Source organism: Puntigrus tetrazona, chromosome 6 (genome assembly GCF_018831695.1).
Source record: "Puntigrus tetrazona isolate hp1 chromosome 6, ASM1883169v1, whole genome shotgun sequence".
NCBI lineage: Eukaryota > Metazoa > Chordata > Actinopteri > Cypriniformes > Cyprinidae > Puntigrus > Puntigrus tetrazona.
This window is the reverse complement of record NC_056704.1, coordinates 14009713-14131608: the sequence shown is the minus strand read 5'-3', so window position 1 is coordinate 14131608 and position 121896 is coordinate 14009713. Positions and strand designations below refer to the sequence as shown.

The 121896-nt window shown below is 36.7% G+C and overlaps 4 protein-coding genes, 1 long non-coding RNA gene and 1 other non-coding gene across 17 annotated transcripts in view; 2 read left to right on the top strand and 4 right to left on the bottom strand.

Annotated features, from left to right (window-relative positions):
- Positions 1-530: 530 nt before the first annotated feature.
- On the bottom strand, positions 531-2262 carry LOC122347615. Its single transcript, XR_006251242.1, has 4 exons — positions 2210-2262; positions 1292-1346; positions 1027-1124; positions 531-881 (listed from the first exon to the last, which is right to left on the bottom strand). It is a non-coding gene; the product is annotated as an uncharacterized LOC122347615 (long non-coding RNA).
- A 1029-nt stretch (positions 2263-3291) lies between these two features.
- On the top strand, positions 3292-5035 carry cldn33b (claudin 33b). Its single transcript, XM_043241204.1, has one exon. The coding sequence runs from the start codon at positions 3549-3551 to the stop codon at positions 4203-4205; it is 657 nt and encodes a 218-aa protein (XP_043097139.1). The 5' UTR covers positions 3292-3548; the 3' UTR covers positions 4206-5035.
- Positions 5036-10426: 5391 nt separating this feature from the next.
- cldn34a (claudin 34a) lies at positions 10427-13818 on the bottom strand. Of its 2 annotated transcripts, XM_043242270.1 has the most exons (4): positions 13681-13818; positions 13476-13577; positions 13128-13155; positions 10427-11342 (listed from the first exon to the last, which is right to left on the bottom strand). In XM_043242270.1, the coding sequence occupies exon 4, from the start codon at positions 11269-11271 to the stop codon at positions 10543-10545; it is 729 nt and encodes a 242-aa protein (XP_043098205.1). In that variant the 5' UTR covers positions 11272-11342; positions 13128-13155; positions 13476-13577; positions 13681-13818; the 3' UTR covers positions 10427-10542. The 2 variants fall into 2 exon arrangements, with proteins under 2 accessions (XP_043098205.1, XP_043098204.1); XM_043242269.1 differs by lacking the exon at positions 13128-13155 and having other exon boundaries at positions 13681-13817.
- A 1268-nt stretch (positions 13819-15086) lies between these two features.
- Positions 15087-51981, bottom strand: shroom2a (shroom family member 2a). Of its 11 annotated transcripts, none has more exons than XM_043242256.1 (12): positions 51618-51981; positions 51012-51402; positions 41647-41795; positions 28400-28501; positions 27269-27388; positions 24524-27065; positions 24126-24208; positions 19751-20338; positions 18503-19081; positions 17451-17649; positions 17077-17349; positions 15087-16273 (listed from the first exon to the last, which is right to left on the bottom strand). In XM_043242256.1, the coding sequence occupies exons 2-12, from the start codon at positions 51222-51224 to the stop codon at positions 16001-16003; spliced, it is 5121 nt and encodes a 1706-aa protein (XP_043098191.1). In that variant the 5' UTR covers positions 51225-51402; positions 51618-51981; the 3' UTR covers positions 15087-16000. The 11 variants fall into 11 exon arrangements, with proteins under 11 accessions (XP_043098191.1, XP_043098192.1, XP_043098193.1 ...); XM_043242257.1 differs by having other exon boundaries at positions 51622-51981; XM_043242258.1 differs by having other exon boundaries at positions 51785-51981.
- trnag-ucc lies at positions 50605-50676 on the bottom strand. The gene has a single exon. It is a non-coding gene; the product is annotated as a tRNA-Gly (tRNA).
- Positions 51982-91445: 39464 nt separating the features above from the next.
- Positions 91446-121896, top strand: part of lrrc7 (leucine rich repeat containing 7) — a 54117-nt gene continuing 23666 nt past the window's right edge. The window contains 14 exon segments of the mRNA XM_043242271.1: positions 91446-91911; positions 110053-110255; positions 111276-111393; positions 111510-111592; positions 112637-112691; positions 112694-112724; positions 113382-113438; positions 114235-114298; positions 117102-117176; positions 117493-117637; positions 117734-117806; positions 118928-118945; positions 120586-120715; positions 121683-121798. Coding sequence (XP_043098206.1) covers positions 91887-91911; positions 110053-110255; positions 111276-111393; positions 111510-111592; positions 112637-112691; positions 112694-112724; positions 113382-113438; positions 114235-114298; positions 117102-117176; positions 117493-117637; positions 117734-117806; positions 118928-118945; positions 120586-120715; positions 121683-121798 — 1193 coding nt within the window. The 5' untranslated portion in view covers positions 91446-91886.

Below are 121896 nucleotides of genomic sequence, written 5' to 3'. Positions count from 1 at the left end.
GATGTTTTAAGTTGAGTCAACTTGCAGCCTTTTTTAAGTACAATAAAAACTGTAATATTACTTAACTCAACTTGATTTTGTTGTGTTTGTATTAACTAATATTATTAGTATTACCCAGATAAACCTTTTTTTCCTGGTACAGCTAACTTATTTATGGGTTACTACAAGTAACCTGTACTCATTTCAATTGAGTTTTATGAACTTTACGTTTTTAGTAAAAATTAACCTTAATTATATGTGAAAAAACATTTTAATTGAGTCCTGGCTATCTGAAGAAATCTGAATGTCTATATTCTAAGCACTACAGTGATTCATTTTACATAAACAGACTTAACTATTACAATTATAAATTCAATAAAAAAAAAAAAGATTTATTTAATGTCAACCAGTGTCATTTAAAACAGTGACTACAAAACAGACAATAAATGTGGGCCGCACATGTACACAATACTATAAATCAAACACTATAAAAGTGCATTTTCAACCTGTTCTGGACAGTAAAGTGAAACTGTCCAATTTTCAACGTCACATTGTATCACACTGGAACTGCAATGAGAATTTTTTTACATTTTTTTCTATATATTCAACAACTATTATTTTTAAGAACTCCCAAATTTGCATACTTGGATGATAGTTTAGGACGCATGGGGTCCAGTCCCACAAAGAGCCTCTGATATATCTCAAACGTACAGACCAGTTTTGAGGATGCTTGAGGTCAAGGGCCTAGGTTAAGTCCAAACAGGAGGCAGCATGCTTTGGACAGGTTTGGAACACCTCTGACCACGGGCTGTCCCTCTGTGATAATCCCAATCGTGTCGGGGTGATGGCACATGTTAACTTTGAGAAGGGAAACCGCCAAGCTCGGCGTGCACATCACGACTCTATTGGTGGAGACGGAAAAAAAAATTAAGAGTTTGGTCAAAGTTTAAGCCACAAAGTTTAAATATATTTCAAGACCAAATGTATTACCCCATATCATTGCAATATTAATACAAATAGACAAGTAGCTTTCAGCCCAATACATACGTGGAGGACACTGATGAGGTCTTCCTGTCTCTCCCCATGTACTCGATTAGGCATTTCAGGACCACTTCTCTCCTTTTCTCCACAGAGGCAGATGGATCCTGTCAAAAAATTCAATCTGATCAAAATTCACACCCTGATGACAGCAGCACAAACAAAAGAACTTCTGTGTTTCAAACATTCTATTGCTGTAAAAGGTTACGATCAGTCTCTGGATGTCCTAACAACTGACTAACAACGAGATTTCAACACAGAGACCACCATATACCTCCCATTAGGAACTCAAGTGATAGGACACTGATTCTCGGGAACTCTGCACAGATCTGTAAAGAGAAGTATATCAGTGAGAAGTTACACACCAAAAGTGTTATGTTTAAAGAACATGACGGTTTTAGATACAAATTAGTTTTAAATCAAATGAAAATCACAGAGTCAAGCATTAAAGGAACATATTCATTATGTAGTTATTTTTAAAGTATGAAACAAGCAAAAATGAAATTGTGTTGCCTTGTGTGCCCTTAGTCGTACAATTGTATTAAAACAAAACAAAAATTAATCCAAAAAATTATCCCATGATGGGAACCCCTAAAGGGTTCTATATGGAACCTTTTTTCCTGGCTATACAAAGAACCCTTAAAAGTGTTCTATACGGAACCTCTTAGGGATTTCAAATATGTAGCGCCTGACAGAACCTTTTAAGATTCAATATAGAACTTTTTCTTCCCTTATTTGCCCACACAACTGTTGCCTGAAGGCTCGAAACTGCGACCGTTATAAATAATATAATGTGATCCCTAAATTGAATCTGTGCAATCTAAAAATATAGCAGAGGGCATTTGTGCAATTAATTATTACCTAGTTACTTAAGTAGCAGTGTCTGCGTTTTTAAACACGTCGTAACAGCGGCGATGCGAGCACGTCACGACAGATGCTATGCTAACGATTAAAAGCGATATTATTGGTAGATAATAAATAGCCAAAGTAGCTTTAAAACACACGGGCATGACTACAGCACTTCATATTAATATCAACCGCCGTTACAAAGACTAACGTAACTGATTAACACTGTGCAGCCAACTTGCCATTTGTGCATAATAACTATAATATACAGTACAATTTACAAACCTAACCTCAGTTTCGTGTGACATTACATCACTAACCATTCGGCTAGATTTGCTCGACTTACCGTGTTAATCAGTCTATGAGATCCAGATCGTGCTGAGCGAGATGCTACATCTGCCTGGAAAAAAAAAAAAAAGGGATCGTAGCAACTTAAGTGTTTTAAAATGTTTACGTTTGATGGACGCACGTGCCACATCGACAGCTGCTTTGATAAATGGTGTATAAAAAACCACCACATACAAATAACTACTCAAATAAATTGCAATAGTTTTATTTAAACTATATTGTTATAACAAAATATATAACAAATAAAATGCAACTATATATGCATAATTGTAAATTAATGGAAATGGTTAAGATTCTGCACTTTTTCTGCACAGTTTTCATCAAGTTAGTAAAGTTGTGAAATTGATCTGTACAGATAGTCAGATTGAATCACTTCATGCTCCCAAACCATGCAGGGTAAATAAAATGAATTATGATTTTTTTTCCTATATTTTTGAAAGTTAAAATTCTCAAATTCATGTTCATTTTTAACTTCTCCATTTAGCATTTTGTTTACAGCATAATTTGGAATGAAAACCAATGAAAATTAAAAGAAATAAAATTAAATTAAATAAATGTAAAAATTAAATAAAATTAAGTTTAGTCTTTATAGCCCGCACTGCACATTTTTATTTCTCCAATTAAAAAATAACAATGGAGAAGTAATAGTCGGCAAGCATCAAAGATCCCCGGTTAGTTACACGTTGCATATTTGGCGTGCTCTCCTTTGCGTCAAAGAATAGACTGCCGGGCACTTAGCAGAGCTTATCTTTCACCCATTCGTTCCTTGGAGAAAAAAAAAAAACTCAATAAACACTGAAAATATTCCTTTCTCTTCTCCCCATGGCAACCCCTACGGCAAGTGCTGTTGCTGATAGCAGGGAGACCAAATGAAAAGATACAAACAAACTGTAATGATGTAGTAAAATCATCAGTTTGTCCCTGGAAAATGACAACAATCACAATTTAATGGCATCCTGTCTACAGTTTAATGGCATCCCGTGTTGCCTTTGGTCTCCTCTTGAGACCAGGGTCTGAATAAAAAGAATCTCTCTCTCTCTCTCTCTCTCTCTTTCTCTCTCTCTAAAAAGGATCCTTGAGGGCAGGGCCTAAAATTTGAGTGCCCTCTCTCCCCATGTGCACATTTCCTTTACCTCTTATGCTCAGATGATGAGTGCCTCTTACTGAATACCGACGGGCTGTGAAGAACCTGCAGAAGTCTACAGTATCTGGATCCAAGGAGCTACCTCTGTTCTTCTCGCTCTCTCTTCCATTCCTCCGTCATTCCTTCTCATCGAGAGGAGGTTCTTGAGGTGCCAACCAAACCCGAGGGCCGTCGGATCCCGAGAGAGGTGACCATGCCAAACCCATGCACTGTGTTCCTGGAAATACTTGGGGTGCTGATCGGGACGGGCGGCTGGTTTTGTTCGTTGGCGAGCACCATCATGCCTCAGTGGCTGTCACTTTCCACTGAGCTAATGGGCATGGAGAGCTACGAACAAGGGCTTTGGGAGGCTTGCGTGTTTCAGGAGGTCGCTGGTACGGAGTGTCGCCCCTACGATACCATCCTAGGCCTCGAACCCAAGCTCATGCTGGCCCGCGTTCTGATGTGCGTTTCGGATGCCACATGTCTTCTCGGACTTCTCCTCGCCATCCCCGCCATGAGTCAGATCAACTGCTGCAAGAGCGAGGAGGGACACAGGACCAAGCGAGGTTTGAAGATCACGGCCGGCGTGCTTTTATGCATCGCCGGGGTGTTCGTGCTGTTTCCCGTCTCTTACGTCGCTCACGATATTGTTATCAAGTTCTTCGACGAGACCGTACCTCACGTGGTGCCGCGTTCAGAGTTTGGAGACGCGCTGTTCATCGGCTGGGCTGCAGGACTTCTTGACATCGTGGCAGCCGTGATGTTGTTCGCCTCATGCTCCGACTCGAGAGACAGAGAACCACATTACCGTCAAAGGCAGGAGATCAGAACTATCGATGGTTCGAGAAAACGCACCGAGTACGTTTGAGGTACAATGCCTATTGATGAAGCAGGACAAAAACATTTTTGGATAATAGTTTCTTGAAAATGTTTATACTTAGATTCAGTGTATCCATCGATCAAACTCTTGAAACAGGTAAAGCATTATTAAGATGCATTATTAAGAGTAGCCTATTTGTATTAATGTGTTAATATTGAAAAGTTGGCAATAAGTTTGCAGTTGCTTTTATAGAGATGTAGCGATTGACAACAGTTTTTTTTTTGCCATTTTGTGGAATTTTGATCATTCATTAAGATATTGTGTGCTTAATACATATATAACTAGTACAGAAAAGGTAAGATTTTGGTCTTCTTCATTTGGTGCGCTGTACATTTAGTACTCAATGCCACCTGCAAAAGTACTTCTCGACAGGAAGGATGTATCCTGGCAAGTCTCCATATCTTGGCCGGCACGTCATGAGGCCACAAGTGTTTTTAGAGAGGAAGGCATGATGTTTTCTTTTCTTTTCTTGCAAATGTATCACATGATGCTAAACTATGCATAGTGTTAATCACTGGAAGAGCACGTATGGATGTCATTGCACGTACTGCATTTATAGAAAGTCAGGTAAGATTTTAACATGAAGTGTTCTTCAAACCGTAGTTGTAATAAGTGTGTTATACTAGCGACTGTAAAAACTGAAGCCTCAGAAGGACTGGATGAGGAAGGATGCATTTCTTTCTAGAACGCAGCCTTTCCGTTTGAGACACAGCCATTGTTTGGGGATCGTTGTTTGTAAATAGCATCTGGAAATCAGCTGGTACTAATCCAGAATACTGTCTGTTTTAGTAAAAAAATAAAAAAGATGCTTACCTGCACATATTTGTATTATGTAATATATGGAGAACATGTCAAATGTACAGTTCAAAACACCAAAAAACATAATTTTTTAAGCAGTGGTTACTTTGAAACGTTTTCTTATTTGAGAGTTTATTACTAGTGTTGCAGCAGTTAGGTTTTATTAATTTATCATAAGTCTGTCAGAAGTCAGAAATTTGTAAAAACAGTATGATTTTTAAAGCAGATTTTTAAAAACAGTAAGTGTTTTTAAAGAATTCTCTTCTGCTTAACAAGCCTGCATTTATTTGATCTAAAATATTTGAAATAACTGAAATAATACATTTTCAGCCTCATTAATCTAGACTTCAGTGTCACACGACCCTTCAGAAATCATTCTAATATGCTAATTTGCTATTACATTTATTTTTATCATCATTATCAATATTATTATTATCAATATTGAAAACAGTTGAGTACATCTTTTCAGGATTTTCCAAAAAAAGATAAAAAAAATTCCAAAGATCAGCATTTATCTGAAGTAAAAAGCTTTATAAACTATACCATCAAAACAGTAATACTTGTAAATATTGTAATGTAATATTAGTAATATTTAGTAATATTTAGCAATGATGCTTTAGTGGATCAAAAGTGATGCTAAAGACATTTATAATGTCAAAAAAAGATTTCTGTTCTTCTGAACTTTCTATTCATTAAAGAAACCTGAAAAAAAATCTGCTCAGTGGTGTTCAACATAATAATAATAAATGTTTATTTGAACAGCAAATCATGTAACTAATGATGCCAAAAAATTGTTGAAATCACCGGACTAAATTACATTTTAAATAGTTCATGTATTTTTTATTTTATACATTTTATAATTAATTAATTATTTTAACGGTTATATATTATATATAACAGTAATTTTAAATAGTAAAAATATTTAAAAATGGTAATATACAACATTAAAAATCTGCTACATATAAACATCACTTAAACCAAAACAAGGCTGGTCAGTTTAGTAGTCTTTGAGTTTTTAATTCAATTCAATTTACTTAAAACTTTTTTTAAAAATAGCAGTTTTTATTTCACTATTTATTTTCCTGAAATGCTTTTCAAGCAAGAGTACGAAAGGCATGAACGGAAGAAAGCGTGCTTTGCTGTTCTAGTGTGTTCAGTCAGGTGAGTGTAATTGTCTGTGATGGTCTCCCTATCAGTATGGAGACTAAGCTGGCTTTAATGAAGGCTCTAACGAGCAGCGTGTCCTCTGAGGAATGCCAAACAGCGCCGCCTCCTCCTCTCCATCATTACTCTGATCTGACCAGGTTAGACTTCTTTCCTCCAGAGCACTGCGACAGGTGAAGTCTCATCCCAGATAGAGCTTAACCAAATAATCACATCTCTACGTGAAGACGACGACGTCTTTGAAAAAACGCTAGCTCATACACGGAAAACATGCACTTCCACTTGTGCATTTCTTTAGGCGTGATGGAAATATGGTATATGGACAAAACGTTCTCAGACTTGAAGGCGCCACATAGATTGTGCCCAGAACTTCCTGCGATGGATATTGATAGAGAAAATAAAAATGGGTGGTATGTTTAGACTTGGTGATGTTTAGCTATTAACGCTCATTTCCAGCTTCTGGTTGGGAGGGGACGGACCCTGGGCTCTCAGAAAGGGGAAATGGTGTGTCTTCGGCTCATTAGGAACAATGTCCTAATGCAGCTCACTGTAAACAAGCAAGAGTGAAAGAAGCTGATAAACGACACACAAAACTACATTTTAAACATGCAAGATAAACACCATTCACAAACACTGTATTTGTTTACTTATTTGTACATTTTGTAATAAATTCATCATTTTTCCATTTTTTTTTTTGCTTCTGAGAACAGTAAGCAAAAATTATAAATATCCTTGCTGCGTTATCAGCTTTTGTCGATCCTTTCGGCAGAAAGTAGCTGCATCACTCATAAAATAAATGCATAGTGAAATAGGGATACTAAATGTTTTTTTTTTTTTTTTTTCAAAACAGATCAGAAAAAAAGAATAAATAAAAAAATAAAACCTCATATTGAGTTCTCTTTTTCGTTATATTTGGTTGTAGTTTGTGTATTTCTTGTGAAGTTGTCAAACCTATTAACACAATTACCCCTTTTTCATTGAACAAACAAACAAGTAAATAAATAATTTAATGAAACAACTTTTAGCAGTAGCAGGCTTGCAGCACATTAAAGAGATGCCACATTTATATATATATATATATATATATATATATATATATATATATATATATATATATATATATAATAGAACCCGTTTGGTAAAGTAATAGGGAACTGTATGAGGCCGTGTTCACACATGTACCCTGGACGCGCCGCAGTCTGCGCTGGAGCTCAGGAAGCGTCTGCCGTCGCTAAGCAACCACGGCTTTTTCTGCGCTTTCCTTGAAGACTCGGAAGTTTCAGCAAAGGATAAAGTGCCTCCCAGCACTAAAAAGCGCTTTTTAACTCGATGCGGCACGGAGGCGTCGGGAAAAACAAGAGCGACCGTGCAGCTTCCAAAAGGAGCGCGTAACTTTGAACATTTGTCAGCCAATTAGATTCAAGTATTCAACGGCCCTGTAGTATATATATATATATATATATATATATATATATATATATATATATACACGCACACACAAGCATTTATGTGAAAAAACAGGTTTGCAGCAGGTTTAGTATACAGACTTGTAATGAATGTCTTCAAGTAAAATTATACGTCAGGTCCTTAATTACTGGTGTTACTCATCGGAGTTGATACCCTTTACTTAGCTGCTTTGCTATGCATGAGGCAGAACAGAACGGCAGAGGGTAAGATGACCTCTGTGTAGAGATACAAGCGCCAGCTCAAGGCCGGTGGAGACGCTTCAAAGAAATAACTGGTCTAAAAATGCCAATGGTTTCTCACAGGTGAAAATCTAATGCCTAAAAAAAAGAAAGGAAAAAAAAAACCCCAACAAATGTTCATCAGCAGTGCTGATCACACAACACACCCAGTGTGATCACATGCACACCCAGCAAATGATCCCAAAACACACCCTGCAGTCCACACCCACAATACAGCAAAACTACAGAACAGTCTTTAACACTCAAATCATACTTTAAATTAATAACGCAATTAGTTTGAAATGCCTGGTTCTCTATCTATCTATCTATCTATCTATCTATCTATCCATGTAAATCGGCCCAATGTATTGTTTATAATCATTATCATTTCAAATATATTGTATTAACTGGTAAAGATGGCCGCAGAAAGGGTTAAGATGTACACAAATGATTCCCGCAAGCTAAATGACTGTACAGATATATTAATACTCTTTGCTTTTGATCTAATCTCATCCGTAATCACTTTATAATCCACAAAGCAGTTAAACTTTAATTAGGGACATTAAAAACCAAAGGGACAATGTGCTGCCTTCGCCTCTCGGAAACGTTCCACCAAAAAAAGCGATTTATAAAATTTGGAGCAGCTTGAGAAAGTTCTAAAAACTCAGTCAATAGAATTATGAAATAATGTTTCTACTACAACAAAGAGCACTTCAACTAAACGACAACACTCCTTCAAGTTTATTGTTTTATCGGTCATGATCACGCTGAACTCTGATATAAGCGAATAATCCTGTCGGGTGAACTCTGATAGCGTTCACCTTTGTCTTCACTGTCTTATCACAGCACGTATGATAATAATGACACACGTCTCGTATGCTGCTCAAAGGTTTTCAGTAAAGAAACGCTATTGTTTTGATAGCCCTCTTGCATCCTTTTGAGGCGCAGGCCGTTTGTGTTGTCTGCCAGCACACTAACAGACTGTCGTAAAGGAGGTTTCATACTGAGATCCATAAAAGCTTGTTTAATTCCACCATCATCACGCCCCAGTCTCAGTCACGTGAGAGCAGAAATGTGTTTGTGCTATAGCTGCCCTCTCTTAAGACAATGCGTTCGTCTCCGCACGGGGTCTTGGCTCTTCTCTGTCAGGATGTTTCTTTCACCTCTCTCTCAGAACAATACATGTCTAATCGCCAGTGGCCGTGGGAGTCCATCCTGGCAGACAAATTCTCCAGCCGCAACTCTTACGAGGCTTAACACCTCTTCTGCGAGCGCATTTTTGGGGGTTTCGGCGGATAAACCATCAAAACTCCTAAAGCGACCTCCACGGACTAGAAAACAAAAGCACCTTTAACAGGCAAGAAATGATTTCCCTTTGTCGAGTTATCAGAGGGATTATGCGGTTTTATAATAAAAGAAAATCATGTAATATCCAGCAGGATTTGTCAAAATTAATGTTCAATTTTAACAAGATTAAATGTTGGCAAGTAACAAACTCAAAGCCCGTGGGGGGTGTTGAAAAACACAGTAATAAGGGCAAGTATCAAGCTGTGAAATAACAGTAAAGTTCATTCCACTCATGGCAGGGGTTATTTCCTCTGAAATCACCTTGTCCCCGCTCAAAGATCCACTCTTAGTCAGCTAAATCATATCTCGCATCAAAATCAAGATATTTAGCGTCAACAGCTTTCAATGGCAGATGAATTTATACACTCTCGGAAATAAAGGTACAAAAGCTGTACTTGGGACGGTACCTTTTCACAATGTATACTTGTATTAGGTTCAAAAATGTACACTTTAAACACTTATATGTATCCTTTAGGTATTAAAATGCACCCTTTAGGTACCGTTTGAAAAGGTACCACCCCAGTGAAAGCTTTTGTACCTTTATTTTCTGAAAGTGTAAGCTGAGTCTTAACAACAACTGAAAATTGCTTTTTTTATTCAAATGAGAGCAAAAGATCACCTTTTGTTTAAAATAATAATTAGACAAATTAGAATACATTTATTTTTAATTTTTTTTTTTTTTTACATACATTTTCTTTATACATATATACACACACTATAAAAATGTTGGCGTCAGTAAAACATTTTTTTAATTTCTATTTATTAAAGGATCCTAAAAAAATACGCTTTAAAGAATTATCTGACATGTAAAACGTAGAGTAACGCTTGCTGAAAATTAAACTTTAATTTTCTTTAACTTAAGAAATTAATTGAACCCTAAGCATTTTTTCCCATATATTAAATTAGAAACTAAATTATTATTATTATTATTAAATTATAAATTTTTTTTTTTAAATCAAGTTTTTCATCAAATACAGCTTTGTTGAGCATAAGTGACTTTTTTTGAAAAACATAAAAAAATCCTACTGACACCAAGCTTTTAAATTGTGACAAATGCATACTTTACAGACATTTAGGTGAGCGTGCTCTTACAGCATATTATAAGACGACAACTTTTAAAGTCCAGTGTTATACCAATAAAATGGCCTCAGAGTTCAAAGTGCTTGCATTTATTTCTGCTGATCATTCAGTCACTTTAGTGATTATATTATTGCATTCATTTAAATATACTGTATTTAGATATTTGGTTTGGAGTCCTCAAAAATACAATTTGTCCTCAAACTGATTTTAAGAAACTGTGCTCAGAGCCTTCAGCGTCCTTCCATAGGCTGTTAAAGCTTTTCTGTTTCATACACTGGGTTGATCATACCCTCATCCGTACTCTCTTTAATCACACCAAGAAAGCCTTCGTCTGTTGGGTTGTTGTCAAAATGTCCTGTTTCTTCACTCTTAGGGATCTGGGTTTTGGGATACCTGTAGCACATTAAGAGTAGTCCACTCACAATGAGCAGGCAACCCGAACCGATCCCGATGCCGATCCCCGGACCCACTTCCTGTTTCACCGGCGCTGCAGGCAAGTAGAAGTCCGGAGGGAAGTCTATAGTGAGATTCGCCAGCACGGAATTCATATTCCAAAAGACGGGGACCAGCGAACACGCTGCAGTCAGCCAGAACAAGGAGCCCGCCGTCACAAAGATCAACCTGACACCGTCTACCCCGAAGATGGCGTTCCTCACCGCGTGTCCCGCCACCAGGATGGCGAGCACCCCCACGCCAACAGCGGCCATGCAAAGCACCTGAGCGGCGGCTATTTCTGGTGGGGTGAACGGATCTGTGAGGCTGATGCTTTTGCAGATCTCAGCTGAATCCAAAACGTGGCTGTTGAAACAGACCCGCCACACTCCCACCCAGGCCAGTCCTCCGGTGATGACCGTCCGATTGTCCACGTACCATATCCTCCAGTCGTTCACCCCAGAAACGGAGGAGGTCATGATCCATCCTACAAACCCAAGCACTAGACCCGCAAACTGACAGTGGACTGACTGGGGAAGGGAAGCCATTGCTAACGGTCCTGACACCAGGTGATGTATGTTTCCTCCTCAGGTCTGCACGCCGTCCTTCAGGAGCATGGCTGTTAGATTAGAAAAAATTCAAAAAGCTACTTTAACCTATTTCTACACATGAGGGGACCCCATTCATAAAATACAACAGCTACATGATCATACATATTTTTTAAATTCAGCATTAGTTTGATAAAAAAGTGGCAATACATTTAAACTGTTATAAAATATAATATTTAAAAATGCTATTCTTTTGGGCTATTTGTATATGCTAAAAAAGAAAAAAAAACCCAGCAAAGTAACTGTTGTCAATGTGATGAATATTTCACGAGAACCATATTGGAATGACTTCTGAATAATTATGTGACACTGATGATTGGAAGAGTGGAAATGTAGTAAAAATGACTGTTTTACTGATAAAAGAAAAAAAAAATGCAGCCTTGGTGAGATAAAAATAATTCTTTAAATATGCTTAAAACTCATTAATTATGCATAAAAATTAAATAATTAAAGATAAATAAAAGATTACAGATCCGACCTTTAAATGCTATACAGTATTTTCATGTAAAAATGCATTTATACTGTGTTGGAAAAGTAGTAAGATGATATGATGTTGAATAACGTGGAAAATGAATTAATTAAAATCATAAAAAATCTATATGAAAAGTAAACAACTGACTTTTATATTGTTATTGTACTACAAAAGATATGATTGTTTTTCCACGGCTGTCAATTAAAAAAATCTCATGGTTTCCAGCCAGTTATCATAAAGTACACATACAGTAAAATAATTGTTAATCTTTATATGTAAATTTTCCATGGACCACCAACACTCCCTTTTTATGGCCTTTTGTCTCTTTAACAATATGACAGTAAAGAGAAGACAGGAAAAAGCAGAAAGAAAGTGAGGGGAATGGGACAGGGACATGACGCAAACCAGCCTGAAACCTGCATCCCACAATGCAACAGCCTTCTTGACAATTCGCAAGTGAATGGTTGGAATACACAAAGTGCTTCCTTTGGACACAGAAGGTGAAGGCCAAGCAATCTTTTCAGACTGAAGAAAATGCTTTTCACATGTAGTGTTTAAAAACTGGTGACGAGCGTTGTTTCCAGAGGGAGGAAAAAGGACACTCCGTTGAAGGTCGAGCATAAGGCTATGCATTTGAGACCAACACAGGAGGAGGAAGAGGACAAGAGAGGGAGACAGAGAGAGAGAGACAGAGAGAGAGACACAGACACAGAGACAGAGAGAGAGAGAGAGAGAGAGAGAGAGAGAGAGACAGAGAGAGAGAGAGACGCAGAGAGAGAGAGAGAGAGAGAGAGAGAGAGAGAGAGAGAGAGAGAGAGAGAGAGACAGAGAGAGAGAGAGAGAGAGAGAGAGAGAGAGAGAGAGAGAGAGAGAGAGAGAGAGAGAGAGAGACAGAGAGAGAGAGAGACAGAGAGAGAGAGAGAGAGACACAGAGAGAGAGAGAGAGAGAGAGAGAGAGAGAGACACACAGAGAGAGAGAGAGAGAGAGAGAGAGAGAGAGAGAGAGAGAGAGAGAGAGAGAGAGAGAGAGAGAGAGAGAGAGAGAGAGAGAGAGAGAGAGAGAGAGAGAGAGAGAGAGAGAGACACAGAGAGAGACACAGAGAGAGACACAGAGAGAGACAGAGAGACACAGAGAGAGAGAGAGAGAGAGACAGACACAGAGAGAGAGAGAGAGAGAGAGAGAGAGAGAGAGAGAGAGAGAGAGAGAGAGAGAGAGAGAGAGAGAGAGAGAGAGAGAGAGAGAGAGAGAGAGAGAGAGACAGAGAGAGAGAGAGAGAGAGAGAGAGAGAGAGAGCTAATATTTCCTGCCTGGCTCCCTGCACACCTGGGGTTGTGGAATGTTCCAGGATAAGCTGAAAGGTCATTTACAATAATCAGTTTCTTCACATACAGGAATCAGAGATGGCAACAAATAGAGGAGAATCGATTTCCTTAACACTTTGCCAACCCCCACCCCCAGTAGGCAACTAATAATAAACTATATAGCCAAAATATGTCGTATTTTTGCCGTTAAATGTATTGAGCAAGTTCATTTCCGCTATATCCAGCAGTTTCTCAAGCCCTCGTTATTCACGATAAACTATAAAGTCCACGTTTTTGTAAAGCCAACTGATAAAGCAGCAGTAGGCTACACATTCTTAGAAATGTAACTGAATTTAAAAAAAACGCTTACCTGTGAAGTGCTTTGAGCTCCGGAGGATCCTGTAAATCACTTCATCTGACACCGTACAGGATCCTCACCCTCAAACGAAACGAGTGGAAATAACTTCTCGAGCTGACAAGTACAAGTCAAACACAGCGGGCGTTAATGATTGATGAAGCTCAGCCAATAAACGGACAAGAGAGGGCAAAACAATGAAAAGTTACTACACCGTTACCATAAACTTGTGTATTATTTAGCCATATGGTGAGTTGAAAGGTGTTTTGTGGTATATTAATTGAGAACGTCCCTGAATTGAACGCGCCTTCTCACGGTAACGAAACGCTTGACAGCAATAGCGTCGTATTTATATTGGCTTCAGCTAATGCGCATGCGTATAAATTTGGAGTAAACGTGAAAAAGCGGATTGATTTGTCTATTTCCCTTTCAGATTTTAAAACAACACGTTATTTTGAAATACACTGAATGCCGTAATATTATGTAAGGCGCGCCATATTTTGCTCAAGCAGCCTATCTGGTGAGCTTTACGTGTCAAAGTCTCTCTCCTGATCGGCCAAGGCAATAACGCTTCAGGCTGAAGTTAAATATTAGGCGATCACAACGATTCAGATAAAACGATTCCTTAGAGAATCAAGAAATAAAAGGATTGAATGCAGTAATAAAAGTCTTAGTTACTTTACTAACACACAACGGCAATATAATTACACTGAAACGTCATTCCTTTAATCCTTCATTCCTTCCTTTTGTAATTAAAGTTTAGCAGCTAAAAAAAAAAAAAAAAAAATTATATATATTTATTTAAAATTATGTACACTACACGAGAAGATATATAACAGCAAAAGTGTTTTACCTCAGAAATTATCAGACACTTTTGTTGATTTGTTTGTTGTCGTTGATACATGTGCTATTTCTACAACTGTATCAGAAAAAGTGAATTTGTGTCACACTACATGCTACAAAGTGTTATAATAAAGCAGCGGTGACCACCTTGAGCTGTGGCATGAGAGAAAGCATCCTTTGTCTGCTTTAAGACAGTTATATATCGGATAAATTCAACATCAATTAACAATCAAGTAGTACATGCTGTGTAATCTGTGCAATGTATCTTTTATGAAAAAAAAAAAAACATTTTGTCACTGAAATATAATAATTACGAGGAACAAGGTTAATACACACATGACACAGCTTTTCATTATGAAACAGCAAACTTATTACTACTTACTATATTACATGTTGCTGTGTAAATGTATAGGAGATTTTTAGACTGGAATGTGATGCATTTTGAGTCTATTCTGACCAAAAAAAGAAAAGAAAAAACATGAAACAACAAATGGGACCCTGATAAAAAGTCATAAGTAGCACTAGCATATTTGTAGGAATAGCCAATGATAGTTTTTTTTGTTTTCACTTTAAAAGTTCATAATATTTAGATTTTTTTGCACCCTCAAATTTCATATTTGCACCAGTTGTATCACCAAATATTGTCATATCCTATACCACACATCAATGAAAGGCTTATTTATTAATTAAGAAAAATAATAAAATGACCCTTATATGACTGGTTTTGTGGTCCAAGGTCACAGTTATCTTACAGCTGAAATTAGAAATGACATACACGTGACATGGAGTAAAAGGCAGCTGGTATTTTATAGACAAGCACTGAATCCTTAGTGAAATAATATATCGTTTAGGCAAGTCTTTCAGAATACTTACAGTCATTCCTAATTCTGTTACAATGCATTGTATGGATATATATCATACATTCATCTAGAAAAAGCGTGCAGACTAAAGTGGTAGTTTGCTTGGCTAAAATGAAGTGAAAGAATACAATTCTAGCCTATTCTAGTTATATACAAAGATTCAAAAGGCTAAAATAAATTACTAAAGATATCATTGAATTATTTTTTAACATGACCGGGATAGCGACACGTGTCATTTGAAATAATGCACCATCAAAAAAGTCATTTTCGGAAGTTAATTACAACCTCCTGGTGTAAATAGAAACGGCTTACATGTGCAAAGCTTTATGCCACCGGGATTTGAGTGTATGTTTGAATCACAAGGTTTTTGTGTTGGCGTTCAGGCGTCTTTCATTGCCCTCTAGTGGTTAAAAAGATACAGCACAGTGAGTTACCGTGGCATGTACATAGAGAGTGTCAGGTTTTGAGAGCACACTGTTGCAAAAAGGGCACGATCTATTGAAACAGATGTGGGAGAAAGAAAAATTAAAAGCGTCTTTAAAAATTATTTTCGCCATATAATTCTATGGGTCGTGTAACATTGAAACGTCATGAAAATATAAGATCAGCTGACAGGTGATTCGGTCAAATCATGATCTAAAAGTGCCCAGCACTTTCACGGTCTTCATGAGTCTTGCCAAAATGCTGCAGACAAGAAGCACTCAATATATGACCAGAATGTAATTCCACTGGCAGTAAATGGACCACATTAAGTACTGCTTTGGAACCCTGTTATTTAGGGTGACGTCAAGCGAGTTGCTCTGGATCACTGCATAAACGTTTTTTTTTTTGAAGTCCTCAGTTGGTTGTCCTCTGGTCCATTGGGAGACTGTCCATCAGACACTTGAGCTGCTCCTCCCCCAGTTTGATCTTGTCCTCGAGTTTGCGCTGCTCAATAATAAGGGCAGACTTCATCTTCACAAAGTGCTCGTAGTCAGCCATATTCTCTTCTGACAGGTAACTCGCCAGGATGTCGTAGACGACCCGTTCTCTCCTGTCGAGGTTCTCCTTTAGCTCCTTGGCATCCTCATGTTGACGAATCAGCAGCTTGCGTTTCTCTGTCAGTGTCCGCTGCAGAAAGATGATCAACATTTTCAATAAAATTTAATTAAATATCAAATTAAAATAATTTGTTTATCTTTGAACGCAAAATACATTTTTAATAAAGCTCAATTTAAAGCATTACTTCTGCCAGTGCGCTATGTGGCAAACGTATTGGGTTATTTGGGCAATTAAAAGCTCATTATAATAATTAGATGGTTTGTTAATAATAGTGTTTAGTTTAGTAATGTTTCAAATGAACTACTAATCGACCAGAAAAATCCCTTTCTATTCTTTTACATCACATCATTTCACAAACCTAAAGATAAAAAGTTACTTTAAATTGCTATTAATGCTTAATAACCGTATATATTCATAATTTAATCTCTACACACACGCACACAAGACACAAAACATGAATCTATATACAAATAAGTGCAATTTAATTATCTGGTAGCCCATTTAAGGCTATATTAAAGCTACGGTACTAGAATAGTAATGTAATTTATACCATGTTACTCAGTTATTACCATTTTCCATAGTACCAATTTAAGGCTCTACGGATTAAGATTGTAAGGATGGGGAAAAAAAAAAAAAATCAGGATCTAGAAGTGATGTGAGCTGAACTCAAAGCGGTTTTGTCTGTGTCAGCAGTAGGCCATGTCTCTGGCATAACATGCTACTTTTATGTTAATGCAGTTTTTCCAGCCTTCATAATATTCCGCGTTCTTTTTCAGTCTTTTTTTTTTAAAGCTTTTTGAAAACTTAATTCTGTATTTCACTCCTCCGCAACATCAATCCTGCTTTCCCAAATCCCTAATTTTCATTCTCACCCTCTCCTCCAGTGAGGCGTCTTCTTCTAGGCTGTTCAGGGCGTTCTCTACTCTGGCCAAGCGTCCAGACAAAGACAGCAGAAGGTTGACCACTTTATCGAGATCACCAACGAACATACGGAACTTTTCGAGTTCATTTGTCTTGCAGACACCCTGCACGATGGCCTCCACATCCTCCCCAAGAGCGTTGTTGTCTTGCACGTCCTCCTGTAGACTCTCCTGAGCTTCCCTCAGCACCTGCAACTTCTTGCTGAGACTGTCAATCAACTCATGCTGCAATGAGAAAGAAAAACGAGGACAAAGTCATTTGATACAAAGGACTAGTAAGAAGTATCTGATTGCATCACCGATGTGTTGCTACAGCATGTCAGTACCTTCTTGCTGGCAAGATCGCTTTCATTGTCCTCCTCCAGCTCCTCCTCTGAGTTGTGCTCAACACTCTGTTCCTGCATGTCCTTCATCTTAATCAGCAGCTCTGCTTTGGGTGCAGATGTACTGTAGTAGGTTGAATTAGTCACTAAAGCAGTGGCCGCCACCATGCTGTCCTCCTCTTTTCTGAAAACCCACAGGTGACTTTTAGGAGAAACGTAAACTGATCACAATAGATCCAAACATCACAGAAGTCCATGTGACAGATAGGATAAGTGTGTTTAAGAATAATTATTTCAGCTGTTCAGTTTCAGTGACTTCAGATATACACAAAGTCTGCCAGATTGCTAGACAAGTGCCTCAGATTTGCAACAAAAAAATAAAAAAATAAAACATGTTTATGAATCATAACTGGAACGATGAAGCAGAATTGGACAGGCTACAATTTAAATATCCACTGAACAGCTTTCAGTTTTTTATTTTTTTATTAAAACCACATGGGTAGGGCTCAACAGCAACCCTGACCTACTGATAAAAAAAATAAAACATCAAACATTTTAGCTCACCCAAAAATGTAAATTCTGTCATTATTTACTCGTCATCATGTCGTTCCAAACCTGTCATCTTCAGAACACAAATTAAGATATTTTTGAGGAATTGAGAGTTCTCCGAATCTCCCATAGACAGCAAGGATATAACGCAATCAATTTTCAGAAATGTAGTGAGGACATTGTTAAAATAATCCAGTGGTTGTTGAAAATTTTTTATTTTTGTTTTCTTTGCACACAGAAATGATTCTCGTAGCTTCGTAAAATTGCGTAGGACCACTGATGTCACATGGATTACTTTAATGATGTCCTTCCATCGATCCGTGCTTTATACGGAGGGTCAGAGAACTATCAGAATTCATCAAAAATATCTTACTTTGTGTTCCTTTGTGTTTAGAACGACAGTAATGAATGACAGAATTTTCATTTTTAGCTAAACTATCCCGTTAAGGGTTAATTCCTAATATAAATAAAAAATAAAATAATACATATAATAAAAAAATACTGACTTCTCCACAGAGTTGCGAGGAGAAAGCTGTTTAGGTGCAGCTTTCCTGCGCTGTTGGGCCTCTTCCAGTAACTGCTCTCCTTGAGGGAAAATCCCCTCCATCAGATCCATGGTGGTCTTCATCTTACTCTGGTCTAAAATGTCCACTAGGGACTTGTCCTTGTCCATTATGTCTCTAACAAGCTCCTTTCTTTTTTCGTCATCTTGTGACTGCGAGGGATGTAAAGACACTCCGTTGCTGCTTTGATCCGACGAAGGAGACGTCTGCAGGCCATGTAACGTATATGATACTGGGTTCACATTGGTTTGTGGACCCTGGTCTTTCAGAGGGCCCATATCTGCTTCTCTCAAATCAGGCCCCTGGTCTTTTTGCCTGGTGTAAGTACAGAACAGAGAGTATGACTGATCCGGGTTTCCCAGACTCTGCAGATGAGTTACTCCATGTCCTTGAGAGCTGACAGGGGTCTCGATGGGCAAGTCAAGATATTGTCGACTTTCTTTTTCTGTGTCACTCTCGGAGTGGACAATCTTAATGGGAACTTTCTTCACTGACGTGTTCTCATCTTTAACCCTATCCATCCTGGTAAACAACAATGATGAAAACACAAACGTGTTACGGTGAATAAAAGAAATGCAACATAAGAAAAACTATGTAACTAGGCAAAAGAATAAACACCACAAGGACAGGAATAACAATTTTCATGGTTATAATCTATGTAGAAATACATGAAATATGATCTTTTACTACAGGCTAGCAGGCTTTGCGTACAGGAAAACAAGAAATGTCAGTTCCTGTGACCAAATCCATGCATATACTTGAGAAACATACTATGTCACTATAAACCAACGTTCATTTTAAAACCTGGATCTTCTACACATTGTAAGACTACTTTAAAAGTTCCCATATTCCAGCAAAAACAAAACACCAAAATCTCCACCAGTCTTTAGTCAAGGCTGGGGGGTATTCCTCTTATGACTCATCTGAAGAACTGCAGCACACATGGGCAAAGTGCAGTAAGGACACATATGAATAAGCCCCTTGTATGTGCATGAATACAATAAAGAGACAGTCAGAGAAGCACTGTCATTAAATTACTGGGCTGTAGGGAGAGTTTCCAGTGATGGTTTTAAGACTGCAGCTGAGAGGAGCCCAGCTGTGGTTTGCCAGTGGAAATCTCCCTGAATTCCAGCACAGACCTGAAAGAATTCCTGAACGGCGGAATTTAACTCTAAACACACAAAGTCTTACCTTCCAGGAGCTTCATCCTGTATGGAGACGGAGACAGGGGGCTTGTCAGTCAGTCTCTGGGGAGCAAACTGGGGCGAGGGCGAACGCTGCCCCTCCATGGTGGGTTGGGTCGGGCCAGCGGTTTGTTGGGTGGGCAGGACAGCTGGAGGGGGAGGAGGTGGAAAGGGAGGAGGCACAAGCTCTTGTTGTAGCTCCTCCTCCCGTGTTGGCCCTTTGCTGTGCTGCTCTGAACTCTTCCAGGGAACGGGGACTGAGAGAGGGGCAGAGCTTTGATTGTTGACAGGAGAAAGTGAGGCCAAGACTCCTCCCCCTCGTGATCCAGACTGGACCTCCTGAAAATTGCTAAGAGGAGGAGGTGTGCCCTCAGGGCATTTGTACTTCTCCAGATGGGGCAAAAGAACAGAGCTCTTGTTTTTGGAGGGGGCTGATGGTTCACTGCGAGTGCTATGGTCAGAGAAATGGTGAGCAGTTTTATGATGACTGGAAGGTGGATCTAAAGCCCTTTTCTCCAGGTCTTCAGGCAAAGCCAAAGGAGGTGCTTCTGGTTTCTCCTTGCATACGAGTTCACTGTACCCTTTCTCATTTAACCTAAAAAAAACACAGGAGAAATGCTTTGAAGTCAAATTCTCAATCCACTTATGCACACAACTGAAGAAGATTTATCAAAGGCCCAGACTCTGAATGTATTTGTCCTTTTTGGCGCACAAAGCCTCACTGTGTTCAGCGTAAATCGATAGGCAGGCAGACATTTCTCCCACATTTCACCATCTCTCCATGGTAACTCCCAGGCTGGCTGTCATACCCAGCATATTTCTGTTCCCACAAGCCTGTCATGCTGTGGAGAATGAATGATCTTTCCCCTGCAGCAACTGGCAAAGAAAATGCTTTTCCCTTCTTAATCTTGATTGTTTTCGTTTATGTTTTTACTCTCTTCCTTGTCTACTTAGATTTATGGAGGACAGAGAGGGATAAGCGGCTCTTGTTGAAGTATTTTATATTATATTGCTTGGGAAAGAAAAATGTAATAAAGTATGAAATTAACTTAAAAGATATTAAACAAAAACGTATTTCTTTACAGTCTTAGCAAGCCACCTATTTCAGATGTCTATCACTGATGGGAGGTCTGACGATATATATTTATACCATGTGACATTAGAAATTTGCCAACTGATAGAGATTATACTGTATAATTTAGAATAATTTTGGCGATGGCTCCCACAGTCAATATGTGCAAAGGAAAAAAAGAATCTACAGAACTGCACAGAAAGACACTGTATAATGAATTACCTGCTGGGTGTATAGAAGCAGTGGCTGTGCTCCAAAGAAAGAGACATAGAGAGATTAAAGAAGAGTAAAGAAAAGTAAATAAGTATTGAGTAGCTGTAGAATGGTTAGTCGTTATACTACAGTTGAAAAGTTTGTGGTCTGTAAGATTTTTTAAAAGTTTTAAAGTGCATTATGTTCACATAGCCATTTTGTAAAAAAATTAAAGAAATTCAGAAACCAATGCAATATGCTGATTTAGTGTTTAAGAAAGATTTTTTATTATTAACGTTGAAAACAACTGTGTTGCTTAATACTTTTTTGTGGAAATTATTTTGAGATTAATAAATATAAACAACAAAACCAGGATTTTTCTGAATATTTAATTATTTTTTCACAATGCAAAAGTCTCTACTTTTGATCAATAATGCATCCTTGCTGATTTAAAATATTAATCTTAAAAAGTAAAGAAATCTTACTGGCCTAAAACTTTGGCAGAGTATTGAACAAAAGAAAGACAACAAACAAGTGCAGTGGAAAAATGTAGAAATATGCAAATGCAGAAATAAAGTATGAATTTTAAGAGTCATTCTCAATGTTATCTGATTACATGCTTTCATTGCAGATGTCATTATTATTGCATGCATGCATGGGTAACATTCAAGTAGGATGCAGGTTCTTTCCGATACTATTGTGTCTAACGCATGCATTTGATCTCAACATGATCTGGCATGCAGAACGTCTTTGCTGTAATACTATGTAAGCTTCTGTCCACAACACCCCACCTATAATCAAACATCAGTTTCTTGCTAAACTTCCCTGGTTTGATACAGTTCATACTACAAAACATCGAACAGTGCTAGAACTGTCTAATGGAGAGACATACCAAACGCCACGTGGATAAGCAACTGCTTACTAAGTACACTAATTGTTTACTAAGCATTTTGCATGCAAACACTGGCCTGCGTTCACCTAATAAGTAAAAACAGAATAAAGCTAAAAAATATAATTAACCGATAACTAAAAACTAAGTAAACACCGCGTAAAATTAATCGTACAGTTAAATTCACATTAAACTTCATCAGAAATACTGCAATCTGAAAAGCCCATAATCCATGTACTCATGCTAGCGTCCATATAAAGCTGCTATAAAACAACTAAATAGCAATCCTTGCATTCAATCTGAAACTTGACTGAGAAGCAGCGCTCACCTCTGATGATTAGGAGTTCTCATCTCAGCAACAGGTGCTTCCTGGTGCCCTGAACATATGTAATCTCAACCTGGGTGGGGCTAAATGCTTGTAGCTCAACTGAAATGTTTCCAACTGGATTTAGTCTACACTAGATGTACTTATGAAAGTCAACAGCTGCAAAAGAGTGTTCTAACATTAGACGTCTCTGTCAATATCAGTTACTGACAAGAAGAACCCTTTCAGCTAGAACTTTTAGCAAGATTCCTATAATTGATTTGCGCGTGTTTGCAAATAAGTAATAAGATTGGGTGGCAGACAGGAAAACGTATATATTCATACAAAAAAAACTATGTGAAGATGCAGGCCTATAGTATAATTCATAGTTTGCTCTCCACAGCACCTTAATTACAAGCAGGAATCAAGACAAAACCTTTCACAGGGGGCAATTTACAAAGATTTGGATGATGGATGTTTGGCGGTAACATGCTTATTCAAGTTCAAGCCACTCCTTACGTCTACACATAGGATTCTAAGAGAATGACCCAGAGAAGCCAAAGGACGACATGCCTGAAAAGTTATGGTTATATAAATACAAGAAGGTTAGATTAATATTAAGATAGGTCAGGTTGGTCATCTGTTACACACACACACACACAAAACTGGAAGCTGTTTGTGACATTAGAAAATAATCTAGTTGCTGCTGCTTTGACAGAAAGAGTCAAATTAATGGCAATGTAAACTGAAACTTTAATTAGCATCTCAAACATTGAAAGTACATATTCAATTTGACCTGAATCACACTACTGGAGCCCCACCTAAAAAGTATGTATGTAAAAGTAATAACAATCCCAGCAATCTATCCCTTATCCTTAAACTGCATCTTCAAAGGACATAGTTTCTTTCATTCTGTGTTTTCAAGATTATAGTGGGAGAAGTGATAGATGAAGTAAGTGAAGATCAATTTAACATGTTTCACAGGCTAGACATAAAAGATGTGATTATAAAGCTTGCTAAGTTAACTGAAGGTCATTTCATGCCCAGAAAACCACATTATAAGGCTTTTCCAACAGCAGAAATGTAAAAACTGTAGCTTCACAAAGTTAATGCTACTTCCTTTCTATGCCAGTTAGATGCATTATTCAAGCACACAATATACATACAACCCTTCTATTCTTCAGCTAGATGGTTTTAAAATTCAGAAGGTTCGGCATTATGAATTGGATTAAGCATTAAAGTTTCTCCTTAGAGTACAGGGCAACCATTCATGCTTCTTTCAGGATAAAATGCAATGCCTTCTAGATACGTAATCATTACGTAGAGGGAAACTGAAGTTAAATCTTATCTTTGCAAAGTTTTTCAACTGTAAAATACTGATATTAGGTAAAATATATTTAAAGAGGTGAGAAGATTAAAAATTATATTTAGGCTGCTATTTTATTCTTTTGCCTTATTATGAATGGACTTATTGGACACTTCCTATGTCATACACATGCCTATACCTAAACCCATGTCGTTGTAACAAGGCTCAGTCAGTGAGGATAACAGTGCTGTCACAGCTGGGCTAAATCCCAAAGCTGCAAGGAGCATAAAGAGTCTACTGTTTGTCTTTGACCCAATGGGGGCTGACTGATGGCCCAACTGTGGATTTCTGTATGCAACAAGGTCAAGATCAGACCATTAGCACAGGAATAGTTTCACCGACACACTGACACAGTCTCAGCGAGGACTGTTGGCACTAGTATCATTTCCATTACAAAGGAGAGAGTTGTTTGGCTTAGTTTCAAACTAGCCCAGAAGTATCACAATAATCAGGACATAAAAGTATCTTTAAAGTGCAGTGATAATAAGCACGTAAAAAAGCTGTATTATTTTTTTACCATTTAACAAAACTTGCAATACAAAAACAAAACAGTACTCACCTTGTACTATTCTTCTCCTGTTCGCAGATATTTTTCTCAGGCTTAGAATAATCAGCTGACTTCTTTTCTTGAACTAGAAGTTTCTGTGAGGAATATAATGCACATAAAACTTAACCTCCTTGTTCAGGTATTAATATATCCTTGCTGCTATTGTCTTTTGTAATTATGGTCTTAGTCAGATGACATGATTGTGTGATCTTACACACAGCTTTCCTGGTCTGAGGGTGTGACTTTTAGTTTAATGTTTGACTAAGTTCCGTCTTTTATATTGCTATTGACTAGGGCTATATGTGAAACTCCAGTCACTTTTGATTTGTGATGTGTTTAATAAACAATGTACACAATTTGAATGCATATAACACCAGACTGAAGACTTCATTAAATACGAAATAACCAACCTGTCCATAGAAGTCAGCAGAAGGGGACGATCTAGATCTTTCATGCACACAGGAGGGCTTACTCCGTCTCTCACTTCCTGTATCAAGGATGTTATCAGCGGAGTGGTATCGTCCAGATACCCTTGGTTCGGCCGCTTTCCTTTGGATGTTCCATTTGGCCTCGTACTCCGCAAAGGTGCCAAGTCGCTGTTGTTCTAGCATGGCTTGTTGGTTCACCGAATGAGGGCCATCCTGACCTTCATTAAGGTGGTGTTCAGTGGGTGTTGAGCTTTCACTGTTACTCCACCCTGCTGTGTCACTCTTTGCAGAAAAGTGCATGCCTCCAGTTTTGGAATGTCTGGTGTCTTCAGATATCTGTAGGTTTTGCTTTGGCATAGGCTTAGGGAAAGCTGGTTTCCCCGCTACCTCAAATAATCTGTGCCGATTTTCCAAGGATGCAGCATTATCAGGCAGACCAGAGCTCTCATTAGCTCCTACTTCATGAATTTTATCTGGCTCAGAAAAAGACCGAACCTTCCTTTCTGCAGAAAACCGCTTGCGGCTACCAATGCGAAGCACCTGATTACTCCCTGAGGTGGGTTTAGTAGGTGGGACCTCGGAGACACCTGGAAGTGGAGGTGTGTCTTTCCGAGTGGGACCCTCAGTACCTGGATGCTCAAACAAGACTGGCTCTAGGTCTTTCCTCCTAAAGGATGTAGCCTGGAGGACTCTGGCTTGCGCTTCTTTCAGATGGTCTTTATAAGAGCTGGAAAAGCAGCCATCCGAGGAGGGAGATGAAGTCCCAGTGGTCTTCCAGACTGCAGGCTCTTCTACAACTTCAACCGGACTTTCTAAAGTGGCTGCACTTCGACTCTTCTGAAGCTGGGCCCTTCTCATCTGGATCTCATTGCGCAAGGTGGTGGCAAATCGGTCACTTCTCCGTGCCTGTTTGCCACTCTGACTGTCAAGGGGTTCCTGTGGTGCACTTCCACTGTGGATCTCATTTTGACAGTCCTCCACATCATTGTGTTCTTGGGCCAGAGAATAAAGCATAGGGGTTTTCTGAGGACATATCTTTGACTCGCTTGTAGTTGGAAAGGGATGTTGTGAGTACTCTTTAACATGGAGATGACCAGCACTTCTTCTGTGCTCGGGCTGCTTACTTGAGGGATAACTACCAGAATGCTCCTCTGTGCTAGACACATGGTGTTGCTTTTGGCTCGCCCTCAATTCAGAAGGTTTTGTTAAATCAGGTACATTCAAGGGATTACTTGGTGCAGAGAAAATGCGATGGTGGTTGTCACTTTGTTTGAAGGGGGCATTGTTGTCTTTATGCTCTGTATCATGGTGATGTGACTGAGGTGGGAAATAGCGGTCTTTTACTCCTCCTTGAGAACCTGTAGACATCCTGTCCCGTCCACTGTGAGAAATTTCTGAGACTGAAGACGCTTTAGAGTCATCAGCTCTCACTAAAGATGCCTGGGTCATTCCCTGAGCAATATGAGAGGTAACGCCAACATGACCGGAAAATGATGCAGCTGGCTTTCTAGTTTGATTCTGGCTATTGAGTTGCATGTGGATGTTTGTAGGCAGCTCCTGCATACTGCTAAAGTAGCCACTAAATGGAGGTTTTAGTGCTGGTATTGTCCTTGTTTGAGCGTGGAAAGTACCCTCGTCGCTGTACTGCCGTGGATGGTATGGAACATGGGCATGGGATTGGTGTCTATCTCGGACGTCTGTCGTTGATAGGGAGTATGTTTTGCTTGATGACATATGGGGTGGATATTGATGATGGGCATCAGATGAAATGTAGGGATTTGAGGAATCATTTTTAGATGGCAGGTTATAATCACGTCGACCCTCAAGACCAGTCTCGTTGACTTGGTGAGATCTTTGTGTGCTTTCATGGATTTCTCCTGCTTTTTGCAATGCTTTTACCTGAGGCTTTAACTGGGCATGAACATTAAGGCCCTCAGAGGTTCCTGTAATCAACCCCTTCTCATGAACCTTGGTAGCAGCAAAACTATCACTGCGTGTCGGTGGAGTAGGAGGTGGGGTGGAGGATACCATGCTTTTCTTCATATCTGGGACATGCCAGACTGGTCCAATACTAACTCTTGAATGCCGAGTGCCTGGTTGTTCTTCAGCTTTTGGGATCTCATGGCTTCCTGAACTTGAGAGATGCTGCAAGTATCCAAGCCTCTCATCTTGTCGTACACCTTCACTTAGGCTTTGGCTATGTCTGCCATTGCTGTGCCTGCCACTTGAGTCCCACTGATTAATTTTGTACAGCATGTTCTCAGTTGATGCAGCGTTACTTTTGGACAGTGTGTAATCTGGTGTTCCTGAGCTTGTAGAAAAGGAGCTGTATGCAGAGTCTCGTTTACCACCGCCTAAATGTTCAATGCTGTTATTGTTGGACTTGCTTGGGGAAAGACGACCAGGTGGATAGGGATGTGAGCTATGCTCTAGGCTGTCCATACTACCCAAAGAGCTGAACTGGTCAGATGCTCTCCGTAGGTTTGTTTGCTCCCATCCAGTTGAGAGTTCAGAAGAGAATGAACTATTAAAAAAAACACACGTAAAGAGTGTTTATAGGCTATATATTGAAAATAAAACTGTAGTAAGCCATAACATAGGTTTCTGCCATTCAATGTATATTCTTAAAATAAAAATCAGAATTTCATTTTATTCTGAAATCGTTACTGAAAGAAGCAATAGCAGAAGAAAGAACTGAAACAAATTCTTTTCTGTCTTTCCAATTACCTTGCATCATATCTTGTTTGCCAGACTGGTGAGGGTGTGGACTGGATTTTGGCATCTGAGTGGCTCTCGTTAAACTTGGTGGCATGCCAAGAGTGAGGTCTGCTCATGGGTTCATTTCTTCTGTGGGCAGCAAACGGGAAAGAGAGAAGGACAGAGAAAGATGTAGAGCAGAGAAGGAAAGATTAGAAAACAAGGTAATAAAATGTTGCTTTTCGAACAGCTGCATAACAAATGGCAAACACAGATCACCAAGCAGCACTACAACTATTCTGAAGGACAGTAAAGTGTCAAAACATGATAGATGATTATGGAAGTAGTGTAATGATTATGCCAAGAGACAGAGAAGTAGCCTGTGAGCATGCCGATGTCGCAGTCATTCACCATCAACACAAAATCTTTCAACTGTCAACCACAAAGTCTAACAAAACACCTACAAACACCATTAAATATCCGTAAGTCCACTCTCTCAACACTCATACCACAGCAACATACCCTTTAAATCGGTTCTTTCTGGGATGCATGAAGTGAAATGCAAATAAATATATAATTGTTACTGAAACTGCCACAACAGCTAAACAGAGCCTTTTATAAGAAGTCGAATACAAATGTCCTTATGACATTAATCAATAATACAGTCAGTGCATAGATTTTTTCTACAGATGCTGCCAAATATTTGCACAACAAAACAACAAAATTTGGAACCGATTCTCATGAAATCCATACATAAAACAATACGACAAGAAATAATGAACAGGGTTCCCACAGTTTCCAATAAATAAAACAGGATAAGAATTGTTCGAGATTGCACTCATAAAAAGTCATTTCTAAAATAAATAAATAAACAAAACAAAAATATCTATGAATTTTCTATGATCTTTGGATTTAAAAAACAAGGCCTGGAAATTTTACTAATTATAAATTCTCTTATATTTCCAGGTTTTTCATGATTGTGGGAACCCTGAATTAGGAATGTGGAGCATATGCAAGGTGGAAAAGTATTGAATGGAAATTTGAACTTCTGATGGATGATATCACAAGGCCATGGAGGGAATATGATTGTAGATCATTATGACTAGACTGGGTGGTACAGGAAAGGAAGTGGGGTTTCTTGTGGATACATTGATACTATACCTCATGGAACTTCGTAAAATCTTCGTGAGAAAGCTCCGGGCCATATGCACGTCACTCTCTGATGGCATTTTCTGTGCTACAATATCCACCATTTTCATCTTCCTGAAGGGGGTTAAAAGGGGGAGGGACACATATAGTCGGAATCTCTGAGTTCAGTAAAGTTTGACAGGGAATCTAGTGCTGAATTCCAAATGGAGACATGAAAAGCCATCTCTGTGATGGGAAAATACAGACATACTAGCATGGGCCACAACACTGTCTGTAATTAGCCAAGCATTATACGCAAGAACACAAACACAAATATAGCCTTGCGTAAAAAAAAAAACATAACCAATTCAGACAAAACAACCACAAAATGTTATACTGTATGAAAAAAACACAGACAGTCCACATAAATGAAACCTGTGTTTTTAATGCCCAGGCTCAATTGTTGCAGACCGAGTTGAGAAGCACATGCATGTAAAAACTTTAGCAATCAAGTCATTCAGAAAAATCGCACTGAGCACTTGAGAGTTTGAAAAGAATAAAAGTCACCTCCCTTTAGTCTTCCTTCTCATTGTGCACATAATCTAACATAGATATTATAGATATAACATACTGACCAGAGATCAGCAACTTACAAATAATGGCATAGTGTGAATAGTGGACATAGGGAGACATCTAGTGGTTAAGGTTTAACACTACAATTCCATGTGACTGTTTAGCATAAAAAAAAATGAACTGAAAAAAAAAAGATGTTAGTAATTTGTTAAATATCACAACACCTTTCCAGGATCTATGCATGTAATGTTTTGACGGCTGCATGCCACTTCTTTTACATCGATAAGTTTAGCATAACACATTCCTGAGTGTGTTGCCCAACACCTCCCCAAACTAAAGAGTCCACCCACACCTGACCTGTGACCTTTAAGTTCTGAGAGTCAAAACATTCCTATCGTTTCTGAAATCCATTCATATTTTTTTTGTGATAGGATTGTAAAAACAGAAATCCATCTCCTTGAATTTCCAACGGTCTAAAACTCAAGCTTGTACAAGTCTCAATGAGACCAGAGGGGTTAGAACAACAGTTAATCAAAGACATGCAGCGCTGCTCCATTAGACCATGAGGTCAAGTGCCAGTCGTCCTCTAGTCAGTAAACAGTAAGAGACATTCTTCGAAATACTAGAAAAATAAAAACTACTATGCTTACCCAAATATCCTTGACCCCAAAACATTTGCTTAAACCAGCTTTGGCTACCTTAAGCTGATGTTGTCTAAAACAAGATGTCCATGTACATCCCTGTCACCGGTTTAAAAGATGGCGGAACAGATTAAACGGCAAATTATGGACAGAGTGGCCCAAAAGACACCCTCTGCTTTTGCTCAATGCTGCTCTCTTTTCCTGTGCAAAAGTTTCAAGTGTGTATGTGCTCGCCACACATGGCGCTGGCTATTCAAATGCTAATTGCATTCTCTTTATTAGACGTATTGTCAGGGCTACAGCTGGTCTAGCGCAGATATGCCAGTGGTCTGAATCAGTGGCGCCCAGGCGGAATGGAGGCCAAGGAGGGGGGTTCTGAGGGGAAAGTCCCCCACCGATGTTTTCAGAACAAGGCATGTTCAAAAACAAACAAATCACTTCTGAAAAGACAACAGCCAATCCAAAGTCTGATGCAAATCATTCAGCTTGGGTAAAAAGTTAACATCCAAATCTTATTCACAGGATGAACCAACAACAAAAAAAATCTTCAAAACGCACCTAGGTGAAAGATCGGCAAACGCTATTGTTTACTGATATAAGATTAGGATCTGATGCAGTGTTTGAAAACCATCAAAGGTTGCTTTTGCTTTGCCAAGATGCAACAGGTTTCAAGGGGTCAAGTTTTAATATACCGTCTACTCGTTTACAAAGTCGTCTGGGTGACAAGCTGCACCAAAGCTTAGACTTCACAAGCAGTGAAATAAGACTAAACAGATGCCTAGATAAAAGCAACGGAACAACAACAGGTGTGAGACAAAGACGGCAGACGTAAAAACAGACAGCAAAACGTAAACTTCTAAACTCACCAAACAATCCCTCAAGCAAGAAAGTTTGCCAAACGGGTCCCTAAATGAGCAGACCTGAGACGCTTTGATGGATGAAATGGTACTGAGAGCAGGGTTTGCTCCAGTGGACTCCCCAGGCAGCGCATTCCACATTCACATCAAAGACAGGCCAGGACAAAGGGCCCTCCATAGACGGCCGGTCCCGGACCGCAGTGTGAGTCTTTTCAACCATCCACTTCTTCCATATGAAAGACTACAGAAAGAGGTAGCCTTGACAAACCCCATGTAGAGATCTGATCATACGAGCCTTAGCACATACACTCTCATATCTACTTCCACTGCCTGTGTGACTGTTGCAGTCAGGGCAGATCTCTACAGGGATTATGGTGATTTTACCCCGGGAAGGAAGGGGGGAGGGAATGAGGAGGGGGGGTTGTTGTAATAGCCAGTCTCCTTGAAGCAATCTAGCAGCTTCTGTCTCCCTATTGGCTCAGGGATGGTATGCTAATGAGCAGTCGAGAGGGCCAAATGTTCTCGCTGAACCCCTCTTGTGTAGCGGTCCTCTGTTTCTTCTATTACTATGGCAACAGGTTGATTTTTGCAGAGTCTTAAGTGCACTGGTTTGTCAAGTGGAGCGAAAACAAAGAAAGAGATAATAATTGAACTACATTTCAAAATAGTGGATTGATTTAAAAGTGGATTGATTTAAAAATACAATCAGATTTATTTACATAACCTGATAAAATTGAAAAATGAACATTAAATAATGGCTCTGCACTACACTTCTCTAGAGTTTACTATTGAGGCGCCCCACTCACTGATGACACTAGACGTCACCATGAATGCTGACCTCAAACCTTAACCCTCCCAACCCCCGAAACCGATCATGTGACCAAGTAGATCACTTCAGGTCTGACAAAAGCCATCTGGTTAAAACAAGAGTAGAGATCTCAAATAATCAACCTGTTAGCTTTGTAAAACAGATCTCTAAACAGTGAAGCTCGACTGTGATCGGAGCTTGACCTACAAAGTTTCGAGCTTGATTAAAACTTTTCTTGGCATCAAAACAAGTGGTCTGGTGACAGGCAAGAAGATTACAGAAGAATTGTTTTGGCCTATGCCTGATGGGCGGGCTTTTACGAAATCTTTCACAATGATCTATTGTGAGACGACTTCTCATCCCTGCATTCCAGACAGGAGGCCATTCCTAGGCATTAACGCTCCCGTAAACATTGCATTTTTCTTACTGCCTCAAAAAGGCAAAGCAGGCAAATGATTTGTAAATGTGTAAAGCTTTTACTTTAGAGAGAAAAGCCATTCTAAGTTTTTCAAAGAGACAAGAATAAGTGTATAAGGAGAGATGTTCAACAAGATCTTATCTGATCCATCTGGCTTTGATCCATTTAATGGAAACCACACTTTGTTCAATGTAATATTGGACACAAGGGGACACCGCTGGAGTTTTGGCCACATTGGAGTCAGTTATTTATCTGGCTGTGGAGTGTCTGCACAAAGGCCTTCTTCAGAACGCATCTCAATCAGTCTGCTAATACGGGGCCAGGAGAGGCCAACCGTGAGGTGCCTGTAATGACAGGCACATTCCTGAGCTGCATGTCATACCAGCCAAAGAACCAATAGCCGTCTAGTCCCCTGCTGGGTTCACAGCTGCGTCTCTTTTGTTTGGGTGTACAGTACTAAGATGTATCAGTTTAAAGCATTTCTTAAACTTACACATTATTAGTCACTATTAGGACGGAACAAAAAAAAAAGCAAAATAAAAAAACGGACGGCTTGCTTATTCCGGGTTTCCTGCATTGTTGATGTGATTAAGGATGCCCTTGGTCTAACCTCAGCTAAGAGTGTAAGAAGCAAGAAAAGTGCACAGTAATCAGACTTAGAAGGTGACCAAAGGACTCTAAACTCATTGCTCCAAGCCAAAATGTCTTGAAAAAGGTAAGCACAGGAGACTGAATTCTTCTGTGCAAAGTTTTACATTCCAGAAGACTGAATATGACCTTTAGATCTGATCACAGACCTAGACTGAGAACAGGGATTAGCCTGCAGTGATCTGATATATTACTGAGATTAAATAAACAGCTTGCATTACATTCATAGAAGAAAATACACAGATCGACCTAATTTTGGAAGAACAAATGAGAACTTTACCTATCTTTCAGAAAACACACTTTCTTCTTTTTTGCCACATAGTTTAACGTTTTTTCATTTTACTTACATTTGATCTGATATTAATTACTCTTCTGCAATTACTACCTAATTTTACTTGGTTTAATAGTTACATGTAGGGTTTGTATTTGTCAACTCCTTGGTGATCAAAATTTCTCCTCTTAAGCATTAAAAACTTAATTGTGACTTCAATAAAGGCCTTATATTTATAAAGACAAACATCACAGCTAGTCCATAACTCTGTGTTGCAAACTGAGAAAACTACCTGATACTTAGAGTGTGTACATGTGCAATAAAAGAAACACTTAAGATAAATTTCTGTGCATTTTTTTTACAAATACATTAAAAAACAAATAAAAATGATATATAGTCTAGTTTATGTTTTATAGTTTATATTGATTAGCCCTGATACTCTTACACTTTAATCATCAGACCTAAAAGGTTTGAAAATGTGGCATCCATGTCAATTTCAATTTCATTATCCATCCCAAATTTCTTATGAATTATCAAATAACAATACTTATGAGATTTTGCATTTAATGAATGGATCAGTTAACCCAGAATAGTTTGAATAAGTTGAATAAGTGAATCATTATAAGCAACTTTGCAATGCCACAAATTTGGAATAGGCAGTTGGAGCAATTTCGTATTAGATTAGATTAAAAACTAACACGAACATTTCTTGTTTCCACTTCCGAATGAGCCAGTATCAGGCAGACAAATCCCACAGCACCACCTTTCCCCATGTACCCTTCACTTTCACAGGCTGCTGATGTAACAGGTGTCATAGCAACTAAAATAAAGGAACACAGCTTCATAGGGATCTCATCACCATAGCACTGTAGGAGCTTGTCCGAACGATTGTTTGATGCTGCTTCCTGTAAAGCCAAGCCACCTGCTGTTAAAATAAGACCTAATGTCTACAAAAGGAACAAAAAACACACACTTAACAAAAAAACAGGTTTCTCGAGTATTTGTTTAATTCTTGACGGGTGCAATAAAATAGTAAAATATTGTACTTTTACTTTAAAACTGAAAAGGTTTGCCAACATTTTCACATTTTAAAATGTTACATACCTCAATAACACCTGTACAAAACATCCGTGTCCACTACACCATCTGGTCCGATTCCGTAATGATGCGCAACTCCCATTACTGTATGTTGTTCTCCGTGTTTAATTATATTTTCTCCTAAAGTGCTTGTGAAAACGGCAGCTCTTCCTCTAATGCTAATGAAATGTGAGTAACCCACGGGTGTCAACTCACCTTGCCAATGGACCGTTCCACAAATCATTTCACAAAAGGGTGGATCAAGAATTAGCACCACGTGAAATCGCAAATTAAAAACCACTTTGGCATTTAGGAAGCGCTAATATGAAAGTAACAGTGTGAAATTAAGAACACAAGAAAGTAGTTTTATTGGATCACCGAGCACCTCTATAAATTATATACAGATGACTTGACTTCACCCCTGCTACGGTGATCAAGTTCCAATCATCCTCTCTCAGTTAATGCCATAGGAGAGATTTACTAGTTATAATTGGATTCTGAAGCTCAGAGTGACACAGCTCTTGTCACTATAGCCGCACACATATTTTACGCTACTGGCCAGAAGCATAGGGCATACAGTGCTGCCAAACATTTTGCCATGGAAATTTGTCTTAAAAGGGCCAGTTACCCGATGCATCACTTTAACATTTAAACTAGCTATAAAAGTATTTGGTAGCTTAGATGCGGCTTCATAGCTAAATAAGTAAGTAATTACTAAAAGAAGGGAGAAAAAAAGGTCCTATATTTTAAGCAGGCTTTTGGAACAATTCTGCAACCAAAGTCTGTATTTAAACCAGCAGAAGAAATAAACCCATTCCAGCTGCATCCTGGGAAAATCTATTAATTACTGACGGTTGGTCTATTGCAAGAGGGATGTGGATTCTTATCTTCCTTTAATGGAACGCTTACAGGAAGTGTAAGACAAATTTCAACACAATACAAAAAATTCAAGGAATGAATTCTTAGCGTCAGTCACTATTTGATTGTTCTGCTATCATTGTACGATACTGTTTACCAGCCTAAATGTATTAAAATAGAATATTCATATAATACATAAAATAACTTAATAAAGATTTTAAAAATGTTTTTATCCTGTGCTTTTACTTCAAAAATAAAGTAAAACTGGTTCTTATGAATTAAGTTCAATAGGGCAGCATGTATTTGAAAAAACAATTGTAACGGTATAAATGTGTTTACTGCCACTTCTAATCAGTTTGTGTCTTTGCTAATTAAAAGTATTTTTCAAGACAAACACTCTACAAAAATGTGCTGTACCCACATACGTAGAACAAAAAAATGATCAAACAAATGATGCTTGGGTTTTTCCATTCAATGTTTCTATTCATTAATACTATTGAGAACTTCTTTTCTGTTATCATACACTTCTCATGTGTTATAAATATATACACCACAAGGTGGCAGTACTCATTCTATGTGAAAAGCTGGCTCCAGAAGAAGCACTGGCCTCTGGATGATCTGTTTATAACAAGAGGTCTCTTGGGTCAATAATGTCAACAGGGTTTTCAACCACGTCACAGAAAAAAAAAAAAAAACACAACCCAAAAACTACTTTTGTTTTTGTCAATAAACTATGATAAATTAAACCTGCTCTCCAGAGTTCTTTTTCTAATCAAAGTTTCTGAGAATAGTAAATGAGCAATCAACAAAATTCCACAGAAAACACATGTGAGAAGATCATTTATGAGAACGACCGAATCTGTCAGAGACACAATACCTGCTCTCTTTGATATTTCACTCAGAAATTCAAGGTCATTTCAAGATGAGCCAGTTAGCAGACGTTCCTAAAACAATAACAGCTCACAAAAAGATTTCTCTGAATCAGTCAGCTGAGTAACCATGAACACCACTCCAGACACACCTCTGTCACATGACTGCCTCCTCTCGTCTGTTTCAAGGACTGTACGTGAAGTCACCGTTTGTTTCTAAATTCAACAACCACAATATCCACAAAAACACTTTTCATTAATACTATTGAGAATCGCTCACACTTGAGCAAAACCAGCAATATTACATTTCTAAATAGAACAATGGTTCTCAACCTTGTGTAATATTGTGAGTTGTGAAACATAGGAACAAAAGCGTGCATTTTAAGCATTCAATCAGCTCATCGTGCTTTCTGTAGCACATCTGTATTATTGGTTTGTAGCTCTCTTCTAACAAACTATCCATCTTGGACTTTCTCTTCTAATAATTTATAGTTAAAAATGTTCTTTTGCCCCTTTGAATCTCCTCTTCTTATTTACCAGCTCCAGATGTGGCGTTTTCTTTGAAACTCAGCACAAAGGTTTGATCCCAGATCATGAAACTGCAGCTTGGCATGTACTTTTCAATGAAGCTGCCAGCTGAGAACCTGTGAGGTATTGCTTTCTCGAACTAGAGACTCTAATGCATTTGTCCTGTTGTGTATCTGAACCATCCGCATCCATCTCTGTCAGGGGTAAATCCAGTTTGCTGCTTTTGTTTAAAACATCAGCACAGGCGCTCAACAGAATAGCCTTCATTCTTGAAAGAACAATACATTGCGTGTTCATAAAGAAACCAAAATTTTAATTGATTAAGCTTTTAAAAGCTTAAATAATTGAAAAACTGGGTGTTTTTTGGTTTTTCTAAAGACAAACTCTTATGCAAATACTATAGAATCGTATTGCCTCTATTGTAGCGCCAGACAAGACAGTCTGTAAAAGTGTGGATGAGTTATCTAATCCACAAGCAACAGACTTCAAATCCCATTTTAATCACACTGACCATAATCCCAATATCTCTGTAGTTAGATTACCTACTCAGTGGGGCATCTGGGCACACTGGCATTCTCAGAAACACTCGATCGTACATCGCGCATATATCACAGGATGCATTTCATTCACCTAAGAGTACTCATGTTCATCTAGGTTAGTTAATTTAATTACTCACTGTGTGACATATATGGCCAACAATCAGTGTATAAACAATCGGAATGTGTAAAAACCAGTTAATGTAGTTCATCGGTATTACTCAATATTTTACTGCGTAAATAAGTGGTTACATTAACACAAAAGTATGACTAAGTAAAGGTGAACTCAATTTGGTGTGTGAAGCTGTATCGTGCAAAACCAGTTGAAAGATGTTTTCAGTTGCCAACAGCTTTGTAACAATTCACAGTTATAGCCATGATTAATTTATTACGCAAGCATATGTTCGCATTAATGTATGGGAACAGTGAAAAGTGAACGGCGCTAGGCTGGTCATGTGATCTTATGCGATATCAAAAAAGGCTGCTAATATGACAGCACTGTTAACTAAAATGAAAATGTGTTCATTTACGTGAGGCTAAAACTAAAGCTATAAATGAAATTAAAATATTAAATGACAATTTAGAAGCGCAATTTAACTAACGCCAACGTAACCAAAATAATATATGTTTAATAAGTTTATGTGGAAGTAACATAACATTAATACAAACACAAGTAACTAACATTAATACAAATCTAAGCTTCATACAAAAAAATAAACTACTCATAAAATGGACAAAAACATAAAAATGTAATAAAAGCTCATTTAAAATATTAATATAAAGTACAAATCTATATACATAGCAAATACTAAAACAACACTGAATGAGTCAATGTCATGTGACCCCTTTTAAACAGCATTTCTTTGTATAAAAATATTTCACCAGGCACCTTTCATTTAAATTATAAGAAATTACTTCAAAGGGATTTAAAAAAAAAACGACACAGAACAATGTACTATCCAAGCATACAGATGGCCTTGTTCCACCATAAATGCTGCGTTCTCTATTTGTCCAGTGCCTTAGTCATACTAAACTAAACAATCTCTTTCCGGCTCGTACCATGACCTCATAGTTTCAAATGAAGTCAGAATATGCAAAACAGGCAGCGCTCATATACGCAACAACTTCCTATTTCCTCATTTCACAGTCAAACACTTATTTTGTTTAGGCTTTAGGCCTTTAGCCTATGCAGTCTCTTTCAGTGCAGAAGGTACGCTGTTAACAGCCACACATCACCCTCAGCTCTATTATACTGCTCAGATTCAGGCACGAGGCATGCCGGGTTCAGGGTCATTTTGGTCACAACCCAGTGATCTGCCTCTAGATGACAAAACATCTGACAAATTTGTCTTGCAATTATAAAGAATTATGACAACGACACACACCTCAACAGGTTTTTAAAGCAACATGAGGGTGGAGTGATTAACAGCACGTTATTTGTTAACTGTAAATATGGAAGTTATACAGTGGGGTGCAAAAGCCTAAGACCACTTTTCGAATCAGGGATTCAAATATTTGTTTATTTTATAGATTTTATATATATTTTTTGATGTTTTATATTTACAGAAAACACTAACAAGACAAAATAGTATTGTGATTGTAAGCGTATTTTCATAAGTGGACCCCAATAGCCCTATTTTTGATTTTCACTGGGTCAAAAAAAAAAAAAGAAGATATTTTATATACACTACCATTCAAATGCTTAAGGGAAAGGCTCGATTTTTAAATGTTTTTGAAATAAGTTTCTTTTGCTCACTGAATGCATTAATTCGATCAAAAAAAAAAATTACAACTTTAAATAACAGTTATAATAATAGGTATTATCATTGCAATAATACCTATCAAATATGTATTATCATTGAAAATATGTCATATGATCAATAATCATTTCAATATGCTGATTTGGTGATTTATTAAAGTTCATTAGATTGTTCCAATGATGTCATGAACATTAGATTGAGTCTCTCTACATCAGGAATATTAATTAATATCCAAATTCAGGCCGTGGATCCTGACAGAAAATATGCATTTTATATAATATTCAAAACCCATCAACGGAGTTGTCTGTTAAACACCAAATCTTGTCTTGTAAAAATCTGTGTTTTACTGCATTTTGATCCAAAAAATAATTTTTTTGTGGAAACCAATTATTAATTTTTTCAGGTTTTTTGGATTATTTCAAGTTTGAAATAATCGTATTTACTTGGTTCTCTGACCCCAAACCTACGAAAGACCTATCCATAAAGACAGCCATTGAAAGCCGTTTTGAGTGAGGTTCACACCTCTTGTTGAACTCACGAGTCTGCAGACAGCCCACGCATGCCCCACCTTCCACTGAGGTCCAGCAGTGATTTGTTATCTGCTCTCTGTGTGCTAATTCTGACTCGCTTTCCAATGAACTGATCCGCTATAGGCACAGGAAAACATATTCACACTATATTTTTTTTTTTTTCACTTTGAGGGATAAGGTTCTCTTGCTTTAAAAATCCATCATCGTGTCGCAAAACATTCCTAAATTCTTTTGTTATTACTGGAATGCATTAGTTCGACTAAATAGGCTGTGAGTAGTTACATGTCTGTTCAACAATGTCAACCACTTATCCCTGATTGCCTAATCGGAGCATATTCTCTTCACTGCTGGAGAGACGAAACCGTGACTCAGTCCTTGGTTTTTAAATTCACATTACACAACCCCCCATTTCATTTCGCATTACGAGAAATATTCCTCCAGTAAAAAACGCACGTCAAAGCCAAATACCAATGATTGCTGACAAGACGTGGGTTTGATTCGATCCAAACTTTGAATTCGTAACTCTGCCAAATACCCATGCATAAAAACTGAACTGCAGTGAATCGTCAACGGATTTTTAAATCAACTTAACATTGAATTCGAGTCACTTGCTATCACCCGCAGTAATGGCTCTGTCCAATAGATAAACACAGGCAGTTTTTCTCTCTGGATGACACTGTTTGTTTAACAGTTATGCTGTAATGCAACCAAAAGCACTTTGTTTTCCCAGATAGGCCAAGCTGAGACAAAGAGGGCAGTGTTTGGCACACAAAGACGTGGAGCGACCAGCCTGCTCCTGTTAAACCGCAATGAGAATATTTAACAGAAATGCGTTTCATAAACATTTTTCTAAATAGACAAGATCTAACTAAAAAACCTGAAACTGTTCAACATCCATTCATTTGTTGCTGTGACGTACGCATGCACCGTTTTCAAGGTGAGAAAACCTCACCTTTGTGTTTGGGGTTTGAAAAAGAACAGAAGTCGTGAGAAAAGCCGATGACAATTAGACCACGTGATTCAGGACCGAATGACTTCATTTGCATCGTGACACATGCTCTGTTCTCGCGTGTCCACTGGCTGAGAACATCACTTCCAGCCCGCATGCAAATCTACAGCATCAGATAGAAACTTCAGAGAGGGTTGTTTGCGAAAAAACAGTGGCCCGTTCACTTTAATGTTAGCTTTTGACTACTTCTGTGGAAACGGCATGGTTAGACTAGTTCAGAAGATGCATTATTTGACGCTTCAGAAAAAACAATAATAAACTCCATGTCACTGGCGCTAACATCTGATGTTCACGAACTACAAACATGCCTGAATCCCTTTACTTTCACTTCCCAAAGAGTGTGCAATTTTCCGTATTTAGAAACTGATTTATTAGCAACTGAATGTTTTATGAGAACATACAAATTCCATGTAAAATAGGTAAGAATATCCACTAACAGAGTATATATATATATATATATATATATATATATACACATTTTGTTTTCCCTTCCTCCCAAATAATACCTCCAGCCTATAGCTGAAATGAAAAACAAAATTGAAACCGATTCGGTCTTATTTTAGCTTTCTATTCCTCTATCTCATGGTGTGTACTTGTCAGTTGTTAGAAAAAAAGAGATCTGGCAGAACTGGCCTGTCAAGCATTCAACGGCTCCCTCAGCGTCAGATAAACTAGTGATGCAAACAACACCAATCCCCGGTGGCAAAACTCACTGACTTCCCACATATGACGTACATTTATTCATTGGCATTTCTACCTAACAGGCCGATACAATATTGATGAATATATGAAACAAAAACAACAACAGTAAGCAACTGCATATATCTTACCCCTGAGAGGGGGAAATGTTAAAGACCCTGTTTTCACCTGACATTAACATCTGTTTCTGACAACCTGATCACAAGTGGGCAGCACTGAATGCTGTTTTCTTTCCTTCTTTCCTTAAACGCATCACAACTGTGGTGTAGATGCTTCCCCACCTCAATCATCTGCCAATCAGTCGTTGAGCTAAAACAATGATTATAAACCTTGCCAAATGGCTTTAAAGGGTTACTCCACCTCAAAACGAAAATGTAGTCAATCAAAACCAACGAGTAAATGCTTTGTCCTCAGAACACAAATGAAGATTCTGAGCGAAAACCAGGAGGTTTGTAACTGTCCTATTGACTGCCAAGTTAATTACACTGTTAAAAGCTAGAAAAGTATGAAAGGCAATTGTTTTTGTTGCGTTTACTTTTTCGTACAAAAAGTATTCTTGATACTTCATAATGCGACGGGTACTGTATTCAGAGGATGTCTTTCATACTTTTTTAGACTGTCACAAGCCTCTCGGCTTTCATCACAAATATCTTAAATATCTTTCCAAAGACAAAAAAAGCTTTTACTTGTTTAAAACGACATAAGTTTGATTTTGATTAAGGGCTACATTTTCATTTTGGGGTGGAGTATCCCTTTAAAATGTTTAGTTAGAATAGGGGCTTCGCAAAAATAGCTAAGCATTCTGCTCAAAATATCCTATCTGCCGTGAAATTAAACTTTGGAAGCAACAGTCTGTCAACTTTCTTCCTAATAACATGCTGATGCAGGAAATGATGCGTGATGATATCGCAAAATCAGGGAACTTCCCCTCAAAACCTATATATGTGATGCACTGGAAAGTAGCTTGACTACTTATGATCATATTCCATAGACAGGTCTTAAGGCCATTGCACACTGCCTCGTGTTGTGACAGTCACATTTACATACCGCCTGCATTTTTGCATCCGTAACATGCATTTTGATAGGAAAGGATGATGAAAAAATGCATACAAGAATTTCGGACTCGGTGTGCAAGGACCTTTAAGCTCAGGTGTAAACCAGCCCAAAAAAAATGATTGTAGGTTGAATATAAAATTACCTTTTCACCACCAGGCTGAGGGTCTTGTGGGAGCCCTTGATTAGGCAGATGGCTTCTTGTCTGTAGCCGCTGAGAGAAATGTTGTTGACGTTGATGAGCTCATCTCCAACCTGCAGTCTCGCGATTGCGGCCTTGCTGCCCTCTTCCACCTTTCACACAGACACAATACAGTCAGTTTTCACAACCATACATCACCCACAGATGAACAGACCTTTACTAATAGCTCTCTGTTTGTCGAGAGATTGAAATTGAACAAACTAAAACAATATTTGGACAAGCATTCATCTTTTGTAAATGACCAAGCCACTGTCAGGCAATGCAGTGGGATTACGCTTAGTTCGTAAAAATCTGGTTAAGTATATCCAACTTAATGCAGTTAAGTTGTTTATAGTGTGGTTTAAAATCGGAATAGTTTTCAGTTGTGAATAGTCACATTTGTTTTTCATTAAAAACTATAATACATCCATTATGGAGTTAATAATGAATGAAGCATCCTGTTTTAAGTACTACATGCATTAATATGCAAATATAGAGTATATGAAAGATCATGCAAAACACAACCATGCAACAATGCTTATTTTATTCAGTATTACGGCACAATGCCACAATAGACAATGAGCAGAGATAAAGATCCAATTTTTGTTTATTCTTTTCTCTAGACACAATGTGCTATATTGACCAAAAAAAAAAACCTTAATATTCTTTATGACTGGTATACTTTGAAAAAAATGTGCATGTTTTTGTGCTGACCTGATCTGGACATCCTTAATTAATGGGTAACTAAATCATTCACTGATTCAAAAATGATTTGTTCAAAAGTGCACATTCATTCAGTAACGAAACACAGCTTTGTGTTGCAAAAGCGCTGCTCCTTATTTTTGAAACTACTTTCGCTGGCATTCAAATTTCATTCTGCAGTCAATGTGTGGACTCTCAAGGTGTGTTTTGTTTGATTTTGACATCTCACACATCATTAAAACAACACCACACACCTCTCCTAGACATAACTGTGGCAAGCAGTTTACACATACTGTATGAAACAGAACTGATTTTACCACGTGTAACTGCAAACTGTCTAATGCCAAATACATTATTTGTTGTGTTCTTTCCTTAAATGATCAAATGAGAGAGGCATGTTGGCCTTTCTAAGTCAGCACAAGGGGCATGAGCTTTCCACATCAGCACTTTACCTCCAAGTGAGTTAATCATAAAGATTCTATCATAAACTGTAGATTTTAGGAAACATGCAGCCAAATAGGGGGTTTGGTCTAAACTAAAGTAAATTCCTGATATGATATGTAATGCTTCTCTATCTTCCAGTAAGCCAGTTATCTGCTATTTGAGCCTTTACCCCAAAAAGTTGATCACGGCTGATCATTATTTACTTTCCAGGTATGTCTACTCATCAAACATGATCCTCTCTGGAGGTATGATATTCATACAGGAATGTAGTTTTATCATAATACTATGCTATTAGTAACGTATCATTTTTAGAAGGTCAACTTTTAGCTCAAATGGACGACAAACCTTTAATGATTCTTCTTTTTTTTTTTTTTTTTTTTTTTTTTTTTTTTTTTTTTTAAATCACCAGCTGTGGTTAGATTCAAGCACCAGTCGACCCTGTAATAAACCATCTCACCGAGCATACGTGCATGTTCAGGAATGCACAAATGTGGCTATTTTAGTTATTCCTTTGTTGCATGTGGTCTTCCCTGCATTTATTATTTTAACAGCGGCAGGACTCTGTGACATCCGGATTTAAGAGCCCCCCTCAGAGTTTATTAAAAAAAGGAAAACTTTAAGCATGCCGAAATAAGAAGCACTAGAATAAGCTCAAACGTTAATGTTAAACAGGCACGCCTGTGGGTGCCCCCCTCTGGCATTCCACACCATACTGAGAGAATAAATGACTTAGAACAATGAAAATGTTCACTGGAGAGGTATCAGACCCCCACTGTCGGGGCATTGGGATGAGGGTGTCATTTAATGGGAATGTGAGGCGAAAGCAGAGGTGAGAGTGAAATAAGACAGATTTTTCCTTGTCTGTATCATGCACACGTGACCTCAAAACGCATCCACGCCAGGCCCGGCTCCAGATAGATGAAGGGAGGGTCGGGTTATGACTTTGAGGGGGTACTGCCAGGTGACGAAAACTAGCCCAATGGCCAGTGAAAAGCAGAACAAATTTCCATACTTACAATACAAATTTTATGATTACTGTCATAAACACTCAAAGGCTTCCTACCAGTTTAATGGTAGAATGCATAATATTTCATTTCAGAGAAATGTCATTTATATTCAACATTTCAAGGTTTTAACCCACGGGGGAAAAAAATAAAGACATTAAAAAAAAATCTACCCACGGCAGACGTTTTAAAGTAGCCCATTTTAGTGGGAAACACAAGTGTGAACGAGTCTTTGCTGCAGTCCGATTTGACTGATCACGAGTGGAGAGCAAGGGTGGGCCAAGTTTCTTCACAAAGACACAAACGTTTTCATAACCATCTATTTAATCTGCACTGATATAGAAATTATCGATTATCGTGGCTTATAGTTTTCCCAATATTTTCCTACCAAAAAAATGTACTCTATGGTATTTATGCAAGTGCGTTGGTCAAAGCAATATCATGGCATTTTCCAACATGTAACTTAATCTTGGTATCAGCTTTATGGGGTAATGGCTGCACGGTTCACTGTTTTATGTGCTAATATTGCAGCTCCGTCAACCAGGTGGTATTTCCAAGGAATTTTTCAAAAGCTTGAAATAAGTTTCATGACCTCGCTGTCTCGGCGTGGGGTCTGGAGCGTGGGGTGAGGTGAGGGAAGGATGTGGCAGAGAAGAATGTGGGAGTTCTGCTGACTGGTGTCCTGTGTTCTACGCTGACAGAGCACTGAGCTTTAGAGCTACTTTACAGCCTATCCTGCTGCATTACACACACACACACACACACACACACACACTACTCAAAGTACAAATGTTCTTCCAAGAGATATCACCTCTTCACAATGGTGCCATTGTCAAATCTTGACAATGAGAGTATATATATAATACACAGCGAGAGCTATAACAGGACTATGCCTGCACAGAACAATAATATGACTAAGGGCTTTTTTGTTGTTTCAGCTGAACATGATCGTACACTATAGAATCTGAGTCGACTTCAGCTGCAACAGAAGTATTGAACTGAACAGATTAAGCTTTTTTGAATGAACATTGTATCCCAGCGCAAACAAAAGAGCGTGAGCTCCTCGTGGCTTAGCATCAGGAATGCATCTAAATTCCTGCCCCTCCAGGCAACAAAATAAAGGCTAAAGACAGGATTTCCAAAGACGTTTGCTTCAATCACCATCCATATATTGAAAGCCTCCTATAAGCTCCCAAAGAGCATTTTTTATATCAAAATATCAAGAGATTCATACATATAAAAAAAAATCCTATATACTATATTTCTCTATTTATTTGTATTGTTTATATTGAATATACTGTGAGATATTGGATATAATTCTAATTATACCTTAAACCAGGACTACATTTGCCATCACATTAAATTATCAATGTAATCTTTGGCAAATATCAAGATGAATATGAATCTTTTGTAATGCACATATAATATGCCTACATTGATTTTAGATTTTTGTTAGTTTTTTTTAGACAATCTCTATAATCTATAACCTTATCAAGTCAGATAATATAACAATGTGATTTTTTTACATTTGAATTCTGTAAAGAACTATACTACTCATTATTGTTGTCGAGGCATCCACCAATCAGAGAAGATGCAGTTATATATATATATATATATATATATATATATATATATATATATATATATATATATAGGTTACAATCAATACCTTGCTGTCAATAGTTTTAAACTGTACTGTTTTTATTCAGTTTATTAAAATTTTAATATGTACAAATATTTTGAATCAAATGCTTATTTCAAGGCTTCACGAATTCTTAAATGCCCACAAAAAAAGAAGAGAGAAGTATTTCCTGATCTACAGCTGCTTATAAAATGTGGCATGACTGTTGTACTATCTTCTCTTCAGACCATAAATGGTTGTTGTCTCCCATATCCAAGGACAGTGTACACAAAGCGGTGTGTTTCTTTAAACAAACACCATTATTTTCGCAGCAGCCTTCGGCAGTTTGGTGCAGTCTGAACAATAGATTCATGATATGTGCGCATGTGTGCGTTTGCATTGAGCAAGTGCTCCGAAAAGATAAGAGCAAAGGTCTCGAAATGCTTCAAAACAAGCAAAGTGAGGTTAAATACTCTTTCCTGACATTTTACGAACTCAGAGCATGAACAGGCATGTACTGTAGAGTTAAAAGTCAAGCTCTTCTGAAACAAACGCTAATGAATGACTGGTTCCTGCCACTCCTCGAGTGAAGTTATTAACATAAAAGAAAGACTATCATTAACAGACTTTTCTCTGATTGTTTTCCGTATGTGGGTGAAGGGTTGTCCGCACCAGATTTGCTCTTTAACGGGTCGGGGCATGACAGTCGACTGATGAATTTGGTTGTCGACAAATAGGTTTATGAGTGCTCATTAAAGGGCTGCCCTTTTAGGGTCTCTGAGTGTTGAAAGAATGCTTCGAATGAAAAACAAACACAGGCAGCGTGTGAAAGGCTACACTATATGCATGCAGTGTAAAACGGGATTATTAGGAGTTTATTGAAACAGAGGATTTAAAATAAATGCGATGAAGACCTTTGGCAAAATAAACGGCATGAGAAGAATGAAGGGAATTTTAATTTGTTCCATTTTTCTGTAGAAATAAATAAAGCCTCTTACTTCAGCCCTCATTCACCTAACATATGTACGAATAAGGTAAAAACGAATGGCTCAGAAAACTCGAAACTGCATAGCGACAAAACAGCAACCAACCACAACTTCCTAGCATTCATCTTCAGACGACAGATACACAAAAAATAAAATCTAGCTTTTAAATCTTTTATCTTCTAATCTATCCAGTAAATTAAACTGATCAAAAGTGACAGTAAAGACATGAAATGTTGCATTGTAATATTAAGCAAAAACAGCACATGCGTTTTCAACATTGATTCCAATATTATAGATTAGAATGATTTCTTATATATATAAAATCTTAGAATGATTTCTAATGCATATTAGAATGATTTCTGAAGTATCATGTAACACCGAAGACTGGAGTAAAGGCTGCCGAAACTTCAGCTTTGGTAATATAAGAATAAAATTACACTTCGTAATATATTCAAGCAGAAAAAATAATGTCACTGTTTGAACCATATCTTTGATTAAATAAATACAGCAAAGAAAATTAGAAGAGCAATGGACAACAAGGATGCGTGACATGCCTATTCCCAAATGTTACTGAAATTCACACAGATAGCCCGTCACAAAACATGTTACAAAGTCCTCTCTTCGTGTCAGAAGGTTTTCATCCTTCACTTATGAGACGTCAAAGGCAAAGTGAACTTGCCCAGGTTCCTTTAATCCAATCTAAATTTATCCCAGATGCTGTATCATGCAAGTCCAACTGGCTTCAGGCTGTCGAAGATAATTCAGTACATTTGGATAATCAAGCAAAGCTTCGACATTCCTGTGCTGTTCCTGGCACTGCCAGTTTGCCTCAGGAATCTCAGAGAAATGTAGTGAAACAATCCACTGAGAAACAGAGCGAGCTAGGAAAATCAATAAATAAACTGCTAATTACCTGCAAACCTACAAAACGCCTTAAATTTAACCTTTTACTCACAGCTGAGGTAGTTTTCCGTAATTGTACAGTCACTTTACAAAACAGACCTTTTGAACTTCTTTCTGAACAACACTTGTCATCAAACTATTTTCTCCTCATTACAGTATGTCTGTCACTTGATGTATGCCTTGAGGTTTGGATGGAATCCAAAACACCATAAAGAAATGTGTACTTTCACAAAGACCAGTACAAGAAATAACTGTTGAACAGATTTTAAAAATCTTAATTCACATTTCTTGCATACTATTTAGGACGGCTAAAGAACACTGAAAACAGTAAAACAAAAGTTTTTTTAATTAACTTTTTTAACGTATAATATATATCCCACAACCCCTTGCGCTGTAAGGAAAGCAAGTTAAAGAAGTATAAGAAAGCAATATATGAACTCAGTGATAACACAGACAGTACAGTTTCTTGGATTGTATAACCATATAATGTGGTGCCTTACTACATGCTCAAAAGTATGTACTCTTTCATCAAGAGTGGGAGTATCACCTCTACCACATAGTATAAGTATGTGAACCAGCCTATGTTTTCAAAGATGATCTAATATTTAAGAAAAACATGGCTGAACATAGGTGTTCTACTCCCAACCGGCAGACTTTTGGTCACACTTGATAAAGGTCATTCAATTGTTTTGTCTATGGCGCTTGTACTAGAACAGCAGGTTGGGACAAAAACACCAATCTGCCAAAAATAACAAACTGGATTCGAAACTAATGTTGCAATATGAAGAGAGTCGACTACACTCAAGCTGCGGAAACCTTTTAAAACAACAGAATAAATTTATAGAGGTACAGTGTTTTTCCAAATAAGGAGTTTCCGGTTTCGGTCCTTAACATCTTTATACGTTATAGGTATCGTTCATCATTCGTTCACACACCTCCGATAAAGTGATGGAGCAGCGTTTAAGGCTTGGGCTGTTAATGAACCCTAAATCTTAGGGCTCATGAGAAAGTAATGACAGCTCTGCACCCTTGAGCAAGGAACGTACGGTAACATACTTGCTGGGTGCATTACTGAATTTTCCCACGAGAACTGAATAATCATTCTGTAAAATCGAAATCTATCTATTCTGTACTCCAGGTTCAAGTATCAAGAGGTGAAGCATTTGTGAAAACACAAACGTATAAGAACACAAATTATGACAAGAACAAAGCATTGGAAAATTAGTGAACACACTTTACCTAGTCAGTTATGAATCAAGGTAAAGAACTTGATGAAAACAAAGGCACAATTAAGCCTAAATCTCAAAAAAACAGGTGCAAAGGTTATTTTACAGCAGGATTTGCCATCATATGATTCAGTAGGAACAACAACTGACTTTAAGAGCAACAACGAGGGGGTTAAAAAACTTATTAACCACTCTTACCACTTCCTGAAGTGTGACGGGGTCCGCAGGACTCACAGAAATTGTGAACACACGTCCAAAGATGCGAAAATCCGCACTCAGCCTTTAAACCGTCCTCTGAGAAGCCGTGTTGTACCAAATTAAACACCTAACTTAACATTTTAGCTCCTTAAAGACCTCAGCAATGGCAGGAATTTACTTCTGAAAGTCACATGCGCCTCAAAACTACAGTGTACTTATTAGGGCTAGCCACCAGAGTTTTAGAGAGGGTCACACTCCACCTCATTTAGTATTGGAGAGCTAAACTTGTCTAGAAAAGAAAAGACGTGCATTTAATGAAGAACATTAGCCATCCTGTGCTGAAAGTAAGAGTGATGACTATACCTTCCAAATTTACCTACAAGGTCCTTCAAAGTTGATGAGTAACCACAAAAGCACACACAAAAAAAGTTTCGGTCACTGTTCAAAATGAGTTGCTGGAAAACTACACTAGAAGAGACCAAAGTGCCATTTCCATAGCCTAGCTATTAAAAATTACAAATGAAAACTACAAAATACTCATATGTAATGCTACATTCTAAAATTTGGAATATACACTCTTTCAGGAAACCACAAACAATGTAGATATCTGTTATAAATGTATTAGATAAACTACATGCATCATAACACCACAACATTCAGTACTGTTTAAAGGTTTGTGGTCAGTAAAGTTTTTTTCATTTTTAAAAGAAACCTCTAAAGAATTGAACGCTTTTACACATTTTTTCTGCCTAATAAATGGCATTCTTTCCAACTTTCTATTTATCAGTGAATAGGGAAAATCAAGTAACACAGCTGTTTTTAAAATGATGTTTCTTGGGCACCAGATCTGCAAATTACAATGATTTCTGAAGGATCATGTGGCACTATGAGTGGAATAATGACTGCTGGAAATAACTGCATGTTAAAAAATATATAAAATAAAACGAATTGTTTCAAAATGGAGTGGTATTTCACAATGTTGCTTTTTTAATTTTATTTTTAAACAAATCACTTCAGCCTTGGTAAGCATAGGAGAAAGCTATAAATAAATGTAATGACTTGAATGGTAGTGTACACAACTGTAAAGGTAAATGGTCTATAAAATAAAGTTATAGAATTTACTTATGGATTACTATTATAGAATTATTAAATTAGGGTGGTACACATGATATTTAGTGAATGGATAAACATGATAAAAACATGTGTGATAAAATATATATTTCATTTAAATTAAATTGAAGTTATTTATAATTTCAGGTATTTATAATTAAAATGTGCAACTTTGTGCCTGTAGTCTTCAGTCATAAGACCGACGAACAGCTCACATTCTTATGTCAATGTACAACGTGGGAAAGGGTGGGAAAAGTGCACTCATTCTGTCCTGTTCTGTGCTTTGAATATTAAAGGTATATTGCTCACACACACTTTCTATGACTTAAAAAGACAATAAAAGATTACATGATTTCATCAGCTTTTGGTCCTAAAAAACTGGATTAGACCACCGCAAGGGTTTTAAATATTAGCAAATCAGATGATACCCATGTAACTCAATTTGCATAGGTTATGCAATAGTATACACTTTTGGTTTCTTCATTAAAACATGCATTTAAAAAACGTATTCAAACTTTACCTACTTTACCTTAAAGAGCTTTTTCTAAAGGTACTTCTGTGAAGTATTGCTCGTGCCATAAACTAGAGCCCTGCTGTCAACAAACAAACGTCAGCTGATGACCAAACAAAGAGATCCTAAATATTCTGCTGCTGTTATCTGTACTTTCTCCTCAAACAGCATTGTTCGCACGATACTTCCTTGCGAAGGCAAAAAGCAAAAGGTTCGCTGCGTTGGCCGGGAATCGAACCCGGGTCAACTGCTTGGAAGGCAGCTATGCTAACCACTATACCACCAACGCTTACAGACACCCCAGAAACATGCAGAAGACATCCAGATTCTCAGCTGCTCTCAGTAGTAAAAGTGTATTACTATTAGTAAAGCTTTAGTATTGACAACGATTAATAATAATAGCAACACAAAAATATGAAGAGCATTCTATACTTAATGAAAGCAGATTAACGTTACCACACAAAACGTTTACTAAGCATCACTGTGTGAACTCACGTATAGCAAACGTTAATATCATATTTTATATGGCTTTACAACAGCTAGTATCGGCAATTTTATGTTTTCGCTTGTCATTAACAATCATGTAAACAGCCCTGAGGTCATTCGGTCCAGCGTGAAGCTTACCTTGGTGATAAGAAGAGGTTCTCTGTGCTCCAGTCCACCTCTGAGGGTAAAACCCCACGGTGCTCCCCCAGAAAGGGTCACATCCACCACTTTCCATCCCTCACCATTCCCATGATGTTCGTCAAAACTCCCAGCTCTCTCAGAACTGTACAAGATCCTGTGATCTCCTTCAGTAAAGCCGGAGTCTGTAGGGTACTGGTTGATCGTGTCCATTTCATACACAACCTGCCTTCCAAAATAACTAAACTGCAGTCTTTTGTGTTTAAAAAAATCGACGTATAGTCTTCCACATTACAAGCAGCTGTTGGTGCTAGTCCACACGAACGTCTCTTTGATACTGGGTTGCCTTGTTTTCTCCTCTGGACGAGGCGCTGTCCATCATTTAAGACCGCTGTTTAACAACAAAAAGGAGTTTACGTTTAAATAACAAACTCACAGACGCACACGTTTGTTGAAATACTCGAAACAAAACGAGACGTGCCGAAGCGTGCAGTTTTGTTTGTGGTTTATCTAACCCCTTCCATCGCGTTAGCATTAGCCAACGGATTTCGTTGAAGTTTGTCTCGACATCAAGTGTTTCCTGAATTAATAATAAGAAACGCTCACCGACCGGCCGTCGATAACGCAGCCGCCCGGATTCGAGTCGTAAACCCGAATAACAGATTAACGCCAGTCGTAAAGGTTTCGCTGTGTTCACACTGAAGGTTACGTTCGTCCAATCCTGTTTTAAGTGCGTGTGCCGGTAGAGCTAGTCAGCTAACCGCGAGTCTTACTCAATCAACAAGTGGATCAACACCGCGCTTTGCATCTCTTCCCTCGGGCACATCTTAAGTTTTCCAACTGTTGTACGAACCTAATCAAATACATTCCCCTTTTAGCTTTTTTTTATCCTAGCACAAAAAGTAATCGGAGAGGAGGTACAAAGGCTGAAATGCTGGACGGCTGAAGGTTGTATGGATTAGGTTTACCGGAGGGGAGAGCCTCTATCTACCTGTGCGAGCCTCATCAAACAGAACCGGAGAGCAGCGGCGACCTCTGCTGGTCACTCGGGAAATAAAGAACACGTTTAAGAAAATGTGTTTAGACGTGATTTATCGAAACAAATAGTTCGGGAGTATTTTACGCGGTGGCTTCAGATCATGCGATCACGAAAGTGCATTTAATCTTAAGGAAATGAATAGGGATGTTGTTAAAAGGGTAACGGCTATCGCGTCCCTTGCTGTGAAATAAATGTTCAGGAAACGTTCTACAAAAAGCATAATTGTGTAAAAGTTGACGTTTTATTTAATAATAAGTAATGGGTTGATTTGAATGTTAAAAGGGTGCTTTTTTAAAAAGCTTAATATGCTACAAAATGCTTTATTCTGTATTAATACTAATAAAAAAACACTGATTCGAGCGTTTTGCCAATAATAAGTAAATGTCCAGTTTATTTAAATAGATTCCACTGTTAATTGGAAAAAGGCCTACGCGCGTCGTTTATTTTACACTGTTTAATGTCTGTTCGAAATATTTGAAATAAAAAAATATATATTTGGTTAAAAATATGATCCTTTCTGATCTGATGTACTTTGACGTCATTTAGAACCATCTTAGAAATTCTCCTTTTGTGATTACTTTCATTTGAATAGCATAAATCAAACATAGCGAATATGTTTTCACAAATCTAAAGTTAATGAATGAATAGGTGCACCGCGACATTGCTCCCAGAGAGGGCCCTCACGGGTAGCTTTCCACTGGCTCCTCTTGTCCTGTTCCTAATAGTTTCATAGCTCTGTGAAAACGGGCTCCCAGCGGACATTAGATTCACTTTGTTTTTCTTTTCTTCTTCGCCAGATGGTACTTGCACAAGTACTTTCTGAAGTAGCCTACTCTAGCCTAATTTTGAAATCGAGATATGCCTCAGAAGTGTATTATGATAGGCATGCAGACTGAGCTGCCCACGTTCCTGGGAAGAAAAAAACCCAAAAACAAAAAGCTTTGTGCTTGCTAAGGCACATATACCTAATTTGGATCAATGCAGAGAAAAAAAAAAAAATTCAGCTGTGCTGCTTGCAAAGCGATCCTGGAGTAAGACAATCCTCTGTTCCTGCCAGAGGGAACACACACTCTCTCTGTGTAGGCCTTCTGTTGTGCCTACATTATAAATCTAATATAGTCTATTGGCAGCTCAACCTACCTGTTAAAGTGTGCTGAGATGCTGTTGTAGAAATTCAGAATTCACAGTGAGATAAAAACATAAAAGGGCGGTTATTAAGTGTTTACATTTTTAATTAATTTCATAGCACCTTTATTGAAACTCAATTAAAGCCCAGCATCTGTTTGTTGAATATGAAACAAATAAAACTATGAAAACATACCGAATTGCCACATGAATGAAGCGAGCGATTACTAGATTACTAATACAGCACCGATATGACTCACACGTGTATTTATTTTTTTGACGATTATTAGGGATGATTGCTATTATAGTATAAACCTATTATATTTGACATATGTGGTTAATTGGCATGAATATCGCACACGAATATTAATGTTGCATATGAGAGGCATTCATTAAAACGATCAGCTGTTTTGGACTTATTTGGCTTCTCTCGGAAGATCTCAGTTGGTCTAAGATCTAGATTATCAAGAACTTTAGTTTTTGTTGTTGTTGGTGGTGTTTTTTACAGTCCTGGGTATGAAAAACAAAGAAGCAAGACTATCTACAGTAGTTTCACTGTCAATGACAGCCGAAAAGCAAAAGAGCATTTAAACACTCAGCAACAGGTCATTAGAGATCTCTAAACCAGTAGTTTTTCTCATCAGCTCTCCCCATGCTAGCATAAAAAGAAATAGTTCTGCAAATTACCTAAATTGCCACATGAACAATAAGGTATTATTAAATTAAGATTAGAAACTGCTTGTATGTGCATGCCACAGTAAATAAGTCAGTTAGTAGAGAGTAGAGAGTGGATGTGAGTGTGATTTTCAGGGAATGCGCAATCTCATAAAAAGTGTATCTTGAATGCCACTGCAAGCCGATAAGCATCTGCCAGTTTTTAGCATACATCAGCCAATGCACAGATTTTAGTGATATTTACCAGTTAGTTAGACAAAAGTAAGATGGGTGGAAGACTTAGGGGCCATTCAAAATGCTAGGCACGCATGACCTGCGCTTTCCTTGAAGACGCGGGTGTTTTAGCAAAGGATAAACGGATTTCCAGCTCTAAAAATCACTTTGCTACTAAATTTATTTCATACTATGAAGGTGTATCAGTAGCAAAACACAAATGCGTCGTCTTAAAAAGCTGTAAAAGCTAAGGATTTTGAATGAAAACAAATAACCGATACATCTGCATAAAAATGTTTCTATCTGCATGCCCGGCGGTGTTCACTGGTCAGACATCGACCAATAAAATGTCTTGATTAGCGTCTGTGTGTGCAAAAACAAGATTCAGATTTTCACATCAAAGCTGTGAGTGTAAATTTCAACTTACGAATACAAATATTAACATGACGGGTTCTCATATTCAAAACAGCGAGCTCTCGAGGTTTGCTGCTGATTTACCTTCATACTTGAGCACGCAAAAAACACCACATGTGATCGGCCCCTTAAATTCAGTGCTTTTATTAAAGACCTTTTACACTGTTATTATGCTCGCAGTATGGTGTCCATACTAATAAATATGTTCTGCAGACTTTTAGTTACGCTATAACAAACATCTCAATCACATGCTGTTCACACTAATTACATTTCACATTAAAGGAGTAGTTCACCCCAAAATGAGCATTTGCTGATTTACTCACCCTCAGGCCATCCGAGACGTAAATGAGATTCTTCATCTGAAGAGATTTAAGGAAATTTAGCATATCCCTTGCTCACCGATGGAAAATAACAGGAATTTAAAAACTAGGTTTTTTTTTCTTACAAAAACCCATCGATCTGATTCAGAGCACACAAGATAACCCCCCCGAAGGCATATAGGTTCGTTTTACTTGCAATAGTTTTAAATCTATATTGTATTCAACACCAAAAAAAGTAATATTATCTGAATCAGGAGAGAAATATGAAGAGATAAAGCCATTATAATTGAAAACAGTCCAAAACAGTTCTAAACAAATATGTTTGAAGATTTAAATGTAAAAATGCACTTAATTAACTGAAAAAATGGAGTGTGAAATGTTAAACACTTCAAGCACTCAGCTATCACAGCTTTAATTACTGCGCGAAGGGCTTTTAGACGCCTTATATAATTCATCAGCTACATGGTTGAGAGTGCATAGTACATAACTTCACAAAATATGAATTGGATTGTGACGTGATTATTGTGATGTTTGAAGTCTCATTCTGACTCATTCAGCAGTCCGAACTCTCCTTCTGACGGCACCCATTCACTGCAGAGGAGCATTGGTGAGCAACTTATGTAATGCTGTAATTCTCCAAATCTGTTCCTACAAGAGAAACAAATTCGTATACAGTTTGGATGGCCTGAGGGTCAGTAAAGTTTCAGCAAATTGTCATTTTTGGGTGAAATAGTCAAGATTTAATAGTCCAAATTACAAAGGGAATAATCTCAGTATAGAGAACACACACACACACACACACGTGGAGTAGAAGCCGTAGAGATGATTTGTTGAGACACTGGCAGTGCTCAGGTGCAAGCGCGCTGTCTTTTGCCTGTACTGCCATAGAAACAACACAACCACATTTAGGGTTTTTTTATTTAGATTAATTTTTTAATTATTCATAAACAGGTCAATTTCGATTCATTTGAAAGCTAATTACTGCATTAAATAAATGTTTTTATTTATATTTACCTCTAACATCCATAACAAGGAGAAATGCAAATTAGAGTACAGAAAACGACCGGTTTATTACGTGCATGCTCATAACAACCATACAGTGATGGGACCAATGTACTGCATTTGACATTAACAACAACATGCATTGCCCATGCAATATAAAATTTGAGCTGGTCTAAAGTCAAGGACAAAACACAGAATGAGCGTGAACATTTTTTAAGAGTTTTTAGATTCATTCCTTCTGCACTGCACTTCTCAGAGATCAGGCTGTTGCTAAGCAACTGTAAAATAAAGCAGAATCCTCTTAAGTCAGATAACCTCCTAACAATTGCTGTACAGTACATACTCCACACATCAGTGTTCCATGTGTATTTTTCTCAGCTGACGCTTACTGTAATATGGAGAAAGTGAATGTAACTGAAGTCTAATTATTCGACGAACGCCATTCAAACTCTCAAATATAAGATAATTGCTTTTGCCCTGTAGATACAATCCAACAATTGCTTGAAATAAAATACTTGGTTTTGTGAAAAAACTGGCAGCTTCCCTTACGTTTTAGTCATTGTGCTCATTGTGTGCGAGTTTTGCTATTTATTTAAGTAGTCTGTATCTGAATGAATACAAGCTTGTGGCATCATTTTTATCAAACAAATGCTGTTAATGACATGTCTAAGGCATTGCATAATATCACATAACACTGAACTTCCATTTCATAATCTGGAAGAGAATAGATATTTGTAGATCCTCACTTTCACTTTATGTTATGCAAAACAACTTCCAATAGCTCAGTTTAAACTATAAAACACTGTATTCAGCGTATTGCGTTATTTGTGATGGAAAAGAAATACATTACTGTTGCTCTCTGAAAAGGAAAGTGAATTTAGCTCACTGGTGTATTTTGTGCATGATCTATAGTTGCCATGGTAATGATGGCTGAGTACAGTATAATGAATATCAGAGTGTTAAAGTGTTCTCACTGCTCAAAATGTCTTATTTTCACACGCAAATAGGGCAAGCGAAATGACAAATACTAGTTGAGCAGTGTTGGATTTCAAACCAGGACACAACAGCTGATTGGCAAGCCTCTCTCACATTTACGCAGCATTCGGCGAACGTTTAGCCAAAACGTTTGATATGCATTTCATCCATTTATGCATTCCCTGGGAATCAAACCCACAACCCCGCCATTGCTGTTATTTACTACAGTTTAAACTCACTCTCTGTCTACCCAATCTGCCTTTTGTGGTTACTGAAATGTTGTTATAAATGGTTTTGACGTATGAAATGTCTTTTGCGTCCGACTTCGAAGTGCTAATAGCTATTCCTTAGACATTTCCCACTAACTAACTTGCCATTTATGCCTGCATCCAAGTTTTTTTTTTTTCATTTAGTGAACTGTTAAACGCCACGGTTGACTAATGCAGGAATTAACAATGTTACTTAATCGCCTTCCACCTGGCTTTACCGCCAAATGACAGTTTGTGCTTTAAAAAGAACGCCTAAAAATCGAATACCCGCATAACATCTGCGTATTAGTCCACAGAAACGCAGCTTCTAGATTCTGCTTAAAACTGTGTTATGAAGGTGCCCGAGACCCTCAATGAGCTCGCGGCAAACTCACGTGGCCTGTAAACACATGCGCGAGCAGGAGGCGCTATGACATGAATAATGTGGCGGAGAGCATAATTTATGATTTGAGACATAATGCAACTTCATAACCAATCCTCGCACTCGCGAGCGAAGCGTAGGTGAACTTGTTTGATTGACGTCGTGGGAGTCCGTCCGCAGACCACCGTATGCACGCGCGCAGCCATTGCACTGAACCGCACCGACGACGCAGAGAGAGGATGGAGACGATCTGCAAGGAGGCACGATGGTTAATAACATAGAGAATTCTGTCGTTTTGGGCTAAAAACGCCATCCACTGTCATTTCCACTGGATTGTTTTGGAAGCGAGGGAGCCCGAATCCGTTTTTTTTTTTTTTTTTTGTTTTTTGGAAAACGTCTTTTTCTAACCTCGTTCACTCGGTCCCAAAATGAGCAAACTGCTCCGCGCGGTACGTACGAGTCGAGTGCATGTTTTGCATGTTTCTTTTGCTCTGTAAAGAACTCGTTTCGTTGAATGTTCATGCATCTGCACTGAGACGCAGCTGAAATGAAAGTACGCCTACTCGAAGTCAGCAGCAGAGCTTTGCGCATGTTGCGGATATCATGTCTCAAATGTTCAGAAACACCTCTGATTGAGCGCTGACCCGTCTGTCCCGAAGGAGTTCAGGTGCATAACGGGTTCTTGCTGAGCAGCACGAGTTAACGTTGTTGCTCGGAACCACTCCGGTCTTTTCTAGCGTGAAATAATTATGAATTTTGTTCATAATGGTTTCAGGTTCGAGTTCAGGTTGGCTCTGCTTCTTGCAAGGTTTACTTGAGTTAACCGCTTTAAATGCGTATGCTTAGGTTTTATTACCCCCCAAAGAGCCTGTAATTGATCAACTTTTGAGCAACAAATACACTATCATTCAGTCACTTGTCAGAAATGTGTGGAAACAGGGTGAATGTACAGGTAGAGTGGCACACTTGAAGATTATTTGTCGGTTATTAACATATAGAGTAAATCAAAATGGCTGCATTAATGTTAAACCATTTTAGTTTATGGTGCACTGATTTCATTTACGGTTATTGGATGCGTTTTCACTTTAAGCATTTAATAGATCATCTTTGTGAATGTGTAAGAGAGCTTAAAGATTTTCAGTGTATTTTTAAGGCAGAATAGGAGTCTGTAACAACTTGTGACACGTTGCACACTTTATGTGGGTTTAGCGGGTTATTAGTCGTATTAGTTTATTAACAGCCTCCTTATTTTATTGAAAAGGAATTTTGGAAACTTCATGGGACCCTGACTGATTTGTAGCGACAACATTTAGCCCACGTAATAGTTAGCGGAATAAATTAAAGCTTGCAGGTTATTAAATATGTTTCCAAAGTTATTTGAAAAGGGCAAACTCTAAGAGTGGGCGAATGATATACAGTAATCACGAATTTTAGTGCAAAAGTTTACCTTAAATGAACTTCCTGTTGATACATTGCTTAGAATTACTGTATTTTATTACATTTTACTATAATAAAAGATACTGACATTAAAAAATATTGTAATTTTATACCCAATAGTCACCTATATTAGTTCATCTTCTGCTAAGCATCTGCAAAAATGCCAGAGATGCAGGATTGGTTGCATGTATAGGTTAGACAAATAAGCATTTAGATTGATATGCAGAATTAATCTAAATTTGCATTATGAGTTATTTTACTGAACAAAACAATTTTGCTTGAGGGAGCTCAGTGGGCATTTAGTATGCACTTGGCTCGTCTTTAAGTGTTATTTAACCAAAATGTATCCATTATATGGCAAAATACCACTTTTATTGATCCACGTACGTAGTTAAAAAATGATAAAAAGATATTTTGAAAGATATGAAGTCAATGCCTTTCGAGAGGTGCATCTCTCCCTCACAAGGTCACCGAATCCTTGGAATGCTTTCCTCTAGAAATCCATCTGAAACCATCTTGACTGGGCAACAGGCCAATAGGAGTCAGCTAAATTATCTGGGTCTCTCATGTTAGAAAGAGCAGAAAGAAAAAGAAGAAAGTATTGGTAAAAACTTCTTTACTCGTTCAGAATCAAGAGAACCATTTATAAACAAACAACAAAATATATATAGTTAACAATTGGGTGTTGAGTCACAATTATTCATTGCGGTGAATTCAAATTTATTCATTTTGATGTACGTATGAGTCTGCTTGAGGCTTTGTGTTTCATAGATTATTGTGATGAATTCAGGATTAATGATACATAAACAGACCTGGTTTGAAGGAAGCAGCAGAGCAGGGACTGGATCGCCTTGATAAAGCCAATCAGATTAAAGTAGGTCTTCTGTCAACTAGGTCACCCCGACCTACATAGCTTGTCCCATGGAAAATACTCAGCTTTTTTAATCATAATGTACCTATATCATGATAGAGCAAGGAGAGACATTTATGAAAATCACAACATGCAAAATAATCAAGTGTGGATTGCCAATACGGTAAATGTATTTTGCATATACAATGCTGAGACATGGCTGACCTGCCAAAGTATAAGCTTTGATGATAAACAAATACCATTTTTTGTTTCATAATATCAGTTTCAAAATCATTTAGATGGTAGACTGACTTCTAATAAGGTGAATGTTATCCACTGCAATTATCCCAGTGATATATTTCACGACAGCAAGTTCCACTTAACTTTATAGTCACAACAATACACAAAACTACATGCAGTCGCTTTAATCAAATTATTATTGCGTGAAGTTAGTACTGAACATTTAAAGCATTCGTTTTTAATTCAGTTTCATCATGACCGCACGCTACTGCTCTTCGAGCATTTTTAAGTATTTGGATTTCTCCTAAAGTTGCTGGATTACATCATGCCATGTGTTACTCTTTTAAGTTTTTACTCTCTATCTTGCTCTTATACACGCATTTTCTCACTCTCAATGGTGGTGTGGAGAATGGAGGCAGCCAGAGCTGGCACTTTAATTCCATGGTGCTTTTTCCTCTTCATATCTGTCAGCGGGTCGCTGCATAATTAGCTGCAGATATCTGCACAGGTTTCCATGGTGCAGCATCATCTCTGTGTGAAAGGCCTGCCTACACATAAACACACTCTCTCTCACACACACACACACACGCATACACAGCAGAATGCTGGAGGTTTAGCACTTTATTATAATTATCGCCTATTATTGCAGATCTGGAACACCCTTACTCACTATGTGACTTCACAACTAGGAGCAAAGCAATGCATCTGCTGTCTTCTCGGTGGACATAGCGGTTCTTTGTTGAAGTGTTTGTTGAAGTGTTACTTTCCCATCTGTTGTGTGTTGTGCTGTGGTTTGCCAGTCATGGAAACACCCACAAGTTTTCACCTTTTGAATCATCGCTGTAGGTAAGAATGTCTGCGTGATGCATAATTTTCAGCGCTTACAGTGTAATCGCCGTTCCTCGATGACTTGCGGTTTACATTCTACTTAGGTTTACCACAGGAACGTCACGCTGGGGTTATGAAGAAGCAATATTTGCTCTTTTTTCTGATTCTCTTTCTGTACGTCTGTCTGTCTGTCATGATTCTCTGTACGCTGGCAGAAAAGACAGTTTTTCGGCTTTTCAGCCTACAGACAAGGTTTGGTTTCAGTGTTGTGTGGGCGTCTGCAGTGTAAGAGCTTACTCTGCGGAGAGAGAGAGAGCCAGAGAGCGGGGGCTTCCAGTTGTGCTCTACTGCAATGGCAGGCTGAGAGCGGCCCCTGCTGTGTGTGAGGAGGGTGACTGATGGCTGACGGAGATTTCTGACGAGCTGAGTAAAAGTTATTCAGCATGCTTATCCACTCAATCAGTCATTTACTTTTCCACCTGCAGCAAGGGCATTGGCTGTATGCTATTGAACTGGCGGTGTGTGAGGGGTTTCTGAAATGAGGAGGCAAAGTCCCCTTTCAGTTTATGTCTTAAGACGTGTGGAACTTTATCCTATACCTCGAGATTGTTGACAGCCGACCAATACAACCAACCAATAACATGAACAAACAACGAACAATGCATTTATTAATCTTTGTTAATATTAGCTGATGTACACAGTTGTTCGCCGTTTATTCATGTTAGTTCACTGTACATTAACTGATGTTAACAAACACAACTTGTGATTTTAATAATGCATTAGTAAACGCAAATTCAGAATAAGATTAATAAATGCTGTAGATGTATTGTTCAGTTTTATTTCATTCACCAATGTTAACTGATCCTACTGTAAAGTGTTACCAATTAAATATATTTAAAGTATACACAAATCTTCGAGTCTCTCATGCTATTATTTGATCAGAAATACAGTAAAAATGGTAATTATGATCATTTAACCATTATATATTTTAATATAAAGTATTTTCTTATCGCATTCTGTCATTACTGCAGTCTTCAGTCACACAGAAATCATTGTAATAATTGTAATAATCATTGTAATTGTTTTGAGGATACATTGCCTCCTTTTCTCTCTCAAACAAAGCACATATGTACCTCTGTACGTACAGTTTGTGTGTTGTGTAGGTTTATCTTGGCCACCTAAAGCAAAATATTGCAAATAATATATCAATGTAAATAACTGGGACATTGGTAGGTTTGATGTTGTTATTGGGTTATGAACAGTTCATATGTTTTGTATCCTGTGTATTTTTTTGGAAATGTTACACAGTTACCATTAGATAGGCATTAAGTTTTTAAATGTAAACACATAATATATGTGATGTTGTTATAGACTGTCATAGTGGGGGAGGTCTCACTGAAAATGCGTTTACTGGACACAAAGGGACTAATTGTGTATTTGCGTCAAGCTTGAGTAGACTGCATCAGGGCAAAGCAACCCACCATCTCCTAATTCACAGCTTCTTATTAAAACAGTCTAGAGGCAGGCTGACCGTGGGAGGAGAGAAGAGATTGGCGGGTTGACGTGATTGGAATAAACAGTGATTCCTGACCAGAACCCCCCCCCAAAAAACCCTCTTTATTTCTTTGTCGCTTTGTCTTATTCTTCATTTGTATTCCGACTGAAATGCACATCTTCTTACACACAACTGCTGACACAACATGACCTGTGAAGATTCACACATCAGCAGGACGGATCACATGTTACTCAAATATTCATGGATCTTTTTAAAATTCACAAGCTCTTTGCTTTGATTTTTCAACACACCAGTGAAGGTCACAACACTGTAAATCCACATCAAGTGTGGCGTTTAGGATAGCATCAGAGTTATATAATAATAATAATAATATTAATAATAAATAATGAGCTTTACTAGTTGCCTCACTTCCTCACAATGAGATTTATAAAGTGCATAGATTTTCAGGAATTATTTAAGATCAAACTAGCTAAAATATACTTTTAAAACTATTATACACTAGTTTTGCACTGAAGAACATTTTTGGTAATGTACTTTATACTGACTTTTTTTTTTTTTTTTTCACAACTTTGTAAATTTATTTAAGAAAAAAACTGAAATAAGTACATTGCATAAGTATTCATACCCTTATCTACATATTCATTCGAAGCATCTTTGCAGTCTCAAGTCTTTTTGGTTTGATGCAACAAGCTTTGCTCATCAGTAATTTGGCAATCATCTGCTACTCTTCTCCTCACCTCTTCAACTTTCAAGCTCTGTCAGGTTGGATGGGGACAGATGCACATGTTCAGGTTTCTTCAGATATATTTGATTGGGTTCAATCCCAGGCTGTGGCTGGGCCACTCAAGGACTGTTGTCTTTAAGCCACTCTTGCTGTGTGCTTAGGGTCATCGTTTAGGTGGAAGGTGAGCCTTCTACCCAGAGCATTTCTTCTACTCTGACGAGACCCTCAGTTCCTGCCACTGAAAAACAGCCCAACAACATGAGGCTGCTACCAGCACACTTTACTTTTGGGATGGTGGGATCTGCAGGTGATGAACAGAGCTGGTTACCTTCAAACATGATGCTTAGAATTGAGGTTCAGATCAGACCAGTTAATCTTGTTTCTCAGAGTATGAGAGTCCTTTAGGTGTTTATGTGTCTTAACTGAGGAGAGGACTGAGTCTTGCCACACCGCCATAAAGCTTAAATTGAGGCAGTGTTGCAGTGATCTCCTCTCGACTAGAGTGAACATCAGGTTCTTGTTCATCCCTCTAACCAAAGCCCTTCTCCTTCAGTTGCTCAGTTTAGCCAGGAGGGTAGATCTAGGAAGAGTCCAGGTTGTTTCAAACTTCTTTTATTAAGGTTAACGGAGACTACATGCTTCTGTGACCTTTCAGTGAAGTAGATTTTTTTTAAACTCTTCCACAGATGTGTGGCTTGGGGCAAACCTGTTTCTCACCTCTTCAGTTTGTTTTGACCTCAATGCATGGATTTTGCTCTGATATGCATTATTAGCTGTTTATTTTGTGCCTCTCCCATTCAATTGAATTTGCCACAGGTTCACTTCACCGAGTGTAGTAACATCTAGCAAATCGAATGCTAAATTTCAACTGTCTCAGAAAAGGGTATGAATACTTATGCAATGGAATTAATTTAGATTTTTTTTTTATCAATTTGCAAAGATGTTAAAAACATGTTTTTCTTCTGTTTAAATTTAAATCAGTTTAAAATAAGGCAGCAGTATAACAAAATGTTAAAAAAAAGGGGTATGAATACTTAAGCAAGACACTGTATATGCAAATGTTTTTTAGCAAAAAGAAATCAGATTTTCAATCTTCAACCTTATTTTTCCCAACAGTGCATTTTATTGGCGAGCATATTTTCAAAGCTGTGACCAGTTACAAAGCCTATCAGTAACATTAATACATCCAGCAGCAGAAACATCAAGCAATCAACCGTAGCAATAAAACTGCTGTCAACGTGAACGAGACTTAAGCATATTGTAATAGCCATCTGGCATATAAGACGTTTTTGTGACCATGCTGAAAATAGGTTGATCTATTATGGTCCCATAAGGCAGACACACACATCCTGTGTTGGCTCAACTCTCAGAGAAGCTAAATAAACTGGGCCACAATCTCTGACACTTTAGTGCTGGTCATGCAGTGTCACAAGTTTAGCCTCTGCCCAGGTGGTGGAAATGTGCAATCATTTACAGTTGGGTTTCTTTGTATGTTTGGAAAGACATTTAGACATATTTTGTGCTTATTTCCCTGTATGTGAATCCAAACTATTTGACTGCATGCTCCATCAGGTGATATTACAGGTAATGGCTATCCTCTGTGTTGAGGTATTCATCTGAGCTATCTGGTACAGTGTAAAATATGTTTAATTATGTTAAAATGTTACAGTAAAATAATGCTGAAAGGTTAACGTATCTTACCATATATTTTGAAAAATTGTAAATCATAAGTCATAAGTCAATTTTTCTAAATTTGGAGGTTGAATAAAGCTTTCCACTGATGTATGTTTTGTTAAGATAGGACAGTATTTTGGCCGAGATACAGCTTTTGAAAAATGAAAATACTATGAAAATCATCTTTAATGTTGTCCAAATTAAGTTATTAGGCATGCACATTACTATATAAATATATTTTAATATACTTATGATAGGACATTAAAAACATTTTAATTTCTTAATGGTACATGATCTTTACTTAATATCCTAATGATTTTTGGAATAAAAGAAAAATCGATAGTTTTGACCCATACAATGAATTTTTGGCTATTGCTACAAATATACCCCAGTGACTGTTTTTGTGGTCTGGTTTTGGGTCACAAATGGTTTAACACATATTGTATGTAATTTCACTGTAAAATACAGTCATACCTATGGCTTTTGCGAGACAAAACTATAAAGTTTTAAAATATTCTGGTACTAATGTGCCGTGCAATAATGCTAGCAACATTTTTACCATGTTTACTTTTTTTATGGTGAATTTTGCCATTTTGCAACTGCTGTAAAAATGACTGGATATTGTTTACTGTATAGAAAGAAAGTAAAAAGCGGGGTTGAAAGGCCATGAGAGTGGGTAAGAGAGGTTTTGGGCAAACTATCACTTTAAATAATGAGAGATGGGTGTTTGTGAGAACTGAATGAATTTGACAGTATTCTGCCCTTGGATGAGCATGTAGCTTGTATTTTGTGTCCTTGTGCAGTTTTGCTTTTTCCTGCTGTTTTCCCCACTGATTGTCTGGAAAGAAAGAGAGAATGCTTACACGGTATACTTTTTGTACTAATGCACAAATAGAAAAATGTGAAACTTGGGAATAATGTGGTATGGAAAGGATTTCAGATGCTTTTGGATTTGGTTTACAATAATAAGATTTTATAATATGCCTTAAAAACAGAAGACATTAAAAAAATTACTGGCCGTATTTTATTTTTTTTTATCATAAACATATTTTTTATCTTTTCTTTGTTCTAGGAGCTCTAAGAACTTGAGGATCTTCTAAATTGGTATTTTTTTCATGATTGGTCCTTATTCTGCTACAGGGCAAATAAGGAATTACTGCTGAACCTAAAAACTGTTCAAATAAGCTGAACTTCAGGCGAATGAGAATGAGAAACTGGGGCAAAACATAATGTACTGGACCCATATACTAAGTGATCTCTTGCTACAGTATCTATTTTGAGCAGATTTGCTTTAGTTTAGTCACACATTACATGGCAGAAGCATTTCTGGAAATAATTTTTCTATTCACATTCTCTGTTTTAATAAGACAGGCCTGGAGTGAAGTGTATCAATCTGTCTCTGTGCAGCAGATGGAGCCATGGTTGCATTTTGAAGCGTTTCAATCAGATATGAGATAATGCTATTTAGAAGCTAAGCAAGCTATTTATATAATCTCAATTCAAAAGACATGTCGTTCCAAAGCTGTATGACTTTCTTTAATCTGTGGAAGACAAAGGATATTTTAAAATGAGAAAATGTCTCAATGGACAACATTGTTTTGGATGTCATCGCTTCGCATTATATGGACAGATATCTTCTTTTATGCTACTCAGAAGAAGAAAAAAAGCCATACAGGTTTGTATTGACATGAAGGTGATTAAATAATACAAGAATTAAAATTTTCGGTAGAATTGCTGATATTTTTATGAATAGTCATGTCAAGTAATAATAATAATAATATTATAGCTATATATGCTTCATTACATTCCATTTGATACAGGCTCTGGTTTATAGGGTAGTGAGTATCCCATAATCTTAAAAAATAGAAAGTGCTTGATGCTTTGAAGTGTATGATATTGTTGACAGTGGCTATGAAGTACAGTCGAAATAGCAAGTCTTATCTAGAAGATTAGCAAGCACTAAGTATGTTTGCTTTAGTATCTCGTTACCATTTCTACGACGCACACGCTGTAGTCAACAGTAGATGATAAAATGACAGAACTTAATTCATATCCTCTGTCTTGCACTTTCTCCTCCGTAGCCTGCAGTTTCCATGGCAACTCTGTGTAGCATGAGCGCTTGTCAGCCCACTCAGGCAGGCTTCGCTGTGTGAAGTCACAAATAAAACATTCTCTCTGTTCATCTCACCATCCCCACTGCAGTACAAACCCAAGCGCTTCCTCCTGACTTTACCAGTTCTAGCGATTCACACAGGAATCATACCAGTCCACTCAATTTGTCCTCCTTTGTGGAACGGAGGAAGAGTTAAAAATCGCTCTGTGATAATGTCAAGCCTTGCAGGGCTTTAATCTGCCATCATGTACAGTAGGTTTATGTGTATATGCAGAAGCAACAGAAGTTTTCAGTCACTGGCAAGGTACGATTTATGTCAGGCATGTCTACTTTTATTTAATGAAGTCTGGGGCTGTCATGCTGTCTTATATTTAATACTAAGAACTTCATAGTCAAGAAATGAAACAAGATTAAAACAAGATTGCTCCATTATTTGATCAAACTCTTTTAAAGATAACAGATTATTGTGCTGTTGCCTTGATATCTGCATAGCTATTCTGTGCCTTAGTAGCTAGCATCTTAGTAGTTATTTATATTAAGGCTTTCAGAAAATAGGCAACACAGTGTGTATATCTGGTTGTGCTTAAGTGGAGCTCTTGCAAGGATTCTTTAAGTACACTTTAAATATCTTAATACATTTAATCTTGCAATTTAAATACATTATAGATATGTGCTTTGTGCACAGATAACTTAATTCTTAATTGTATATCAGTAAGCCTCGAGTGAAATATTTTAATAGATTCAGTCATAAGGGTATTTTTTTTTTTTAAATTGAGATTTCTACATCATCTGAAAGCTAAATAAGTATCTATGGTTTGTTATAGGACAACTGTTTCAAAATCTAAATTTTAGGCATAAAAGAAAAATCAAACATTTTGACCCATACAATGTTTTGCTGGCTATTGCTACAAATATACCTACGCTACTTAAGGTTTTGTGGTCCAGGGTCACATATATTATTTTTTACTTGGGAAATTATATGAAGAACAAACCAAATTTAGGTCACAGCTGATTCATAATCTTTTCCTCCATTGAGGTGATGGCTTGAAAACTATTACAAAAGGATTCTTAATTCAGTCATTTGAAAAACCTGTTCTATAGCTTCATTGAAAAGATTCAGCTCAGAATTTACAGATTCACTGATCTGTCCAGTTCATACAATAAAAATACAAGTTAATGGGGTGCAAAACACAGTTTTTTACAATATGGACAATAGACAGAATTTTCATTTTTGGATTATCGCTTAAACAGGTGAAAGTCATTTAAGGACAAATATTATATTGTCTGGCTCACTGGGTTTGCAGCATTTTGTGTGAATGACTACACCTGACGGTGTCTGACAGTACCTGCTGGGTCATTTCCTAACCCTGGAGGATGTGATTTGTAGTTATAGTGTTTCATTCTGGCTGACGTTCATTTTGTCCTCTGCAACTGGACCTGAGGGAGAAACACAAATAAAAAACACAAGAAACACAAATGTCTATCAGTAAAAAGAATTTGCTTTGTGTTTTTTCATTATCTAGTGTTATGGGCTGAAAGCTTGAATGTTTAAACAGGTCTTTCCTTAATTCAGAGTATAATTTTTCACCATGTGCTGACAAAATGCAGGGGCACCAGAAATAACAAAGTAGGCCAGAGCAAGGCATTCTGGGATGCCTAGACACCCTTTGGGTGCCATCAAGAGACTTTTGTCTAATATTACTCTCTTGCATGGCTGGCTGTTTCAGAGTTTTGTGACATTGAGGGTTTTGCAGCATCTTATAATCTTCGATCCCTCTGGTTAATATCTAACGAGGAGTTTTTGAACTAATGATCTGTTTATTTAGTGTTGAGTTGGTAATAACTGTCAGTCTATGTACATGTGGAGTATTAAAGATAGGGAAACTTTAAAAAGCTCATATCACTGTAGTCAATGAGTAGAAAAAAACATGAAATAATTTTTGGGGAAAATTGGCACATTTTCCAACTCCCCTGGAGATGAACAGTTGGGTTTTACAGTTTTTGAATCCATCTCCGGGTCTGGAGGTAGCACTTAGCTGTAGCTTAGCATAGATCATTGAACCTTATTAGACCATTAGCATCACAGACTGAGAGTATAGTTTCTATTTATATAAACCTAGAAAATCACAACTTTTCATTTTCACTACAGGGTGTAACTATAGAAGAGTCAAGTTATAAATACGAAAAATACCGAAACTCTTTGGTCTTTTTTGAGCGTGATGCTAACGGTCTAATCAGATTCAATGATCTATGCTAAGCTACAGCTAAAAGTGCTATGGCCAGACTCGGAGTTTGGCTGAATGGATGCAAATATGGTAATACTCGACTCTATAAAAGTTGAGGGAAAAAAAAACCTGTCATGTTCCTTTATTGTTGCAGAGGATGCACTGAAAATCACTTGTTATGCATTATAGACGGTAAAAAGCATAGCATATTGGTTCCGTTTAATATACAGCTCTTCTTAAAACACAAAAATGCTACAGGCAGGTGCAGGGGATGAAACTCTTGCTCTGCGAGAGGCCATATGGGCTGTGTTAGTGCCTGGAGGTGCTCTCCTTCAAGTGACTCAGTGATCTCGTCTCCTCACGTGGCAACTCCACTTATCCTCAACTCTCCGCCGCGGGCCGTCAGCATTAGAGGCAGGAATGATTGTGTGCGCCCTGCTGTGCTTTATAATAAACATTCATGATGTGTTTTAGCGTTTGTACTATCTCGCTAATGTGAAGCAATGTTGATGGTACGTCCCAGAAAGAGAGGACCTTGGGGACGATTGCTCCATTTTCCCCTTCCTTCTGTTTATTAATTTATCTGTTTTATTTGTGCCATGCCTGACCTGAGGACAGCTTAGCCGTCTTTAAATGAGCGCAAGGTGCTTCGGTGAACATTTGCTTTTGAAGGACGTATTTGCATTTAAAAAATTTCACACTTTTCCCAGTCTGTTCAAATCATGTCAGGTGGTTTTTCTTCAACTTTTGACCCTTAAAGTCGCTTAACAATCGGTAGTTTATTTTATTTGTCTGCTAACAGTAAACTATAAAACATCAACCATACATACATTACAGGAGTATTCTGGAGTTTTGTTCTCCTGAACTGAGGCGAAGAAATGTCATTTTACCCTATTGTTGTAAAAATTAAAAACTAAAACCATAACAATGGTTTACTTGAAATAAAAGAGTAACTGTATAGTAATTATAGTAAATTCATATTTTCACATTTTTAAAATAATTTGACAAAAGGAAATGCATGTAAATAATTTAGAGTTTACTTATTTATTTTAGTTTTTACATTTTTGATATATATATATATATATATATATATATATATATATATATATATATATATATATATATATATATATTTATTTATTTATTTTTCAAAATTGGTTCATAGATGCATGGACTTCTATTGCATAATTTTTTTCACCACTTTGTATTAACAAAGTAACTGTAATGACTGGATCTAAATGAATTAAACGTCCATGTGGAGAATGGAGGTTGGATTTCACTTGGTATTCTGCTTCAGTCAGACGGTCCCGTGACGCTATACATCATCATTTACAGGATGAAGACTGGGCCCCATCTCCTCTGCCTCACTGGGACAATGACCTTAAACGTTTCGCTTCCATTAAACAGAGCGATTGAACCTGAGCTTGGCATGTTTAAATGCCGCTGTTTGCCATACTGTGCGAATTACAATTCTTTTTCCCAACATTGATCGCTGGCTGTGGGCTCCCCTCAGGAGATGTGATTTAATTACACTCCGTCCTCTTGGTTAAGGCTTTTTTATCAGAATGCTCCCGCGTGCCGTGGGAATCCGTATGCGTGAGGTCATTGGCTTTACTTCCTGCTGAGCAGATCTGGACCTCAGGTGTCAGAAGCTAGTTGGCATTCGGCAAACGACACCAAGCGTACACCCGGAGCTGTGATTTGCTATCATGATGACCATGTGATTGCCATTCCCGTTCAACAAATTCCCATCCGTCTTAATTATTTATTTTGCCACTGAGTTCTTAAAGGAATAGTTTACCTACTAATTCTAGTTCAATATTCAAAAATGCGAAGATACATGGTCTATTGATGCATCAAGTCTCATTTTACAAATGTTATTTTAATTTTTGTAGTTTTGAGATCAAATCCTTAATTGATTTACCCAAAACAAAATAAAACACAAATTATTTATTGACCCACTCTCATGCTATTAATGCTATTTTCGTATTAAACACAAAAAATATAAACATTTTTGCAGATCCTTCACTGCACTCTTTTCCACATATCTTTTCATATTGATTGTTGAATTGCGAACACGGCATAAAAGAAAAAGAACCAATAAAAGTCATCTGTGTGATTCGTGCGCTATATTTCGAGCTTTTTGAAGCCTTAAGTCATGATACATATTGATGTTTTCTCCCTTCGCTGAGCTGTTAACTCAAGAAGTGCTGCAACTGAATCGTAGAGTATCGAGAACCAAATAAGTGAATGAATAACTGTTATGAGCTGGATCAGGTTCACAAATCATATACTGGATGATTCGTTCTCTACTCATTGCGTCAAACGCACCTCTTATGGATCACGTTCAACTCACAGACACAGTTGTCAATCGTCAGAAGAGTTGAAACTGGTAAAGTGTCAGCTTTGGAGCGGGCGATCAGTACATAACGACTTAAAATTGGTTTCTTCATCATAAATATGAGCTTTAAAAGACATAGAATATAACGTAAGAGTCGCATGGACCACTTTCAAATTTTTTGTTTCAGGAACCACACGAGTGCAAGTAAATAATAACTTTTCAATTTTGGGCGAACTGGTCTTTTAAACGATAAGCCAAATATTGCTACAATCATTCTACGACAGTACTACATGCTTCTAAATTTAACATCTACTCCCTTTTTTTTCCCACCAAACATAAATAGTAGACTCTTTTGTGTTTTGTTTTTATTTTTGAGGGCATCTTTATAAATAGTTTCACCACCATGGCAGGGTGTTGCTGGCATCACTCACATAATCCCCTTTATCTTTGTGCTGAGGTTGGCAACGATTTTCCGCAACTCCATCTCTAATGCCTATGAGTCATGCTCCCTCATTTTGAAGGTATGTTTAGCTCCATTGACTAGTTTATATTGAGAAATGCTCGAGCCGTCTTTTCCTGTTATATCTATAGTTGTTGTTTTTAGCTGTGCTCCCAAGGACCAAAGGCACACGGCTGGAGGAATGATATTGTTGGAGTTCTAGAGGGATTTTGTGATGTCCCTGAGTTGTGAAATTTGACTAGTGTTAACAATTACATGTACTTCAAAAAGAACACGAAGCGTTGAGGAGAATTGAGATCGGTTTGTTCTCTGGCACCCAGTGAGTCATATCTGTTTAACACAACACCCCCTCTGCTTTCTGCTTCATGATTGTATGGACAGTACTTTGATTGGCTGCAGTTGAAATCATGTGTATCGAAGAGGCAGAAATGCATTGTAAAACTCATGCAAGCGCGCATATTGCGAAGCACGGTTATATCTGTGATTACAAATGAAAGGGACACATCCCTAAATTCTGTAAACTTGCTTTAGATTAAACATTATGTTTTTATTTAATTAAGGATATAGGGATATATTTTTATTTTTTAATTAAGGATATATTTTTATCAAAACCTCAAAAGTCAGATTTATAGCTTTAGCACATTGCAGGTAATCAACTAAAAAACATGGTTCATTCAGGAAAGAGCAGCCTAAATATATTTAACACGTTCAGCAAGTAGTACAGTAAATTACAGACAATAAATAAGTACAATAAACATTACATGTGTTCGAAGAAATGCACTGTTCAACGCATGTAGCCCCTCTGTTTTTATAGCGTTAGCGTTAGTATCTTTTTTGTAAGCTCCAGATATTAAATGTTTTAGGTGCACTCGCTCATGCAGTTCCTTAGATGTGATTTACTGCTCATCATCTTGTATCTCCGAGAGCAGTCTTGCCCTGCAGCCATAAATCTGTTTACTTTAATAGTGAGCTGTTTTCACATGCTGATCTTAAAAGCTGTGCTGTTTGCCACCAAAAGTATGTTTGCAGCAGTGCCAGATCACACGGAAATGATATATTGTGCTTTATCTCCTAAACTTATTTAGAAAATAAATGCGCTGGGATTATTTCTTGGATCTCGACCCATATTATCCTCACACCCAGTACCTTTCAGTCAACATGACTCAAAATGACTTCAAAATGGAATCTGGTGTGCAATCTTGAAGGCATGCTTCACCCCAAAATGAAAATTCTGTCATCATTTACTTGGCCTCAGGCTTTCCTGTACGAATTACTTTTCTCTGCTGAGCACAAAAGAAGATATTTTGAAAAATGCGTATAACCCAAATGACTACCATAGTATGGAAAAAAAATACAATGGAAGTCAGTCGCTGCTGTTTGGTGGCCAACATTTTTTAAAGTCTTGTTTCTCCTTCAGCAGAAGAAATAAACGTGTGCAGGAACAACTTGAGGTTGAGTCATTTTTCAACTCTATAAAAACACTTCTGTTGATGCAGCTGTGCCATTTCAATGTCCTTTTACACAGATTTGAACTGTTTTGTTAAAAACCTAGTTTCAACAACGAGTTCCTTGCCTCTCAAGTATGTCTCTGTACTCCGTGAGCTACTGAACAAACCATGAAACAGTCTATGAAAACCCATAGATATGAAGCTGGATATGTGTGATGCTAACGTTCAAAAGCGTCAGTTATATATTAAGCATAATTTTTTTGAAGTCATAACATGATATTCTTCAAGTAATTGCGTGGAAATGATGCTTTATTAATCAAAACTCTGTAAGTTTGTGTGAAAAGTTCTAAAAGGTATCAGAGCTTTCCTAGCATTCATTTCATTTGGAAACTGCAGTGAAAATTAGAAATTGGTACATATTTCATGTCTCGCTTAAAAATGCAGCAAGGTATGCCATGAGACCAGGTGACAAAAATCATATGTAATTTGTATGAATTAGCCACCTCATAAAATATGTAAGAATTTCCATGAGATCGGGTTGTATTTTTTGGGTAACATATCCATTAATATATATTTTTCAGTCCAATTGTGCACAATTCATCAACTTAATCAGAAATAAATAAATTGCTCCACTCTTAAATGTCTGTGACTGAAATTGTGATGGTTAAAATATTAAAAGCATTAAATCTGACCTTCGGTTTGCCAAGTTCCTATTAGATCAAATGTTTCCCTCTTTTTTTTTTCTTTAATATCCTGTTATTACAATAAATGTAAAATGGGTTACTTAAAACCCTAAATTTTAAAAGAGACAAGTATTATGTAATAATAATTTACAAGTTATACAGAATGTGTTTATTAGGGGTGTTTTCTACTTGCAGCGTAAATGACTTTATTTTGACAGAAAGGGTGTAAAGAAGACAAAAAGACACTCTCCTGACTCTTTTTTGCATGTTAAGGTTAAAGTTATTTGCCAAGACGAATAACAAAGCCTTTTTTTTTTATCTGTTTTGCAGGTGTATCTGGAATACAAGAGGCAGCATCTTTCGGTCAGTGCATCAGTACTGAGAGTGTAGCATGGGCAATATAACAGGATATGCCATCAGAGTCTATTGGCTGGCAGGATTTGGAAAGGAGGCTGAAGATGAGGAAAACATGAGTGTTTGCACACAAATGAACTGGGTGGCTGTCTATTCCCACCAGTGATAATCTACACAAGTCCTGCCTGCTCTGGGAGTCTCTGCAGAGAGTGGCCAATACAATCTACAAAAGGTCATCCCATTTCTACTTTGGTAAGTGTGAAAAACGGCGGAATAAAAAAGCAATATATCGATAAAGGCCCCCGCCGCGCTTTTCCTTTTTATAAATATAATGTTCTTTGTTCAGTGTTTGGGTTTGTATGCTTGAAAAAAAAAAAAGGAATATGAGGTTTGAAGGAAATAGTACATTAAAAGTGCTGTTGCAGAGCTGGCCTTTGTTCTGTGTTCATCTTTGTTCTCTGTTCCTGTACAAGTTAGGGCTTCTGTCATGACAATCCAAATGGCTCCATAATTTCCTGTGGTCATAGAGGTCTATTGAAAGGTTGAGTGGACTTTTGTAATGGGTTCACTTAGCTTTATTGCAGTCTGGATGGGAGACAAATAATGTCATCATTTAACTTCTGGCCTTGCCCTGCGATCGAGATTAGGAACAGCTGGACACAATTGTCCCGTGCTTTCGATTTGGGGGCTATAGACTGTTGAGTTTTGTAGCTGGACTCCACTGAATACAACAGATGGATGAGGATAGGAATGATCACATTGGAAAATTGCGGATTTTTTATTTCTTTTTAAAATTTATTTCTTTTTTATTTATATTGTTAAAGCTGCTCTTATTGAAAAAGTGTGTGATTTTGTAGTAAAGATTTTGATCCAAGAGGAGGATCAAACCGAACAAGTTATGTAATATTGCTAATGTTGTGAGGCCATAATTCTTTTAGGTTGATCATTTAACTATATCAAGTATCTATAATTAAAAAAAAAATTAACCTTTTTTACTAAAAATAAAAATAAAAATTGTATACTAAAAATAAATAACTCGCTTCACTGATTGTTCTAAAATGATATCAGAGACACCAGGACACAATGCATATTGTTTAATATTTAGTAATATCAGATGAAAATTACTACCAATCAGTGTTAATGTAGAAAAAAATATGGCAATAACAGCAAATAACAATGACAGCAAATTATAATAATATTTAAAAAATTAAATTAACTCTAACTTAAAAAATTTATATCAGGATGTTTTTGGTGGCAAACTTGATTAAGGTTAATCAATTCCTGGTGGATAGACTATTGTACTCTCTAGAATAACTTACAAATGGCTAATATTCTTTAATAAAAATATTTTGTATCATACAATTATATAAAAATATATGTAATAAAAATCTGTATTGGTTTTTTTTCCAAAATAAAAAATAATAATATCAACTATTTAAAATGCTGCAGGGGAATTTTATGATGTAAAGTAAAGCATATAATGCAATGGATTATATTTAACAGTGTTATTAAAGTCTTAATAAATAAAATAAATTTTTTTCTTAATTATTAACTTGAAGTAAGCTGTAAATGCTGGCAGAGTCATCTACATGTAAGAATAGGGGAAATTATTATATACAGTAAAATATCCCTTCAGCTAAGAATACAGAACAGACATTACCATGACCTTGTGCATCCCTAATCTTTTGCCATTCCCATTAGTTTGGGCCATGCTATCCATCAAACCCTGACTGCTTGGTAAAAATTCCTCAATGTATTTTTGTGGGTGAGTCTCAGTCTACTCATATGGACCAAATTGGGTCTGAGTGATTTACACGGGTACGTGTCACTGTGAGAGACCTAATGAATGGCTTCAGGAACACTTCTCGCTCTCAGCTATTCAGCCAGGTGTTCTCATTAGCACCTTCTCTTCTGTTGGCTTTGGTGAAGAGAAGAGAGATGTCAGGTTAGAATGAAATCAGGCTGAATTCACCATGCTTTCATTTTTGACACACATTCTCCTAAATCCTTCCGAGACTATACTCTTAATGTTTTGTTGAGTCATGCACGCTCTGACAGACTATTCATTTTGCATTTGCACGCGCGGTCATGCACCAATTATGCCTTTTTAAAGATAACAACGGTCTAAAATGCATTTTTTTTCACTGACTTTGTTTTGCTTATAAACACCATCGTCCTGCCTTTTTTCAGAGTGTTTTGCACGTATTTGCACTCACGTGTGTTATGTTACATGTTGCTAATGCGATATTTGGCGCAAGTGCAAATTTGTATCTATTTATTCCTCACAGCGGGTGTCCGGGGCAAATTGGTTTCATTTCTAATTATTAAGGTGGATAACACAGAACATTTGTATTTCATTTTATTGTTTTTTTATTTCAGATATTGACTGTTTCCCCGGGGGAAAAACAAACAGGAGTGTAGAAGGTTTATCCCTACCAGATGGGGATTTCCTGGCTCTTGTCCTATTGGCTATTGTACTGATGGGAAACTACATTATAGGAGATCCAGAGTGTAGATTAATGGCAGGGTAACTGGGTGAAAGTAGTGAGTTTTAGAAGGAACAGCTCTCTGGAGATTGAAATCTGAAGAAAAAATGTAATGCAATCGGTCAAACTCCCACCCACTCTGAATCTTCGTTATAATCCAGTGGATTTTCACAGCATAAGGTTAGGAGCTGTGTCACTATTAGCTGCACAATCATCCTACGGTAGTTACATCTTGCGTTAATAGCGATGCTGAAATGAATGTGATGTACTTTACGTAATATTTTGGCACAGATTCATTTGCCATTTGGTAGAAGCTGGCCAAATCAAGTAGATGCCAACAAAGACACTCTCTCAGTCTCATCATTTAAAAAATATAAATATTATTTAACCTACAATACATACGGTTTCCTTTGTAAGAACTATGAACGGTTTACCCCACTGCAGTGAGTTTTATATGATGAATTGTTGGCTGCTCAAAACATAAAACCTGTGGTAACATTTTATTTTACTGTTACACCTATTAGTTGCTTATTAGCATGCATATTTATTAATGCTAATTAAGCACATGTTAATGCTTTATTCTACGTGACTGTTCTACACATCCTAATCCTACCCAATATAAACTTAACAACTACCTTACTAACTGTTAAGCAGCAAATGAAGAATTTATACAGGGAAAATCGTAGTTAAAAGTTAACTAGTGTTACCATAATAAACCTATTGTACTATTTTCCTTTTCAGTCTAGTTCATGCTGTTCAATTTATATGGTGTAGTGGTTCTTTAAAAAATAATTGCACCCAAAAATTCTGAAAATGTGCTTATACTCTCAGGCCGTCCAAGATGTAGATTAGTTTGTTTGTTCATCGCATCAATTAGCGTCTTGTGAAGTGAAAAATTGACTGTTTTGTAATAAACTAATCCATCAAGACGTATTTAACTTCAAATTGTTGCTTCCAGCAAGCACAGTTTACAAGCCAACTAACAAAGTCCAAGAAAGTTTTGAATCAATATGCAAATAAGTTGGTGGATTTTGATTTGAGAGGACAAACAAGGCATGGACTTTTTAATTTGAAGAACTGTTATTATGGTATTTTGGTCAGAAGTCATGGTTTAAAGTTAAAATGTCTTAATGTCTTTAGTTAGATCATTTTGGACCAGAACAAAACAATTAGCTTCAAATTTCAGAAATAAAGTATTATGCAGTATTTATACAAAAATTCCAAGATTTCAAGATATATTCCAAGATATATCATGCAGCTGTTACATTGTTTCTTTTCTGTAGCCAATTCAGAAATAACAGTTGATCTAGTTAAATCGTTTGAGGTCTGCATGTACTTGTACTGAGATCAGAGAGTGTTGTAAACCGTGAACGGGCAGACGAGCCGAGAGACGTTAGAAAACCAGAGAGCGGGCAGAAAAAACAAGCAAGGGTCAGTTCATGGCAAACTTAATCCAAGAGGGCAAAGACAAAGAGAGGCAATCCAGGTACAAGAGCGATAATCCAAACAGAGGCAAGCAGGGTCTAAAATGACAACATGGGAAATCAAAGAAGAAAAACTAGGGAACTAGTAGCTATCGCCTAAACAGTGATAAGTGCTATATAATACTCGACATGGAACTGCTATTTATCAATACTTGGCGTGAAACTGCGATTTAAGATGTGTGAGCGATTTAATGCAGGTGAGCAATGAGTGCAGTCAGGTGTGTGTGTGTGTGTGTGTGTGAGTCGTCAGTGCAGTGGTGTGGTGCAAGAGTCAATGTGGACAGATTTGTGACAGCAGCACATTTTATTTTCAGTGTCAATTGTTCATAGTTTGTGTGCTGTGGGTCTCAAACTTTGATATCATTTTTTGTTTTATTAATAAGCAGGAAATGAAGGGTTTGAGACAAAACTCATAGTTAACGGTTTGCTAAAAATGTGAATTTTTGTATAAAATGTAATTTTTTTGTATAAAATATATCATTTGTTATGTTTTATATTTGTTAATATATTTGTTCAAATTTGTTATATTTTATACAAAATTGTACCGTATGTCAGGATCATCCTCTCTAGCTCTTTTCTAATTATTTTTATACTTACATTGTTACACTAAACTTCTACATGCTACAGTTATAGACAATACATTAAGATTTCAGGTTTGTAGTGAGAAAATTTTAAAAACTATTATTAATCAAACCTATTTCTTTGCAAAAATTACACAGAGCCGTGGCTAAATATGCTTTAGGTTTTATTTTTAGACTCCTTATGTGTGGGCCTAATTCTATTGCCTGGAGTATTGCAATGTGCTATGTATCAAATTATGCAATTATAATGATTCTATATACTTATTTTATACACTACTTATGAGAATGGCAGCACCCTGCAAGTAGTTAGCCTGCAACTTATGTGCAATTTGTTACAGATATGTTTTAACACTGTCACATTTTGAAGAACTCCGAGAATAGTTCCCCATAAATAAAAATTCCCATTTTAATGGCATATCAGTTATGAAAAAGACAATTTGATTTAGATGTAATGAAATAATCAACCTGTAGCAAGTATATGCAGTTGGGTGAGTATGGTTTAATAATCTTAATATATTTTCAATCTTTCAATTTCAATTAAAACCAGAACTCAACCACTGTAATATATATATTTATGTGTATAATAAAAGTATATATATATATATATATATATAATGTGTATATATATATATATATATATATATATATATATATATATATATATATATTGGATAATTATACAACTTTTACAATAACTTTTTTTACAATTTTAAAATGTTTTACATATATTTTACATATACCATTATAATAACTTAAACAGAACCAACCTTTTTCTAATCGTTTTTACAGTCTTCTACTGTTAGCATTTATCATCTAGTTCTTGACTGCTGTTAGAAACTGTGACTTCATTCGAAAACTGCTTCACAACATACTTGACCGAAACCTTCGCTTGAGCACCATGACTCTGAACAACACATTTCAGTTAAAGAAAGCGAAAAACTTGATTGTATATTGAAAGAAAATGCTGTTCTACTTTCACGCCGAGGTCAGCCTAATTACATTCAGTCATATTTCCAAAATGACTGGCTTGAGGGCTGGCAAAGATGAAGATGCCGTTGAGTCATGCTAATAGATCAGACGAACAGATCTCCCTCCGTGGTCTTATGTAGATCAGTGGGACTTGTTGCCATGGCAACTGCGGCAGATGGAGCATAGCTACACCTCAGCATCAGCGTGGATAGGAGAGAAAGCCTGGAGTCCCTGAAGAGGCAGTGTGGTAGGTGGTGTAACACTAGTTCCTGCAGTCAGCCCCCCTTCTTCCTCTCAGACACCCACTCTCAAGACTTACCAGTCTCTGCGTCCGTTAGTAAGGTCTCACGATCGCTCTTCTGCTATTGAATGACACATTATTCTGATGTCGGCATTTAGATTCAAGTCTAAAGAGATTCATAAATAAAGGAAGAATACATAAAGCTTACATTCCATGCATGTTGTGAATCGAGCGGCTCACTGTATCTCAGCGTAATCTCTATTTGTTGCAGGCATGTATTTTCTTATCATGGCAATTAAAAAAATTGGAGGGCCGTGCAATGCAATCGCAGTAGGGTAATAAAAACAATATTGGGGCCGTGCAATAAAATATTCTGTGCAGAACTCAAGCTTTTGGAACGGCATAGATAAAAGAAAATGCGTTTTCAACATTGCATAATACTCATATCTACGGCTAGATGAGATTTGTATGGTTCAATCCTGTTCTCCTTCATAATGTTTCCATGACATTTCACTTGGATTGTCTCCATGACATCCCACAATGTTTCCATGGCACCATGAATACCTAAACCTGTCTGCCAGGTTCAGATATGTAAACCAGATTCATAAATAATCATAAAGTGCACAAGATAAAAAAAAACACAAAACAAAACATTTAATGTACTTAAGCATTTTACAAGGGGTTGCTTTTTTAAATTAGATTTGTATTTATTTTAGATAAACTAATTTAGTAAACAATTTCAGCAGTCACACACTGGGTTTCCATTCAATTTGTATTGTATTTAAACGGAAAAATTTGAATATTAATGCATAAAGCATTTGTGAATAAACACAATTTCCATCCAACGAGTTGAAGAGAACAAAAATGTTACGTCTTGATGAACTGGCACTAAATATCACTATGAAAATAGGAAAAATTACTAAATAGATATTTTTTTAAATGCATTTTTTCCCTCTTGAAATTTGGTGTATCCATCTCGTTTCAATTTATTTTTTTTACCACGTGTGCAAGTTATGTGTGCAAGTTACGACTGACCCTCAATAGTGTAATTTTGCCTCTAGAAAGGCTTTATCAAAAGTAAATATAAAATATTAAAGCCTGATAAAAAAAACAAAAAAACATTGATGACTTTTTTCCTCACAAATCAAATATTTTTTAAAGCCAATTTTATTAACTTATCTCACAAAACATCTCACAATTTTTCTCAGAATTGCCAGTTAAAAATATAAAGTGAAATTTGTGAGAATTTGTGAGAAGCTCACGCAGTTTCGGTCTCAGCAAAAGTCTCTCTGTTTGATTGTCTCTTCATCTGTATGATTACGTGAGAGTTAATTGAGAGTTTTCCTGGCTGAGGTGTCTCGCTTCCCTCTCTCTCTCTCTCTCGCTGAGGCTGGCACAATCTCAGGTCTGCTGGTGAGGCCTGTGGCTCGCTTGTCGTCAAACCTTCATTATACCAGCATGGCAGCACATATCCAGTCTGTCACAACGAGGCGATCCCCTGTGCTTATCTGAGTGGATATAACATCAAGTTGAGGATGTCAGGACCTGAGCGGTGTTGATATTTCAGTGTGTGTTTACAAGCATTTCATTTAGTCAGCTGACATCTCTGTAGGTTTTTACGTTTTACAGAAAGAAAAATCATTCAAATATATCATATAAATACATTCAAAGCTTGTTCATTATTAAACCTATGAATTTGAAAGAGATTTCATCAACAAAGGACTATGCTTCTGTTTCGGAAAAGATAACGCTCCCGTGACGCCCCCCGTGTTCTGTTGAATATGGCTTGAGAGCCGATCCAAAGAAATATCTTAAATGATTTATTGCTTCTTGGTGCAATGGTCTTTGTAAAGCTCTAGATACTCTCTGTTGCTTATCATAACACTAAGCATATTACTATTTCATGACACCAAATGTGCTTCTGCTGAGTGTGGTAGGGATAGCGAGTCAACACGTGACTTGTGATGTATGAAAGAAAGCAAGGGGTGTTCTATATTGGTTTTTCACACGGTGTTTTGCCTGTATTTGGAATGACACATTAAATCGTGTTTTAGGGTTTAAGGAGTTGTCTGTAAATGTGACAGATAATGTCCTAATGGCAGAAACTTTCTTGGCTTGTAAAAGTGTCATTTTATATCAAATGTTTTGAATTAAAATTTTATTTTTTTCCCTGCTAAGCTAATAGCAGATGCGCCATGGCCATTATTGAGCTATATGGATTTCTAATGCAACACAATTTATAAAAATGTCATTTTGTCACAAGTGGTGTTTGTCTAAAACGCAGTGGTAGAACTCAGGTAAAGCTTCCTATGTGGTTGACTTTTAACTTTCAATATTTTTTCAACTTTTTCAATAGATTTAATGTCTAAAAATGTGTTTTTACTTAGCTTTAAAATATATATTTTTTTAGCAAATACGCCTTGTAACATGTTCCCGTCATTGTTAAAGCCAATGTAATCTATGCTAATGAAATGCTGCTTAAAGTGCCTCTATTATGGATTTTTAAAAAGTACCTTTCATGCATGTAACACAGTTCCAAGCGAATGAAAACATTCAACAAAATGTTAAATCTGAAAGTGCCTCCTTGTATAAAGGTATTGTCTCTAATAAAAGAGTCAACTCTGAATTATTGAAACTGCTCATTGAGTCAAATTGTTGAAGTCAAAATGAAATATTAGCATATTGCCGCCCACTTGTTGTTGTTTTTTAGCGTCTGAATGAAAATGCTAATTCAAATAGGGTAAAAAATACCTTGCATACATGTCAACCTTTTGTTTGGGAATCCCAAAACCAGAATATGAACTTTTTATAACCCATTATAGGGGCAACTCTGTGATGCTTTGTGCCACAATTCTGTAAGTGACTTGAATCATTAATTTGGCCAGTTTTTAAAAATAGTCTTAATTGAGTCGTTCATGACCGAAACAGGTTTTAATACTTAAAAGCCTAGACAAAATCTTCTAAGACACTCAAGAAAGATGATTAGGTTTGAGCCACATAAGCATATTATTGAATATTATATCTTGCTTAAAAGATTTAAAAGATTATTATCTAAAAAGTGTAAAAATAATAAAAAATCATGATTTGATTTACTGTCATACTTTTTCGGGGCACCATTAAAGTACATTGCAATGGGGCCCACCAATTTAAACGTATTATTTAAATATTTACAGAGTTTATTATTGCTTTATTCTCGTGCTTAAAAAAAGAGTCTGATTTTCTTCTATTCCGGAAAATGTTCCTTTATTTTTATATCATTATTCATGCCTTTCAAAAGGCTTCTGTTACATCCTTAACTCTCATCCGAACAAATCAGATCAGATGTTTAGTTTGACAGGCAGTGGGTTTGAAAGGCTAATCCTATTGCCTGACTGGAATGAATTCTGCCTAATAATTAAACAATAACAAAGGAGAAGGGAAGACAGTGACTTGGAGCACCCCAGAGACGGTTCTTGGAATACTTTAAGCATAGATTTGCCAAATAGAATTGCCCTGCCAGGCAGACGAGTGATTAACCAGTCTGCTTCAGACAGCTGAGATTAGCAGAGATATGTGGTGTGCACAAAACGTTTGTTTGCATTCAAATCCGTTTGGCCCGTGCAGTTGTCCAAATCAGTTCTGTAAAGGTGAATTCTATCACTGTGTAACTCTTGCTTTGGGCCTCAGGATTCCATGTTATATTCATGCCATCTGTTACACAAGCTGATCTGACATAAATATGCATCTGTTCAACTAGTATGTTAACATTATGCCAGAAACTAGCCCCACCTGGAGGGACAAATCACAATGTTAGCTTCAAAGTGCGTCTGCGTAATATAGGGATGTCCCTGAAATGGGATATAATATTAAGATGTGACAGATGATGATATCTTGGGTGAACTTTACAGTTAATGTGACACTTACACACTCTATTTGTAATATTAGGCATTAATCCAGGAATACAACAACTAATATACATACATTGTGGGTCAAACATTTGGAATAATTCACATTTGTAATTTTTCTCAACAAGGACACATTTATTTGATAAACATAAATACTGCAAAAAATTATATTGTGAAATATTATTACAATATACATTTTTTTTCATTGAATACTTTATATATTTTAAATATAATTTACTCCTGTTTTGGCTGAGCTCCAGTCTTCAGCGCCACACGATCTCGAAAAATTATGATTTGGTGCTCAATATTTCATATCATTCATTATCAATGTTAAAAACATTGAAGCATCCCTTTCAGCATTGGAGAACTGCTACATATTTCTGCCCATCTGTCATGTTTAATCAGTTAATGCATTTTTTTTTTTTTTTTTTAAATCTTACTCTAAACGTTTGAATGGTAGTGTTATCTAGCAGCGCAATAATGTTTTCATTCATTTCTAATAAAATGAATGTTTCTTGAGCACTAAATCGGCATCTTAGAATGATTTCTGAAGGATGATGTAACGCTGGAATAATGGCCGCTAATATTCACATTTACCATTACAAGAATAAATCATATTTTTAAATGCATACAAAAAGTGATTTTAAATTGCAATAATGTTCCACAATCTTTCTATTTTGTGTTTTGCTGAAATAAATGATATTTACAACCATGTTACACTGCGTACTGTAATATTGGTCAGTAGGCGCCTTTGTCCCTGTGGAAAATGTGCTTAGCTGACAAAAGTTGGCGCCCTTTTTTATCATTGTTTTGCTCTCTTTGAAGAATCTGGACCTAGTTCCTAATCCTGTTGTCCTACACTTCCTCTTCAGGCACTTTATCCATCTCCTCAGCTCTCACCCAGAAAGAATGGAGAGAAGGAGGTTGCTATGGCAACAGAGAGCCCACAGGGAAGCTAAGTACAAATAGTGTTGCAGGGATGAGATTCCTGCTTCAGATGAGGCACAGAATTGCGCTTCAGAAGCTTTATATAGACAGTATAAATATAATCTTTCTTTTCAATTAAATGAGATATATATTTGGCCGTTGATGTGTGACGCCATGCTGTCATCAAGCCTAAGTAATGGAGCATTAGATAGCGAGTGTATTTTGGAAAGACTGAGTCTGCACATTCACACCTGCATATAGGATGAATCGGCATGTCATCACAATGTATTCTCAGGTGTTGGCTAAAGGATCTATTTTAGGGTACGTAGACGCCCCTTTCATCGTTAGACGTGCACACGTCTGCCACATGTTTATGTGAATAGAAAATATTGCTTTCAGTCAGAAAAATATTTTCCTTTTGAAATGCCCCGCTATCGAGCTAGTAGGCTAGCACTTCTTCCTTAGCAAAAAACAGCAGTCAAAAACATTTTCTTTGCAGAAATAAAGGCGAATTCCTATGGCAGATAAACAGCGATGCACCCTTGGCACAAAGACAGCAGATCAGTTTAGGCGAAATGACACTGCTGTTCCTACTGCTGGAATATTGCAAGAGGAAAAGTACAGCTCTGTTCCTAAAGCAGAATGAAAGCTTTGCGGCTTGAGTAGAACAACATTGTCTCACGGGCAGAAATACAGGACTCTACTGGTGTGGACGATTCATTACTAATTTGTAATCCGAATAAAGAGAAAGACTGACTACCAAAAGTTAGATGAGCTTTTTTCATTCAAATCAAAGCATGCATTACCTACATGTATTTGTGTTTTGAATTAAAACAGCACACCCTCGTGTCGTGGATGTGTTTTTTACTTGGCAGTCAATGGCAATCTAAATCCTCCCGATTTCATACAAAACTCATATAAAAACTTAAAACTACCTTGCTAACTATTAATAAGCGGCAGTTTGAGGCAAAAGTCGTTTTTGCCATCTGGTGTGATCAGGCTGAGGAATAAGCATAGAAAGCATGGCATAGAAAGTGTATTTGAATGAGCTGAAAAGTTTGGAAAATAAAAAAAATAAAGGATCATTTTAGTTTCACACTGAGTGCTGAGTGCATTTCTCCTACCTTCTATATTTTTCCTTTTTTTGTTCTGTATTGTGATGTTATGAGACAGCGAGGAAAGGTGAAATTGAGTTGTTATGACTGTAATGTCTCTTCACAAGCAATCTGTTTTATCTGATATTTTCGAAAAAGGAAATGGTGGGCCATGAAGACAGCCATTTTGGAGTAGCAGTAAACAGCCTCAGGGTCCTTTATTTTTGAACAAAAGTATGCTCACCTTAGTGAGTGGAAGAAGGAAGTAGTGCCCAGACACACCTGAAGGTCCAGAAAGTGCTGTAAAAGATATAGTGTGTGTGTGTGTGTGCAGGGAGAGAAGAAATGTGCTTTGTTGCAGCGCAACAAGTTTCCGTCTTTTTTCAGCCAAAAGAAAGTAAAATTATAGTCTTGTTTTAAGAAAAAGCAAGTAAAAATTAAGTAGGTTTTTGCTCGAAACAAGCTAAATAATGTGGGTAAACAAAATAATTTTATTTTCAAACAGAATTTTTAATTTTTTTTGCTTGTTCTAAGCAAAACGGACTCAGTTTTGACTTTTTCTGAAGACAATACTTCTTCTTGATTCAAGAATTTTTAGATACGTTGGCTGGAAACAAGACAAAAATCTAATCTACAAAAGCATTTTTCTATCAATGTGGTCATCATTAATGAAAAAAATGCTCATGTTTTACTGTTGAATTGATGTAGTTTAAGGGTCATGACCCCTACAATGTGTGTGCTCGTGTCTTTATTGAGGGAATAAGTCCTCTAACACACAAAGCAACTGACTGATACGTGTTTATGTTCATCAAACATTTGACTATACAATAAGGTCTCGCCTAAAATATTACTGAAATTAGATAGTAATCCTTTTCACCCACGTGTGTAGGTCTTTAACCTGACTAAGAACGAAAAAAGAGTGACTAGCAGAAGTTATTATGGTTTGAGTAGAAAGCTTTACGTAAGAAACTCTATTTTGACCCTAATTTCGGTTGGCTTTTTTCTGTACCTTCACACAAAAACATGATCATTCATGTCATTTCAACACCGTATTTTGTGTTTCCTTTAAGAAGCGAGGTCTTACGCTGTCTAATGCTAGACAAAGAGCAAAACACACCACAAAAATATTCTGAATTAAAACATTTTTACCTATATTTAATATGTTTTACCCATCAACCCCAATAGCAGGGTATTTTCCCACACTACATAGAGTATCGTAAAATCCGCCATGGACTTTTCAACGTAATTTTAATCAATAATGAAACAATAATGAATGATTATCCTCAAACATTGTCATGAGAACATAAAACATCTTTTGTTTTCTACACTGAATGTACAGTTTTGCGTTATTTTACTTGTTTACTTAACATGAATGACATATAGGTGCATCCTCTCCCTCTACATCCCAATCTATTTCAGCAGTTAATCATAATCTTAATAAACACTAAATACTTTATTATGCAAAGAGCAGGAGGCTGGGCGTTTGAATGCAAAGTGAAGAGCATAGTGATAATAGCCATGTTGGGATTAATTATGATCAAATCCCTTAGAATCAATATATTATCATGGGTCTGAATTCTTTTAATCGCTTCTCTGAAAGAATTTCCCTTTCTTTTTCACCCCTGACAACCTGCTTGCTCGTAATTGAAGATTATTGGACATTACTGGAGGTGTATTCTGAGCGGGTTAACAAATAGCTTTGATAAAAGTACATACCACTGCTTTGGTTTTAATGAGTCTTCATGGAAATATTGTTCAAGATCAATATCACCAAAAGACACATTTAGTGCTTCATATATAGGGAATTCCTAATATGAGGGATTTAGTTTATTTTAAATTATTCGATCAGTTAAATACTGGCAAAAATCACTTTTTTTTTTTGTTCAATTTTACAACCATTATAACATTTCTGAACCTTGGAAGTCAGCAGGTATTTCAGCGACATACACTTTTTAGCCTTGATTCTGCTTTGATGAATTGAAAGTAATATAAATGAAATAATACGAATATGAAAGAAGATAAAAAAAGATCATTATCCCCTCTCCTGGTGGATAAATGAATACATTTATATTTCATGATTTCTCTTGTGTTTGACTAAACTTGAATATTTGGGGGCATTTTATTGATGTGGTGTGTTCTGCTGCATTCAGAGGAATGTCTGTCGGGTAAAATAAGGCGAAAGAATGAAGAGACAAATCTCTGGGTGTGTAATGTGTTTCAGTAGCAGGTACATTTCACTGTCACTTCAGAGCGTTCACTTCAGTTAGCTGATCTGACAGCCTTGTGAAACTGAGAAGACTCTGCGAGCAGCGTATTTAAAACACATAAAGCTTCTCGCTGAGGTGCTATGCCAAGATCCTGATCTAAGCACTAAAGGGCCCCAGTAGATAGAGATGGGCTGTTCAGATCTTTAATGAAGTAGTCACTACTTGAGTATCCTTGTGGGAATTTTTATGAAACCAAAAAATGCAAATGAGCCGTGTTGCTGCAGTGGTTGTCAGCATTGTACAATTTAAGCCTGGCTTACACAGACATATAAAGTTATTCACATCCGAGCGTTAGAAAGGTGTATGTAAGGTGCTTCATTTGCATAGTGGACGCCTAAAGCGTCTTCAAGACTTCGTTTGGAAGCTACATTTTCTTTCGATTTAAGATTTTCTTTTTATTTAGAAGCTACATTTTCTTTTTGTTTGAGTATTAAAGCATATTTTTCAATTCTTAGTGTAGTGAGATCAAAAAGAAAAAGAAAAGTTCTGTCATAATTTACACTCATATTGTTCCAAAAACTGTATGATTTACTGCATTCATTGTTCTGTGGAACATAAAAAAGTCAATGTATTCTGTGTATGTTCCACAGAACATATGGGTTAATGATGACAGAAATTATATTTATTTCCTTTTTGGGACCTGTACTCACTTTGAAATGGAAAGACAAGTCCAGCCGATGTTATGCTTCAAGTAAGTTAAGAAAAACTATTTATACGGTATACTTGAGCAATTCCCTGAACAGTCTTAGCAATGTCTTGACCTAGAACATGGAGGAAATAAAGGAACTTGCATTCCTAGTATGCATATATGAATTGCACTTTGCTACTTTTTTTACACAGAACATGTATATATAAAGCTACAAAGCAGTTGTCCATGTAATCCAAGAGTTGAACCTGCCTTTATGTACTGTATGTTGGAAATGTAACGGAAGTCCTTGAAATCATGAAGAGCAAACCAAATGAAAAGTCATCTTCGAAAAAAAAAAAAAAAATCCTTTTCTGGGAATCTTGCTATCGAAATCAGGCAGGCAACTCTCAAAAGCACTTTCTCATGTTCATAGTTGAAGACTCAAGGTACTGTACTATCAGGGTGTTTTTATCCAGTGAGATATTACATGGACAAATGTATAAAATATGTACACTTTTATATAGATTTTATGTCTGGAAGCTCAAAACGAATTATCTGCTGAACATAATATATTATAATGTTGATTAATGGCATTATTGAAAGTTATCATTTGGAAAATCTTGGCTCCTTCTAAACATGTTTCAAGACCATAATTGATATGTTGCCCAAGACGGAAGGATTCATATGTTCAATGTCTCTACTTTCAAAGGTTTAGCAGAGTAAGAATAATAAAAAAAAATACAGACCTTTAAAAGTACATTTTTAAAAAAATAATTTCTTTTCCCTGTAGATAGTTTGGTGTTAGGTGTTCTCTAGGTATAACTGGGTGTTTTCACATTTTCTGCTAATTTCTCTCATTTTGTCTATTCATTTGTTCTTAGAGAGTGATATGCTGTTATTAGGCCACTCTACTTTATTGCTCTAGTGTAGTATTGTGGTATCATTGATTTCAGCTTTGCCCAGCCCTAAACATCGCATTAAAACAATGGGTTTGTTGTTTTACAAGTTGGTAGATAGCCTCTCTGGTTTAAGTGGATGTTTCTGGGTTTAAATAAAGATGAAGAGTGGATTAGACTTTATGGTAATAGCCAAAATAGTCGTTTGCTGGTGGACTGGAAAGGAAGTAATGATCCTGAGGAAATTTGTTTCTTGGTTTTACCAGTTAATGACTGAAGTTGGTTGTAGTCAAACTCTAATCATCACAATGACAAGAAATGAGCTTTTTTCTTTGGATTAACGGATGTTATTGTCATTCTTAGAAATTAAAAGGATGTAAAATAATCCTATAACGTAACAAGGGAGAAGGTCATAACATTTTCAGCTAATAATAGTAGAAGAACTTTGTGTCAAACATACAATAATCTAAACAGCATAAAAATAAATACAATACAGATGGAAAAACAGTACTGTCTGTGCATGGGGACAGATACAGTGCAAGTTAGAAATACATTAACAGCTTTCCATCCTAAAGGTGAATTCAGTGTAACATAAATAAAATCATTTAGTTTTCTGAATTGAGGACTGGGGTGTCAGTCATAGTTTTATTTAGAGAGTCAGTGTATGGTGTGTATGGTTGTAAATAGATCTGATTATGATACATGGCTGTTGGCCTTAAAACCAATTCATTCACACCTGGGCATGTTCTGAAGTTAATGCTGGGTGATATTACAAACACGCAATTCACCATGAAATTCCAATCTGTAAAATTTCCAAAATTAAAAAAAAAAAAAAAAAAAAAAAAACTGAATGAATGGACAAATAAATAAAAATAAATAAATAAAAATGTACAAAAAAATAGTTTCACTTTGGTATGTCACAGTGTGGAAAACAAGACGATCACAACTTCTATTTCATGACTTTAAAATGGTCAGCATTTTGAAATGTGCCAGTCTGTGAACATAGGTATACTGTAAAGGAGTTGCTTACTTTGCTGTCCAAAATTGAGAAATTGCATATTGCTATGAGAATGGGTAAGTTGGGCAGTTTTTTTAATGGAAACGATCTTTCAAGTTCTCTGAAATAAGATATCACGCCAATCCTGAGTAAAATAAAAAGTTGCAATGTTCTTTTCTTTACCACAACATGCAGTCCATCCCCTATACGGGCAGCTAGAAGCTGATCGACTTGAACAGGCAGCAAAACAGGTGCAAAGCGAACTAAAGAACAACTAGCACCACTTGCACTTCGTAGGCGCGCGTAAAAGCACATTTCAATGGCTTATTTAGTTTGTTATATATTTAGGCTTATTTAGTTTTCGTGGTAAAGTTTTGTAATAGCAGTACAGTAAGAGACACGTTCCTCCATCTTTAAAAGAGAAAACAAACAATGATCAGATGGGCGGGATAGTGTCGTTCCCGAGTACCGGAGTCACGTCATACCGGTTTTCCTCTCTCTCTCTCTCTCTCTCTCTCTCTCTCTCTCTCTCTCTCTCTCTCTCTCCGTCAGACCACTCCTCTCTCTCTCCTCTCCTCTCCTCCGATCACCCCCACTGATGATCCTGCTCTCCGGTTCCGGGGACAGAGTCTCGCGCTGCGCTCGTGCGAGCCCGAGGAACTGGATCCGCTATTTCGCCGCGCGCCGATTTTTAATCCATTCAGCAGAAATAAGGGACAAGATGGATAGAATGCAAGAAGACGCGCGCGGGCCGTAGCTACAGACTCCCGTCACGACATGTCACTTGTCATGACAGAGACGTCTATGGGCTTCATCGAATATGCGTAACGAGAGAAGCAGACACGATTTAATCGTTGGCAATGAACTTGAATTTCCATTCCTCCACATTAACGGGAGGGAATGGCTCAATACACAGATTCCTAAATGCTTTGGAACATAATTCTTTTTTCGCTTGATCTCAGTAAGACATCAGTAGAGCAGTCTGTCAGTGCTCAGCGCATTATGTCCGTTCAGTGCTGCATTGATGTAAGGGAAACGCTGGAGCGGAGGACAGACCGAAGCGTCGTGTGATGTGACTCGTGTCTCTGGGATTAGCCTACTGCTGGAGTACCAAACAATCTGTAGAAATAGTCTAATGGACAATTACTCAACGCTTCAGTGTAAGTAACCTGACCGAGTCTTTTTGATTCTAACGGGCTATTGCAAAGGTGGTTATCTGGTAATATTGAGATGCACGCGATGAAACATTTAGGGTGACGCTTTAAAGGCCCCCATATGCTCTGCTGCTTTCTGCTTAGGAAGATCGAAAATGTATTTTTATTTAATTTCGTCTTTTAAATTGATTACTAACAGAGCAACACAGTTAGTTTCTGTGCTGGTTATTATCGTTTATGTCCTCAGCACTCTTTTTTAAATATGTAAATGAAATACGTAGAATTTAAAATATCTAAAATAATTGCAATGAATTAATTGGTTACTTTAAAACAGGTGGTGAGGCTCGAGAGGCTGAAACTGTGTACTTTTGAGATAGCAAGATGCTTTCCCCCGAGGAACCTCGTAAACTGTACAACAAACGTCCTTTGTAACAAAGCTATTTTGCATTTTGCCAAATTGAGAGTTTTGCCATTGTATGCAGTGACCTCAGAAAGATATCAAACAGGTGTTTAAGAAAGTGCTGTGATGCCTGTTGGTTTTTAGCATTTTGAGAGAGAGCAAATTCAAAACTGCCTCTTACTTTGACTTTTCGATCAATATGCTCTTACAGTATAACCGCTTTAAAATGTTTTACAGATTCACTTTAGCTTTATTTGAACCGGTTAAGTTAGCCTTTTAAATATGATACATAACATTTAGTCAAGTGATTCAGAGCTTGACATTTAGTTAAGGGGTTTTTCTTTTGTCTATTTTGGGATTTGTCTTTACATTTTATTACAGAAAAGTGCTGTGGAAACATGTGGCTATGACATTCTGCCATCGTTTTCTATATTGCACCTTCTGACACGGTACATAAAAATGTGAGGTCACATGCCAGAATTGCAAAATCACCTCTTCTTCACATATTACAGCATTAAATCATTATGCCGGGACCTCATTAAACCACCCAGTTCATCTGTAGTTTAAACAGGTACTAAAGGTTAACCCAACAAGTCCATTCATATTCATCAAATATCATTAATAGAATTGAATATGTACCATTTTGCATGTAATTTCCATTATTGCCGCAATTTACACTCTGGATGAGACTTTCTGAGAATATCTTAGAGGGCCAAGTGTTAAAAAATGCTGTGAGTTTTGTCAAAATATCTTTTGAAAAGCTCCAGAAGTTTTAAAGTAAATGTTCTTAAGGTACACTGCTGCCCAATTTTGACATATTTGTTCGGAATACATCACAACACTCGATTATTTGATTAGTTACCCATGGCAATAATGCTACAGTATGTCCGTCATCCTGCAGTTCCTGAAACATTTAAGAAGATATTTCCTAACGTAGCTGCTGCTGTGTTACTTTCTCGGTCTGCTCAGAAAGACAACGCTATTACCCTTACATGCAAAGCTGCCATATTCTGAGAAGGTATGCGTGCCGCAGATAAGTTGCTGGACAGGTGTAAGCAGATTAGGGGTGGCAGTGCCTCATTCTGCCAGAGAAATAGGACCGTAGCCGATGTGACGGCTGAACAAAAGCTGAGTGGCATGGCCGGTGGAGAGATGTTTGTATGATGGGCCTTGTGGCTGTCAGGAGATAAATAGCCCTCCGCTGGAAGGGGAGGAGTTGGAAGGCCTGCTGGATCTGTTCCAGGAGCTTGGAGAGCAGCAGGGGAACGGAGGCTGTCACCAAGGGCGCTGATATGGACTGTCCTGCTGCCAAATGCCAACCACTGTCCGCGTATTTGTATAAAAAAGATTATTTCTAGGTTTTTCAGGCCTTCAGTGCAGCTATCTTCTAAAGACAAATAGTCCAATCAGCAGAGTAGGACCTGGCTCGCGCTGCAGCTGGGTTTACGTGTCTGGATTGGGCCTTGTACCTGCTGAGCGCGGTCTGTCTCGTGAATAGATCTCATCAGTTGCTACTGTGACAGGAATTTGCAAAAAGAAGGCGATTTCACACATTCTCTTAGTTGTTGTAAAGATTCTGCCAAGCTGTGTTGTCATTAAAAAAACAATCAAGCAGTAACTTTTATTTGACATGTCCAAGTCACGTTTTAGATGAACTCAAATTTGGATTCAGAATCCATGAAATTAGAATTTTAAGTGCTAATAACTTACAAAATTGAGGCTGGGGGGGAATACTCACGAGCCCCTGTGCTTGAATCATTTAATTATGTATGCTTGATCAAAGCATGGCAGCTTATGGGGACATGCAGAAGTTGTTATTAAAAATTAAAATAGGTTTTAGCTCTTCTGAGTATTGTTGGTGGTTCACTTGGGCCATGTTGAATTCAGTCCATTTCTCTCGTGCATATTTTTTTATAAATGTGCAGTTGTATAAAGGTGCATTAAAATGTATTTGGGCACAATCAAGTTTTTAAAAAAAAATAGGAAAAAAAAAACTAAACTTTTAATGAAATGATAAACTAAACGTTTAGAGTAACCTAAATGTTGTGAGTAAATTGTACTCATTAAGAGTTCGCAGCAGAGTTATATAAGTATCTTTAAGACACTAAATATGATGGTTTGCAGCGAGTGTATAACCTTTTTTCTGTCTCAAGCAGCATGATTCTGTCTGTATTTCTGGAAGATGTCATGATAACTGAAGTGTGATGTCTGATTTTGAAAGAATGCCAGTCTCAAAATGTTATGTAATGTTACTAACCTTAGAAGTTTTTCTCTTTGTGTGTTAGTGCAACACAAGCAAGACTAATGCTTTCCTTCATGTTGCCCAGAGTTTTGCCCAGTGGTCTGCGGCTCACTGCTTCCATTTGCTATTAAGGTACATTACAGTACATTGGTCTGTACGCAGTTGTGTCCTGTTCTGTTTTCTGAAGGTTTCTTACAATGAAGACTATTTTCCCAGCCTTAGGCTGCCATTACATCAAGCATAGAAGTGGCTTTATAAGATAAATTCAGTCCATGCAGGTCCATTTTTTTTAATGCAGTGTCCATGTACGCAAGAGCTAGATGACCTTAGAAAACTCAAATTGTAATTTCCTTTTATTATATTCCTCAAATTGACCCTGTCACTTCTTCCATAATAGTAAATCTTTATGGTAATAGACTTAATTAGCTAAATGAGCTTTATATTTGCCCCTATTGAGTCAGTTCTTTGAATCTTTTATGTTTTGTTTGAGGTTTCATGCAACATTGTCAGAAGCCATTCATGGGCCTGTAGGCATTGACAATAAAGAAACAGTTCACTCCATTACCAGTATGTCTAAGGACATGACGCAACTCTTTTCCCCCTCACATTTTAATTATACAAGTCTGCTGAGGTTTAGATTAAAGACCGCGTTTGGTGTTTAATATAATTTGTATTTAGGCATGTTTGACCCCCCAGAGCCACACACAGTATTTTTTATGATGGATGGATGCACTTCTTTGGGCTTCAGAATCTCAACACCTATTCACTGCCATTTACAATTTGTCTGATTGTATTCGTCCGAAATAAGAAAGTCATACATGGCTTGAGGATGAGTTTATTCAACCAAAAACGTAAAAAAGTAGAAGAGCACAGCTGCAAACTCAAACCGAGGTAATGTTTTACCCCTGCACTCTTCTGAAAGCTGATTTGTACGGTTACGCGTTTAAAAACAGTTCATGTAAAACCATCGGATAGCTGTTCAAGCTGTATTGCATTGCAGAGCATATATGTGTAAATGTTGTCATTTATTAGCTGTTTCCATTAGCAGCAGTAAGGTGAAATCAGGTAAATGTAACAAACGTTTTAAAAAAAAGCTGTATATCAGCAGTGTTAATTATTTAAGAGTCACAATATAATACAGAGGTTTAGTTATGTACACTTTGCCATGCAGCATGTGCTGAATTTGCAGTTCTGTTAAAAAAAAAAAAAAACGTTTGACATTCTTACAGCGTAACATTCTCTGAGATTAGAGAAACCCGGCAGTCTCTCATACAGAAAAGAAAGCCCATAGGGCCTCATCAGAATCATAATGTCATGTTAGGTACAGAGTAAACAGTGTGCTGATACACATAAAAAAAGCATTATTTAAGCGCATAAAGATATGTGAATTTATTACTTTTGCCTGAAACCTCTTTGGATTGGAAGGATGTCGTAACTCAATTGTAATAATCAAATTTGACTTGTATAAAGATGATTGATTCCCTCTGCTTTGATCAGTGCATTAGCTTTTGCAACTTGACAGAGCTCTTATAAAAGAAGCATTCAAAGATGGCTTCTGTTAGTTTTTAAGTATGAATGGATGGTGCTGAGCTATCTCTGTGCTGAATTCAGGCTGCACCTGAGGGCTTTTATTCAATTTCTGTTAGGAGATGTGGATATTGCTGCAAGCACTCTTTTTATTCATTTTTACTCATTCCATTATGACTTCTCTAGATCAGCTTCTCTTTAAATTAAAACTGTTCAAATGTTATTTTTTTTCTGATAATCACAAACAACATTGCTCTGAAACACATTTGCATTGACTCCACGTCACAATTTCAGCAGTTGCAATTGAATGCATTGCATGCTTTATTTCTGTTTTAAGTTTTTCGTTGTACTGGAAAACTATTAGAACTGAATTTTTTTTTTTTTTACGTGAATTCGGTGTTTTGGATTTTTATGCATGCTGTTCTACTCATGGATCCTTTTTAATAAGCTTGCTGTGAAAATGTGCTTTCCTGCTTAGTATTTTCATCTTCATTCTTTACTGCAAGCATTAAAGTTAGATATTTTGGTAACGCACAGCTTGAGTGAAGTGGGCCTTTGCTTCAGTAGCGTTGTAAAGCATTTTATCTCTTTGCAGGTGTGTGTGTAGCTTGTTAAATGAAGCTCCACTTGAAGCAGCCTTGTACTTTTTCTCTTCTCTAATACTGAAGCAATCAGAAATAAGTAGGTCAGTGTTAAATGTGCCTAAGAAATAATATATGATGTGATAAATCCATGCATGCACAAGCTGCTGCGCTCTGTGGACTTTAATGATATAATGCATTTAATTTGAACACCTTTTAATTCAACCATTTAAACTTTCAGATGAAGTACCTGGTCTTCATGTGGCAGGATGTGGTTATGCTTAAGATTATCTCCATCTGTGCTAGCTGGTTGAATTCTTGCTGACACATATGTTCATGCTCACACAGCAGTGCTGATAGCTGATATAATCTGTTCAATTTGTATTTACTTTTATGAGCATTATTTTATGTTTCCAAACCAACCAAATTTTAATTTAATTTAATTTAATTTAATTTATTTTATTTTTAATATTATATATATATAATATTTATTTATTTATTATTATTATTTTATATATTAGAAATTGACTTAACTTCCTGAAAAGGATATTTGATATTTTCTAAAAGTTCAGAACCTTTTACCATCAAACTTTTGAAAAGTAATTAGTCTTATTATGTCTTATTAGATTATATCATATATTATAATACTTATATTTGTCCTCTATGTGGTGTTTTTGGCTGTGTACTGCTGCATTTACACGGAAGCTTTCATTTTCTTTTCTGCTACCTTAAGATGAGGGTTCTCCTTTGGCATTGCCCTCTTGTATCAGCCTCCCATGTGTAGGCCTGTGACCACATGAATCTGTACTGTCTAAGTCAGTTTAATGCGGAGAGTCAGAAGGGATTACTCTTTCTTGTATAAGACCCTACAAATGGAGATTTCACATGCAGTGCATCGTTCTTTAATCCGTTACTTGGGTCGTAGTCTTATGGCTCACTGTGTCACACGTGGGATCCTAATTAGACTGTCTTTGATTGCTGGCCAGTACTTCGCTTACTGTAAGGTTTGATGTTCAGCTTGGTGTACATTTTTATTTTTTTTGTGTTATGGAGAAAGTATTTCAGAAGTGAAAAAACAAACAAACATTAGAAATATGGCATACATTTTAGATTCCAGATTTATTTTAGAATCTTGGTTGCTTCACTACATAATTATAAGCCATATTTTTAGTCTAAACCTTAAAAGAATGCAGAAAAATGCTGAATTATGGAGATGATCTTAAAGGGATAGTTTACCCAAAAATGAAAATTCTGTCATTAATTATTCACCCTCATGTTTTTCAAAACCTGTATATGCTTCAGAACACAAATTAAGATGAAATGCAGTGTCTTTCTGACCCTGCATAGGCAGCAACACAACTGACACATTTATGGCCAAGAAACTTAGAAAGAAATGAGTCCATGTGACATTAGTGGTTCAACCATATTAAGCTACAAGAATAGATTTTTTTTGCATCAAGGTACTATTGTGAACGCAGGTTGAAGACTGAAAGGGAAGAGAAAAAAATGTTAATTAAAATCTTTGTGCACAAAAAGCATTCTGGTAGTAGATTTAATTAAAAAAAATCTTAATTTGTGTTCTGAAGATGCATTTTTATTTTTGGTTGAGCTATCCCTTTAAGGGGGATGAGACAGACCATACGGATATATTTGAATGAGGATAAGTGTAACTAAATAAAAAAAAAAAACATTAAATTTATCACTATGAGACAATCTCACACTATTATTTTATGAGCATCACTAAGAGACAAAATATTATACTAACAGTGCAGCATTAGATAACATTAACATCATAACAAGCTGAAACGGCAAACACTCGATTGCATTACGCCATGAAGTAACATAGTACCTTGCACAGACAGCTAGAATAAATGTAATAATAAATGAGAGTTGACATAATATCGGCAGCTAGAGAGGAATTCATGAATTGTGATGAACAAATTTCTAGCTTGAAATGCAAGACATATTTGCTGATAGTTCTTATTCAATCTAATGTATCAACTAGAATTTTATGTTATTTTAATTTTAATCATGACACGATTGAGAAAATGAACAGTATCAGGTTTGATTTCATGTTGCCCTTAAGATCCACGTTCTACCTCAAAATAATCTTAAGAAAACGTTTGAGGTTATCTTTATGTTATTTTTCAGATTGTAATTTTACAAATGGTGGGAGGTGCTGCCTGTTGGATGTTTTCCAGCTGAAGCATTTTAAAATTTGACTGCTTTCCATTATCTCCAGCGTGTGCTTGCACAGAGGGCTCATGGAATCTCTCAATTCACTGCCAGAGCACATGGTCCATTAACTCGGCACAAGAAAGTCATTGCAATCAGCTTACCATTTAATTAGTTTTTACTGGGGTGTTTAGGAACTTGTTTTTCTTTTGAATTTCATGAATACTGCACAAAGTGGGAAATTAATAGTTGTCACCCTCATCAGCTTGCGTAACGACTTCCAATATCACTGGTAGGCCCAGTCGCAGTGTTTTATAATGCTAGTGAGATTACTGTACTTGTAAACAGACTTACAGTGCTGGGTTGATGGCTTATAAGCCACCAGCGTGGATGTTGTTTGCTTATCAGGTCTGAGCCTGTGGCACTCTGATTCTTTCCCGTATCAAGGCCATTGTAGTTTAACATGGATGCTGCTGCCTGAATGAGATTATGCTATTTCTGCTTCTGTCTCTGCATCCACACAATGGCATGTCACACTGCATTTCCCTCTCATTGTATTAGAGGGAGCAGTTATTATAAAAATAACTTTGTCTTAAAGGAATAGTTTCTCAGAATAAAGATTCTAGTATTATTTACTCGCCATCACTCCATTCCAAACGTCTTGTTTTTCAATGAAGCATGAAAGACGCCATCCTCAGACTCTTGAGGGAAAGTGAAAAGTTGCAGGATTCCAAGGGTGAGCTACCTGTTCTATTTCCTTTCTGTCTTGTCTAAAAAAAGCTCCTTCTCTTCTGCCTTGTGTCCTGGATCTGTCTCCATTAGCGCAACTGTCCCCGGGCCCCAAGATCCACATAGGCAGCTAGGACTCCCTTCCATCAAGGTGACCTAAAATACCCATATCTACAATGCTTAGCCTAAACTTTGAGTTTTGAGCATATTCTCTTGGTGTTTGGCAGAAAGATTGGCTTCTTTGTCATTGTCATTGTGTCTAATGCATCTTTAGGAAAGTTACGCAAGACGTTAACTTTATGGGACAAAGCTTCTCTGTTTTGGGTCCAAAAATTTTACTTTGGACTGTTGAAGGAACTATATTCTTGTGACAGTTCATCACCTTGCCATGTCGTTTCTGCTTCTTCACAACGTTCACAGACATTTAAAGTGATATTTAAGTGAATTTTACAGCAAAAAATGCCTTCTGCTTGGTATGCAACGTGTTAGGCTTGGCATCATGACATGAATGCACTTTTTGTCGTTGGTTGCCAGGTATATTTGTGTATATTGATTATGTTTATATAAATACACACATGCACGTATATGTTTCAGAAAAATGTTATGTTTATATATGAAATATATTTAATTATAATATAAATTATATGAATATATAGACATGTAAATACATGTAAATATTTAAAAATATACATACTGTATGTATGTGCATTTATATATACATGAAGACACAGAACATACACATATATTATGCAAACAAAAACTATGCGATTAATGTTAGTGTTAATTTCATTTTTTGTATTTTAAAATGTCCTCCAAATAGATGTTCTTTTGAAATTAATAAAAATCTGATGTATTACATTTACCTGATGTATAACTGTTTCTCAAAAATATTAAGTAGCATAATTGTTTTTAACATGCATACTAATAATAACAGTTTCTCGAGTACCAAATCATCATATTTTGGTTTCTGAAAGATTAAGTGAATCTTAAATTACATTTAGTACATTTATCACATTATATAATTACATAAATTATATATATATATATATATATATATATATATATATATATATATATATATATATATATATATATATATATATATTTGATTTAATAATTATGCCCTTGCTGAGCATAAGAGATTTTTTTTTTTCAAAACATAATACCCACCTTCTCATGTATTGAAAAGTGCAGTATTTTCTTCATTATTTCCTTTTGTGTTCCACAAAAGTCATATGGGTTTGGACCAGCATGAGGTTGAGTAAATAATGACAGTAAAAATTGCTCATGTCTGAAATGGCAACTGTGCCACGGATTATTGACTGAGGTTTCAAAAAGTGAACATTCAGAGATCTCATGATCTCAAAAAGAGCAAGCACGTATTGGTAAATACAAGAACGCTGTTAACCAACTCATTCACGGTAAAAGCCCGGAGATGTACGGTATCACGTGCACATTTACGCTGTTTGAAATGTAGCCCTGTAGAAGTACATTCAGTTCAAAAGAGTTTGCTTTACCGTTATCGATTTCGCTTTGTAGTGAAAAAAGAAAATCCAAGAAAATGATGCCTTGCCAGCGGATCATTAATTGATCCTGAATTTAAAGCCGTGGCTCTCTATTTGCTCTGCCTAGGAAAGGATAGCTTTGAAAATCCCAGGGGCATATTTGTTTTCCTGCATGTCTTCTGCCTCTGATTATTGGAGAAAGCTGCAGTGTCTGCCAAATAACCGTGCCTCATGCTGAGGCAGCAGTGAGGCTGCTCTTGAGCAGTCATGGTCATTGAGAAGGAGAAATGGGGCAGAGCCAAATGGACGGAAAGCAGGTTGCCTGGTCATCACAGCAGTTATGTCCAAACAGACGACTCCTTTTTTGGAGCGGTTCAACAATTGTTCAGTGAACCTTACAGAATGTCTGTGACAGCGCACGGAGAGGTTATAAGCATTTGAGGCGTCCTTTTGCTTGACTAATAATGTCTTCCATCAGACACAGAAGATTCCCGTTTCGTCAGTCGTGAGCGTTTCTGACAGATGTCTCTACAGGATACTGTTTTTAAAATCAATCCGTTTTCCGTGATTTGCTTTGCTGTGCTTTGTTAAAGCCTTTGATTGACCTTCAGCTTTTCAAAACAGCCGAGTGTTTTCGCAGCAAGCCTTCCAGGACAAACCGAATCCGGTTCTGTTACCTGCTGTTCCACTGAAAACTGACCCTTTGTCTCATCATTTTAATGCAAGTCATGAGACAGTGACACTTTGTGTGCATTGCTGGCGAATGATCATTTTAAAAAGGTTAACATCTATATTGTGCCCTCTTAAATTCCACAGTCCACCGATCATCAGTCAAATCTGAATGGCAAAATTCTTTAACTATTCATCTTTTTGGATGCATAATCTGTCAAAAAAATATATTCGTTTTTGTGCTGTTGTTTTGTTAGACATCTATGCCAGACATTTTTACACATGAATGCTATTGCTCTGTAATTTCATCACAATGTTATATGAAGATCAATAAAAATAGAAGTATATCCTGTTATAATGTGCAGATGAAATTGCAGCAGTATAGGACAATATAACATTCTTGCCGTGCTTTTATTAAAACAATAAAACCTAATTCCTAATACCTTGACATACTGAAGATCTACATTAGTGGAGATCTTGTGGAGTAGTTATCCTGTCCTGATGTGCAGATGTGCTCATATAATCCCTCTGTTTCCCCTTGAGCTTAGCTGACCCTGAGGCAGGACTCCCAGGAGATCAATGTCAGACTCACCTACGATAACAGAACCCACAGACTCACACACAGCACTGGAAGAGAGCAGAAGATCGGCTTTTAATTCGAAATAATGATCGCTTTAAGAAGTACACTGTAAAAATAAATCCAGCATTGTACTTTGTTTTAAAATGTACATTTTTAGATTTTCAGATTGTGAAATCCGTGCATTAAATAGTTTGATTTCAAAAATAACAAGTGTTTTAATAGTGTTTGTAAATTGTGTTTTTAGTCACTATTTATTTTAAGCTCAAATGTAAAACACATAAAATACGGAACATTTAGGTCAAGCAAAATTCTTGTCTTGTAATAAATATAAACTGATACAGTATGCGGATAACAAAAGTGTTAATTTTTCAAATTAAAATGTATACGTTATCTGAAATCTGTATAAATAAGCTTTCCGGACAATATTTGGCAGAGATACAACTTTCTGGAATCTAGTTCTTAGCAATGGAAATTAATAATAAAATATAAAGTTTTTATATATATTTATGGTAGGAAATTTATTGAATATCTTCATGGAACATGGTCTTTACCTAATATGATTTCTGGCAAAAAGAAAATCTATCGTTTTGCTACAAATAAACCCTAGTGAAGATTCCTCTCTCTATATATACAAACAAACACACACACACACAACCATCATATTTTTTTTATATATTGAAAGCGATAACTTTGACCTTTTGTGTGGTTCACATTACCAACAGTGAGATGAATGTGTAAAATTATCGTAAAGAAATACATTTCAGCATCAAGAAATGGTTTCCTAGGAAACAGTTTTCAGCTATTATGAACAATATGTGTCAGGCTGGCTGCATGTGGCCCTGAGATTGCAGTTGTTAGATATACATGCATTTTTAATGGCCATATACGATATTCTGCTTTTATTCCCTTTTAGAGCGTCTTTACTTCTTGCTTCAGTCAAATGAATAACCTTTATGAAACAGAAGAGATGTTGAAGTCTGTTTTGCAGAATAAATATAACCTCATTCACCAGCTAAAGAGCTCCACTGATAGCATTTCATCTTGTGGCACCTCCACTCTCTGTAGATCTCAGATAATGCGGCCTGGCTTCGCCAAAGTCATTAGAGCTATCCTCTACGGGAATGGCAGTGAATTATTGGAGATGTCTTTATGTGAGGTGACTGAAAGACAGAAATTAAGCCATTTTTGCTCGAGCGGAGCTGGGAACTTGTGAATGTGTCCTCTCGCCTTTGCAGAAGCAGCTCTTGCGCCATGCAGTTTCCATAGCACCCTGGGCAGATCTGGCTACTCTGTGTAATCGCTCAAGACTTTGCTTGTGTGTGTACTCTGCTGCTGGTTTTCTTATTGATACTAATGTTGCTCTGCGTTGGATTTAAAGTCATTAAATGGTTCTGAACGCTGACTGGTCAGTACAGCGAAGCAGCTGTATTATATTTCACAATTCAACAGCTTAGGCCTGTTTACCAGATCACCGCGCAGCTCTCATGGTGGATCATTATTTTATCTTGCATAGCAATGCGCCGCTATGTCAGAGACTGTTTCTTGTGTAACAATAGCAGGTAAAAAAAATTGCATTTATATGAATGTTCGTGTCCTTGATATTGTTATCAGCTGGCAACTGTTGTGTAAAAGCAACAAGGCCTTGGTGCCATATTTTGAATATAATCACAATATAGCTCGGCCTCTTTACAGCTTATTGCCGTAATGTTAGGTTTATGTGAATTTATTATTTGACTGTGCAGAGGTTATCTCGTTTTATTTATTCTGTATTTTTATGAGGTTATGTTGTTGAGTAATGGATAGTTGATACGAAATTATTTTGGAAAGTTGCCATTTCCTGTTAACAAAACCAAAACCTAGACATTTTAGGCAATCCTGACCTGACCGAATTCATACAAACTGTGCAACTCGTAAAATGCATAAGATTTAGCACGAGATTACAAAGCGTATGAATTTATATGACGTCGTAACAATTAGCCACCTCTTAAATTTTAACAAAATTGCCGTGAGGTTGGGCTGATATCCTGCATGGTCAATCAAATACAATAACGATAGTCAGAATCTCTCATGTAACATCCTGGTCTTTATGTCTCCTTGAACCAGAGCCTAGGTCGCTTTCATTACCCGACGTGTGGCATGTGTGTACCCACAGCAAACTGGCAAACACATGAAACAGTGGATGATTACAGTAATTAATTTGTCTAATGTAGCAATCAACCAAACATTTCCTCCTGAGGAAGAATAATCCCAATAATGAGAAGAAGGTGCAAGAAAATGAAAAATCTAAACCGACTGTAGACATTCAAATAGACAGATGATGTAAAGTATTAGGTGTTTACATTCGTGACCCTGGTCTTAATGACGTTGCTAAAAAGAACATTATTTTGTGTATTTGGTGTAATGTAATGTTTGTGCAAATCGAAATGGGTGGATTGTTCTAAAAAAGCAAGGTGTGCTCTGATTGGCCAGCTATCTAGTGCGTTGTGAATGGTTGAATACCTCAAGCATTTGGAGAAAATGTCACACCCTTTACGCTAAAGTGAAGGCTATGACGTCCCGGTGCTATGCCTCAAAAACAATAAAAGCCATTACAATGAGGCATTTGTTGCATCCACATTCCAGTGGGGACATGATTACTGATTATAATAACTTAGTACTGTTTTTTTACACTTAGCGTGCACTCAAGATCGGAGAGATGACAAACAACAAGCACTACCACTCACTGTTAAAAAGTCACGTTTGAATAGTATATAGCAGATCCTTTTAATAATAGTCATAACTTTTATAAAAAATATCTCCTTGGTTTTTATACTTTAATCTTTTCAACTCTAGGAATCTTATCTATGCATTAACAGCTTGTAACACCTCAAAGAGAAAGGAACAAATGAAATCGCATCATGTGACCCCTGTAGCTATAGCCAAAAATACATTGTATGGGTCAAAATGATAGATTTTTCTTTTAATCATTAGGACATTAGGCAAAGATAATGTTCTGTGAAGATATTTTGTAAATTTCCTACCGTAAATATATCAAAACCCAATTTTTGATTAGTAGTATGCCTTGCAAACTTCATTTGGACCACAGGATTTTCTCAGTAATTGATTTGATCAGATTCCAGTTTTTCAAATAGCTGCATCTCGCCAAATACTGTCCTATCATAACAAATATCAACGAAAAGCTTATTTATTCAGCTTTCAGGTGACATATAAATCTCAATTTTTTTTTAATTTGACCCTCCAGGGTCACATAATGTCTTTCAAAGACATTGCACTTTATTTCATTTCATTTTGTTAAAGAACAGTACTCCTGAAGTTATACACAATCAGTGCACAAAGAATTTGGTGCGGCTTATCAGCGAGTTGTACTTTTTGCATACTTGAATAATGAATCTAAATGAATGAATAATTTATCATGTTGCTGAAAACATGTGCATTAGTATTTTACATTCTGGAAGTCCATGCATAATGAAGGGGTTTGCTTTGACCAGCCAGTTATTCAAATGACCAACTTATACATTTTTGTGGTGAAACGTAGACGGCAAGAATAAATATCTTCGCTTTGAATTCAGGTAAATACTGTGTGCTACCATTCAAAATAGCTTAAAAATACTTTAAAATAGAATTTAGAATAATTTTGTGACAGTCATCACAGTGCTGCCTAAATTTTTTGTGGAAACTGTGATACATTTTTTCCAGGATCCATTGTCTTTATTGTAACTTTTTTATCAGATGCATCCATGCTGAATAAAAGTATTCATTTATTTAAAAAATGGAACTTTTGAACGATACGGCAGCGTGCTATTTTGTGAGATTCATTAGTTCTCTTTAGTACGTCGTGTTAACTTCGCCCTTGTCGCAAAGTTTCCTGCACAGAGCATTTAATATGCATGTTTTGAGTGTATTATATAATAAGAAATTTAGTTTCCAATTCAATTCAGGCATACGTTATGTAAACTCATTTTTATTCAGCTGCAGTGAGGCTGTAATGGCACCTTGGCATTATCTTTTCTCAGGATCCAAAATGAGGACACAGAAGAAGGACCCACAGGAGCCGTACAAATAGTTAGAGTTCAAGTACGAGTGAATCAGATGAGAAAAAGCTTATCTGAGACATTTTTATTTTCTTGTGGCTGAACATGACTTTATCTTATCAGTACCGATCATCTCGCTCCCCGAACACATCTCCTAAAAGAAAACCTGTTATCGCGAAGCCATTGTTTAGCTATCTCACGATCCCTACGGAAACATTGTTGTTTTCCTGTCAGACGGTGGCTGACAGCTCTCTGCATGAGGCGGTCATTCAGATGGATGGATGTTAGATCTTAAGCCTGTAAAGAGGTCAGATAAAGCAGATACAGCGGTCTAAAGTGATATTGCATGTTTTTGGAGTTGTCTTGTGAAATAATTATGCCCCCTCCAGACATTTAGTCTATTTCCATCCGACTCGTTCGCTTATAGTATTATCTGTCGTGTAACTCTTCCTTCTTTTTGCATCACTCTCGCTTGGTTTAGTTACTATGCAGCTCCTCTCAAGAGGACGTCATCAGTGAGAAGAAGGGACATCTTTAAGCATTCGTATAGAAGACAGGTTGTATTTCTTACATGAGAAGTTTCATACTCTAAAGTAGCCATTTCCATTAAGGTCGCATTATTTAATGTTAAGATTAAAAAGCAATGCATTTGTTACAGCATTTATTATTCATTGTTAGCTCGGGTGCATTAAATAATATTAACTATAATATTAATAATAATAATATTATATTTTTTGATTGTAATAATGTATTAGTAAACGCTGAAATTAACATTAATATGAATAAATTCTTCAAGCTTTTTATTGTTAGTTTATGTTCGATAATGTTAACAAATGGAGCCTCTTTTTAAAGTTTTACCAAAAAATGTTTAGGCATAAATTTGAAATGTATTTATTGAATTTATAATATAAACATTTAAAACATTTAACATATAACCATTTCATTCATTTGGATTAACTCTAAGTCATACATAAATGAAAGATAATTTCTACTTAAAAATCATGGCATAGTTTAGTGTTAAATTAAAAATATTCGTATCTTTTCGATTTCATTTCAAGCCTATTTTCAAAATGCATTTATTCAAAGTGCTTAGAATCAGCGTAAAGCTGTGTATCGTGAAAACAATTCAGTTTAGTTAGAATACATGAAATTGACTTAAGCTATATTTATTGATGATAAATGTATCAATCTGATTATTCAGTATTTAAAACACATGCATTTTTTCTTGTAAAATGTCGAGTACAGTATTTTTGCAATTTAAAATACATAAATGTAGAATTCAGGCCTAAATATGGCAGAATGATATTTGATCGCAGTGTTCAAGCAATAGCAGCCTCGAATTTCCGCTCTCTTACACTAACTCTTCCTGAAATTTTAATCTCCAGAATCCTCCGTGTAGTCATTCATCCAGAGCTGCCGCTTTTCTTTGTTTCGAGGATGTTTTAATTATCAGTGATACATTTGCATTTGCAAGAGACAAAAGCACTCTGCATTAGCACAGCTTGTCTTTCATTTCAGACATTATTCCCTAATGCCCTCTCAGACATTGTTTTAGCAGCACGTTTCCATCCCTGAAGAACATTACGATGCCCGTTGTGTCTCTTCTCTCTCTTTGGCTTCTTGTCAGGACAGAGGCAGTAGAGACATATCTCGTCACAGTTGATTGATATAAGCAATTTTGCGTTATACTGCTTCCTTTTTCGCTGACTGATATTTGCGATTGGCTCCCCGACGGGTTTTCCTCATGGGTGTTGAATGAGCTGTGATAAACTAAATCAGATAAACTGCTTTGATTTATGACACAGGTTATGGCGCACTAACACCTCTGAAGTACAGCATTAAGCCTTCATGTCAGATTGTCTTTGTCTTATAGGACAGATTTTATGTTATCAGTCACCTTATGATGTTATGTTATGGTTCAAATTAAGGGGATGTGGTGCATTTTATAAGAGATCTAGTTATTTAAAGGTACCCGTCCAGCAGGATGAGACTTCTCTCAGTTAATATATGAGGTTAATTTTCTTTATGGAAATCGAATTTATGGTTTGTAGTGAAACATTTGTGTTTTAGAAATCAGTGGCTGTCTACGGATACTGTCTTAAATGTTGTAGCTTTGATGGAGTAGGGATACAGGTTTGAGTCTGGCCTTTTTTTTATTTGCTCTAAATTTAATGGAAAAAAAGCATGACATAGCCCAGTTGGATTTTACGAAAGAAAAATCAGTTTTGCTTGGTGTGCAGTAATTGCAATATCATGATTGGGGAAAATTTAATTTCTACAAAATAAAGCAAATTGGTTTTGTATCAACTTGACTGAAAGTTGAAAGTAGTCCTTGCACACTACTTATTGACATATATATATATATATATATATATATATATATATATATATATATATATATATAATGAAAAATATGTTATATTTATATATTAAATATATTTATATATGGTATAATTTATATGAATATAAATATATATACTATATGTGTGTATTTATAAATACATATAATAAAACACAATAAAAATCCATAACACTCCATAAATATAAACAAAAATCACAATCAATTGACATAACTAATTTATATCTTCTAATTTCGCAAATTTCTTTTAATTAACTAGTTATCTAACATAGTTAACTACAATTCTAATAACATGTTTATTTTCAGTTTCAACATGTTTTAGGTGCTCTCTCATCCACATTTTTCTGTCTGTTATCTTTTTTTGGCTGTTGTTCTTCAAGTTTTTCTATTAATCCTTTAACTATAGACTCCTGAATTTCTAATCACTTATCAAATGGTTTAAAATCTCAGGGGCAACTTTTACAGCTTGAGATGAAGTTGAAAAATGGCACCAATTATCTATATAAATTTACACTGATAGAAAAAGAAAGTGTGAGGAAGAGTCAGGAAACAGTCAGGAAAAGAGTTAGATCGTCAGTAAAAAACTACAAGAAGCAGACAAGTCCTCTGCTCAATCTGACTTGTGTTGCAGCCTGGAATTAAACCACACCATACCAGTTTCATCTAGCCCTTTTTTAAATTTCTGTCCACAAAGGAGTTTTGGTTCCTTGCCACTGTCGACTTCGGCTTGTCTAGTTTGGGACACTTTATTTTTGCCAATACTGTCGACTTGATAACCCATAAACTATGTGAAAAGAAGTGAACAGGACGATGACTGACTTTAACTGAAAATTTGATTCTCTTGCATTATTAACACACTGTTTTACTGTTTAACTCCGTAAAGCTGCTTTGGCACAACCTGTATTGTATTAAGCTCTATATAAATAAAGATGACTTGACTCGATGTGAAAGCAACACTGGTCTGTTTCTATGACCACTTCTCAAACATAGAATTTAACAGTCGTTACACACAAATATTTGACTGTTCAGAGCCACGATTGACCAATGAGACGCAAGTATTCCAGAGAGCTATGTAATAAGTGAAGATAATGATAGCCTATCGTAAGGTTCGATAGTGGATAATAAAAAAGATCAATCTCAGCACGAATAAAACACAAAGCTCCAGACAATTTCCTTTTGGTACCAATTATAGAGACACAGTGCTACTCGGCAATTTGTTGTACAATGCTTAGCATTTAAACTATTCCAACTTCACCAGTGTAGAAAGTTATCTGCGTGAATATGCGTGTGATTCAGTGAATCAGCTGTATGCTTATTTCCTGAATATTCTTTTCTTTCTCTCCTCACAGTGCAGTGTCTGGAGATGACTACTAAGAGGAAGATCATCGGCCGCCTGGTGCCCTGTCGATGCTTCCGGGGGGAGGAGGAGGTCATCTCAGTGCTGGATTATTCCCACTGTAGCCTGCAGCAGGTCCCTAAGGAGATCTTCAGCTTCGAGCGCACGCTAGAGGAGCTCTACCTTGACGCCAACCAGATTGAGGAGCTGCCTAAGGTAAGTTGTCAAGTGTCAGCTTAAACATGCATAATATCTGCCTAACAGTGGCTACGTCGACTCCTGAACCTCATCTTATACAGCAGTGTAACAGTACAGAAATATAGTGCATTAAATGTGATTAAAAGTGTCCCGTAATTGAAGTTTATTAATATCATTGTTATCTCCACTTGGTATTTTACATTGGTTAAGGTAAATCAGCCTTTTCTGAATGTGTCTTGTAGCAAGAATATAACAGGACCATGGACAGCTCCCATGCTGTACAAAGCTGTGTCTGAATTTGGTCTATAGAATTTGTTCTGATATAAGCATTTGCAACTCTTGAGGTGCCAATTTATTATATCATGTATATGTAATATAATCATATCATGGTTGTTAATTATATATATATATATATATATATATATATATATATATATATATATATATATATATATATATATATATTCAGCAGCCTTTACTATAGTCTTCAGTGCCATAAGATTTAGTGCTCAAGTGTTGAAAATAGTTTTGATGCTTAATATTTTTGTAAAAAACATGACAGGCACATGTTTTAGGGTACCGAATAAAAGCTGAATAAAAGTATTCATTTCTTTTTTTAAGAAAGTCAAGCCAAGGTTCTGGTTCCTGAGTACTAGGACAAAACAGGCTATAGAACTGAAATAAGTTATTTATCAATGAAGTATTTTGGATTAATCTTTTAAACATGGTTTCAAATCTAGTTTTCACTTCAGTGAATTTATTCATTGAGACTACAAGATGGTTTCAGACTGATTGGCAGCCCAAAACACTATAAACAGATTGTGTGACTGAGTTGATGTTTGAGTTTTGTGTATTTATTAAAGAACATTAACTCAAATGGCACTGAATCAAATGTTAAATGTTATCTTTTTATGTTATTATCAACAAGAGAGGATAAAACCACGGCATATGATTGTTCATCACTTCAATTCATAGCGCCTGGGAAGTTCAGCAAAAAGATTCTTTAAATAAACCTCTTTATTTCTCTGTCTTTCTCAGCAACTCTTCAACTGTCAAGCACTCAAGAAGCTGAGCATGCCTGACAATGACCTCTCCAACCTGCCAACCACCATCGCCAGCCTTGTGAATCTAAAGGAATTAGATATTAGTAAAAATGGTATATCCTTAATTCCATTTATTGTATATTTGATTTTTTTTGTGTTGACCATATTGGTATGATTGTACTTTCAAATTTTCCCCCGTATAAATATGGTGAAAACGCCTTTATCTCAGGTATTCAAGAGTTTCCAGACAACATCAAATGCTGTAAATGTCTATCAGTTGTGGAGGCCAGTGTAAATCCTATAGCCAAGTAAGTAGAGCTGCTCACATTTCTTCAATTTATTAAGTTTATTAACTGCATTATGTACATATAGGTTATGAATATACTACATATAGCTGACTAATCCATGTATATTTGTTTAACATTTTATCTGGATTTTATATGCCAGTAGATTTTTAGTTTTTATGGCAACTCTTTTCTTTAATTTTTTAAAAATAATTGTATTTTCTTTTTCCTTCAGTAGTGTAGTTTGTTGTTGAGTTAAAGTATGAACAGCTTACATCACTTAAATGTGGGTTAATAAAAGTTCTGTATTAAATAATCATAAAAAGAATAAAATAAAAAAACATGTTTAGCTTCTTCACCTCCACTAATTTTGCTAATTTTTTACTGTTTCAAATTTATGTTCGGCTTTCTTCACTTGCATTGGCTTAAAATGTAAAGAGATACAGCTGCTATAGCAGCTAAGAAAGTAAACCAATAGTGATATTTTAAACTGACATCACTAAAAATAATTGCATTAATATGTAAATCTCTTCTCCAATCTTTCCTAAAAGGGATTTCATGTCTACAGTAACTCAGTATGAAATTGTTTCTTATCATACAGTACATGGATTTGCTCAAATGAAAGCAATTATTTGCCTCCCTTTAAACATAGTTTGGAGTTCTATGTTTTAAGCGCATTTGTGCATTAAAAATACACATTGTAAGTAGACACCATGCCTTAAAACTGAACCAAAAACTCAAGGAGAGATAAGACATGCATTTCTTTTTTATCTTAGTGTATTTGTTTGGCCTTCAGTCTGAAGCTGCGCTTCAAGTCTTTGATTCGGAAGTTTATGATAGAGGATCAAACATTCAGGATCCAGTGCATGGTCTCTGCAGAGAACCCTTTTCTTCATATTATGATTAAATCAGCCCTCAAGTGACTCCATTTACTGGGATGCTAACAGAGCCCATAGAAGGGGAAGCGTAGAGGGATTACAGATGGCTCTCACTGCTCCTGAAGTACTTAACGCTTATCAAATCTTAAGGGCACTGGCTTTGAGAGGGTCTGATCACCTCTCTGTTCCTGCAGGCTCCCAGACGCTTCACCCAGCTCCTCAACTTGACACAGCTCTTCTTAAATGACGCCTCCTTGAATACCTGCCTGCCAATTTTGGGAGGTAAGAGCTTGGGCCTCTCTGTTCCTGCTCTTCTGGGGATTGTGAAACAACTCTAGCACGCCCGTCTGAGTTTGTCTCATTCTTGTAGTTGTCATCGTAGCGTTTTTATTTTTAGATGTCATTTTGTATCCGAGGAGCAGCATGGTGCTGATTCTGGCAGTGATTTGCCTAAAGCTTTCATGAATAAATGGGTTCTTGCAGCTCATATCGGGTTTAATGATAAATAGTTATTTCATTTGCATCGGGAAAAGGGATTTATTATGGCAGCTGACATTGGTCAAGGGCTGATGCATTTAGTTTTGATAAAAGAATCTGGGGAATTCGCTAAAAATTAATTGCCCTGACAACGTTGTGCTTGCACAGGCCGTGTTGTTAGAGACTAGAGCTTTATTCATTCTCTGCAAGCTCTTTCAGAAGGTGGTAATAACACAATGCAAATTGCACAATGTCCGGAAAATAGCCCTAAGTCTGGACATTTATAGCAGGAAGGGCACATTCATGATGAAATGATTGACGTTAATTTAAATACTCATGGTGCTGTGCTATTTCGTACAAATAGCGTCTGGATAAACTGGCAAAACTGTTTACGGAATTCACTCTTGTTTTTGCTTTTAAAAATTAGATGGTGAATGATTTGCACATTTTATTTTTCTTTAGATTATCTAAATTACGGATCCTGGAACTTCGTGAGAATCATCTGAAAACTATGCCAAAGTAAGTTTCCTAATTTCTTATGAATAATTTGTTTGCTACTGCCGACATGGGGTTATTAAATAAAAACATGCCATGAAAAGGCATGAAAAAATTGGTGTTGAAATATTTTTTTATTTATTAACAATTAATTTTTTGCATTCACTAATATTTTATTTAGTTTTATTTTATTCCATTTTTTTGTTGTTGTTGTTGTTGTAAGGGTGTACTTTAGCTTTGCATTTAGTCTTTACTTCACAACAAGTATTTGTTTCATATAAGGCATTTTGATTAAACCCAATTGGAATTTATTCATTTACACTGCCTTAAAATGTAAATAGATGGAGCTTTTGTTTCCTTACTAGAGCATTTGCATTTGCAAGAAGCCAATATTGATATCTGAATCTAACACCACTTCAAATAACTGCATTAGTATATAAAACTCTTCTCCTGCCTGAAGAGAAATTTCATTTAGTTTTTTATTCATCCCTCAATAATGTGATTTAGACACAAGTTTATGTAACAAACTCAGAGCAGCAGAGTCTACAGTGTCATTTGTCACAGTGGGGAAGACCTCTAGACCCCTCTAGAGAGGGACACATATTGCACACGATGGTTTATGCTTGCTGACTTGTTGGATGTACTGGTTGAAGACTATTTTTATCTGCCAGCGATAATACCGCCAATTTTTCCTTCAAAAGCAGACTGCATGAGGTAATGTTTTCCGATCTGGGAGAGCCACGTTTGCCCCGGATTGAACGAGGGCCATGTTGTAAATACAGATATTAGAAATGATTTTTGATTTCTTGTCATGTTGCAGGTCAATTCATAGGCTGTCGCAGCTGGAGCGGTTAGACTTGGGAAGCAATGAATTCTCTGAACTGGTAAGAAAGATGTTCTCCTCTCGAACGCTTTTATCAATGGGGCAGCTGTTACCTCACTCGGTCTTTATCCGGCGTTGGATTTTAGCTAAGGGGGATATAGGAGGGGGTAGGGAAGCTGTTGCCTCTTGTCAGATCTCTAGTGCTGCACTGCGTTTTGGCTGCATCATGCGCTGATCCATTATTCATGAGTTGATTCAAACATGCAGCACTTGCCATGACAGAACGTTCACCATTGAGCTGCATTTAATTGGCTCACCAAGCTGGAGTAAACAATGGCAAGGAATTTATCATGTGTACCCATGTAGCCCCATTCAAACCATGCCTATTGCTGTTTCCTTCAGTGATTAATGCTGGCGGTGTTGCATTTATTTATTATATAGAAATCAATGAAGAGGTCCGTGAGCAGACAAGTTACTGTGTCTAGAGGAACGGTGGCAGTTAAACACCAAAGTAGCTATTAATAGCGTTTTTTTTTCAAGGTAATTGACTTTGCTCTGTGATAACTTGACTAGGAGCCTTAGGTTGATTTAAAAACTGATCCAACGACTGTGGAACATGTTGTAAGAACGGCTGGAAAAATATTTTAAGCTAGGGCTGGGTGATAAATTGGTACTGATACTTAGAAGAAAAAAAATTCACTATATCAATAGTAAAAGCAATTTCACAGTTTCAGTTAATAAAAGCTATTGGCAAATTCACACTGAATCTCAAATGTCTTAAGGATAAATTGGCGATTTATCTTATGACAAAAATATATTACAAAGTACATTGTATGGTAAAATATAGTACCTTTTTATTATTGTTGGTTTTGTTGCACAAGATGTGGTTGTGCAGCACTTTATTTGCCAAAGAGAGTTTGACAAAAAAAAAAAAAAATTATTTGTTACATTTTCATATGATTGCATTTTTTATTAATTAATTTCTTAAGTTCACAAACCATTTTTAATGATCAATTTGTCTTTCATTGTTTCATTGTTGAGTCCACACTGGAAATGGCAAATGCATTTTAATGGAATATCATGGTAAATCATGGGAAGAATAAAATTAATCAAAATGAACACTTTATTTCATTTATGTTTTTAATTGGCATTCCAAATAATCTCTGCATAAAGTGCAGTTGGGTTATTTTGATTAGGGTAAAACTAACAAAAAAATACAGCTAATTAACACAATAAACGTATAAAACGTAAAACTGCAAATAAACTTAAAATATTGAATATTTGACCATGTCAGTAGGCCCAATTTTAAGCTTCCAGGTACCAAGTCTTAGTCTGTAGAGTTGTGAAATTACTTTTAAACCTTGTATCAGTGTCATACACACATTTGGAATATCCAGGGCACTTTGTCCTTGGGTGATGAAAAAATGCATGCACACACCAATGCTTCCAAAGGGAACAGATGGTTTGGCATTGCAGTAAGCGTACTTTACTGCTCAAAGCCCCCAAGTAATAAGAGAACACCCATCAACACTTTCTGGTTCTGCTGTCTGGACTTTCAATCTCACTGTCCCACTTCAGCATGACTTTTCAAATAACTTTTGACCTTTCCTGTTGGCAGCCCCATCAGTGCTCTTTTAATTTCAGCTCAGCTCCTTATCAGATTATTTAAATGTCTCTAATAATGTTGATTTCGCTAAGAATTGTTGTCCTTTTCAACTGTGTCCAGGAATATTACACGCACTTAATATGCAATCTAAAGCTCATACAGCTCATATAAAATATTATTTAACCTTCTCTAGTTGATGATCAACATTATTGGACCTTTTCAGGTTATATTTTATACTCTATTCATAAAAGTCCCATCTCTTTATTGAGAAAACCAGCAGCACATTAACAAGCAATAATCTGAAATGTTACTCAGCAGTTTCCTCGAGCATTTTTGGATCCATTGCATCATGTCAGGTAATCATGGCATAGCAGTTGCATAGCCTGAAAACAATCATTAGTTTAATTTATTATAGCTCTGTTGGTGTCATGTTCTTTTAGGCAGATATTTCTCTGTAGCAGCACATTCCCCAAACAATGAGTGTTGAGAATGGAGCACTGAAGGCAGGAGGTATTTTTCAGGATATCTGACTCTTGCTGTGATGTTGGCAGATGTTGGCTGGTGTGATGCCCTGAGTTGCGGATAGTTTCTTAATTGAAGCCTTTGCTGAGGGGATCATGAAGGGACAGATGCTGGCGCTCAAAAGGAGAGAAAACAGGAGAGCAGCCATTAAGAACTGACTGAGTTCTGCGGCGCATAGGGGATTTGGTTCCGTTGAAACTCAATTTAAAACATTAATTTGTTTTTGAAGCCTCTGTAATGTTGTCAAGATTGTGCTTTTATTATATAAAAATAGGCTATTGGTTTCATCACCTTATAACGCTTGTGCTGACTTTAAATGATGTGCAGTAAAGTGCTTTGATTTAATATTTGATACCCACTCTAAGGTGTTTTTGCGAGAGGAAAATAGGCTCCAATATTTCCCTTTTTACAGTAATGTTCTTTTAAATATCTTGAATGATGCAGAAAAGCAAACCAAGCTTCTCTGAGAATTTAGCAGACGATTTACAATACTGTCTCTCTGTTTAGTAGATGTAGTATGAAAATCTCAGCTTTGAGTTCGGGGCCTTTATTTCAAATACGTTGAATGCATTAAAATATATGTGCATGTATTTATTTTTTTTACCATCTGAGATGCTACTGTATGATGCACCTTGAGAAGAAGCTATCATAATGATTGAATATACATTCATAAATTGCCATTCGTTTGAGATGCTAAACTATATTGTTCTTTCGTTTGTTTTTATTAATGTTACAGCCAGAAGTATTGGAGCAGATCCATAGTTTAAAAGAGCTGTGGTTGGACAACAATTCATTACAAACCATACCAGGGGTGTTGATTTCAAAAGTATTTCTACTGAGAATTCCAGAGTTAGCATCTTTAGCATGTATGATATGATAATACATTGTCAGCCCTGTACATAAAAAATACCAGTAAAGCTTTAAAGTATAAAACATTTTGTCATTTTTTACTCACTCTCGTGTAATTCTGTCATATAATATGGTGTTAGAAGAACTTGAACGCGAGTAATAATGAAAAAAACTTTAGGGGAACTATTGGAATTGAGCTCTCCGGTACTATAATATAATACATGTATAAAGAATAATATATGATTTCTTTCATTTATCTCTCCTGTCATGTGCTGAAGTCTGTTGGGAAACTGAGGCAGCTGCGATATCTAGACTTGGCTAAGAACAGGATTGAGAGTCTAGATGCAGATATCTCTGGCTGTGAGTCCTTAGAGGATCTCCTCCTCTCCTCCAACATGCTGCAACAGTTACCTGATACAATAGGTGAAGTTCCACTGCTTACTTTTTTTTTTTTTTTTTTTAAATATTTATGTTTTTAGGTTTCGCTGTGTATTTACAATGTTAAAACATCTTTCACAGGAAAGTTGAAAAAGTTGACAACATTAAAAGTTGATGACAACCAGCTCACCTCACTGCCTAACACCATTGGAAGGTTAGTAACTCACCCGCGACTCATCCAGCTGTGTAAAGGAAAAATGACAAAGGCAGAAAATACCTTTGAGATGTGTCAGATCATAATCCCTGAACAATCCTTTAATGCACGTGTTTTGTTATGGAAGTTTATGGAATTTCTGTGGTTTATAGCCATGTAATAAACCCGACGCTCAGGGTGGTCTGTACTGTCTTTAATGACCCGAACCTTTGAAACCATACAGTTTTTATGGTGATATTCGATGACATTGTACTGTAACTTGTTCTCTCAGTATTGGATTTTTCACTATATTGCCATCTGGGGCACGATATAACAATTCTGCTGTCATTCTGGCAGTTTTTCTCACCCCAGCATGAGAAAACGCTGACTGTTAATGTCAATGTGACTCTCAACAATGTTAAGCAATGTTTTAACGTCTTTATCACCTGTATTTGTGGGAAACAATGTATGCAGCTAATACGAAAAAAACATGAGCTTCTGGAATTAAAGTGTACAGTTAATTAAAAATAATCCTAAAATGTTGATATACTTTTAACTAATTTGACCTAAATTAATAGTTTTTCTATTTATCAGTCATTCTACAAAATGAGCGCCATTCGTGTCTCTCATATACTAGCGCTCAAACTTTTCTTTTAAAGAAATAGCACTATTATTCAGCAAAGAGGCATTGAATTCAATAAAGTTAAAATCAAATGAAACTAAAAAATTGTCAATCTCGTAACCTCTCTGATGGCACAATTATATATTAAAATGAGTTAAATTAGTTTGAGATGGCTCAGCGTTATTAATTAACACTGAAAATATTACCTTATATTGTTGTGATAAAATCTTCCACAAATTAATTTTACAAAGTGCTAATCAAGCTGGATAATCAGTCTGACTTTGGATTTTTAATGCAGAATTAAAGAGGAAATTCAGGGAGGAGGTGCATATGCCATATTTCATAGCATCTGTTAATTAAGATGTCATATTTTCTGCAGACTGCCTTTTTCATTTGTCATAGCTGTCACCACTACCTCATTCCTGTGATACTATACTCCATGCATCTCTCTTCTTGGTTTGTCATTGCTCGGTTCTGTGTGTTGTGTTAATCAAACATGCATCTTAAATGGGCACCTCAGTGCACGTGGCAAAACCGGGTAAGTAGACCAGCGAGTGTTTGTATTCCCCACACGTCTGCCACAGCATGTTTATTTAGGCAAGGGCATACCTTTGCATCCATATCTCGCTTAAAGAGACACAATGAAAGCCCTGCATATGGAAGGCCAGCTGGAGCGGTCTGCTAGAACAAATGTTAGACTAATGACCTTACTTAGCTTAACAAATATACATTGACCTCTTTCAAATTCATCCAATTAAAATAAGGTAAAAAAGGGGGGAAAACTACGGAAAACAAAATACAGGAGGGTTGCAAGGAAGGGAAAAAAAAAAAGGTTTTAAATGACTGATGTGAGATCCGTTACTAAAAGTACGAAACTCATTTGACTCAATAAACACTGTGGCATATACCAGATCATTGTAAATGTTATAAACTAACATAAGGTTTGTTTTAAGAGCCCAGTATTTCATAGGACTAGTGCTTTTTACAACCACCAGAATTGTATTGCAGCGTAGCATATTTAGTAAATTCATCATCAGTCCCTTTAACATGTCTTTTGTTAATTCATGTCTTTCTTTACGTGGAGACAATGGTTCCACATAACTCATAAGTCTCATTTCCATTAACAAAACTCATTTATTCCGTCTGAAAATGATATGATTCATAGACACTGATACTATTTAAATTGAACGTACTTAAGCTTTGATATTTTGTTTGCACATTGTAAACATTTGAATGGGATGTTAGTATTGCATATTAAAGGAATAGTTTACTTTTCATCGTTTACTTACCTTCATTTTCTTCCAAACCCTTATGACTTTATATTCTTCCTTGGAACACAAATTATAAATGTTGATGAATGTACTGGTTGCTCTTTTTTTTGCAATGAAAACAGGGGCTGGCAAGCTTCAAATGGGCAAAATAGCAAAATAAGCACCATTAACTGGTGTCTGTATTGCATGGTACAAGACATACACTAAGAAAAGGCTGTAAAAATAGAGTCCAATGTACTGTGTTAATATGAGGAATTTTTCTGCATAGATTTTTTTTTTTTTACAGTTTTACATTTTTTACCTATACTTTATAATATGATGCACCTAATTGTGTAGTGTTTTAGGTAATGATCAGTATCTTTTCTGCGTTTCTATAGATTGTTTTTCATCACAAGGTATGATTCATTCTGAAAACCTGTTTACCTTTTATCATTAAGGCTGAATGATCTATACATATAGCAAGATTTTCTGTATATAATCAGTTTAGGTCTGTCAGTTTAGATTTTTTTTAGGGCTTTAGAAGAAAAATAGTGCACATGTTGTTATCAAATATATTTATGATGCTTTTTGGAGCTTGACAGCCTGTATCCTCATTCACTTGCATTACATAAAAGTCTGTGCAAAAAGAAGATCATACGGGTTTGGAATGACATGAGAGTGAGCAAAAAATAAGAGAACTATTCCTTTAAGACTTTGGTCAACCCTGCTATTTAACCTTAAATCTAATATATTTTGAAGAATGGTTATTCGCTACAGTAGAGGCAATTATTTCTTTATCTCCTGACCTTTAAAGAGACATCACGTGATGTATGCATTTATCTTATCATCTCATGAAGTGTTTTCAATAGGGATTAAGGGAACCTGCATAACTGCACACTCCTCACCTGCTTTCTCTTACATCTGCCAGTTTATCACTTTTAGAGGAGTTTGACTGTAGCTGTAATGAACTGGAATCCCTGCCTCCCACCATTGGCTACCTGCACAGTCTTCGGACATTTGCGGCCGATGAGAACTTCCTGTCTGAGCTGCCCAGGGAGGTGAGTATTAGTGTTATGCACTTTCTACAGCATTAATAATGAGGGAAATCAAAAGCACGTTCTCTATTTATTTAAACTCTCTTTGTGATGAAAATACAACCTAGACGAACAAAGACGGTTTAGATGGTTTGTCGGTTTAAATAACCAGCTTAAAACCATTAAAGCGGCCAAAACAAGTTTAAGAACATCTATATGTCCAACATAACTCATCCAGCTTAACACGCATTTCAGTTAACTAAGATTAACATTTTGGAATTTTTGATTTGTTTTTTTTTTAACAAGGCTTAAAAATGACAAAGCCGATTTTTAGCTTGCATTCAAAACTTAAAATAAATCAGGGGTCTTATAGATTTTACATAAACAAGTAATACCGTCATATTTAAAATTTTAAATAAAAGTGAATTGCTCAGCAGCCATTGCTTGTTTTTAGTGTCACATGATTCAAATATACTCTAATATAGTTCTAAAATCATTCTGATATACTGATAAACATTTATTAGAATGTGTGCTATTTAATTGTTTTGTGGGAACCATTATGTCTACTTTCAGAGTTCTGTAATAAAAAAAACAGCATTTATCTGAAGTATGTTTTGATAAATTGTACATATATATGCTGGAAAACAAAGTATTACTTTGTAAAAAAACAACAACAACAACGACAAAAAACCCACTTTCAAACAGTAGTATAATTGCTGACCAAAATCCTGAAGCAAAAACGCTTGCTATGCAACAAACAAAGCTATATTAAACTTGAAAATAAATATAAAATAAATGTAATACACATTTTGAAATGTAGCCTAAACCTGTTAAACCAAATGCATGATAATGTCCTGCTGACCTTCACTCGCTGTATTGACGGAGCACAAGAGTCATTTTACCTGAGAGAAAGACAGAATGCTGATATTCAACAAAAAAGCTGACAAAATTGCACTTCACCAGACCTATCATATCCTGTCCTGTGTTGCAGATTGGAAACTGCAGGAATGTTACGGTCATGTCCTTGCGCTCCAATAAACTAGAGTTTCTGCCTGATGAAATTGGACAGATGACAAAGCTACGTGTTCTCAATCTAAGTGACAATAGGTAACACCTGATGTTCCTATAGTTTTTGTTTTTCATTTTACACCTTGTGCACACATTTGTCAACAAATCACGGCAACACACGATCAAAATTGTTCAAT

What these genes read in the sequence shown, in the direction of transcription:
- cldn33b (XM_043241204.1), top strand. Translation starts at nt 3,549, where the DNA reads ATGCCAAACCCATGCACTGTGTTCCTGGAAATACTTGGGGTGCTGATC.
- cldn34a (XM_043242270.1), bottom strand. Translation starts at nt 11,271, where the DNA reads ATGGCTTCCCTTCCCCAGTCAGTCCACTGTCAGTTTGCGGGTCTAGTG.
- shroom2a (XM_043242256.1), bottom strand. Translation starts at nt 51,224, where the DNA reads ATGGACACGATCAACCAGTACCCTACAGACTCCGGCTTTACTGAAGGA. An exon ending in AACCTCTTCTTATCACCAAG is followed by an intron (nt 41,796 to 51,011) that starts GTAAGCTTCACG and finishes TCTGTGTGAAAG; the next exon opens with GTGGAAGAGGGCAGCAAGGC. An exon ending in CTCAGCCTGGTGGTGAAAAG is followed by an intron (nt 28,502 to 41,646) that starts GTAATTTTATAT and finishes AACCCCCTTCAG; the next exon opens with GAAGATGAAAATGGTGGATA.